Consider the following 144,179-nt stretch of genomic DNA (forward strand, 5'->3'; position numbering starts at 1 on the left):
CCCTTTTGGATTTAAAAGATCACAACTAGGCACAAGACTCCCTGGGAACGGATTGAAAATTGTGTGTGAATTTGGTTTTTGTAGAGATATGGTTATAATGTTGTAACTTTTTATGTGCTGCTTTTCATTTACACAGAAACCTTTTCATCTTCAGTATCTCACCTCCACTGTCCAGCCTTGCCTTTCCTCTTGTGAGCTCTCATCCATTTAAAATAGTAATCTTAGTCTATGGAAAATCAATGTTGCCACTAATTATCTGTACTCTCATTCAACCCTATCTGATATTCTATTAGATTTTGATCCAAGCTTCCAGCAAGCACGTATGCACCCTAGGAAACAATTAGTAGAGATTAGTACTGCATTCTTTCCCACAATGCAAATATAATCTCATCACTGCAAAATAGTATTGCTTACCATTGGTATTCCATCTAGGCTGATAAAAAGAATGCTCAGTTGCATTAGACAAAATTCAATGTCAATGACGTATCTAAAGTCTAGTACCTTAGAAAGACATTTTGCAAAGGATAGGCTAGTCCATAATATAATTTTGTTGCTTTTCTTTATATCAACCTACTGACTGGTGGTGGAAAAAAGGTAATGGAGTAGAGGGAACATCGTTGTGGTATCCTAAAGATAATTCATATCAGATCAAATTTAAATATAACTAGTTGAACTGTTCTTCCTGTACTGAAATCAGCAGCAAAGTTTCCAGTGGTATCAGGGGCAAAGCAGCTGAGTTGTTTATGCAAGCCATAATTCTTAGGGGGAAAAAAGAAAGCTCAGACTATGACATTGTCCCATGACTAAATATAGGGGAAAACTAAGCCTTTCTGTCTCGTTTGTACTATTGCAGAGTTGTGAAATCCCCAGAGGATGAAAGGACAGATCTGAGTGTGAAAGTGCGTGATATTTTCTGAGTGAAGGATGTTAGTTTTATGAATCTAAATATAGAGGGTGGACAGACTGCATAACAGTCACAAACTCCTAAACTCGGTGTGAGAGAATTATAGTTACCATGAGTGTAAAATTGCTGTTTATGTAATGTCGAAAGAGTCCTGACCCATGCCAGAAAGAAAGAAAGAAACCAGTGTTTTCAGAAAGTCTTATTCACTGATAGGAGCTCCTAACATGGGCAGAAGGATGTGTCCTATCTTGTGAGAATGGATTTCCTACATAGAAGGTAGATAAGTATAGAAAATGAGATTATGAGAATATGCACCTTTTTTTGAGGAGTCAGGATTCCAAGGATTAGCTGCAGAAACTGAATGTAAACAAACACCGCTCCACTCCAAAATTGTCTTTATACAGGAAGCCAGATTGTATTCCAGAGCCTTTTAGACTTTTCCTCTAACTTTTCTCCCCAACACGCATTTGCTGATACCAGGAAGCATGGAGGAAATTAATTTTATTCTTCTATTCTTCAGAGCAAAAATTAGTTTACATGAAGTTTTCTTCTTTTATGCTGCCTCCTTCATCTCCTTGGATGTTATTGGTTTCACACTGAATGTTATAGTAAAGATTGGGTAGGTTGCTTGAGAGAGTTTTGTGGGGAGGCATTGGCCTTTTGATTGCCAAGATTGCATAGCTGCCAGTAAAGAAGGTAGATGTATTGTAACTTTGCACAGCTCCTTGCACAGGCGAAACTATACAGATGGCCATAAAATGAGAATTGATGAGTGTGAGAAACACCCTTTCAGTCTAGGGGGAGGGTGATTACGTCACACTCTAGTGGTCTTCCCTTTCATTCTGCCAGCAGCTATTTCTCTTCTATTGACAAGAGAGAGAAACCGGGACTGTTCCTACACTTATTGCTGTCCCCATTCATTTGTTCATACTGTGGGGAATCAGGCAGAAGCTTTTGTTCCTCCCATTAAATGCAGAATTTGTCTGCCTGGGGCTGAGTGGGGTGATGTTGCATTGAACATACCCCACTGCACTGATCTATTGTACTGAGGCAGGGCTGTTGAATCATATGCCTTTGAAATAAGAGTTTTGTTCCCACTTTACTGCTAGGGCTTTTTCCAAAGCCAACAGCATGAATTGCTAGTGGATTTGGTGCAAGTTGCTAGTTAGGGAACAGTTAGAGAGACTTATTTACCTAGAGGGAAACTCATTTAAAAATCCTTCCAAACCAAAACACTGTCTGTTCTCTAGCCCTCTTTTTTTTTTCTTTTTTTTTTTTAAGTTTGGTCATAAAATACAAAAATAATGATGAAAAGCTAAAGGGGAAATGTTGAGATGGTAAAGAAAATAATTTCATGGCCCTAATGACTCATAGCACTGCTTTGCTTACCATCTTTTTCAGTTTCTTATTAGCAGCCAAATGGACATACACACAGTAACATTTCCTCACACTGACTTGCAGCAGAGCTGTAGGTGTAGCTGCATATGATCCCTCACAGTCATCTCCTCTGCCTTTGTATAAGGGACTCCTCAGGATGCTATTGCAATGGTTGGATGTTTTGGTCATTTCCAAAAATAATCCCTTGTTAATGTCCCAGAGTTTTTAAATGAATCATTTCAGACTCTGAATCACTGAGATGTGGTACCAGGGGAAAACAATAGCCCCAATCAGTCGTAGTTAAATTTGCAACTAAAAAGCTATAAACCCAAGGCTTGTAGAAACAGGATTCTAATTTGGTAAAATACTGCAAACCCAGGATAGAGAGGGAGGACAACAGCTGCCTCTGAGCAGCTTCTTGTCAAGCTGCATAAGCTATTGTCTGTGGTTTGGGGTGATGAACTGCAAAGCTGTCCTGTGCTGCTCTTAGGAGATGCAAGTATTCAGCCTCCTTTTCCACCCACTGTTTAGCAGAGCAAAGATGGGATGCTCACATCTCCTGGGAAGCATTCAGATCTTGTTTAATTCCCAGCAGATGCAACCAGTAATGACACTGATGGCTGTGACTTGGATGTGTATTTCAGGCATGGTCTAACGTGGCATCACCTGTTAGCATTGCCTGGCATAGCTGCAGCATGTAATTTGCCTTAATTCAGGCAAATGAGAAATTGCAGCTCCAAAAGAAGAGTCTTTTGCCCTAGCTCCATGAGTTGGTAACATCAGCCACAACCTAGTAGTGTTGGTTTTAATGAGATTGTTGACATCTTCAAATGGACAAATACAATAAAATAGCTTTTTTGGCTACAGAAATTGCTGTGATTTATGCCAAAGAAGCTCAATAGGCCCCAAGGCCATGGCAGACCATTTGAATTTCTGCTACATGCCACTGTTCTTCAGTTTCATCAGTGAATTGCAGGTAAAGGCAGTGAAATGTCATCCTTACTAATTATCAGTTTATATGTATATGTGCCTTTCTCAGGAGGAACATATTATGGTGTACTTGCCATAGAGTACAGAGCCAGGATATAAAGGGTTTTATAACCCTTTTTATCCCCTCCTCTTTAGATCACAAAAAAATATGCCTATACATTAATTGCCCATTTTATCTTCCTAATGCTTTTATATCTCCTGCCAGACACAGTGGGACTATCTACCTTGTTCCTAACTCTTTTATTAACCAACTGTATTTTTGTACATTGTTACAAGTTGTTTTGGGGCCTTTCCCAGCATTGTAATTCTGTAGGAGTGGATTTTTTTCTGTCCTTGTATTGTGTAGACCTTTAAAATACATGTCAGATATGCCCCTAAATGGCACCTCCACATTTTGTAAAGTGCACAGAATGTTAAGTGTGGGCATTTGTCTGTAAGCATATTTTATAAATACATTACTGTGTGTGGAGAAATGTTTTTTCTTCTATGATTACACAGTGTTCATATATGGTGTGATATTCCATTTAGAAGACCTGAGGACCCAGTGTGTTAATGCCTGTTAGTGCGTGCTAGTAAACTATTGGGAATGTGCAATCAGAAAAGACCAAAGCTTTTCATATACTTCATATAAATGCGTGGTTACTGAAATACGTATGATTTAGTTGAATGTGCAATTACTATTTGATTGAATGACATATCTGATGGTAGTCTTTAAGTAAATGTTAAGCAACCTGGAAAATAACCTATGAAATGAGGTTGGGATAGCTGAACTGGTTTGACAAAATCAGATGTAATGTTAAATTTAGGCAAAAGTTTTCAGCCACATTGTTTACTAGCTGAAAAATCAATTTCTGCATGACCTAAACAATCTCCCAGTGGAGAACTAAGTTCAGAAGAAAATTTCCTTTGGGAAAATTGAGGACCTTATCATAACAGTCATTTTCATATTTCATGCAGCATTTTCAAAGTGAAAACATTTTCTCTTTTCAAATCCCATTTTAGATTATGATAAACAAAATTAAAATTTAGGAAAGAGCTAACCAATGCCAAGAGAAAAGTGCAGCTTTAAATTCTAAAAAATGTTTTTGCTTTTTTTAATCTAGTGAGAAGTTGGAGGAGGAAATATTACAGTTCAGAGCACCTCATCCAAATTAGGTTTTGTTTGTTGCTGGCTAGCTTATAGTTTCAGTCACTAACCCCAAATAATCAACTATTTCTGCAGTTCCATCTTTCCAAGTGTTATGCTGAAAAATAGCTTAAAAGTTTTGAGACTTTCATTAATTACTCCTACAGTTATGGACTTTTGCCTTGATACAGAACTTGTAAAATAGCAGAAGGAAAGCTGACTGTCTTGCTTTTATGTTTGGGACTAGAAGGATGAGTCTCAGAAACTCATGAGATGACCTGTTTTACCAGGCACAGAGAACTTGTCAAAGTTGGCCAAAAAAAAAAAAGCTGCAAGAACTTCAGAGAAATATTCAAATGGCCTCATCCTCCTGTAACTTATTCTTGAGCTTCCCACCTTTTGAGATTCTGCCAACCTTTGATGAACTTGCTTCATTTAAGCAAAAATAACCTCCTTCCCTTCACCCCTCCCAAAAGGAATCAACCATAGGGAAGAATATAAATTGTTACCATTTATTTTCTTTGTCCAGGAGTTCAAATTAATTCTTCCATGGGTTTTATCACATTCCTCATGAAAAGAAATGCCATTTTAGAAAAGTGTTCGTGATTCTGAAGTGATATAAAATTTGCTATAATAACAAGTCCGTTTCTTTAATCTTCTTTTTGTGTTTTTGTCTTAGTAAACACACTGTTTTGGCTACCTTAATAAAGAGTGAGGAAAAAAAATCAATAACAGGAATTCATCATACAATTTCCTTGTCAATCCAGTTAGAAATTAGCTGTCAGCTTAAAAAAAAAAAACAAAAAAAAAACCCAACATGCATTCATGCTAGCACAAAATAATACAAAAACACTAGAAGAGCTTATCTGGGATCTTGCTGTTTATCCTTCTGGCTGTGAATCTGTAGAAGTGAAAAGCATTTTGACATTTCATGGTAGTGGCTGTGTCTACATAGTCCTGTAAAGAGATCCCCAGCAGCGAGTTTAAGGCCAAATGCCTCAACTGTCTGCCTGCTGTGAAATTCTGGGAACTGTCATGCAAGCACATCACCTGACACGCTGGGAGTCCACAGAGGATATTTTAAATGCACCTTGCCCCTCTTGTGCTGACAGTCGGAGACGGTATGAACAGCATGGCTGATGCTTGCTCAGAAATGCCACTACTCCTCCCTCCCAGAGCTGTGCACCCCTGGAGCAGTGTGATGACCATGCCCATTAAGAAACCTTGGGTCTTACCACCCATTGCCTTGCTGGGCAACCTGCAGGACTGTGGCAACACCAGGCTTTCTGCTAGAGCCGTGACTTTTGCAGGCACCTTTCCTACTGCCCTCACCACAGGAGAAACTTGTCCCAGCCACACTTTTCACCTGAACTTACTTCGTAGCTATCGCCCACGGGTGATGAATGACCCTAAAGTAACTCACCACTTGCAAAGGCAACTGGCATGCCTCTGAAGGCCTTTTTTTTTCTATGCAAGTTGCCTTTGCACAGAGGCCAGCTTTGCTTGGGGATCAAAATCTCAGTGTGTGATCCTAGCGTGGCATTGGCCATCCCCCTGTGCCTTTTTGCAGATGTGCTCATGTAATTTATATTATCTTGGGCCTATTCAGCTTCTTTGTATGGCCATGACTGCTGCCATCTCAGCCTTGCCTCTCTCTTCTCATCCTCATCAGCAGACCCCAATCCAGACAATCTTACTAGTTTCACATAGGTACCAGTTTTGCTTCTGGCAAAGAGCTATAGAAAAGTTTAACCATTATGGTCTTCCCTGACATGCACCAGTCCCTCTTTGCCTAAACTGGGCCATGCTCATCTGCTCCACCTCTCTGAGCTGCTACTGGATTCTGCTGGCAAACTTACAGCTCTGTCACCTTCCTCATAAACACAGTTTCAGGAAAATCTCTTTCCACCTAATGGGGGCTGAAGTCAAGTGAGGGGATTGAGTCATACCTATAGATGCCCTCAAGAAGGAGGGAAACAGACAATTGTTAGAAGGCCAGTTTTCTACCCCAACTTTTTTTGATTTTTTTCCTTTTTTTGATTTAATGAAATATTAATTAGTTTTAAAAGTGCTTGTATCTCTTGCCTGTTTTAGTCAGTGGTTCTTAGACCATTTGTCTTTGGGAATGCAATCTGAACAAAAGGTAGGTGATCCTCACATTCTGGACCAGATTTTCCAAACTGATTTAACTCACAGTAAGCATTTAGGCACCAGGCTAAGAGGTGGATTTTCAAAAAAGCTCTAGAAGTTGGATTGTGCAGATGCTTAAAATTCCACCGCAAATGCTATGGCAGGAAGATGTTGAGAGTTGTCTAGTTTTCAAAACAAACACACAAACAAAAAATAAGTTCTTTGTCTTGGTAAGGGAAGAGATAATTTGAAAAATCCTTCTATATTTGCAGACACTAATTCCTGGAAATGGTACTGCAAATACTCTTGGATTGATTGTCCAATATACTTAGTGAAAACCCAGTTCTTCCTATCACTAACAGAGAATTGCAAGAGTCCTGTGTATTCTGGTAGCAGAGAAAGTTTATATGCCTTTCTGCCACGTTTTCAATATTTTATTTTTCAGAATTTAAACCAAACTTGTTTTGCAATCCAAAAAAAATGTTTAGGTCAGTGTATTTTCACTTCTAGTTTAATTGGAGGACAGTGTATGTGGCTGGCTTTGTTTGGGGTTTTCAATTCCTTGAGGTTACAGTGGTTTGTGATGTCTTACTTATAAGTACTTAAACGCACAGTAAGCATATAAGGGTTTTTTCAGGCCTTGCTATTCTAGTATAAAGCTACCATGTTCATAAAGGACTCAGTGCCTATTGATAATGAGCAACAATCAATGCTGTCGTGTAGCAAAGTCACCTTTTCTCTTCCCCTGTCTTTTTATTTTGTCTTCAAAGTCGCCTTCTCTCTCCAAATATTCTGCTTGGGCTGAACAGTTGCTGGTGCTCAGTGAACAGAAAAATAGCGAGGTTGGCCTAGAAGGTAGGATGGATCTCTAATTTGTCACTGGGAGGGCAAGGCTTTAGCATAAGCCATCGCCAAGGTACAGGATTAGATTTGCACTTGGGATCACAGACCAGAAGGGTGCTAGCAGCGGGCTACAAGGTTAAGGAAAAGCTGCACAAATGTGGATGCTGGCTGGAACTCACTTCTTTCCAAGCATGGTACGCCACAGTCTAATGTTGTGGAGGATTTCCTGAGAGTCCCGTTGATCTCGGATTTCCTTTATAGACTCAAATCATCTACCGCTCATAGATCATTACATGGGTATGATGCCAACTCTAAAATAAAAATTAACAGAGTGGCTCTTCAACTCTTCTTACAGAAGATGAGCGTTTCAGTTTTGTATTCAGGAAACGTATTGCTTCCACAAAGCAGTAGCATTAAGAAAAATTCTCCATCAAGCCACCAAAATGTCCTGTATGCGGCTGGGAAGGAATGAGGACTGGGAAAAGAGGGAATGGGGAGGAAGTGTAGAAAATTGAATCAGAAGACTCTAAGACCATAACTGAGCACCATTGTAGTCCCTTTTTGATAATTTAAAGAGAGAATTTTGAAATCCATCACTCCTTCCCCTTGCCCCCTTTCTGCCTCTCCCCCTTTCCGCTTAACAAGAATCAGATCTTCTCACATGCCCTGTTAGAGACTTTGTTCTGTTTCTTTGTAGTCTCTGGCACTTTCATGATCCTTGTCCTCAGTTCTTATAGCTGATATTAACAGACATTTTTCAGGAAACTTTCTGTAGAGACATCCTTGCAGAAATGCTCTAAGTCGTCTGCTACTCAGGAGAGAATTATCAAGCAGCGAGAACAGCACAGCAGGCAAGCATTTCAAAATGGAGTCAAAGCTGTAGTGAAACATTTGCCTCAAGCTAAAATAAGCCAGGTAGACTAGAACTAAAGCAATCACATGGTGCAGACACATGCTGAGTAGATGTAGCATTGCTATTTTATGATAAAATCTTCCACACTTCATTGTGTAACGTAGAAAGGCGCCAGCTACTCAGCGCTATCATTCTCTACTCTCTCGTGGCAGATTAGCACTATGTACTGGCCCAGGGCTCCCCAGGTATTCAGACACACATATCAAGTCACTCAGAGTCAGCCCAATGCATGCATATGAACAGATATACTGAATACACCTATGTTTCTATCTGGGACTGTAATTTAGTCTATTGGCCGTGTAGGACATTAGGTTATGTGGACATTTATGTTATATACAGTTGTCATGGGACAAGTCTGTTCCACACAGAGTGTACAGGCTCTGTACACACATGACTTACATGTGGCTGATGCCTGTAGAAGGGCTGTCCAGACCTCTGGATTTTGGGTAGTCCACTCAGACTTAGTACTGCAAGGGGAAGTCTGCATATGTTGAAATCCCAGGGGAATAGCTAAATGCCTGAACAAAATGTATGAGGGACAAGAGATTATCCCAGGAAAATTCAGACTGATGGTAACTTTATCCTGGGAGAAAGAGATGCATCATTTATTATATCCATGATCTGTATATGCACTATTCCTTTTATTTCAGAAGGATTTTTAATTTTTTATCGTCTTTCTCTCCGCTATTTGTTTTTAACCAAAACTATTGCTATAGGAATTTTGGCCAGAGTTCCCAGCAGGGCAGCGCAGGTGAAACATGCTGAGCTTCGGCTGAAATTAATAAGAGGGCTTTCAAAAGCAGCAGGGATCCTGGCATGCTTGTGCAGCTCTTAGGAGGCACTGAGGAGACTGTGAGCTGGATGCTGGCTTTTAAGCCAGAGTCCTGGTATCTAGCTACTCACAGGCAGTGGAAGTGCAATCTTTTTCTCTCCATTAGAAGTGCTCTCCTCATCCTGTGCATGGACCTGTTGTGTGGGAGGTGGAAAGGGAAGAAAGCCTTGTCAATTCTCCAGACTTCCTTAAGCATACTGCTTCCCCCTCATAAAAGTAAGAGTGAAGGAATAGTTTCTGAATGACCTAAAATACAGGGATTGCTCTTGTTGGCTGACCCCCTCAACTGGCTGCTTGCAGGGAGGAAAAGTCTGCAACAGAGATGTCAGAAGGGTAGCTGTGGTTGTTTTTCCCCTTTTAGTTGGCAGTGTAGAGGCATAATAGCACTTGAGTGTATATCTTTCTGGATGATCTTTAAAAACATCATCACCAGTTAGCCCTGGAGAGAGACTTGTACTGTTTTACTGTAATTTACATTCTTTCTGCCTGGCAGATGAAAACAATTGTTTGTTTTAATTGTGCAGCAAAGGAGGAAGAAGTATGTGTAAATACTTACTTTTACCACCTTTAACGGTCCTGACCATATATAAGGAGATGCTAGCATTTGAGAGCAATTGAACTTGTTCTGGTCATACTCTAAAAAAATGAGAGTAGTAGTCGTTTCTAAGATTCCCATTCTTAAATGTTACAACAGTACTTGAAATGACTCAAAGTTCAGTGTAAATGTTATGTGCTGGCTGCTCTATGTTGATATTATTCTGGCATATTTTCCAGTAGGAATGTAAATAATTAGCACATCGGAAGAGGTTTTTTTGTTAATAAACAGCATGCAGTGCCAGTTCGTCCAATATAAACCTATTGCATCTGTCTGTCTAGACAGTATGTATACTCCATAGGGCCATGGCCTCATAAATTCTAATACTTTTGCCAGGGTAAGGGTGGTTGCTAAGTGGCTGGAAACCTGGAATGATGCAGGAAGAGATGATTCAATAGCTGTGCTTCTCCTCAAAATCACCAATGATCCAAAGTAGCTGTAGGGGATACTCTGTCTCTGGACATGCTGCCAGATTAATAACATTTAAAACAAAGGCCCTGATAAACAGCAGGCATAACATAGTCTTTTATGCCTTGCCATGATAGTGGAGTTTCCTATCCATTCTAGTGAGGATAACTGTATTAATGCCCATCTCAAGTTCTCCTTCCAGTCAAACTGAATGTGATGCAGCATAACTGCCTGTGTAAATTGGAACAGATCTACTCATGTCACGCGGGAAAGGGCAGTTTAATTCAGCAGAGGATGCAGTGCAGCACCCTTAGAAAAAGTTTCCTAGCAAATCCTGTAGTACAGGTGGATTTGGCTGAACAGTTGGTCTCTAATCCTCCTCCAACTTCCTTGAGAAGAGGTGAGGATCTGGCTTTTCATGCAGGTGTCATCTGAGAGGAGGAGCCGGACATTGGAGCCCACCTGCCTGGTGGGTCACCAGGCGAATTCACTCTGTGAGTGCAAGGATTATCAAGAGTAGGGTAATAAGCCCTTTTAAATCAATTCACAGTGATCCAGACAGCATTAACAGAGATGCTTCAGCCCCTGAACTTTGCACTATTTAATGACGAAAGGAACAAAAGTGCCAGCAAATTTGCAGAGCATCCAGAACCCAAAGAGACACACGTTTTGAGTTGGCATTTGTCCAAATGTGAGACATGAGGAGGGGGAAAGGGTGTAATGGGATGGCAGTGAGGTTCAAAAGAAATACATAAATTGTCTCCATTCCTAATAGGACCAATGGGGATGAGTTTCATTTTTCTTGAAGTCGCAGCTTTCCAAAAATCTGTGACACTCTTAGGCTGTGGCTTCTTAGGACTGTTCCTTTTTCCTTCCATCTGTCATGCAGTCATCAGATGAAAGCATAGTCACAGCAAGCTTTGAAAGTGAAGCTTCCCTTACCTTAAAAGTACTATTTCTCACTCCCCTTTGTCATGCTTTGAATTGCTGTGACAAGCAAAACTGTTAACCTTAGCTCTCCTCCTCCTAATTAGGCAACAGCATTAAAACTCTTTATTAATGCTAGCACTCCCGGGTGGTTGCAGATATATATACTTTCACGGAGTAATTGCTTTCTGGCCCTCATTTTAATTGGAGTCAGTGGGGGGCCTGTGGAATTCCACTGCCTTCATTTCCCACCGGCTCAATGTGCCTGTGACACAAATTTAGAAACAGGGAACTACTTTCCAGATCTGCATCTGAAAGAATGTGTAAGTGAGGGGAAAAAACGCAACAACATTGCTGAGATGTAAGAGGAATTAGTTTGGGAGAAAATGAAGTCTTTCACTTCGGTTCCTTTTTGCACTGGGAGAAAAAAAAAAGGAACAAATTGGTGAAAAAACTTTCCAGCACTTCTGCTTTCTGTCTTTTGTCTAATGGGCTGCCACTTGTAACTAGGTTAACCAGATCCTGAAGGAGCTTAAAGACCATTTGAGGTTAAGCTTAAATGTTAGTTAGGGTTACACCTATTTTGCAGAGATGACCCTCAGTTTTCTGGGTCCTTGGAGTCTCAGACAGAATGTGTAGGGAGAGGTAACATCATGGCACAAGGGAAATGCGATACACAATGTTACAAACCTGAATATGAAAGGAATTGCTTCTCCCAATTCAGATTTTGTCAACTTTAGCTTCAGAAAAATTATTTAGTTTTATTGAATGTTCATACTTCATTGGAAATGGACCCTTTCTGAGGAGTGGAAAGAAAACGTTTGCCAGAAGAAAACATTTCTGTCAAAGAATCTCCAACTAACCGACAGGTTGGAAGGAGAATATCTGTTCACACTTGATTACACAAAATATAATCAGGGGGTTTTTTATGCTTAGAGAGAATATAAGTTTTTCAGATATATGCTTTAGCTAGATATTTCAAATGAAATGAATAGTAGTGAAATGGTAACAGTATTGTTATTATCAGTCTTCAGAGTTAATATATGCTAAGGTGGATGAAGTAATTCATATCCATCCAAGCTATTGTTTCAGTGACTGCAGACACTTCTACTCTGTATAGTGTTCCAATTAATGTTTTCTAAATTATAGTCACAATCATAAGGACTAGAAACTATAATTATTCAAAAAAGCATGCAGATACGACAACATGAAAAGAAATTCTGTCTCTTATTTCAACATTTTAAAATAAGAAGTTTTGTTCAATTCTTTTTGCATTAAAGCAGAAATTACTTCATGAAACTGCAGGAATGTAATTGCCTTTTTTGGAGCTTTTTTTTTTCCCAACATCTCATAGTTTTGACAGTTTTCAATTAATTCCGCTAGAACTTACATCCATCCTTCATTCTTCTTTTTCTCCTTTTTCGGTAAGCCTCACTACTGGAGCACAGTTTCACAACAACCTAAAAATTTCCCAGTGCCACACGCACAGATACACAAGGCTCTGCACCTGAGTGTCATTCGGTGGTAATTGCGGTGCTAATGTTTTGCTTTTGTCTCTCATAAAAGGCTGATTACTGTTGCCAGCTCTACTCACAGTTGGGTGTTTCTAGAGAGGACAGTAGCTCCTCATCATGTCTGTCTAATTAGGCTGATTGGCTCACAGCGCTGAGCCAACCTGATTGAGAGGTGTGCTTGGCTCGGTGTCCTTATTCCTAACTGCTTTCGCCTTGCATTAAATGAACTTTTGTTGAGGCTCTTCGTGAGCCACCCTTCCAGCTAGAATCAAAGATGCATGACCAAAGTAATGCTGAAGGAGTAAAACCTGACATGCTGTGGGTAAGCTATGCCACAAATACACTAAGGTCTTAGTTTTAAGTTGTGGCTGTGTCAAGAGAAAAAATGGCTGGGGGGACTCCAGATGAAGGACTTGAAAGGACCTTCACATGACAGTGATCTGTACATGGAGATTAGTTCAGGTTGATTAATCTGGTTTTCCATTTAAAGGTAGTTTGGTCATCCCAGATTACTTTAAATCTGCATTTCTGCATTGTGGGAAGTATAAACAAAAGACCTGAGAGGACTGTGCTTGTTTCAGATGCTGTGAGGCTATAGCAGATGTAGTTTAGTAATCCAGTTCTTGCAGTCCTTTCATAATTCAGTGATCCCATTCAATTCTTCTCCAGGGACTAAGACATTTGCTTAGGACCATTGACCTCAGAAATGCAGCTATCATTGTTGCATAAGAAATAGATTTTGTAGTAGCAGCAGCATGAAAACACACGAGGAGGGTACACTTTATCAGTTATACTGGAGCAGCGAGAAGGATGGGGTCGGGTTGTGCCTGGAACGAGCTGTCTGACTTCAGGGCTGCAAAATCAAGAGGGAAGCAGGTGAGAGAAGGAGGCTGCATGGTGTGAAGCAGAATTCAGATTTGGTTTGTCTTTTAAATCCCAAACTTTGAGATGTTTAGATTCATGAGATTTATTCACTCCATAGTGGTGGCACAGGAGCTAATTCTCTGTTGGCTGTAATTCTTGTAATCAAAACAATTAGTACAGAACACCATACGCAGAAAAGCATTTGCAGCATTCATATATATATATATATAAAAAATTGATTTTGATCTCTCTCCTAAACGTGGGATTGCCCTACTCATAAAGAAAATGTAGCTCTTACATTACAGCCTTTACATTATCTATTGACTTTGACAAGCAGTCACAGGAATGCTGTAATAGCATTGAATTTAATATGGGCAAATGCTCTGTTTTGTTGACCCTCATAAGGAAAGTGTCTCTAAGCATTTGGAAACCTAAAACTATCAGGGCTTTACTGGGTTCAAGTTCTGTTATGGTTAAGTCGCAGTTAATGTCAAGTGTATCAAAATTTGCAGAAATCATGTTCCTCTAAAATAGATGAACCACCTGACAGATTTACATCAAAATCACAGACACATTTTGCAGTTTCATTTGATTGCATGTGAGAGTGTTTCATAATCCAACAATATTCTGCTGTGCAAATTTAGAGTGCTGCCATTAGCTTCAAAAGCACTGCAGTGAATTCCACCATCTGTGTATCTGACCCAGCAAAACTAAACCCAAACCCCAGATTCTTTGTCAAGATCTGAGTTCCTAATATTCTGCTCTTTTACCTTTATTTGTTCTTAAGGGATAAAAAAAAAAATCAAACTGTTCCATTTTGGAAGACAAGGAAGCTGATACAGCTTCAGCACTGTGCAACATTTGATCCATTTTCCATTTCAAATATGTGTTGGTATGTACAGCTTACATCCAAGAAGAATTTTACATTCAGAATTAAAAGCTCATTTGAACACAGTATATCCAGTGCCTGCCTTCCTTTTATAGAAAGACCATTGCTCATGAGCAGTTGCCTAGAAAAAGGCTTACTTCAGACACACAACAGATTAGGAAGAAAAGCATTTCCATAAGCACACTCTTTCCTCCTTTCATGACCCCATATGGCTTGATCAAGCTCTAATGACTCACAGGTTTGAAAGGCTTTGTACATGTCATAAATGGTAAACACCGGAGAGATTTGTCTGAAGAGATGAGAGGAGTTATGCACAACTATTCCAATCAAAGGCCCAGGTAGAGCATGGGTGGGAGATAGTAGTTTGCACTGGTCTAAGAGTAAGGGAATTAGGACATATGTTTGGTGGTTCAATAAGTGGATACAGGTGTTAGCCTTCAGAGTGTATTACCTAGTGCCTTCATGCCAACAAGACTAAGGCATTACAACTGAAAAGCTGGGCTTAGGAAAGGCTCAACAGTCATTGATAGGATACTTAACATTATTGATATAGAATTTCAAGGAGTAAAAAACCACCTATTCCTCTTCAGTTTGAATGACAAATCTTCATGCTAGCATCAAGCCAATGAGTCTATGGTGGATAGGTGCTCATTTCTAATAAATAGGAAGTAGTTATTCTTCTCACCTTTGTCTTAAGGAGGCAGCTAATCAGGGACCAAACCCTAGCTTTCTCCTAAACATGTTCTGAAACCAGCCTGCAGTCCATTCCTGAGTCCACAGTGTGTGAACAAAGACACACCGGTTTTGTGTAGACAAATCACTCTCTAACTCCATGCTCTTTCCTTCCCCACCTGGGGAAGAAGGGAAGATCCTCTGGCCACAGCTCAAAGGGGCATGGTCACATACATACCTGTCCCTCAAGAAGCCTTACTGTTGATGGCTCTCTACCAGGTCTGGGATGAGTCTTTAATAAAGGTCAAGACATCAGCAGTGCCCTCACTGAGCAGCAATTCGCCTCCTCCACATTGGGAAAACCTATCTAGCTGCTTACAACACTGCCTAAGCTGAAAACCATGCTTCTCTACATCTCCCAATAAATCCCAATAGAGATTATAGTCTAGTGGTATTCTCTGAGTGAAAAAAAATAGTAGGTTAAATTTGTTGGGAGAGCCCTGACAAACTATTTGTTAGATAAGGTCCCCAATATCAAAGCTAGCCTTACGGGGAATTTATAAAGCATTTACATGTCCAGGACTGATAGTGCAATATGAAGTGATATCTAAGGTGACTAATTAAAGCAAAAAGTCCTTGTTCCCTGAACTAGCATGTAATATTTTAAGGGAATTAATAGGAACCCCTGCAGCTGAAACAGGGACGTGGGTTTTAAACTGTGCTGAGATGCGTTGGAATAGTTACACTTCTTTGTGAGACAGACTATACAGAAAAATACAGAAAATAGGAAAGCGTGTGCTAAAAGCAGGGACTGTCCTTTCTGAGCAGGAATGTCTGACAGCTAAAACAAATTGGTTTGGCTTTGTCGTTTAAAATAGTAACTGATATTTTGTTAAGTTTCTCCCTCATGGGTAGATTCTTACAAAATGAGAACAATGATTCCATTAATTTGTGTCTCTTCTGTGGTCCCAGATGATGTAGTTAATACAGTTTCTGTAACATCAATTTAATACTTACTCCTCCTTTTGGTGCATTCTTCTAAAAATTTGCCCTGAGCTCATATTATATCCTCTGGTAGTAGAGAAGTTGAAAGTTGAGAACAAAGAGTTTAGGCTTGATCTAAAAAAATTGAGAGTTACCAAAATGAAACTTCCACATGTGTCTTCAGATGCAACTTAGGTTCTGGCTCACCTGCTTTCCAACGCTACTTCATGCTTCTAAACCCATTTGTGTAAATTAACACAGTTCCCTAATAAATTCAGTTGAGAAATGGTTGTTTAACCCAGCTGAATACCAACTAATATTGGGCTAACCCAATACCTGGACATCTCGCAGAATTTTCCCTCTTCTTCTATTCACCTTTGTCTCTGCTCCCTTTTTTTTTTTTTTTTTTTTTTTTGAGTGCTAAATTTTTAAAGGAAAAATGTGTGAAGAGCACAGTCCCATAGCATCTTGAGTTGTGAGAATGACAAGGTATTTCACCAGGAAAATTTGGGACAAAGTTGCCAAATGCAAACCTGCTCTTGACTTGGATAATGCATCCTAAGATGCTTGGAGTAATAGCTGCTCCTCAGTCCAGGGAACCTCTAGGAGGAAGATGGAAAGGAGCCTAGTAATACTGGTCATCAGAAGATCTCCTAATTCAGCCGTTTCATTTCTTGAATTAGGTGAAACAAGCAGAACACATGCACAGAAAACTTATGTTTTCAGGATGGAATTTCACCTAAACTCTAATTTCTGTTTTATATATCAATCACAATTGATGAGATTAAATAGTTAACAGAGCAGTTATTGATATTCTTCATGGCTCTAGGAATTTGTGAGTGGTCTTCTCACAGGTGAAATGAATACTGATGTAAAACTGTATTTCACAAAGTCAGTTCTTATGTTTCCAGGGATGCTTCTTTCATAGTGACTGAAAGAAAAAAATAACCAGGGTAATTTGGTACAGTCAGGTGGTACAACAAGCACTGGAAGGAGGTAAGCATTTGAAAGTCTTATACCCCAGAACTATTTTTGCCTTCTTTTCATGCCACATAAAAAAAAAAAAACAAACGCACAGTTAAAACATAGTCAAAATTGATGCTGATCTCTCATGCTAACATTGTCATGAGTGAAAACTTCAGGGAAGTTTGGCTGTATTCCATTTCTTCAATTCTGTGCTCTTTTAAGAATTTTAATTTTTTTCTTGGATAATTAGATCTCAGACATTAGACTCATATAATTAACAGGGAAAATTATTTTCATGCTGACTATAATAGCACTGTCTGATCTGTTTGCCAGATAACTGTGATGGTCTGGTTTTTCAGAATCCTTTTATTCCCACAGATAGCAGCAGACATGCCTAACTGGAACCACCTGGATTTGTTTGCAGGGACTTTTACTGATTTCAGTGGTCCCAGGATTTTGCACGCATCCTCAAAATTTCCCTTCAAGATAATCTTCTTTCAAAATATTTATTCTTTTGATAGTTGAATGTGAATGACTCCCCCTTGTCAATAGAATAATAGGACTGAAACTTCATGTGCAAAGCCATATTGCTCAGGGAGAATGTTTTTTAGAACTGGCACAGAAGCTTTTACAGTAATTTTCAAAATGTGCCTCTCTGGGTGGGAGGGACATGTGTTCTCTTTAAACTAAAACTTAACTTTGTCTTTTGTTAACCAAAGTTCAGGACTCTGGTATTATTCATGTCTTTTGGAAAATTGTCCCCAAGTCTTTTCTGATAGCCTATTTACCAGCTGCTAAGCAAACAACACCTAACCATAAAGGACTGGAAAAAAATTGGTTGCAACTGCTTGTTATCATGTGTTTTATGCTACTTACAACTTACTTTTTGCATTTAGATAAGAGGAAGTTTTGATTCAGTAGAATAAAGCTTTCAATCCTGACTTTCTAAGGAGTAAAAATACATACATGAGGTGAGTAAAGCCAGGACCAGATTACCGTTGTTTTAGTTTCTGAGCATGAGGTCCAGGAGTCATTTTTAGGTGTCTAATAATAAAAAAATAATAATAACAAGGAAAATAAACCTAAACTGTTTTGGACCAAAGTGACATTAGGATTTTCAGCTAAGTGCTTGATTACGGTCCAACTTTGCTGTCCAGGTCAAAGGAAGGAAGCTTTCACATCTGTGGAAGAAGAGAAAGGTCCATGAAATGTTTTTGAAAAATCCCATGATGATTTGAGCACAGTGTATTTCAGTTTATGGAGAAATGGCTTTTAAGACATATTGTAAGCATCCTTATAACTCTACTGGCTGTGATGGGATTAAAAAAAATATCCCAAAGAAGTCAAAACCTATGCCAACTATCTGCACTTAAAGCATACCATTCACAGCTCTGCACATTCTTTACTTTTCTATGTGGAAGATAAAAATAATTTCCTACAGGACCCCTAGGGGGTCACGCAGATACACAGCAGACTTTTTTTTCTAAATCAGGTCATTCTCTACACTACTTCTTTTGATGTATGGAGTTCTTACTGCAGTGATCTTTCCCCTATCTTTCCTGAGCCTTACTGCCTATTGTCTGTCATTCAACATGGCTACAACATATGAAGACATTACTGTGCTAAGTGTGAAGTATATGAACATATATATATAAAAACCTACTGTTTAGCTTCTACTTTTTTACTTCAATGTCTTTGTTTAAGCTTTCAGTCTTGAAAATACCATTGTGGTTTCTTTTTTCATTTTTAAAAACTTCTTCCTCCAGTTTCTAATAATCAGTGCAGAAAAGCAGAACTTTGTTTATCATAATGGTGGGGGGAGCGGAAGCAGAGGGGAAAGCAAAGGGAAAATTTTGGTGATAAAATCTTTGAACACAGCCAACTATTGCACAAGTTAGATTTACAGTGCTGCTGGGATTGACTAGACACACATTCACTTTTAAAAATGATTATTTGTTTGTTTTAGTGTAATACCTAAGACCAGACAGAAAGCAAAAGTAGCTGCTAGGTGCTGTACAAACTCAATATAGAAGGACAATACCTAGCTTGAAGAGCTCACAATTTAGATAGAAACTTTCTGTGTTTGTGGGGGTTCATATCTGAGGACTGGTCATGTGCCCTTGGAAAGACAATCTCATCTGTGGTATTCCAGCTTGATTACTAGTATTTTCGTTTTCATATTTTCTCGTGAATCAAAGTTTTCTTCTGACTGAAGTTACATCTTCCCACTGTCTGCATCTCTTGAATATTCTGATCATGTGGACTACAAAGTCTGCTGGATTTCCTTGTATCTGGGATCCCAGAAGAATGCCCCAGTTTGAAAAAATCCCTGACATTATGAGAGGATGGCTATCCCTTCTGCCATAAACTGCTGCTTTCTTCGTTGGTCCCCTGAATTTATACATGTCCAACCACCTGTGCTCAGTTCTGTTAGTTCTGCTTTTGGCTAAATTAAAGCATCCTGTATATTAGCCCTCCTTAGGAATTTGCAGTAACTTGCTTTTCCTCCAGATTTCAGCCATCCTGATGCTCATTGCTCAGTAGTCTTTTCTTTCCTCGTGATCCAGTAAAAGAGACTAATAAGACACAGAAGTATTATGGACTACAAAATGAAAATAGAATTTCAAAATCATATGGAGATATATTAGCTAAATCATCATTCATGTAACTTTAAGTGTCTCAGTTATATCAAAATCAATTGGACCAATTATATGGATAAATCTACAACATACTTCAGTGCTCTGCTTATTCAAAGTCTGAAACCATAGAGCTCAGTTATTAGGCATTTGAATTTGAGATAACCCATTCCATGGAAACAGCAGGAGAGGTCCAGCTCTTATGGGGTCCGTTGTGCAATCCCTTTAACCTGAACACTTCAGACGCTCTGAGGCATCAGAATGACAATTATAGAGTGGTATTACTGCAGGTGGTATGATTAACAAACATAAGGAAACCTTAAGTGATTTTTTTCTTAAATCCAATGAAGAATAGAAATAGTTATGAATGTGGAAGGTAAAGGCATTCATACTTTGGACAATTTTCCCCTCATTTTTCTTTTATTTCTCTTCTTTTATGACATTTCTGCTTCTAAAAATCTTGACCATCTTTGCTAGGGAAATCATTTGTTCTTGCAGCTGAGCTTGACCCCTTTGAATAATAAGAGGCACTGATATGTATTTATCAAAAGCAGCGTCTCCAGAATGCTCTGTGTTGAGATTTCAAATGGAAGTAAGTGATCATATTCTTTCCTATTGCTTTAAGCAACAAAATATAACAATTGTATGCACTGGAGCACTTAAAAAAAATGGATGTTATTTCTATGAAGAAATCCGGTTGGGAAGATTCTCAACTACAATGCTTAGTGGTTTTATGATTGCTTGTAGACTTAATAGTGAGATCTGATTTTTTTTTTTCTATGTAAATTGACCTGAATCCTTTTAAAATATGTTGATTATATTTGATAGGCCCATAGGATAGTGATAGTCTTGTCTTTACCAAGAAGACAAAGTTATCTTCCTATTATCATTTTGCACTGGGCTCTAAGACTTTTTGTCACTTTAAATAAAATAATACAAACCATTATAGATAACCTCTTGCAGTGTTTTTAAGGTTTACCTTTACTTTTTGCTCAATTCAAATTTTACTTCCAATTTTTATTTTGAACTGGTAACTATGTAGAGAGATAACAACCCAGCTACCATCAATATCTTTCAAATTTTCCATCTTATCAAGATTCAAGGAGCAAACCCAATATATTTGGGCTGTAAGATATTTACTTTTCCATCAGATTTATAATAGACTGAACATTTGTTTTCTTTATTCTTGTTTGAGAGCTATAATAGATCATTATAATACGTTACATAATTGTGGGCAACCCTCATCATACACACGTCTCTTCCAGTTGACACATGCACTAATCTGATAGAGTGGAATGTTAATCTAGATAATGAAAATTTCTGATATTTCTACAAAGCTTTTCATCCTATAGGGTCCGAAGACATTTAAGAGATTTGCTATGCGTAACTGAGTTCTACCACACCCTGTAGAAAAGCCCCACTTCCCTGACAAAGGTCATTGGCACACAGAGAAATCCTTTTTTCTTCCAAAGCAAAATATGATAGCACAACTGTCGCAGGTTTGCTGTTGACAGTGAGGTTCATTTTGCATTCAGCATGCATGTTTGTGCCTAAATATTACAGTGACAGGCACGCTGTAACTACCTAAGACAGGAAATACTGTGCATGCATAGCCTTTTAAAAATTGGTGCGTAGCCATAAGATAGCTGTATGAAAAAAAATGCATACACATATACTTGTGTTCACCACCAGCTATGCTGGGAATGTTTGCCAGATCTTATTTTGGATTCTATTTACAGTCTAAGCAAAACATTGCACTCAATGCATTTTCACTGACATTAGTTAAGAAATAGCCCATGATGATGGTATACAATACCAGAGAGAATGGAGAAAACAAGAACCTGAGACAAATCCAGCGAAGCCCTGCCAGCTGTAATACCCAGCTCACTCCTGGAAAGGCTAACAACCAGACAAAGGAATTTAAGGGACAATTCAGGTCAAGGAAGGTCTAGGAAAGAAAGAGACAATTTAAAGCTCCCTTCTATCAAAAGACTTTCAGAAAAAAAAAAAAAAGCCCAAGATCCAGGGTGGTGACCCTGTGGGGGATTCCTCCCACCCCACCCTGGAAAAGGCTGAGGAAAAGAGGTAAATAGAGCTGGCTGAAAGGATATGCTTATATGAGACCCTTCTGAGTGGTACTGAGAGCCACCAGGAAGAGTCTTAATGACTATCCAAGGAAACAGAAGTGAGGTTAAAGCAGAGTCCAGAAAGAGTGGAGGAGATGATGTTAATTACAATATCTTTGTTATCTCTTTAAATATTTGGAGCATGGATACCCTGAAAGGATTTAGTGCATGGCTAAATCACCGCTGCAGCAACCCGTTGAACTAGTTCAGGGCATTCTTGCGACAGTCATATTGGACCGAGTCAGTAAATGGTTATTAAACGGCAGGAATTTCTAGGAGCATCTGTGAGTTGCAGGAAATGGTGCTACTGATTCTACAGGCCTCTTCTTTTTATATCGCATTCCTATAAAAAGTGAGAAGGAATCATATTGCCAGCAGAGATGTAAAATTAGGTCGGGACTGTCGCTGGTTATTTAAAGGTATTGCAATGCTTTTTGTAAGACTGAACATATTACATGCTGTATCTTGGCTAAATTCCATCTTTTATAATTACATCCTCTTCTCCCCTTCTCAAACATTTCTTGCTGTCACAAGAGGATGCAGCGTTCTTCTTTCTCCTGGTGTAGATGTCTGGGTAGCAGTGTTTCAATCTCATCGTGATCTCTCTGAAAGACAGATTCAAGTTGCCCAAGATGCAGCGTGATCGCTGCATCACTCCCTGTGGCATTGCTGTGGACAGAGAGAAAGAGGGTTTTGAAACTAATACTCAGGCAGAGGTTCCATTTTTCTCCCCGCTTAAGTACAAGCACAAATCTGTTGGTTTGGCTTCCTCCACCCTTACTCGTTTGCTACAGTATAATCGTTCCCTAGAGCAGTGGGAGGCTTAATACTTTAACTGTAAAAAGTACTTTGAGATCGTTTTAGTCAAAATGCAAATCACCAGTATCCCATCAGTACTGGGAATGCTTTCAGAGCATTGACCAGCTTGTGCTTCCAGCTTGATGAGCTGGTGATTGTAGCCCTTAGATGGCATTTTGATAAGCAGAATCCAGGGGGGGTTGTTACTATGTTAGCTGCTCGATGAACTGCCAAGATTGTACTGAAAGCAAACAAAGGTTGCGTGACTATAAACAAAAAACCCCAGCCACCTGATACTATTTTAATATCGTTTTCTCTGTGGATACAATGTTTGCTGGCAAGAAGTGCCCACAAGCCTGTTACTTGGAAACACAGGCAGATACTCCACTAAAGCAATGGTCTGGTCTTTGCAGTCTAATAGCCAGCTGTGGGCAATAGTGGATATTTGAGAGCAGAGCCTAGTGAAGATGTCCACCAGTACATCTGGCCAAATGCACCATGCCAAAAGTAAAATTCCCATCACAAATGGCACTAGGCGGGTATTCTGTTGCCAGTTTCCACAAGAACAAAATGGAATTGACCAAGAAATGAAGCTACTGTTTCTCACCTGGAACACTCACAAATTGGACTGAGGGACTTGGGGAGAGGCTGATCAAGTTTCACTGCAAATGCCAGAACTACAACCTTTTTTCTGTGTCTAGTAGTTTTCTGTGGCACTCAGTCTGCATCCTCTTGGAAGTTGGACTCTCAGTGGTCTTAATTCCTCTTTCCTTCGAGGGCTCTGCTTTGGTGGCAACCAGCCTGATTCCTCGCTGCTTTGTACATTTCTAGAGAGAGGTACATAGTGGTTTAAACCAGTGCCATTTATCAGTAGTATCATCTCTGTATGCTCCCTTTACCCTCTTTGCTCAGGAGTATGAGATGGTTTATGCACCGGGCAGTGAATAATAACATCTATAGCTCCCTCTCTCCTTTTTACTTATTTTTCTCTAGTGAATACATGGGGGTCTGCAAGGGAGTAACATCTTTTGATAAGTACTGATTTCATATCTTTCCTTTGGTGAAATCCAGCTCTACTCACATACCTCTTTTGCAGAAGGGTGCTCAAATATTTCAGAGGAATGCCTGTACCAGAAAAAGAAGGCAAAAGAACATGGCATGGGCCTAAACCTCTACATCAGCTTAATCTTGGGACTGTGGAGCTCTACAGCAGGTAGGACTTGGCAGTACAGAAGTGTGTATATGTTCCTGGTGTCGGGAGCCTCTGGGATGCTCTCATCGTGCCAGCTGCAGCCAGAGCTTAAGAAGAACTGCTGGAGCCCCAGCGCAGAGGAGTGGTCTGCATCACACCCTGTCACCTCTGTGTGTGCGGCCACAGAGCAGGAGGGAGGGAGGACGGACAAGGCATAGCACCCATGCAGTCAGCCTCAGACCACCCAGCAAGGGAATGCTTGATGGTGACTCCAGGCAACATTCAAGTGCCTTTACGAGGTGCAACAACTTCAGCTGGGGGCTAAGAATTGTCTCTCATGTTTTATTCATCTAAATTGCCTTTCCCCACTCCAGAAATCTACATTCAGCTCTTCTCTAGAGAATCTGTTCAATTTCCTCTTGTTTAGCACTGTGCTGCAGTGCTCACATTTCTGCCGAGTACCTTCACTTAGAGACTGATCAGCAGTAATCACAAGTCCAACTTCTCAGGAGTGAAGCATGGGAGAGAGAGGGAGATGTAGGTTCATCTAATTTGATCAGTCTGTTTTGTTGTACTGAATATTTGATTTTCAATAGCCAGCTCCTGTGGAAGGAAATAAAAATATAAGAAATCCAGCTTCCTTTCCTTTTTGCTTTTTTGGTAAGATTTTAGGTTTGACTCATCTTTCCCAGGCTAATTGTCAAGAAAGTGACAGATCAGTCATGGTTGACAAGTGAGTAATTGGGAGAAGAGAGGGAGTGCAGCAGGTGTCAGTACTAATTTGGTAAAACAACAACAAAAAAAAAAAAGAGTAGAGAGTGGTATGATAGTCACTTACACAGTCATGACGTTACAAGCTTTTCATACAAAATGCGTGCAGGATTTTACAATGCTTAGAGCATTAACTATTAACCAGCCACTCCAGGTCCATTTCAAAAGTGACCTACAAGTTCCCCAGAAGATGTTTTTGAGCTTCTTAACAGGAATGACTGATTCACAACACTGCTGGGGAACTGGACAAAAATTGGTTTCACAATTCTCACCTGTCACATTGCTGGGCACACAGAACAGTCCTTGCAGGGGGCAGACACCATGCCCTGGCCCTTGGCTGTGCTAAGCTGGACCATCAGGGAAGGATGCCACTGCCAGAGCTGAAGCATTCAATCGCTGTCACCATGCCAAGATGTCCATTGCCTACAGCTGCCCTAATTCTCCCAAACTGTGACTCTGCCCAGTCCCCACTCATTGCTAAGAGGCTAATTTTACAGCAAAGCCCAAATCTCACTTGCCGAGTGGAAGAAAGGAACTTTGCACCTGGAGAATCCCTCTGGCTCTGAAGAGAACAGTCTAAAATGCTGCTGTGTTTTAGAAATCAAACCCTTAGAAATTAATTCTCTCACCTGCCAAATCTGCCCCTCTGAGCTCCCTGTTTCCTTGCTTCAATCTCACTTGTCACTGACACTGCCTCAATAGCAACCAGTGTTCTCTTTTTGATCTCTGTAATGGTGTTAGTGACTACAGGCCAAATAATAGGTTCTACTGTCAGACTCTTAAGATGCACTTTTGCTCTGAAGTAGCTGTACAAATAGCATTGCAGCATTTCATGTTTATTGTCTGCTAAAGATTTCAGTATCTTATATGCTCTATTTCAAAGAAATAAAGCTTTTTTCCCCATCTAACTGCCAGTCCTGAATATTCACTGGGGATTCAAAGAAAAGATTATTTTTTTCCTGGCTTCTGCATAATTATTAAGAATACAGAGGCTGCAGGGCAATTTCTGCTCTGGCTTTCATCCATATAACCCCTACTATTTTGAAAACTTACCTTCACTTTCATGTATGGATTATTTGAGGTGGAGGGGGCCTGCAAGGTAGCCCCAGGTAAGAGTTGTGTTTCTAAGGGATGGTGCTGGAAGGGAATCTGGTACCCTCTCCCAGAGATACGAGGTACTGAAGCTCCTCTCTGACTCAGACCTCAGCAAATCACCTCCAAACACCTGTACCTCCACTATAATCAACTAAATGACAATTTTTTTTCTTCTCACTTTCCAGTATGTGAGTATTGCTTATTGGAAACATGTTTGGGTTGCTTTTTTCTGTTTTCTTTAAATGAAAGAGGCATCTCCACCAGCCATATGGAGTGGCTCCTGCTCTGAGAAGCATCTATCTAGTGGGGAGCGCATCCATTCAACCTTTCACAATACGGAGCTTAATTCAGCAGGGAAGAGAGCTGACAGGCACCTTTGCAGCAGATTTAAATCAGAGGGAAAATCTTGAGCAATGTAAAGCAATCTGAGCCAGCCAGCAAAGTCGTGCTGACCTTGTGCCAGTACTACTGCAGCCCCAAGCGTGACTTCGGGTGCTGCATCCTCTGGAATGACAGCACTGGGGGAAGCCAGCAGGCCCTTCCTAACGGCTGCCTCTGCTCTGTTGCTGCCGGATGGAGTGTTATCACTATGACAACCTACAGGTATAGGATGTGCGTGGTAGCGGGAGCTCCAGCTGACCCTGATTGTGTGTGCATGGCTCAGAGTTGGGCTTCCCTGCCCCAGGGGTGGGGGGGGAACAAAGAACACGTGGATCCACAGGTGACTCTCCCCTGATTCTGTCCTGTCGCTTGCTAGTAAGTTTGGGGTGTAAGGCAAGGTGGGAGCTTTAGAGACACTGCGTAGCTAGGATTTTAAATAATCTCTGGGACAAGGTAAGGGAAGACTCATTTTTCTCCTCTGTTTCTAGAGTCCTTCTTCAGGAAAAGACTTGTAAGAATCTAAAGCTGCCTTTCAAAATCTGCCTTCTCCAGCCTGTTAAAAGGTAAAACGCTTCTGAACCTCATATACACTGCCTGCCTCTCTGCATGCATGTGTGTGCGTGTGCATGCGCGCATTACTTACTTTCACTACTATGGCAGCACATGCTCCTCCAAAGCTATTCACAGCATTAGAAATACAACTCCTCCCTCCAGTGCCCCGTGTGTGTGTGCGTGGCTCAGGCTTTCTGCTTCGGCTCACTCCCCTCTGATCGCGGGGCTGACGGTCACGACTCTGCTCCACACCTCCGGGCTTCACAGGGAGGGAAGGAGGATCGGGGAAAACACAGAAGCAAGCACAGAAGTGACCTATAGAGCCACCGATAACTTACTCCCCTCGCAGCAGAATTGCATAGGGGAGGGGAGGGAGGAAGGAGGGGGAGGAGGAGGAGAAGGAAAAAAAGAAAATCCAGAGAATTCTAGTCTTGCAAATGTAGTGAAACCGAGCGGTCGGAGTTCATTTGCTCTAGAAGAGCAGAGAAGAAAGAGAACGCTAAATGAAAAAAAGCCAGAAAGGTCTGTAGCTTTTTTCCTGATAGTAGCAGTATTTTAGAGGTAAAATGATTCCTCCGAGCAGCACGACTGAAGTCAGCGTGGATAGTGTGGAGAAAGAGAATGAAGTGGAGAGCACAGAGCAGCCCCCCTCTCCAGCATCAACTACCAGCCAGGAATCAAAGGTACTCAGAGAATGAGATCTTTTTTTTTACTCTTTCTTTGTTTTGAAAAGAGATGTGTTGCTTTGATTTTTATTTGGAGCCCTGGATCAGCAGTAGAGTGCTATATGAGCCACCTCTGATTGCAGTGCCTGCTCTGACACTCCTACTTCTGAATTCTCCCTGTCACCTGGGTAGCTCAGGAGTCTGAACTTGGAAAATACATGCCTTTTGAGATGTTTGGGTTTGGGGATTTTTGCTTGTGTTTTCTCCTCTTATTATAGTAAGGGCCTGGGGGAGCAGTGGGGCTCAGGAAGGGGATCGATGCTAATAGATGTTGTTAGCTATTTTCACACCAAGCAACAGATCACTTAAAGGGTTTTGCTCATGGTTGGGAAGATCAATTTTTCTCACAGGTTCAGAGAAGAGAATTCTGCCTGGGGGCTTGGGGTGTTTCACCTGCCTCACCTTCTCTGGCAGGCCTATCAGTGAACTTTCACTGTTTAATGAGCCAGCAGTTGAAACAGGATGTAAGTGACGGTTTTGGCACAATAATCCCTATGTACACCACCCAGAAAAGGATTTTTTTTTTTTTTCACAGCCTTTTATTTATTTATTAATTTTTAAATGTGGTTCAGTTTGCCTTACTGAAAACCAACTTCCAGCTCAAATGGCATGGCCTCTGAATTTTTAATTGATTTGCATATGAAAAGTTTTTCTGCCTATCAGTATGTTACTTGGAAAATAGAGAGGTAAAGGGAGAAAAGTAGTAACCTTACATAATGAATGTTCTTTGCACCTTACCTGGGTAATGTGCTTTAACTAATCCTCTATTACTTACTTATGATTGATATCATGATAGCACATGACAGATCTTCCCGTGAACTTCATAGTGATGCTATGTGCTGTGTAAACATGTAAAAATAGGAAGGTTCTTGTCACTAGGAGCTTACAGCTGCATAGAGCTTTAGGACGTACTGTATGAGCAAAACAGCTACTTGACAAGGAAGGTTTGTGCTGACCCAACTTTAAAGGCAGTGGCTGCCTAGGTCTAACGTAGGAAGACTGCTACGTTATTCCGCAGTTATAGCTGGGTTTCTGGAGAGTGAGTCGAAATTATCTGTCTGTGTGGGTAGAGTTCTGATGTGGGCTTTCGGATTTTTTTTTTTATTAGATGCTATACTCCGAGGAGGAGAGTCTAAGGTATTCCCTATGTAAAACAGCCTCTTTAAAAGAAAAGAGCTCTCCCAGCAGCAATAGCATACACTATTCACGATACACTTTCAGCACTACTGGGACACTGCTGCAGTCTCCCTGGTTAATGGGAAATGAAAAGTAAATGGGTTACTGGTTTAAACCCAGGCTCTAAGAGGATCCAGTTGATTGGTACTTAAATCCCAGCCCCCCCCACCCCCACCCCCCCCCCCCCCCCCCGAGACCACTTCTCTGGAACTGCTGAATTGTTATTTGGCCAGTAGGAAGCTCAGCCCCCCCAGTGAAGTCCCAAAAGTAACTGGAGCCTTCACTGCACTGCCAGCACCAGCTCCTCACGTGTGCTGGGCTATGCACAGGACATGGTGGGCTGTGTGCTCCCTGTGCTCCCAGCTATGGTCCTCACTCAGTGTCAGGCAAGTGGTTATGGAGCTCAGGGTGCTGCTCACATGGTCAGGCACTTCATTACAATGGTGCTTGAGGGACTTTCCCACTGGGTCACAGAGCACTGTGCCCAAGATGAATTGACCAGCATGAATCCTAAACTGAGACAAAGTGAAGTGCTGCATGTAGGGTTCCTTCTTGCTATTTGTGCATCCACATGCTTGCAAAGATGACAACAGGAATTAAGCACATCTGGATAGAGAACAAATAGGCTACAAACTGGTTTATGATCAAACCTTATTATCATCAATTTTTCCAGTCTCGTGAGCATTTCAAGCGATACGCTGGAATAGGCAAAAGCTATGACTGTGCAGTTGATGCCGTTACTTGCATACAGATATTTTTAGTAAACTTATAATCTGTGTATTTACATTCAGGACTGCAAATATGATCAGAAAGCATGCTGTATTGTCATTTCAGTAGATGGAGTCAAAAGAATCTGATCACTGGGGTAATGAGATAAGTTTTCTTTTTTTGGTCCTAGTAAACAGCAGGATGGAAAAATTCTCAGTGATTTCATAATGATGTTGTTTGTGTTTGTTTTTTTTTTCTAAGAGAATTGATGTACTTCAGAAGCTAAAGACTTTGACAAAGGCATAAGTCAGTGTGTGTCAAGGGTCTGTGTGCAAGCTTTATCCTGCGGTGTCCCCTGCTGAGGGAGCTATCCTGTCATTCATAGAGGGCTAAGCTTTCTTCAGGTACTTTCTGTTGCATAGGTTAACAAGTTCATGTCTGCTTCAGTTACTGCAGAACAGTTTGTGCAGTATCTAATTACCCCACAATGACTTGCCTCTGTGGCAAAACACTATTATGACTCCAAATATAGGAACAGAAACAACATGGATAATAGCAACCTTCAAAATGCATTTGAAAACATTTCAGCTGAAAAATGATTTTGAAAAACTAATTTACAACTACTATAGCAAGCTTGCTTCCAGTCCTGTGTAATTGTAGACAACTGTGGCATATAGTCCCTTGTAGTACCAAAGTCCAGAAAAAGAGTTTTATCTAGCACACTCCAGACTGTACTCAGAAGGTGACACAGCGGAGATATTGCAATTCCTGACTAGCGTGAGTTTGAGAGGCAGAACTTAGGCTGCTACCAAGTAGCTGAAATTTGGAAGAATGACTCTTGTGTGTTAGTCACACAACCGTGTCACAAGAAAGCAGCTCACTCTTTAATAAATGCTAACACCTCCCACCACATTTTCCTTTGGATTAGGAGTTTATTTACAGGTGAGCACACCCAGATACTGAAAGCTGAAAGACTAGAATCTCATGTATGTCCTCCTTGTCATGAGCACCTTAACACCCAGACTTCAGTACAACTGCTCAGAATGAGGAAATTCAAATACACTTTCAATTCATCACATTTCCTGGGCCCTAAGAGCAAACCCATTTACATGTTCTGAGTACATGTTTGCCTTTTGGCATAGTATATATATATTGCTATATAATGTGACCATGTCTTTTGGGTTATGTGTCCTTAAGTACTTTACACATAGTACCTCCAGTGTACTGTCTCATTAATATAACTTCAAATAGGTGTCTGAAGGGTAGCAAACACACTGTAACTGAGCCATCCTGTAGCACTATAGATACTGCTACTGTGCGAAAAACTCTAGAGCTTGAATGGTTAAGAATGTTGCAAAACTAATAATTCATTTATTAAATTAATTTATTGGCTCTTGAAAACATTTACCTCACACCTAAGTATGACTTGAGTGGATACTTAAAGTTTACTAGGAGAATAACTTTATGAGGGTACCATACAAATGCATGTAACTGCAAATTTTATTACATGCCTATGTTTGTAGTTATGGCTCCCACCTGTTTGGGTCCTTCATACCTGGCTTCCAAGAAGTCAGATTGCCAGTTTGCCAAAGGCTTTTGTAGATTTACAACTCAGCAAGGGAGGAGGTCATTAATGAATCCTAAGGGAAAATTTCCTCCTGGTTGTAGCAGTTGAAGACACACTGCACACTTTTACAATCACTAACTTAGCGGAAATCTAGTGGCAGCAATAAGAGATCATATTTCTGATGTGTCTTATGTAAAGGTACCTTGGAATTTAGTAAAGAAAACTAAAATTTAAAGGAATATGTGTCTAAAGAAAAGATTCTTACACCTGGCAATATTTGTTTATGTTTTGGCATAGTTGGCACATAACCCTGTTAGCTTTACCCTTCTTATATTTAACTGACATTTCTATATAAAGAGGAAGGAGCCCATCTAGTGATTTCTTTAGGTGTGAGTCAAGTCATGATTGCTGTATTATGAATAATGGCTGGGGGTATTCATAGACAATGGAGTATACCTTAGAAAATTCCCTTACCATTTTTAAGTTTTTTTGGGGGCCTGAGCATCTATGCTGTTTAAGTTAGTAACAACAGGGTTGGTCAGCACTGCTGATTTTCAAGCTATTAGTGTTTCATTCCAAGTATGTTAAACATCTTTCAGGCTCTCTCATGCACCCCAGAAAGGGGTATCAAGCCTTGCCCCTGCCATTGCAGGCAATCTGTCATGTAAAAGTTACTTATTTGTGGATATCAGTGGATATCTGTGAAGACCAAATGTTTTTTCCACAGCTTTGCCCATTTCCATCTATTTTTTTATAAAGGCCAGCAATAATTGTGAAGTACTGCAGTCACATATCTTTGGTGTTATAGCTTCAGAATTTTTCTCTGAACCACAAATTCATGGGCCTAACAAATTGCTTACACTCAGGTCAGGTAGGTAAGTTGAATAGCTGAAAAACAAAAACAAGCAAACAAAAAGAGCAAAACTAGACCTCCAAATAAATATGGCATCTGGATTATGTATTTCAAAAAATAAATGAATCTGTCTCAGTCTGACAGTTCCATACACTGACTATCCAGTGGCCAGTATTCAGGGAAATGCAGATCATTATCTTCAAATTCAGGTATGGCAATTCAGGAGATGTAGCATAATTGGTCAAACACTAGCTAACCTTATGTGTAGTACATAAAATAGAAGTTGCTGAAAAGTAGCAAGCCAAGAAAAAGATTAAGCATTGAAGTTCAAGATGTAGTACATAAAATGGAAGTTGCTGAAAAGTAGCAAGCCAAGAAAAAGATCAAGCATTGAAGTTCAAGATGTAGACTTCATTTATGTATATCACCACATCTGTCAAGAAGATTGAACTTACTTTACCTGTCATGCTGGTCCAATAGAGCAATATTCCTCATGTGATGTTTCCAAAACAGGTGTTAATATTTGATAGAACTAATGTAAACAGCTTGAAACTCTGGATTTTAATAGGATTGCGTGGGATTTAAATCATGTAGGATTTGTGCCATGCTGTTAAGCAGAGATCTTCCTCACTTAAAGAGTTAATACTTTATGAGGCTCCATAGATGGTTACGCATCAATTAATATTTTAAAAGGGCAGGGAGTATGGTGTACAGTTAGTGTTTCACCTTCCACACCAGTGATAAATATCCAGTATGTAAACTACTGCTGTAGTCTTCAAAGGCATACCAAACAGCTTGAAAAATCCTGTGAAAGGGGAAGAAAAAAACGGTTCTCCTTAATCTTACCTCCATGCCTCTGCGTTAAATGGTGAGTACCTACTGTGACAGTAAGTCTAAGGGAAAGAAATGAGTTTAAATATTTTTATGTCTTTTGATGAAGTGTTAGAACAAATTATATACCGGAAGTTTTCATTAAGATCAGGAAAGTAATAGTCTACCCTATGAATAATTTCTTGAGCAGACTTGTTCTTCTATTTACATTTATTTTGACTTTTCTCTCTTTCTTACTCTTTTTCTGATTAAAACACTCTGGTATTGTTTTCACTTTGATATATATGTCAAATCAGTTCCTTGGCACATTGAGATATCTAAGACAAAATAGAAATGTGATCAGTTCATTCTCTTCTATCCACACTCTTGATGTTGCCAAAATGAAGAAAACTTCTATTACCTTTCAACAGCTAAAGATGACTTGACTGAAATCTGGTGTGGTAAAAAAATGGATTTACTAAAAAGTGCAAATTTTCACTGAAACAAAACAAGTTGTTTTCAAAGCTGGAAGGCAGTCCAGTCCTACCATCTCGGTCTCTTATGCTGTATTCTTTTTCATAAAGTAATCCTGTTGAATTCAGGTTTTACCACTACTTTTAAAGGTTCTCCCAACACCTGGATGCTCTAATGGCTAAGGGATACTCTCTGCCCCTTGCCCCCTTCTAATTCCAGTCTAAGTTGATTTCTGGCCAGCTTGTGTGGCATTCTAATTTTGATAATGTTGCTTTAGCTTAAACATCTCTTTTCCATTCTTGGTGCAGGTTTCCATCATGTAAGAATAGACTTTTATATCTCTTCCCAGCCTTGTATTTTCTATACTAAACAAGCCAGGCTGATAGAAGATAAACTCTCCATTATTCACCTCATTCTAGTAGCAGATCCATGCACCTGTTTCAGTTTTGAATAATCTTTCTTGAGAAAGAGTGACTTAATTTGTGTATGGTATTCTATGAGATTTGGTACAGTATCACTAATGCTTCACTAACTTTCACAGAAACTGTGCTCTGATGTTTGGGTCTCCTGGTCAGCCAGAGGCTGCCATTCTATTTCTCTATAATTTCCAGTGGATCCAGAATACATTTGTCTGTCCTCATCTAGAGTGGTTTGGATCAGGTTTCAGGTGCACAAGCTTGCATTTCCACAGCTGGACTTCATCACATTTCCATGACTCCATCCCTCAAGCCCCAGGCCTCCTCAGTTTTGACAATGCCTCCAACCTCAGAGGAAAATGGCATTATGACATGCCTAATCTTTGCATCAGATTCAGTAATAAAAACACAGAGAGCAAGATTGACCGTAAGACTAGGCCAGTGTTGTTCTTTGAAGAACTCCAGCAGTGACCTTCCTTCAACCTAGTAGTTCTCCTTTCAACACTAACCAGGTCCTGTTGAACCTCCCTTAAAATTTCTTCACTACTTCCCTTCTTTTCAATGTTGGCTAATAAATTCCCTTTTGGTAGCATACTTACTAATTTTAATCAAATCCAAATAGACAGAATCTACCTTTGACCGAAAACATTTTCTTTGTCTAGAAAATTGTTCATCGTATCCAAGACAACTGGTCTAGGAGGATCTACTTTGTTGTTGTTGTTGTTTTTGTCAAGCACTATTGAGGTCAGATCTACAAATCTGTATTTGCGGGGGTCACTTTTCCTGCTTCTTGAAACAGACTTCTATTTTACTTTGTATAATTTCTGGCTTAATAAAGCTTGTTTAGAAAACTTGTTCCTAGACTTCTAAAGTAATTTTTTTTAATGGAGATTAACTAGTTTCTTTTCTCCCTTTCACCTCAGCAGACACACTGAATTGCTTTTTTATGTCATACCATCCATTTCTGCAACCTCTTTCCTGTTATTGCTAGTATTTTGCCCCAGGATCATTGTTCTGGGAAGAAAGTAAGATGAAGTGTTTGTTGAAGTTCTGAGCCAGCCTTTTATCCCATCCTTACTGTACCACACCCTGTTTCTTCTTTTTCTTTCCCTGGTCTGAATCAATACATTGACATTTCCTTAAATACCTTTTGCAAGGACTCACTCAGCTTTTCTTGACGATTAACATGCTTAAACCTAAGGAACTCTGCTTGAAAGCTCCAATTTTATTTGCACACCATTTTTTTTCTCTTGTTCTCCTCCCCACCATTCTTTATGGACTCTTTGCTTATTCCAAATTTCTTTTTTGAGGTAACTATTTTCATGCAGTTTGCCAGGAGCACATATTCACAGATTCATTTTATTTTTTTCATTTCATATTCCAGGTAGTATTAACAGATTTTCTTTGAAGAAATTCTATGCCTCTTGCACATCCAAGCACATCCAAGTAACTGACCATTTCTGATCGGTCATCTTTATCAATGAAGCATGTCTCTAACCCGGTATCTCAAGGCTAGCAAAGGCCAAGGCAGTTCCACAATCCGTGGTGATCTGGGTTCATCAGCACTCAGTACTTGCTGAGAGCCGGCACTTGTTAGCAGATGCAGTGACGTGCTTACACAGCTGTGCTGCTTTCCAGACTACTGTTAAGACCTTCATACCTTTAGCTAGATACTAGCTTGGGTCCTTCTGTGTCACACTGCAAAGTGTGTTGTGGTCTAAAATATATCCCCAGGGAGCTGAGAGTGCTGAAGGCTTGGAATTTCTTCAAGGGAATGTAACACATCAAAGCCTATCCTCTTGAAATCCAAAACATGGCTTAAAGGTTCATTTTTCTTTTACACTTTATTTAATTTAAATGGAAGTAATCATAATCACGTGATAGAAAACTATAATTCCTATTACAACGAGCATTTCTCCTATTGCCTACCTGAGCCATTGCTGTATACTCTTGATAGGTAGAAGATTGCATATTTGATAAATTTGTGCTCATGTTTGTCAGGCAGAGGACTAACATTTCAGATGTGAGCATGTGAGTTTAATATTCTTAACACAATATTCAGTCCTGCACAACTTCCAGTTACATAGGCAAATGGTTGTTCAATGTTAAATGAGCATTGCCTTTTCCAGGCAAGTGAATGTCTATATTCTAGCTGAAGTATAAGCAAACTTTGCATGTTCGTTTGCAAAGAGGACCAGCTGTGAAATGGGAAATCTATGTGTGAATGACTGAAATAACTTGACCTCATTTTCCTTTGACATATGCCTCTCCTCAAGGAAACTCCCTTGATTTAGTAGACCAACTGATACAATATATGCTCCTTGTCAGGGAATTCAACGTAGGAATCCTGAAAAACATTTACAATGGATGTCTGAAAAACAGACTTCTTGTATTTTTGACATCAGCAGTTAAATATGACAAATGGCTTGCATATCTTCTTATTTATTTAAAAGAATGAGTCTCATGTCGTAGTCTCTCATAAACGTGCTAGATGCTCATAGAATTTTTCCCATTGACAGGTCAGCATTTCTTAGCTGACCTGTTTTTAACTGATGAGAGTAGTTTGCTAAGCACTGTCAAGTGGAAGTGTTACAGTTTAGGGGCTGCAGTGGTGAAAATTGAAAAAAAACAGAGCATGAAAAATTGTGAGAGGGGTGTTTCCCAGCTGCAGGAGGCTGCAAGTTCAATATGGAATTGCAGACAGAATCCTTTAGGTGAGTAACAGTGATAACCTGGATGATGTTCTTTTCTGTAGACATAATACGCTCCATTTCTGAGTGCCATTTAAGAGCTTTATTAAAATGCCACACATGCACTGCTTTATTAATAAAGATCAAGTCTAGTGTTCTGAATAGAAAAGCAAAATGCAGCTGACCTAGGTTTAATTCAGAAAGGAGCAAAATACTACAAACTGGTATTCACAAAGCTATTAAAATCAGCATTTAGAATATTTTTTTCTTAGGTTATTAATCAGAGTAAGACAAAGAAATGTATGCTATGGAGGCACAGCTCAGGTGAGAAAGCAAAGTCAACCTGACAGGTTGTTATAGCAAATACCATTGCATATGATCTTAGAGACAGACTTGCATCTTCATTACCCCAATATTTAACTTCATTTGGTTTTTACAAAAATTGCTTATGCATAGTGAAGGCAGGCATCAGCTTTTGTTGGCCAAGAGTCAGATTTCTGGCATAATGCATACAAGTAACCTCCTTAAACATCACATATTTAGGTGTACTATTCATTATTGATTTGCCAGTGGTTTTCCTGACAGTTTAAATACTGTGGTAGCAATTCTCAAAACCAAAATATCTTGTGATTGAACGGAGAGGCTGAAAACCTTGACCCAGCCTCACTTGCCTTTGTGCATACCCAGGGTGCCCAGACTGGGCATCTCTGTCCTCACAAGTAAACAAAATATACTAGGCAAAATTTGACATGGTAAACTTGGCAGAGTGCCACTACTTCTGTGCAGTTAAATTGAGGATTCGGTTGTTAAGATGTTCAGGTCCATATTGTTTTTAAAATGCACCTACTGTCATCAACCAGTATCAATCAACTCAAGGATCTAGCATATACAATTTTTGTTGTACCTCTTACTGTATTTATTTATATTATTTATAAGTGGTGTACCTCAATTCTCACTTATGTTCACACATCCTGTTTTAATTGAAATTATCTAATTAAGAAATTATTTACAAATAAACATAAGGTGACTTGTAATGATTTGCCAGGCATTTCTGGTAACAAACATTCCAGTGAAATGTGTGCTTATCCAGTGCTTTTTTTTTTTTTTTTTTTTGCCTTTTTTTAATGTCAAAACTTCTGGTTTTGAGGAAATGTTCCATTTTCTTGATTGTGTAAACATTTGTGATGAACCTTTCCCTGGTTGCAGGTGAAATTTCCAGTCAAAAGAGGAGAAAAATGCATCCTAGGTTAAATTGTACAGCCTCACCTGTAATTAGAGACCCACTTTAGGCAGTTCAGTTAGTAGCTCAGTCTCCCTATGTTATAAATAGAATACAGACCAAAATTGTTTTATCAAAGGTGATGTAGAGGAAAAGCCTGCCTTATGTGCTCTAAATTAGCCTCTCTGAGGAGAAATCTTTTTTCATTGACCATAGTAGGCAGCTACAGCTGAGCTAAAAGCTTGAATTTAAGTAGGGTGAACACCACTGTGAATCTGTCAGAGCAAGGTCTTGAACCTTGCCTACAAAAACTGGTCAGTCATCTGTTCCCCTGGCAGGTTAGTCTGTCTGACTTTCCCCTCTTCTCCCCACAGCTCTCTCAAAGACATTTTGAAAGGCTGCAGTTGTTTTTTATGTCAACATGGAACAAGATCATTCAAACTTTGAAAATTTTTGCTAAGTGGAACTGCTGTTTTCCAGCCAGCCCTGTAATGGAAAGTTATGCACCTATGACAAAAAGAGAGAAAAATGTGAGCCTATCCAGGCTTCAAAATGTGAAGTGCTGCTATTAAACTGTAGCCACAAGATGAATCATGTACCAGTTTCATGAAGTATGGGCACACAGGAGCCTTTGGCAGGTTCACAGCAGTTAGATCTATCTCCTGTAGTTAGTTGTAATGACAAATGGACTTCATCCTCTTGGCTGTTAAAGATCCTGGTGAACAGTTAACTGTTTTGCTAGCTCACCCACTTGCTCTCTGCCTTTCAGTGTTTCTCTCTTTTTTTCCTCTCTGTTCCTGTCCTTATCCAAATGCTTTAATCGGGGATCAGGCTCTCTGATACAACGAGCCAATGCAAGGTCTGTCTTTACAGGAAAAACTTCCAGCTTTCCAAGCTTGGCCAAGTTTAAAGGTTCCTGTTAAGAAAATGGATGGTGGTTCTCCTGTTAGGGGGAGAAACCTTTTATAAATACTGTGTGGATGCTCATGCTATAAGTACACTTGGAAAAAAGCAAACCCTACAGTTTGCACTTTCCCTTTCACCTATACCCAAGCCATGCTTACTTTATTCACAAAGAAATGCCTTAAGTTGCATTTTAGTTCTCTTACATTGTCTGGTGTTACGTGGTCTGTTCCTTGTGTGTGGAAGCCTATTTGTCTTGATGTAAACTTATGTTTTCTTTATGTGTATATGCAAGGAACTATACATAAATTTAAAACCTAGGCAATGAGGTAATAAAAAACATTCCTTATGCAGAAGAAATGAAGCCACCTTCTTAGTCTCTCCTGTCTTCTTAGTCTCCTCCTTTCTGGGTAGGTAGTTGAGGACCAATGCAACTCAAGATCTCTTTTTGTCTGCACTCTCAGTGGAGAGCTTTTGAGCTCCTGCCTCCCCAGCAACTTAGGCTCCCACAGACTTCCCTGGGCTGCAATTCTGTGCTTCGACAGCACTGGTTTTTCAGCAGTTCCTGCCTGGTGTCCAAGAAAAATGGTCTGGACAAATGATTCCTTAGAGATTATCAAAGCTAAAATGAATGCCAACAGCTGCCATAGACCTACTTGAATCCTGCTAGAATGTAGATAAATTAAAAGCATTTCACAAAGGTTCAAAAAATGACAGCCAATCCTTAAACCAAAAATCTTAACAGCATGATTTGCCTCTGAGGAGAACTCAGCTATGACTAGTTGCTGGCCATAAGAAGTAGCCACTAAGTCTGGTCAAAAAAAGTCAGACCTTTTTTAAACAAGACAAGAAAGCTAACCTATTTTTTCTGGCACTGTAGGGAACACACTGCAATAAATACAATATTCCTGAAGCAGCAAAAGAGGTAATGTCATTTGGTCTTTACTACCAGCTGCTGAGCTCCAGAAAAAAAAAAAATCGTTTCCATGAGTTAGCATCCCTCCAGTACAGTCATGCTTGTAGCCACTACTGTATATATATATATTAAAAAAAAAAAAAAAAAAAAACAAAAAACAAACCTACAAAAAACAACTGACAGGAGAAAATGGATATAAATCTCAGAAGTTAACACTGTGCTTGATCTTCAGCTCAGCAGTGGTCAGTAGCTCTGATTTCTGCTGTAGTATGTCCTTAAGTCAGTGCTACTCTGCTGGTACCAAGAATGGTACCTACTCTGACAGTAGAATAGATTAGACAAAGTGAAGCACTTCATGGGCATTCCCTCTCTTACACAGGATTCATATTCTTTAAAACTCTCTGTTCTAACTTGACTTTCCTTTCCTCTTCCTTCTTCTGTTCTCCTGCTCTCCTGTCTGCCTGAATCCCTCATGCAGCCCTGTGCAATATGCTGTTCCTGTTGAAGTCACTGATATTATTTTTGTCAGACAAGGCTTCACAGTTTTACTGATTCAAGATCTCTCACTTTCCTATCAAATAAATAACTCCTATTAAATCCGTTAGTATCTTATGTCAATTCCAACAGCTCTTTTCTCTCCCAACACCAACAATATGAAGTTTGGATATGCTTCATTTATTAGGTGAGAAGAACCTCATGACAGTGTTACAAGCTTTTTTCTTTCTTTTTTTTTTTTTTTTTATTATTAGCTGTTTGCGTGCAGGCTTTCATTGGCAACAGTTTAACTTTAAAGGATTCTGACGGACTTTAAAGAATCTCTTTTAAGATCAGAAAGAGTTATAGTCTTAAATACTCTTCTGTTTGTAATATTCTGTATGTAACTATATTTTTACATGAAACTAGCTATCTCAGTATAAAAATACAATTTTGCAGTTCAGACAGTCATTTTAATCTTGCAACTTTGATAGAGGTAATTTGAGGAGGAAAATTGTGCAGCTGGTGAGGATAAAAATAAAATGTTATTGTTTTGCAGGGTTGATTTTGAAACAATAGCTGGCTAAAGATGTTCAGCAGCTTGGAGGTTTAGGAAAAAATATAAAAGAAATGGATTAGCCTGAGGCAAAAGGAGTCAAAGATAAATCTCACACATAACAACTCTTGCAGATTAACATCTCCAAATATATGTATTTACATTGTCAACTTCTTGAAGCAATGTTTAGGCCTTCAAACGTCTCAATAAAGTGCCGAGTAGCTGTATGTCATATGTATGAAATATCATCAAGTTAAACAGATTCCCCATGTGGAGAGTTGGCATATTCTTTATGTAGGACACTGAATGCAGTTTTTGCTGGGCATGACTAACATTGTAATAACAAGAAGACAAAAGACAGACTGAGATGGAAACTTTCTGTACTAGTAACAGGTTCCTTGGAAACTGGTACTACAGGCGTACTTTTCCCCAAAATGATTTGGAAGTACTTTTTGAAAATTAGAAAACGACTAGAGTAGATGTGTTGAAAGGGATAAATGCACACCATAAGTTGCACTTTGAGAAGAGCTTTAACAAAAAATGTGCCAGATCTGGACTGGATCTGGAAATGAACAGATCTCTGCCATGGTGGACAGCAAGATAACTGGATGCAGAAAGAATAACAAGGAAGATGTTGTCGAGGCAGGAGAAAATTTTAATTGGCACAGCATTTGTTATGTATCTGGTAACTGCTGTAGGACTTTAAAAGTGGAAATAAGAGATGAATGAAACTCTGTGGGTACCCAGGTGAAGCATGGAGAAGCCCAGACGAATTAACTATCTTTGCTCGACGTAAGCTGTCAGCTCTTCCCGCAGATTCAGTGCTTCAGGCCGGAGTGGTGCCAGGGCACCGATGTGGCTCTGCAGCAGGACCATATGGGTACTGTTGGACTTGTGGTGTCAGAAGAGGCAGTGCCAGGGCGGTCACGCGCCCTGGCGTCCAGAGTGGCTAGCAAGAAGCAGCGTTCACAGGATGGGACAATGTCAGTCTTCAGGAGGGATAAAAAGGCAGCAAATTTGCTACCAGATTGCAAAAATACACACAGGAAGGGAACTGTGAAAAGGAAAAATTGGAAGTGAACCAACGAACACTGTTAATATTCTGTAAGGCATAAGTTCTTACCCCATCTCCCACTGAGAAGAGTTTGAAATGGAAAGAGAAGAGTTTGAAATGGAAAGATGGAAACAAGTTGTAAAATTTGGACCTGAATCTCTGTTTGTGAACAGGCAGCAAAACAGGGAGTGCAGAAGCATGTGGGATCAAATAAGCCAGAATAGCTATGTTTGGGGGCTTTTTTTAAGCCAATAGGCCATGTAGCACCCAAATTCTGGCATTGTGTTTCTGGTTCTTTCTTTGATATGAAAATGAGGTATCATCATCTCAGAGTTAAAGCATAGTAGCTAAGCAAGAAGTTTGGGCAGAATTAATTCATACAAAGTATGAATTTGAAACAAGTGCCTAGGAAAGACAAAAGAAGCAAGAAGTTTAGGTGTTCCCCCGGATCTATCTATATTTGGTTGTGGAGGAGCAGAGATTGACAGAGATGGTTAAAAAAAAAGGAGGGAATTGAGAAGGGTTGAATAAAGTCAGCCAGATAATAAGATGCCAGATGTGGCCAGGTGTTTTTTCATGCTGCATGCAGATAGCCTTTGTTTTTAATGCACAGTGTAAAACAGTAAAAAAAAGTTTCATTTCAAAACAAAAAAAACAACAACACAGCCAAACCCCAAGCCTTTCCTCAGGAAACACGCCTGCTGAAGTCAGTGGGAGTTAGCAGTAAGCAAAGACCTTAGGATTCGGCCCAGTGACAAAAACTTAGTTGTAGAGCTGAGCATTTACATGTTTTCATAGCAAAGCAATTTTAACAGCATAAGTTTGGAACCCCAGAAGTAGGAGTGGAAACACTGACAGAATATTAACTACAACAACTCCCAGTAGATCTCAGTCTTCCTTTTTATTTTAAGATGGTACAAATATGATTATACAGCATGTGGGATCTGGTGCTGATGTTAATTTGCCCTCACTATCAGCCTCCCTGCCAGATGTATTTCCATATTTGCTTCAAGAGACATACTGCCATTTAAAGTATTATAAACCAGCTCTGTTAAAAAAAAAAAAAAAAAGAGGAACAACAAATGGGTAAAATAAATTAGTGGAAATTATTGCCATAGGTAGACCAGCACTTATTAGCAGAACACTGTTTTTGGGTTGTTTTAAAGGTCCAAGGGGGTTGTATTGAGCTTTAATTTCTCATAAGAGCAATAGAGGAAAATAATGATGCACACTCCATAGATGGACAGACACAAGATACAATCAAGGATGATTAATCTTACATTTGCAATCACATTGACTGGAGATTATTCATGAGAAGAAAAAGAAGCAAAACTCAGGCTCTATCATTATTATTCTTGAAGACTCTCAGCAGACAGATAGCAGTGTAGCTTCCCTCACCTCAGCAGGGCTGCCTGGATTTACATTAGTCTGAAATCCAGCCTTTTAATCTGCAAATTTCATTGTGACACTTCCACTGCAGCAAAGATTAGTAAGTGACTACATTGGGAGTTACCAAAGGGAAATCACTGTTCCATTTAGAAGCTGAAATGGAAAAGAGGTATTCAAACAGGGCAGCAAAATGTGGGATTCCCAGAAGGGACCTCAGAGTTCAAATTCCTTCTATGTTAAGAGGTAAGAGATAACCACAAGTGTGCCTCATCCTAATGGGGACAAAGTAGGGAGATGACCAGCTGCTTAGCAACCAGATGCCTGAGGTGAAACCCAAAGTACGAAACAAGATGTCTTGAAACTGGAAGTACAGGGGGATTCAAAATATATGGAAGGAATATTCCTAACCATCTCTTAGTTTCTTCATGAGCTTTCCTGTTGGTTTCAGGAGGAAAGACCGGAGACAATTCAGTTGCCAGACCATGAAAGAGAGACAGGAGCCACACAGAGGTTTGCAGCTGGTTATTCTACCAGCCACCTTTTGTAACCTGAGTTATAAAAGATCTTCCACAGCAGGTGCCACCCATGTTGGAACAGCTGTTTAGTAGCAGGAAGAATATGATCCTGGATATAAACCCGGGATTTATAGTCTTTAGCTCTGGTCCCGAGAGGAGCAGCTCTTCTTTTGCTAGGTGAGGCAGGAGAGGAGATCAAAGGGACAAAACATTTTCCAACCCTGATATAAAACAAGTAACAGGCTTTGGTCATGGCTGAAGTGTTGCTTAGTTTGATTTGTAACATCTTTTGATTTGTGTGCGTGTTCACAAAGGAGGAAGAACTGACAGTCATTGAGCTTAACACAATGAACCCAGCAGGTCTTACTTTGGGACTGTTCATCTCATTTTCATGAATCATATGATGAACTTTGGAAAGCTACAGTAAAGCTTCTGTGAAAGATCTTGTGAGTTGTTAGCTTGAAATGCTGCAAATTTGAGAAAGATTCACTGTTTTTCCTAGAAGCAGGCTGAACACAAACCATGGTTGAGTGATATTGCAAGCATTTTCCCCAAACTAAACTTGAATCAAACCTGTTAGGAAGTTTGAAGAAATACTAACAGAGACTAGATCTCTCAGGAAGGGAAATGTAATATGCACTCTTTTTTTTCTAGATTACTCTTTCTAATATAGCTTGAATAAAAGAAGGCAGAGGAATACACCAAAATAGGGCTGTTCAAAAACACAACAACAAAAATGCTGTTAGATAGAAAATTAGAGAGTTTTGGCTAAATAAATAAATCTAGTAAATGTGTTGGAGGCGGGATTTTACTTAGTTTTTGATAAAAAAGCCTTAATGTTTTCTGGATTTGACATGCATACAAGTATCATTATATTTATTTTGCATACGTTTCCTCCTTTTTGCAACCTGTTTTAAACTGTTTAAATGACTATGAGTCTTTTGAAGTTGTTATGAAAATATATTTGGCAGGGAAGGTAATATGAGCTCAGGGTAAGTCACAATTGTAGAATCTAACAAATCTAACACAGAGTTTACTTTTTTTGTGCCTTAAGACTAAGTAGACTGTTCTGACCGTAGTAGAGACAAAAAAGAATTTCCCTCAGATTTGATGGCAATTATTACAGTTAATAAATTGTTTGTGTTTCCTCAAATCTATCACTCCCTGGACTGCATTACTTTGTCCTGTCACAACTTATACTGAATTTTGAAGTCATATAAAGGAATTTGGAGCACAAGGTAGATTTTTTCATATTTTCAGGCCTTAAAACTTTCAGCACTTTATTTCACATTTGTCTCACATATTTGCTAATCCTGGTTCCTCGCATTATTAGAAGATGTACCCAAAACTGTAGGATAATTTCAAACTAGCTATAGGTGCAGTTGTTGAGAAATAGATTAATTTTTCAGCTTGGTTTAAACCAAATCAGAGAGTCGTACAGGACGAACAGGTCTGCTAAGCAAGCACGCTGTTTGGCTACCCGTGCAGACTGTACCTCTTGATAATTTAGAGGTCTGCCAATTAGAGGTGCAAACACACAGCTGCCAAGGATGTAGTACATCAGGAGAGGGCTGAGAACATGTGATTCACAGTGACATTTGTGGGAGCAGTGGCAAGTGAGCATCCCTTCAGATTTCATGCTTTCAAACCCTGAGGTTCTTTCAGGAATTTTTGCTGTTACGCTCTGGCATTGCCAATCAGAGTATTTCGTTGTAGTTAGGACTCTATGGGTGAAACGAAATCACAGAAAGAGCCCTGCCTGAAAAGGTTTATAATCAAAATAAGTTTGAGGATCAGTGAGTGGGTTTCAAAACAGTATAGGGCAGGGAGGAGAATCAGAGGATGATCAGAGCAGCAAGAGCCAACCAGAGTAGTTGGAGGTACCCAATAAGTCATTAACAATGTTATTGTTAGGTATGGAAAATGTCTCCCCTTTGACTAGTCCAATACAGTATTCAAGCAGACAGTTTGATTTATTTATTTTTTACAACAATAGCAAACATATTTGTTCTAATGCCAGCTATGCAATCTGTTTGGGAAAATACACAAATATAATACGTAGCAGATTCTGCAATAACGAACACTCCCTCTTTGTCTGTAGCAGATTAAAAGGATACAGCTTCCAAGAAAGCTGGCTAGGGCAGACACAAATACATGATAGGGACGGATTCTCAGACTGTATAAATCAGCTACAATTGAAGTCAGTTTAGCTAATTGAATCTGTACTAGTAAAGTATTTGTACTATTTATTATTTAGGAAGAAGAAGGTAGAAAAGGAATCAGCTTTGCTCACAAATTTTATCACAGATGCTTTGCCAATAAACAATACCAACCCCTTGAGTGTTTGAAATACCCTTTTATCTTAGTCGTGTTATATAAGACACGGTACTTCCCTCATCAGCAGGCAAACAAACATACTATTTATGAAATTGCATACTGGCTTTGGGCATGTCATAATCCTATTTTTGCTCATTAAAATGCCAAGACAGTGTATTTTCAAATCAAACCCAGAAAAAAACCCACCCTTATCTGTGCTCAAAAATCACTTACTTTTGTATCCCTCAATTTTAAGAAGAAAATCATTAGCCTTCATGCTCACAAAAAGTAAGTACTTCTGTTTGAGCTGGTTCCTTGTTTGCTCTTAATCATCATAGCTAGCTGAAGCGCAGCAATGCCGCCAGGCTGATAACATCCAGTCCCTCAACAAATCTAGTTAACATCTGAAGTATGTTCTGAGGGTTGCTAATACAAATTGAATGCTCCTTGACCCAGATAATGGATTGTACTCAGTAGAATAGATGCTATTCATCAAGTCTTTTGTTCTTTCCCTTATTTGAAAGGCTTTTGGTCTGAGTCCCTTTTGGAATATCCCATGTACCTGACGTGCTCTCTAGTGAATCTACATAATATCATCTGGGCCCTGTGCATTTAAGTCCTTCTTTTATAACAACGTGAGAGTCAAATAATTTGTAAACTTGATCTAAGAAGCTGAAAGGAAGAAGAAAAGGTTCCTTACAGAAGGTGGATGTTTATCTCACAGCACAGTGAAATCTGCTGACAGAGCATTTTTTAATCTGCATAGCTAAATAAAATAGCTACATTTTATAAGAATTGCAGGAATCAAAGTGGCTTGATGGCTCATTCCAACTTTGTTAATACCTTGCATTAGTTGTAATCCATCTAATGATACTGTTAACACTAGTGTAAAGAAAGGGATAGAGAAGAGAAAAATGGTGATGCCATAGGGGACACCTATCTTAGCATTTTAGTTTGATTTGGGAGTGTGGTCTTAAAGCAAATCTCACACTTTGGTAATTGTTGTGGTGCATAGAGCACAGGCTGCATCACCTGTGGGTTTGCTTGTGCTCCAGGTGTGCACCTAATGCACACCAGCACTAATGGGCTGGTCTGGTTCAGAGTACTCTGTGCCCTGAAATGCATACGGTGTGTATGCTGGGTCCTCAACAACCCCTGTTTTATTCTCCAGATCTGCTCCTACTGAGCCATGCTGATTGCTAATGTGGTCAAGCTGGAGAGGCAAGGAAAAAAGAGTTTCTAGATATCAGGGAGCAGTTTGGAACCTGAATAAATTACTCTTTGCAGGGTGCATGATTATCTTTTGTAATTGCAAAGCTAGGGATAATAAAACAGCTCAGATCACTGATATCTTCCCAACTTTGATGGGATGTTCTTAAACCAAAATTGTAGGAAAGAGTTGTGTGATTCTAATGCTTAAGTCAAATAAAGTCTTAGGGAGGGCAGGTGCAATTCCCATTCACATCAAAAGCAGCGGCACCTAGTTAACACTAGGAATGAATTTCAATAGCTGTCCTTTTGCTGCCTCCTCTTTTCTGGTTATAGCAGCTGAAGAGTTGTAGTATGGGGGAATTAGGAACAGAAAGAGGTGCTGATAAGCTGTGGTTTGTCAGAGCTTCCAGAACCCTTGAAGCTTGAACATTTGGTAACTTGGAGGAAGATGGAGATTGTGCTGGAAGATACTGAAAAAAAAGGTTAATCAAGCTCTGAGGTTGAGCTATTGCACTTATCTCTACCTTGCCTGTGGGGTTAGTATGGGCAGTCACTGAGAGTCTGTGTTACTGATAAAATGCTTTTCACTAGAGACAAACTTTTTTCCCAGACCCTAATTTCAAACCACAGGAACATCCTGGATTTGATATCAAGGGTTCATGTTTCTGAAGTGTCAATGTTGTGAAGTCTCATGATGCTATCAAGAGTTTAGAAAAACTCTTGTGCTTGTGGGAATTTTATTTTTATTTAAATGAAAGCTAATTTGTAGCCTTCCTCGCAGAAGAGAAAACGTGAAAGGTTTAGGAGACTTATCTCAAATAGTTTTCTTAAAGCCTTTTTGTGCTTGGTTTAGGTTTTTTTTTTAGTCCCAATACATGATTTTTCACTGAAGTGTTGAAGTAAGTATTGAATGCAGAACAATTGTAGTCACAGGTTTTTTCAGTTTGGTAGTGTTTCTTCCTAAGATTTAACTTTGGACTCATTCACTCTGCGGAAAGAAATTATAAATAGTAAAATTTGCATACTTTTCTCTCTATTGTAAGAGCTGATGCCTGCCTCAGGTGAATGCTATAGCAGCTCTATTAGGAGCCAGTGTCATCACAAGTGCATTACCTCTGTTTACAGCACATTAAAATCAGGCATATATTACATGCTTGTATTTAATTACATTTTAAGTCTTCCAGTAAAAGAACAGGGCTAGGGCATAGCAAACTTCAAAATGAGGATCTGGTGATATTTAAGTAAGGGAAGTGATGCCCACTTGACTGCAGCATAATAATCACTTAAGCTTTTATGGGTTTACAATTTATACTATCTGTACAACAACCTGCCTTTGCCCATGCTTGGGCCAACTTTTCCTGTGTAAACAATCACATACCAGTACCCTTTTTCAAATTCTCTCATGGGCCTAATATGAGGAAGGAAAGTTGGATCAAATTTTAAAACCTGATGCCAATCTTCCGTTGCCCTGTATACTCTCACTTTTGCAAGATGAGTGTAAAACACTCTGCTCGGAAAGGTAGTTTTTAACAGTACTGAGCAAAGTATATAATTAGCTGTACAAAATGCTAAACATTGTCTATGTTCTGCATTTTTGCATAGTCACTTCTGTACGCATGTAACCTATTTGGGATATAATAGCTGCAGAATTTCATTGGTGTTTAGGTATGCAATGCAAGCCAAACTTGGAGGTATCTTCCAGCCTGAATGCAAATGATACGGAATCTGCATTTGGATAACAACAAGGATGCCTATCTTGTCTGGATATTATTTAACCACAGTGCTCAGGGAATCTCAGAGAGGACTATTATCTTGTGTAGAGATGCCTGCCAAATCTGGGAATGTAACTTGGTCAACTCATTCTGGAGTATGTGTCCTGCTCTGAACATTGTGGTTGGAGATGCACAGAGCATGCACAGTTGCATGCTCACCTTAGTGTGTATGCATATGTTTGGACATGCATAGTCTGAATGCTGGAGTACCTTTCTTTGGAAAACTGTTGACTTTTCTGCCTGGGGGAGGAAAGGCAGCTGGTACATCCCTTGACTGGCAAATGACTGTGCACAGGAGAATGGGATGAGGATAATAGATGTAGAGCTCCTTAAAATATACTGCATACATTGTCCAAACTAGCAGGACAGTTGTTTCATGATAAAACAAACACTGTATTGCACAGCTTAGTCTTCTCTCTGTGGTGGAAGCAGCATTTTGAAATTTAATTAACTTCATGTGGCACTGTAGAAGTGGATGTCAAATCAATAATGAATGCCATTTCAGTCACCTTGTGGTGTTGTAATTCTCTGTGTTTTGCTACACTAATTAGGTCTGACTTCAGTGAGAAGCGTTTCAGGAGCAAGGGGGTGAATTATTGCTGAGTTCCTGGCTGTCACTCGGGAGATGAAGTAATCTCAGTACTGAGTAACCTCAGCGATTTCAGGAGCCAGTGTCTTAACATCCAAGCAGAAGAGGGAAGATCTCACATTTTCTTGGTGCAGTTGTACAGTGAGTTTTGGGCTCAGCTAGGCCATGACTTAGGCTTCAGCTGAAAGAGCTTCAGAAACCAGAAACTGCACTTACCTCATAGTTGACATTTAACGACTTAATTGCTCTTATTTACACATTCCCCCAGAGACTGAGAGTTTCTTCCAAACAGGTAAGTATTTCCTTCATTTGCATTCAGGGCTCTCCTGTGAACCCAGAGAGAGTCGTGGGTGAGAGTGGTGCACGTGGGATGGGCCCCTTGCTCGGATCCCTCCCAGCTCCCAAAGTCACTGTGGAGAAACAGCTCAGGGAGTAGAATGCAGTTTCCTTCCATGTAGCAAACCCAAACACTGTTAACCAGAAGCAGTGGCAGTTCTTTGCCTGTTTATTGGACTCGGGAACTTTGTTGTGAAACATGAGGAAGAGAGCTGGAGTGTCTCTCTTCTCCAAGAACAAGCTGCCCATGTCAGAAGCTCTGCTGGAGTCTGATGCCTTGAGGCTCCTCTCCGACAGCATGCTTTCACAGCTGCATCGTAAAGAAAATTGATGGATCAGTAATAGAAGCTGGGGAGACCAAGTGCTCTGAGGCCACTAAGTCAGTATGACAGACCAGTGCTATGCTTTTTTGGGAAAGTATGTGAACTCCTTCCCTTTATATTAGTGTAAATTATGATTCCCGATCATCATTCTAACATAAACAGTTTCTAATATAAACCATTCCTGCTGGTTACCACAGACAGCCTGAGCAGCATGGAAAATTTCAGTTGTAACATCACATTCGTCCACAGAATTGCAGCAGTGATTGAAATGATTTTGCAGTGGTTGGAATAACGCTGAGTGAAAGGTGAGACGGAGGTATTACACTTCAGGGATAGCAAACATGAAGCGGATGCACAGCTGTCTTTCCTTTTACCCAGACTCTACTTGTGGGCCATTGGAGTTGAGAAACCTGCAAATTTGTGTAGCTGATATCCTGATAGCTTCTGTGCCTCACCTAGCACTCTTCTCAGACTTATATAAAATTGGAGGAGGGGAAGGATGAGAGGAGCGCTGATAAGGTACAAGATATTTTACAGATAAAGACACTGAGTTAACAAATTTAAGTTAATAATGCCTTATTGTGGTGCTTAATAGTCTGAGAATGCACAGTACAATATACAAGAATATATGTGAATGTGTATTAACTAGTATTAATTAACACATTAACTACCAATTGGGCTAGTTAATTATACTGTTACTGCTCCTTAGCCTTCTTTCCTTTAAAAAAAAATAAAAGAAAACAAGAATTTCTCAGTCAAAACCACATATAATCTCTGTTTCTGCCAAATTCAAGAAATTTAAGTATATAAAATATATTTACTGAATTTACTCCTCTTGTACTGCCATTTAAAAGCTGTTCCTGAAATGGCTTTACAGCCTGCTTAAGGACCATGCTTGAATACAAAGGATATATTCTCCAATGCGTACAACTCTCTGCAGTACGTCTTTGCTGTCATACCTGAAAGAAATTACTAATAGAAACATTCGTTAGGGCTATCAAGTTTATTGTTGATCAGAAAGCATATGGAGAGTAGTTTATTTTCTGTTTTCTTTGCTCTGAAATTGCTGGTTAAGTTCTAAAGTCAATTTTATTGTTCAGGTGGTACAAGGTCTGCCAGTGGCTCCCAGGTTCACTTTGTCAACAGCATATCCCAAAACCAGGAACCTTGCCTTGCTGTTGAAGAGGAAAAGGCAGTAATTGTAACTGGCTTATTTTTTGCAGCTGCAGAAACTGAAACGATCACTCTCCTTCAAGACCAAGAGCTTGCGAAGTAAAAGTGCAGACAATTTCTTCCAGAGGACTAATAGTGATGTGAAACTGCAAGTCGACTTGATGCCGGAGGTGAGCACAAGCACTGGGCAGCTCCCGAGCTCAGAAAGCCAGGCATCCTCCCCCACAAGAGCCCACCAGCTGCCAGAAAACAACAAGGCTCACATCTTCCAGGAGCACATCTTCAAAAAACCCACCTTCTGTGATGTCTGCAACCACATGATTGTTGGTAAGAAACAATTTTTTAAATCTGTCTGAGTATCCATGCTAGAACTTGCAGGATGACCTTTCATAACTTATGTGAGCCCAGATGTCTACTTGAGAATATTAATGCAAAAAGGATCTGGACTTATGTCGCATCTGCCACAGGCTAATACAAGTTCTATATTTGTTGACAGGTCTCTTGCCTTGTAGACACACTCTGTTACCACAAATCATAGGTGAGAGTTTCAGCTAGAGTCAAATTCCTCTCTCATTCAGGTTATACTGAGCACCAAGCGCAAACTCTGTTGTATGTTACACTAGAAACAGCAGAAATCCATCTTGCAAATTTGTGTCCACTATCCTTATTCTTTTCCAGAGCAGTAGTTCTAACTCTCTTGCTCCTTGCGTCTGCCCCCACGCCCCGCAGTGCCCCCAGTTCCCATTCACTGCGGCAACCATGCCTACCACCTCCAGCTGCCTCACATCTCTCCTAAGTGACAAATGGGCAAGAAGTAGCATCTGCTGGGGGGTAGGCTTTGAGCTGCTTATGTGTGCGTGTTGGCTGTCTAGGACACTTGTTTTGGGAGACCAGGTCAACACAACAAATAACAACTGAATTCACACTGCAGACTTTCTAGGGATTCTTCTACCTGATCCCTGCTGCTCACAAAACCTCACACAAACTTTATACCTTTGAAAGATTGCCCTGTCTTCTCTCTGAAATTGTTCATAGGTATATAAGTTACTGCCAGGGACTGACTGACAGACAGGCACAGAGGACAGAGCTAATCATTTATTATTCTCTCCAGTGTGCAGAGAACAACTCCATACTGAGCCCTGCTTGTAAGTTAATTTTCAGTGCAGTGTGGAAGGCCTAAAAAGCCAGCCTTCATGCTGCGGATTATCTAGGGGGCTGTGCAAGGAGAGGTCAGGAAGGAAGTGGTGGCAGATGGCTAGAGGTGTAGGACGTGCATGGTCACCACTGTGGGAAGCTGCAGGAGTTGCTATTCAGAAGTCTGGTCCTAGAAATTCACGTCGTTGCTGCTACCTTGTTATGCACATGATTTGGTCTTCTTGCTACTTATCATTTAGTTGTCCCAGCACAGTAGATCAGGAATAACCTCAGTGGCAGTGTACCAGTGTGAAAGTGAGTGACACAGTTTCCAGGATTTTAAGCAGGACAAGGAGTAAAACACTGGTTTAGCTTCATGTAGAAGTAGTGCAGGTCTTTGAGTACAAACTATTGTCTATAATTTGTCTAGCTTACTGTAAGAAACTCGTGTCCCTTGGCGTGGAAGTCACTTTCAGATAACAGTACGGTAAGTTCTTGAAAGATGCTGATAGGATTGCACAACCTTTTTTAGAGAATGGTACCTCCTTTTCCACATGAGGGTGCTCAGTGTCCCCCACTTGTGTGGGGAACTCGTGTTCTTTGGAAAAGGCAGCTGTCTGCAGAACGTTAAATCTGATGCAAGACAATCCTGCTTCCATAAATTAAAGAATTAAACACGAGGCCTGATTTCATCCTCTCTGTACCATAGCTGTACTGAATCCAGGGAAACAGAGGAGTTTTGATCCCAGATTTTTGGTGTTATTTTCCAGTCTTTTAAGGTTTTTTTCTACTTTAAGTGGTAGAACAAATCAAAGGGAGAAGGAGTAAAGCATCAATATCAGGGAAGTTCATAGTCCAGAGATTGAAAGGAAGTCTGGAAGATAGGAAGTTAGTTGAAATAACTTTATATACAGAAGCAGGCCCAGAACTTGTCATCTTCTGTAATGTAGATGGATGTTCTATCAAACCATAGTTTCACAGATATATACTGCAAATATAAGTCCTTTGTGTTTCTGGCAGCTTCTCATGAAGTTGTACGGAGATTAGTATCATTACAAATCTGCAAGACTCAGCAATACTGTTTCAAAACACTGCTGCTCAAGATGGATTATTTCTGGCAGCAAACTTTGCATGGAGTAACTCCAGTTCATAAACACCCGTGCCCTTATCCTTTGCTGGCCAATCTGTGTCCCTCCTGGGGTAGGAAAGTCGTGAAGCATAGCTATAAGCTTCAAAACATCAGTTTTAACCCCACCTGCCTTCTGAACTTTTTCTGTTCTTTTCTGAGGGCTTCCCTTTTCTGTTCCGTATTTTAGCCACTTCATTAGAGAAAGAAGCCTTTCATAATTGCTGAAGAAGCTAATGCAACCTATTTTGTCTGGCAGCAGGCTGAGTCAGGTGGATTCCTCTGACCTCCTCCAGCACATCTTTGCTTGGAGGTATGGCAGAAAAGATATTAAGAGTTTTACCTTATAATGCCTTAGAGTCTAGAAGCCCTGATTCTCATAGATGTCTACTCTGTTCCTGTAATCCTCTCTCTTTGATCCTTAGTGCAGTCATGCCTGGTTTTGCTGTGTTGTACTTTAAGCAGAATGGGAGATCTGGATGTTACTGTTTGCAGCTCAATTTATCCATATAAGTTGGTTATGGGGATGATGAAGCAAACAGGCAGCTTTTCAGGAAATTGTGTCAAGCCTGTTCCCAAAGGCAGACTGAAAAGAATTCACTTCTGTGCAGGGACTCTGAATTTACACTTGCAACGTGGAGCCTATTTGTTCTCTCTATTTGTGTTTTTCATGGGCAGTGACATTTGAGAGTAATAAGTATGGCTTTAAATTCCTTATTGATGAGAATAAAGGCAGAGACAGATACATGTTTTGAAGACTGGGGGAAAGAGTCCAGGAAAATCCCGGCTTGACTTTAGATGGTTTCAATTTTGCCACCAAGAATGATTCCAGGTTCACCTTAAATGGCTCTCGGATCTATGAACTAAGCAGCTCTGTTTGGTACAGGGCAGCATGATGAACTGTGCATAGCATGAGCGTGCAGTACGCACCTCAGTCTCACTGGCGTGGCAGAATCTGTCTGTAGCTTCAGAGCGAACAGGACACTCAAAGCAGAGGCGGCAGGCTGCCTGTGCTGCTCTTTTGACAGCAAAATTAAAGCAAAGGAACGTGAAACATTATCTGCCTACAAAAAATATGTGCATCATCTCTCCTTGATTGTTAGGCACTATGAGCCAAATGTTGCCTATGGGATGCAGCACGTGTGCCTATTTGTTCATTTGACAAAAGCACAGTCATAAGATAAAGGCCAAATACAGGTGACTGGTTTCAGCATTCAGAGGAAGATGTTTACTGGGATCAGTATCATGCAAACTTACTCATTCAAATGCTTTTTATGCATCCCGGAGTGCAATGCAACATATTCAAAAGAAACTCTGTACTAATAGTGTGCTTCATACTTCACATTAAAGACAGGAGTCAGTGTTCCTACTAACTGTATTAGACTGGGGCTAAAGTTTCACCTTGGTAAACAGAAGGAAAATTTGATATGGAAGCAATAGTTTTCTGCCAAATGAAATAAGAGAGAAAATTTCAGATTCAAGGGAGCTCTGAGAAGTGCATGGAGGATCCATTTTAAGTTAATGGGGCCTTCTTGCAGCATCAAATACTCCAATGCAGTCATCAGTTCTAATACTGAAGTCAACAGTAATAATTCACATAATTACAGAGCAAATCAATAGAATGTTGGAGCAGACTCTGTACTCCTTTCCGCCTCTCACTGTTCTGCCACTGTGCGCTCCAAGCGTTGGTTAGTTTAGGACTGAGGTTTCAGCTGCATGGTGGTTAAATATTTTCCTAAATATATCCACCCATGAACATCCTCTCACAGTACAACTTAGAAACCCGTTCATTTGCTGTTCTTACTAGTAGTATTTGTTAGTATTTTAATATCTAACCCCAGAAAGGGAAAATTTTGAAAATCAAAGTATCTTGTGGAAGTATCTTGATCACTAGATCATTATTTAGAAGACACTGGTTTGTTTAGGTTACATCAATGTGAAAAGAAAATCAAGGCAGAACACCTCTGAGTTTGCTTCATGTTATCTACCATTTTCCGTGTTTAGCAAGAATATGTTAAGCTTTGGCAATGTCCAATAAGGGGAGGCAAAACTGCCTGGCACCAGTAAAGATAGAAACTATTAAATTAATGTTGCATCAGATTAAAGTCTTAAACTATGCTGATCAGAAACAAGTTCTTGCTCTTCTTCGGTCTCTGGTGTATCATCAGTCATCCGTCTGATACTTTACTCTTCAAGAAAACATGATGTCAGTACTCTACTCTTGAAAAAAATTGTGTCTTTTTAAAAAAGCTCCATCTGTAGACTTCTCAACAGTTTACTCATTTGCAGTTCATTTCCTGTGCTGACTCACATGGAAAAAATGTTATTTTCCACACATTCCAAGCATATTACATGCAATTAATGTATTCCCATCTAAGTCAAATATAAGTAGTGTGGCAAAAAAGTAAGCCACTTTGCTTTTAAAAATAGCTGACTTCAAAGTCAATCCTTTAAAGCTGTGTTTTAAAGAAATAGCTGCTCATTTATAACAACATCGTTGTATGTGTCTTTGTGTTTCAAAAGTGTACTTAGCAGTTTCATTCCATGCTTAACCTTAACTCTGACACAGAATCTTGTCCAACCACCTGTTTTATTGATATACCTGTTGGGGTATCTTTGCCTGGAAAGACATGCTAGAGGGCCACAAACTTCCAGAAAGACCAAACAAAATTGTGGTCTGCAATGCCCAATAACAGTCAAAACCAGGTCCTTCTGGATCATGCCATCGCTGGCTTAGGTACCTGAGATATATCCATTTATAGTTAGTCTCAGGGCAATGGAGTTTCTGGTTTGGATGCAGATTTTCCAGACCTTTGCAGCTCTGGAGGTAAATAACACAGTATCTGCCTTCTCAGCGAACTAACTAGGTTCTAGTCAGAGAAACCTGTAGAAAACACACAAGCAAGTGAAAAGATAAAACCAGTAATAAACCCCTAACACAAGTTTACTTCCAGTCTACTAATCAACAGTGCCTAAGCAGTGATATTGTGCTCTCTCTTCAGTATTGACTCACTCCTACCACCGTCTGTTCTGGTTTAGCCAGTCATTCTGGAGTTTCAAACAACCAACAAAGTGCCATGAATAATTCTTTCTGGCCACATCTTTTAAAAGCAGCCTGTATTTCTTTATTTCGCTGTGCTGTTGTGGCTTCTAGAACTTTCAACCACTTCTATCACCAAAACTCTAATGCAACATCCTCCATAAAGCTGGGCTTAAAGCTGAAAAATTGGCCCAGCTTTTCAAATGCAGGAACGAAGGAAAGAAAGAGATCTTGATTGGAGCTGTGATTCCCCATTTTTGTTAGTGGTTACATCTGAACCTCTTCTCTTAGACTGTCAGTAACTGCGACTAATAAGTAATGGAAAAACTCCATAGTTTGAGGAAGTGTTTATATAACTGTAATTTATGTGGATGCTTATGAAATACAGCAAAATTTCACAGGAACTATGACACAGTGCTTTCTGCCTCCAGTCTGATCAGCTCCCTCATAAAGAATAGTCTTGACTTCTTTTAAGCTTGCTGCCTCACTACATTAAGTAGGCATTCTGTTTTAATCCAAGCCTGCCTTTATTCAGCATTATCCATGTAGACAAGGATGCGATAAACAGTCACAGGTTGATCACCATTGCTTGGTGGCTAGACAAAGTAGAAGTATTCCTGGGAAGCATGACTGTAACTGAAGCTGTGTTTTCAAGGTTATGATAGTTTGGAGGACTTCTCCAGACCTCTTAAAAAAACCTCTCAAACCTGCATTTTTATATACTGAGGCTTTTCTTGCCGCATAAAGGAAAAAATTATGTTTTTCATTCAGTGTTCACCCTGCCCTCCACTCTTCCCTGTCCCTCTAGCATCTCCCAGCCCAGATGGCCTTGCCACTGCATCAGTATGGGAGTTGTCCCCTGTAGAGAAGGGTAAAGAGCTGCCAGTGAGGAGGGGATGCCCCTGGAGCAGCTTGTGGAGGTGGCTTCATGTCCACTTCTCCAATGGGATTGTGCAGTCACAGCTGAGCCTTCCCAGATCTATTTTCCAGATGATAGACTATTACAGTATAAAATTGTGTCTCTGTGTGTATTATTAATGCAAGAGGGCAAAGAGTTTCCCTATAGAAAGAGGTTTTCAAAAGCAGCTGAATCCAGCCTCCTTTGGTTTTGATTGTGAGGAAAAGGGGCAGTTGTGTAACCTTGTCAGTGACTGGTACCAGGTGCCATCCCATATGTTATTAAATGGCCTAAAGTCCCTGTCTCTCCCTCCTTCTTCTCTCCAGTAAATCAAGTCCTGGATTTAGGAGACTTAGGTTCTCACTCCAATTGATGCTGAATGGCTCTGGGCACCTAAATCTTCTAGCACTTCTGAGAATTGGTGTGAGTGAGAATGACTTCAGTCCTCTCTGACCTGCTGTGCTAGGGTTTAGGGCAAACAAAAACATGGTATTTTTTAACACACATCTGCAAAAAATTGATGTAAAATAATAATTTGAACATATCTATTAGCTTGAAATTGAACCTGGCTTCTCCTATGATTTCTTTCTTGAGTTAATAACTCTCCGAAAGCATAGACCTTCCCACTTTTGAGAGGAGCCATGTAAGAAGAGCTAAACAAAAGCCTTCTGCAAATACAAAGTTAAGTACTACATTAATCAAACTGTACAGTATGCAGTTAACTGTTAGTTATAGACTAGACAGGTACAGATAATGTCATATGGATTCTGCAAAATTTCTAGAAAGTGGATAGTTTGTCTGTTAAAATACATAAAGTGGGGATGAACAGATGGAAAGAGGTAGAAACACATATGGTATATGCAGTATGGGTGTGCTCCATCAGTACGGCTCCTATTTTTAATAAGCATGACAAAAAGTATCCAATTCATACAGCCCCACATTTGTAAAGTAGCTACAGAGGGCCACACATGATCCCTGCATTAAATTAATGTTTGTCTTTGGTAATAAAGAGTTAAACATACTTTAAAGCAAATATTGAAAAGCAAATATTTAGTCTGTTTATCCTCTGGGAGGGCTTCCTCCTCCGAGATGAGGCAAGAATGTTATCAGTAAATTGGATAATCAGGAACTGCTTAGCTGAGAAAAGAGGGTGGAAATATATTTTAAATTCTAATTTGTCCTTGAACAGCATCAAGCATGTTTCACATTTGTTACTAGATAATTTTCAAGCTCACTGTAATTTGGGGGAAATTGCTATTAATATGAAACTGCAGTTAATCCTCAGTGAAAAGAGACTTTAAAGATGTTGACCAACATTTGCTGCCTAATTAGATGGAAAACAATAAAAATTTCCAGCACATCTACAATCAGTATTTTAACGTGATGTTAGCCAAGATGATTTTTGACCAAAAGCTACATTGAAAAACACCAACCAACCTACTCAGTAGTGGCCATTGCTCCTGAGATCAGCCCTAGTGAAGAACATAATGGTAAGCTTAAGGTTTGCTGAAGACCTAGGGATGAAGCAGAATACAAGATTTCTTTTTTTATGTCCTGCTATGTACTTTTTCTGAGCTCATATGGGACATCGGGTGTTTTCAGATAAGCAAATTAAATCCATCTTCTTTGAAGCTGACCTTCTAGTAAAAACATTATTTTTCTACTTAGAGTCTTTGTCTACCAAAGTATCACTGTTACGTGGATAATTACATTGCCACATAGCTGAAAAAAGCATCATCTAGAAGGGAAATTATTAGGAGCTTCATCTTACTATGAGTTGCAGAAGCCAAAAAATGAAGCAATTAGCAGAAATGCTTTTGCAAGAAATAGAGCATTGCCATCAAGTAGAGAAAAATGCCTACCCACAGTTGCTTCTTGCTGTCCTTAATATAGAAGGATGTCTCAGAGAGCAATGATCCTTGTGGCTCACACAGAGCATTGCATGCTCTTTCTACTCTGGTAATATGAATGCAAGTAAATGCAACTTCAGCAATTATCTTCTCTAAACTGCCTAAATTTTAGTTTTCCAGGTATACATAATCTATAATGTTTTTCCTCTTTGACATAAGTTTATCTTACATGCTGAAGGATGCTGCACACATATGGATCGCCTCCCTGACTTCTAACTCTGAAGACACGCTCTGCAGTTGAAAATTGTGATTACATTGTAGTTTCCTTTATAATATGCAGGCAGTGATCTTGAAAATCTTGAAATAAAAAAAAAGGTGGCTATATTTTCCCCCCACTCCCTGCAACAATTCCACTTTCCCAGCCAAGAGAGGAAATGGCTTACAACTGGTATAATCCCTGAGCCAGTGTGAACTACATCATAGTCAGTATGTTCCTGATTGGCTTCCTCGGCAATCACAAAAGAAAGGCTATAGATTTAATGCACAGGAAGATCCCTCCAAATGAGGACTGGGTGTATTGATGATGGAACTTGTATTTGCAGTGGTGATATTACCTGTTTTTCTAGCTGCACCTCTCAGAAGTGTAGCAATCTTTTATATCCCAAGATCTATGGCACGTGAAACTCTCCAGACAGACATTGTGCTGCCCCAGATCTTTTTTTCTGAACGATGGGGATGAATTTTTAACATTGCTGGTGGCTTACAGAGCTCCATCATTAATGGGCTTGAAATGAGAGGCTGCTATGCGCAGCCTCATTTTGTTCCACCACTTTGCCTTCCTCTGTAAGCCCAGGCAGAGCATATTGCCATCATTAGGGGTACATCTGCACATCTGTTTACAGCTGCAAGGTGAGATGTTGTCTGTCTTGCAGTGTTTGTTACAGCTAGCAAATACAGACACATTACACCAAGGTGCTTGGTCTGTGTTGCTAGATCTAGTCCCTCAACACAGTTGAGCGTGGGAGTCCATTTTCCATTAATAACTGCTTGATGGGTATCATGGTTTAACCCCAGCTGGCGACTAAGCACCACACAGCCACTTGCTCACTCCTCCCCAGTGGGATGGAGGTGAGAACTGGAAAGGTAAAAGTGAGAAAACTCGTGTTGAAATAAAAACAACTTAATAATTGAAATAATAATAATAATAATAATATAATGAAAAGGAAAATAACAAAGAGAGAGAAATAAAACCCAAGAAAGACAAATGATGCAAATGAAAACAATCACTCACCACAACCCGACTGATGCCCAGCCAGTCCCCAAGCAGCGCCGCCCCTGCCAACCTTCCCCCTAGTTTTATTGCTGAGCATGATGTTATATGGTATGGAATATCCCTTTGGTCAGTTGGGGTCAGCTGTCCCAGCTGTGTCCCCTCCCAACTTCTTGTGCACCCCAGCCTACTCGCTGGCGGGGTAGTGTGAGAAGCAGAAAAGGCCTTGACTCTGCAAGCGCTGCTCAGCGGTAACTAAAACATTCCTGCTTTATCAACAGTTTTCAGCACAAACCCAAAACGTAGTCCCTTACTAGCTACTGTGAAGAAAATTAACTCTATCCCAGACAAAACCAGCACAATGGGATAAACAGCCGCTGAGTATGACAGGTCTCAAATGTCACCAGAAGGGAGGACACGGGGTGGTTTCCCTTGGAGAGTAGCAGATGAGCAATAGCCTCTGATGTGCAGTTTTCCATAACAAGCTGATGACATGCTCTGGCAGGCTGAACTGCTCAGTGGTGTTCTCCAAGGGTAACAAACTCTTTGTTAGCTGAAACAGAGGTTGTTCTGAAGAGCAATAGAAAAGTCAACACTTAAGATATTGATAGGGTTTGGGTGCACCTCTCACAGATGCTCTTTCAAAATGCCCCATCTGGAAATATAGACTGTTTCTTAACCAAAGAATCAAAAATGATGCTGAGCTCTTGTCAGGGGTGAGACAGCATAAATGCCAATGTGGAGAGGATCTGGATACCAGGTTTTACTGAAAAATCAGTGACATTACAGCTTTTACCCTACTTCTTTCTCACACTCCCTCCCTCCCTCCCTCCCTGTCAGCATTTAATTCCCTAGGTCTCCCCTTCCCTGCAGGAAGGTTGCTGCTTACCTGGAAAAGTTGGGCAGAAAGTCGTATTGGTTCCTGCTGTGATGCTGTTTGCAGTTACCTGTCTCAGGCACCACTGGCCAAGGTCCCTGGGCATCCCCTGGCATTGATGTCCATGGCTTCCTCATCTCCAGGATCTTCCCCCATTTCCCAGACCTCTCCCCCCATTTCCCAGACCTCTCCCCAGGCCATGATCTTGACCTTCTTTCTGGTCCCCCTTCTTCTTTCCAAGACAACTTCTTCCTTTCAGGAACCCATCTCTTGGCACTGGATCTTCTTTCTGGAAACCAAGCTCCCATTTTCTCCAGTCTAAATAGTGTATGTGTATAAGAACAGTGCATGATCAGCCTCTTAACTAGTGGGTCAGTCTCCCGTCTCTTTATTAATTGGAGGATTTGGGATGCACCACTTTTGTTTAGTCAAAGCGTTATCAAAATTTCCAAGCAGCCCATACTGGTCGCAGCTTGCAAGTAGCAGGCTCCTGTCTGAGAGTTGCAGGAGTTCAATTATTTCAGACATTCACCCATGCACATACAGTTATCTGCTGCCTGTTCAAGTTCACATTTTCAGCTATTTTTTGCCTATGAAAACTCCTAAATCTGAATATGTGTATTGACCCAGCTCTCTGTTAGTGAGATGCAGCTACATGCCAGTGCCTTCTGACACACTGATCTGCTTTTTTTTTTTTTTTCCTCCCCTCCAAATCATGCCTTCAGTGACTTCCCTCCACCAGCTCCTGTTGCACTGGAAATAATTTGCTAAAAGCAAGGTTATCTGATGGATTTTGCTAGACTTTTGTTATAGGTTATATTGTTGTACAGGCCAGACAGTCATAGCTACCAAGCCTATTGCTACCCCTATAGGTTTCCTTGTCTCTAACAGTGGTAACACAATTATGGTGAACATTAATTAAGGATTTTGGACAACAAACCACGTAGTTATGCTGGTACAAACCACATGTATAGATGAGAAAAGCTATGGCTTGAGTTGGCTTGGCTTGTTCCTACTTGAATCCAGGGCGAATTCAGATAATGCAAGTACTTTCTAACCACAGATAGTTTATGAGTGATGCATTGAATTATTCCTGTTGATAGACAAAATCTTAGAAAGCAGATTTTTGGTATTTTTGGTTTAATGATTTAAGTATTTAGAAATAAAGTAAGATTTCAGCTTAATGTCCATATTTTTTCACTCCCTAGATTGACCCCCAGGCAGGTTGTAACTCTTTTTGCATTGCTGAGCTGCAGAAACTTCTGTAGAATCATTTGACAGAAGTTTTTCTTATTCATTTAAAGAACAATTGATGCCATGTGGAAGTGTACTTGTAGGTGTGCTTTAGGCCAGCACTGCTATGTGTCAAGTACTAAATTCTCTCAGGTTGTAACAGCGAAGGCTGAGATTGCCTCTGAGCAGATGACAGTAGTAAACAGAAGTGTTTTTCTGTCCAACTTGTGTGATCTCACTGAAATCAGTAAGCATTTCTGGAAAAAAATAAATTTAAAAAAACTTGCACTTGGGCTTAAAGGTTTCATTTGAATGTTTTTCCACATTTACCATTTAATTTTCTGTTTTGAAAACTGCTACGGAAAAGAAACTGAAACACTTTGTTATAAAATGTGATTGTAAGATTCTGCAAAGAAGGAACACATTGTGACTAACTGTAAAAATAACTTCCCACAAAACTGGTGTAACTGCCCAGTTACTTACGGTGGTGCCCTGAATCATCTCCAGTCTGAGCAAATCATGCTGTCACTTACACCTGTAGGTTCTCATGAAGTTGTCCTCAGCTATGTGTGAACCAAGGGAAGAAATAGCTTTGGAGCAGAAGCTTCTGTGTGGCCAGATCCTGACCATGCACTAGATTTTATGTGGAGACATATGTAGTTATCTTTTGTTCCTCCACTCTCCGGCTCCATCACTAGCTACTGTGAAATGGACAAAAGAGGGAGGAAGAGGAATCATGGCCATGGTAAGTCACACGTCAGCATGTCATGTGCAAGGCCCATGGCTGCAGGCGCTGCCAGTCAGTCTGTGCTAAGAAAGACCAGGAACAAAGCTGAGAGGTTGCACTGACCAGGGAGCATTTTTGCTACAGGAGGAAGGAGCCAAAAACCTCCGTAAGTTTGAAACAGCAGAAGGCCAGCGAGCAACTGGCTATTTACATATCAGGGCAGGGGGAGGTTAGCTAAACCTTTTATAGTTCTAATTGATTGTCCTACTCTTCTGGCACATAGCAGCCTCTCGTTTCAAGCCCATTGATGATGGAGCTCTGTAAGCAACAGGCAATGTTAAAAATCCGTTAGCAGACCAGAGAGGATATTAAATCCCTTTGCTCAGGCAGACTGTTTTGTTTTGTAACTCTTTTCCCACATTTTCAGCAAGCCCAGAGCCCTGCTCTTCATTTCGCAGCATAGTTTTTGTTCAGATATTGTTTTTCTCTTTTCCAACTCCTTTATAATGGTACAAGGCCCTTGAAAGATCAAGGATTTGGCACATATAAGTGGCCCTACAAAATTCAACTGCTTTTTCAAAGCATCTCAAAACTCAAAAAACCCGCTGTAACTGGATGGCTTTTCATTTCAACACATGTAAGAACACAGGTACAAATAACCTGAGCCCACCAACAGGAAGATCTTGTTTGAAATCTGACTTCCACCGTTTTCATCTCAAGAAGAGTTACTCAACACACTATGTTTACTAATATTATTGATACCAAGAACAGCCATTGATCTCTGCTTGTCCTCCTTTGGGACACCACTCCAGGTTCAGTTTCTCCATGTTCCCTTGTCCTGTTCAGCTCTGGTACTATCACCATCTCTGGAGCAGCTCAGCATCACCTCCCATAGGCAAGTCTATGCCTATCTTCTTTGAGCTATTTTACTTCTCAGCAAAGCAACTCAGTGCAAAGATCTACAAGCACAGGCTCAGCAGTCTAGAAAATTGTCTAGAAAAGTAGGTATTGAGATATCTGTGTCAGTTTGTTTAGACCAAAGAACGTTAGATGTGATTTATTGTGTTTGGGTTTTAGAGGACTGGGACTTTTTCTTTCAATAATAGTTAGCTGTTAGTTTATTTATCATGGCGTTCCAGCATCTTAATTAACATTTAGATGATCAAAAACCTGAGATGATATTTTAAGAAGTACGGAGGTGGGTATTTCTTTTCAGAGACATTTATAATAAAGCTGCTGAATATGTGAAAAGTGTATTGCAAAAAAAACCCTCTTGTGGCCAAATTTTTCGGTATAGGGCAGTGAGTTTCATCCTCTTCTGATCACCAGACATCAAGAATGAGAATCACCTTTGCACTGAAAGACAGGAAAGGCCTAGTTGCATTTTAAGTAAGTCTCATTGTTCCTGAACTACAGAATAAAAGGTCTGGCAGCATTGGAAGTTCTTTGTCAAGGAGTTACAGAGTTGATTTGCAAGAGGAATAAAGGCTTTTCCTCTTGCTGATATGTATGATTTAAAACCATGAAGTTAGAAAGGACTTTATTTTAGCAGGGATATTTTTCTTCTCTGTAACAGCCTTGAAGAAAAACCTGCCCATTACTGCCTCAGTTTTTTCTCAGCATGTTGTTTCTAAAGAAAACTATGTCACTAGGAAGTCGGTTCTAATTTTATGCACTGTTTTGTAGCCTGCCTACAGGCAAGGCAACTTTTCTTGCTATTTAAACATTGGATATTGTTATGGGGAAGTTGTTTGGGGTAGGCACTCAAATAGACCCACACCTCTCAGTGATGTATAATCTAAAATTTATGAATTTGGCAGGACAGGTACCATGGTTGGATATCAAGTCCTATTCTACAGAATATAAATATACAACTCCCGGCTTTTCCCCACACGCCGTTTGATTTAGACTGACACAAGGTGGACTCAGAGGAATGGGACACTTCAACCAGTCAAGGTGTCAAGTCCAGACCTGGCAGCTTGGTCCCAAATGGAGGGGTTCCTCCTCTAGCTCCCACATGTTGTTGGATGTCCCTGTACAGTGTACCTCCATCCCAAGCAGTTACTGATTTAACCTACCCACAATTCTGCACATTTTGAACTGACAGATTTAACTGTTAAAAAAAAAAAACACACAACACAAAAAACCACCCCTTACTAAAGAGTAAAACCTTTGAAGTCAATCCCATGCTGCTGCTATTCATGAAAAATTCCCTAAATAAGATTTTTGCCTAGTTATCTCTGTGTGTTTTGAACTTTTTCATCCTACACATCCGTTATTCATGCATAGAGTGCCTTTGCCATAGTGTTCAAATGAGTGTAGGCTATCTAGTCAGGTCAAAAGAGAAGGGTGTCCATGAAGTGCAATTTCATCTCCTTAAAAAAGGAAAATTGATCCTTTTTGAATCATCAAAATGACAATGCCAAGAGCTGCCATAATACATTTATCTGTGGGCCAGTTAGGAACAACACACAGCAGACCACAGAATTATTGTGTCCCCTTTTTATTACTTTTTTGAACAATCCATTCAGTCCTGTATTTAGCAGTGGAAAGTGCAATGGGAGGATTGCTAATAGCACTGGTAATTTTATGTGAGGTGAATATTGTGTATCATTCAACGCACCTGGCAACTGTGCATCCATCAACTTGAATTATGAGTCAGGCATCAGACAACAATGACTTCCAGCGGTCGGCCATCTAGGGTGGCTGGGGAAATCTGGGTTCAGGCTTTGATCTATAGCTCGCCAGATGACCAGCTGAGGATCTGCACCTCTGTGCTCTCCACAACGTCAGCTGGGGCAGGCAATGTGGTCTTGGCATCAGTTAAGAAAAAGAAGCAGGAGGGTGCCAGATACTAGGGCAGAGAAAGCGGGCAATTCCTGATGTGGCTGGAGGCACCCAAGGAGGCTGAAGGCCAAGGAAGGGCAAGCAAAGGGATGCCCAGCTCATCCTTGCAAACCTAATGATTTGGGGGAATTAGGCTCAAGATTTTTAACTTTAAAGGTGTGGATGCCCTGTATGGAAAATGCCATTCTCTGATCTACCCACAGCTCTCGACTGAGGCAGAGCAAGGGAAGGAGGAGGGTGGGCACTTGTCCAGTAGCAGCCAGCCACGGGGGCAGGAAGTAGCCATAAAGGAATTTTTAAAAATAGTCTCCCTTTCAGCATCAGAGCTTTTATGCAAAAACAATTAATTAAAAATGAAGAAGGGGGTGGGAGAGAAGGTTGCGCAAAGGCTTAGAGATGACTGCAGGGGCACCAGTGCCATTTCAAGGACTTTTCTTTTTCCTTCTAAGGTGACGTCCTAAACCCTTCACTGCTACAATACAGCTTGCTTAAAATTCTCCATTTCCCATAAATTCTGGCATGGAGACAGCTTTCTGGTGACAATTGCAAATGTGCTTGGGGAGAAAGGGGCAAGGCACTCATTATTTTTATCAGCCTCCCACAGCAGAAGTTGAAGTTCTATGGAAAATATGTAATTTTAAATGTATTTATTTATGAAAGTTTTAAATCAAAACAATTTCTGACTGGCACGTTCCTTTCAGCTGGAACGATAAAAAATAGTGGCTGGGTCATAGCTGGATTAGCTGGAGGTGGCAGTCTCTCTGTGTCTCTTTCCCTTCTTCTTTCTCTCTTTTATAGACCTGAATCTTTTTATCCGCTCCTTTTTTTTTTCCACTTCAGCATAAGTGCCTAATATAGTTATCTTTACACAGTCAGCATAACGTCATGTTGTTAACAACATTTGCAGTTTTCTTACAAATTTCTCTAGGCTGTAGGGCTCGTTCTCCCTCTCTAGCTGTTAATCTTACGTTGAGTCTTAAAACAACAGGCAAAAAGCATCAGCCGACAGTGCTGCGGCCATAGCTGTGCTGGCCAAGAGGATGATAAAGGTTCCCTTTGCATGTGTGTGACAAACATAATTCTCATTTGCATTCCTTAGGATAAATGTCACTTTCCTGAAATACAGAGTAGTTACTAAATTACTTTTATAGGAGAGACAGACATAAAGACTCGGAATCAAATTCTGCCTTGTCTCCTTTGACTCTCCCTGCTTCCAAATCTTTCCATTCACCTATATTGAGGTGTTCTGTTTCCATTTAAGCTTCCTCCAAAAAAGGCTTAGATTTACAAAAGTGATGCAGTGTGTCCTTTTGGTAGTATTTAAGGTCAGATTATCAGAACAGTTTAAGATTCAATTTTCCATGGCTGTTCTGGAAAACTTAGCCACTGGTTTAGATACTCAAATGGGAGCTGACCCAGTCATAGAGTATTTCTAGCCAGGCATTATTAAACATGACCTGCTTCTCAAAACAATGCATTAGCTGGTATCTGAAGAGAATGACTGTGGCAGAACCTCATTTGTAAGTTTGTTTAAGAGCTACTTAGGTATTCTGACATGAAATTTCCTCATTTGCTTCCAGTGAAACACTGTTTCTTTTGTCAGTTTTGGCTTTTTTATTTGCAAAGGGAATACCAGCCTTTACAGACTGTGAGAGAATTAATAGGTGCATTAATACGTAGGATACAGAGGACATATGTGCAAATATATGCGTGAGTGTCTTTTTCCTATATGAATTTCATGACTACATTGACAGTTACGTTTATGGGCACTACGAGTCAGCTAAACATGTCCAGTACTTTCCATTCTAAACCACCAGTTTTAGCAGCTTGCAATTTTTACAACTTAAATGCCAGCATCTGGGCCAAATAGTGCTGTATTAGTGACATCTCTGACAGTTTTACCCATTAGTCCCTCGAGGGGAACCATCCCATCCAAGTTTTGGCAAGTCTGCTTATATTGCAAGGCATGAAGAGACAAAGATAGTGAGCCCATAGGAAAGCCCATGAGGGCTTGTATTTGGAATTAGGCTAATATGGTACTCAAGAGATGATGCTTAAGGACACACAGACCGATGAAAGTAAAAAAGAAGTACTGAATAGAGCTGCCCATTCATTGAACACTGTCCACCCTGTTCAATGAATGAATTAGTGTGCCTTGAATAAAAATAGTGACAAATAACATTCCTGGATTGCAATGAGAAAGTGACTGATCAGAACCTTTGTTCTGGCATGCTCAGCATTTAAAAATTTGATTAAGTAACCTTAGTAAGGGTCTTTGGAGAAGAGGGTTTACTTCAAAAAGTAATCATCCCTCTCCCCTAGGAGATGGTCCTGAAGGGCAAAGGGGTCTAGGAATGCTGGACCTTCTTCAAGAAGGAAATCTTAAAGGTGCAGGAGCAGGCAGTCCCCATGTGCCGTAAGTAGAGCCGTCAGGGAAGACGACTGGCCTGGCTGAACGTGGAACTTTTGCTGGGACTCAGGAAAAAAAGGAGAGTTTATGACCTTTGGAAGAAGGGGCAGGCAACTGAAGAAGAGTACAAGGGTCTCGTTAGGTCATGCAGAGAGGGAATTAGAAAGGCAAAAGTCCAGCTAGAGCTCAATCTAGCCACAGTCGTAAGTGATAACAAAAAATGTTTCTATAAATACATTAACAGCAAAAAGAGAGCCAAAGAGAATCTCCATCCTTTACTGGATGCGGGAGGAAACATCATTACCAAGGACGAGGAAAAGGCTGAGGTACTTAATGCCTTCTTTGCCTCAGTCTTTCATAGCCAGACCAGGTATCCTCAGGGCATCCAGCTCCCTGAGCTGGAAGACAAGGATGGAGAGCAAAATAAACTCCCCATGATCCAGGAGGAAGCAGTTAACGACCTGCTATGCCACCTGGACACCCACAAGTCTATGGGGCCTGATGGCATCCACCCAAGGGTGCTGAGGGAGCTGGCGGAGGCGCTTGCCAAGCCGCTCTCCATCATTTATCAACAGTCCTGGTTAACAGGGGAAGTCCTGGACGACTGGAGGCTTGCCAACGTGACGCCCATCTACAAGAAGGGCCGGAAGGAGGATCTGGGGAACCTCAGGCCTGTCAGCCTGACCTCGGTGCCGGGGAAGATTATGGAGAGGTTCATCTTGAGGGCACTCACAGGGCATGTGCAGGATAACCAAGGGATCAGGCGCAGCCAGCACGGGTTCATGAAAGGCAGGTCCTGCTTGACCAACCTGATCTCCTTCTATGACCAGGTGACCCGCTTAGTGGGTGAGGGAAAGGCTGTGGATGTTGTCTGCCTGGACTTCAGTAAAGCCTTCGACACTGTCTCCCACAGTATTCTCCTGGAGAAGCTGGCGACTCGTGGCTTAGACAGGAGTACCCTGCGCTGGGTAAAAAACTGGCTGGATGGCCGAGCCCAGAGAGTTGTGGTGAATGGAGTGAAATCCAGTTGGCGGCCGGTCACAAGCGTGGAATGTGGATCTGTTCTTCTCCATAATGTGAGCTATGGTTGAGCCTCAGTTCTGAATCTCAGGAGCTTTTGGGTCAGATACATTGCCAATATGTAGTTGTCTAATCTCTGGCATGCAGTTTTGAAATAGCTTAGCCATGATTCTCTGAAGAGATTTGATTTAGTGTGATGAAGATCAGAAACTGAAGAATAATTATCCTGGGGAAAAAAGAAAATATGTCTTGTAGAAATTCCATTTTCAGAGCTTGAGATATGGTAGTTAAGTGTAAATACAGGATAAATGCTTCTTCTTTAAGCCCTTTAGTTATTCCTCAGTGGGAGGCAGGGAGATACATGCAAATTATTTCTAAGCTGCCTAGTCCCACAGTAAACCAAGTAGTTAGAAATGACAACGAATTAAAGATTGAAGCTTTTGGTAGTTATAGCAAATTTCATTTTTGATTTACAAAGGCTTCTTGTAGACTTAAGTGTGTGACTGAAATACTTTTCCTTTCTTTGAAGCCACTACTTACCTACCCACAGGTAACAAATAGCATTGAGAACTAGAAATATAGTGTTGCTCTTTTGTAATTTATTGTCTTACTCATTTTCACATGACCACAGATTTCTGTTCTGAAGAAGCTGGGGTTTGATTTTTGAAAGTGGCACAGATACTTTGCATTCATTTTGCACATAATTTGGATGCACAGTTATATTGACAAATGTGTGGCTTCTGTGATCACATGGTTATAACATATAAGGAGCAATATCCACCTTGTAATGTTAACACTAAAATGGCTGGAAGAGCATAACACAGCCAGCAGAAAGGACTGTGAGACTGACTGCCTTTTCAAATGAATTTCAGCAGTAACTTGGTAAACCCGGTAAGAGTTATGCCAGTACAGACCAGCATGAGAGGAGAATTAGACCCAGTGTAAGCACTGACACTAAATACGTGTTGTATGGGCAAAGTATGATGTCATTTTCCTTTTTTTCATTTCACCCTATAAACATAATAAAAAAATGTAGAGGAAGTCCTGTTTTCTTACTGTGTCAGTTGCTGACCATTAGGAAGGGTGATTCAGCATTTCGTCATCAGTATAAAAGCACAAAGCTGCAGAAGTCAATATTGGTTTGAGCATGTGTTATTGCAAAGACACTATAACTGAAAAATTCCTCACAGCACAATAATCCAAGTGCAACCATGCAGAAAAAAAAACAAAAACAAAAACAGGGATGTGTTCTTCTAGTAAATCCTATGTTTACTAGGAAAAAAGACCCCGGGAATGAGGCTAGATGTCTGCACATACCTGAGCAGTGAGGCGCTGTGCATCAGCTCAGCCAAGAAGGGCCAGGCAGGTGACAAGTGGGGAGCAGGCGCTGACCCCGCTCCATGGGAAACCTGGGGCTGCACCCCACACTCAACCCCATTCAATCCCCATGCCTCCAGCAGTCTCAGTAGGAAGGCGGGGAGGATGTCGGTTCCCTGTCCTACAAGAAGTGCACAAGTGAAACGTCTGAGCCTGGCTCGCTGCAACCACCCCCAGCTCCTCCAGCCTGCCTCTATCTGGCTTGAAAGTGGCCACTTCAGGGACCGCTTCCCCTGAAAGCGGTCCTGTCAAGGCTCGGGTTTTGTCACCAACTTGATGAGCCCTTCCCTGAAGTGCTTCTTTCAGACATAGCATTTCATTGAATGAAGTCAGCAGCGCGTACTTACTCAAATAACCAATAGCTACGTGAGTACTTTCAGATGCAGAATCCTTCTGACTAATATTCCTATCATGTCTGACTAATGAAGGCCAGTTAAAATGTCAAGAGTTTGTTTTTTTTTTTTTTACTACCTTGTTTCTTACTCACTCCCACACAGATGATAATGAACTGACATGTTATTTACTCATTCCATTTATACAGTCCCACGGGGATAAAAGAGTTGCTGCAGCTTAACTGGTTCTGCGTAGTTTAGGAAGTCTTATGGGTGTATGAATAAGAGTGACTGTTCCTGCCTGGAAGCAAACAGACTCAGCTCTGTCATTTAAAAGTGGGTCCACATTGAAGATAATGCAAAACTATTGCTGCCCAAGTGGGAGAAGTTTGCTTCTGTAAGGCAAAATTTCTCCTGGAGCTCCCCTACCTGTGGCACTGAATGTTTCCACTGCCAGTGAAGGAGAGCAGGGTCAGACCCATGGCATCCTCACTGCCCCACTCAGGGATGAGCAAGGAGCCCTTCGTGCACCCTCTGAGCCCTCACCCAGGGAGGTGAGAGCAGCAGATCCTGGGCGCATGGGTGGGCAATGGTAAGGGAACTGGCTTAGCCCTCTCACACACCCCTGGAGCTACCTCTTACCCACAAAACCTGGCTCTCCACTGATGGCCTGGTTCCCCAGGGCAGTTCCAGAGCCTGGGTGGTCCTTCAGCAGCTCCCTCAGCCATGCATGGCTCTCATGCCAAGCCCTTTCAAAATAGCAAAGGGATTTTGCTTGATGTTCATGAGGCAGAGACATCACTGATAACACTATCATACAACAGAACATAATCCAATATATATCTAAAGGCAGCAATAGCCTAGGAAAGAACCTGGGGGAGAAATGCCTAAAATGGAGAGGCTTTAAAGAAAATGCATGTATAAATGTATATAAAAAAAAGAAGGCAAGGCAAAGAATGCTGTCAATATTTACTCTACTGCAACTGACCTCCCCATCAGTTCTTTCAGGTCATTTGTTAAATGCATGGAAGCTACCAATTTTGTCTAATTAACTCATTTCCGTGCACTTCACAGGGACAAACGCTAAGCATGGACTGCGCTGTAAGGCTTGTAAGATGAGCATCCACCACAAATGTGTAGACAGTATTGGACAACAGCGTTGCATGGGCAAGCTGGTAAGTGAGCAGCTCAGGGCAGCAAGTGCTGTGGGAGGCACCAGCTTGTGCTGGAGCCACTTGCTTTGTGTGTCTGACCCCCTGGCTGGCATTTAGCTCGTGCGTTAGCAGAACTGACATCAGGTCACTTTACTGAGGTGGGAAAAGTAAAGCCATGCAGTGCTCTATTATCAATTTGGGCAATTGCTGCTACTCAAAAACCTGAACAAAAATGAAACACAAATCTAGTCTGCATTGTGGATGTGAAAATACAGTTACATAATCCAAATTTAGCTAAATAACAGAATTAATTCCCTTGATTTAAACTGTGCTTGCTGTAGTGAAAATCTCTCAAGGAATGCTATAAATTAGTCAAAATATTTCAATGGAGTTTAACAAATGAAAAATCCTTCCAATTATGTTTTATTGGTTTTTCCACTGCTAGGGCTTGAAGATAAAACATAATTCATCTTAAAAACAAAACCAAAGGATACTTCACAGTGAGGCACTACAGAGTTTGAAGCAATCTCTTAGTAGTAGAGGCTGGGAGGAGACCTGCCCCTGTATGGACACAGCACCTTAGTGCCCGCGTCACCTTCTGACCAGCAAATTCTCATTATTGGCAAAGGCAGGACACTGCGTTTGAGACTATTGTAACCAAACTTGATGACTTTTATGGGAATACGGTTCTTTTGGTTAATTCTAGAAAAAGAACTTGGAAAAATGACCATTTGGAATATGCAAACTGAATGCATAGATTCACATTTCAGAAGTTCTCAGATTTGTTGCAACCTGAAGGCACCTGAGACAAATACAAGCTAAACCCAAACAGTTTCACTGTGTTAGATGATGAAAAAATGTAAGCACTGACTTCAAAAGGGCTAGAAAACCCACCTTTCACTGGAAAGATCTTTTCTCTCCAAGAGTATTCAGTGAATGCTATTGTTGTTTATACACCTGAGGCAAATCTTTGTGCATTTAAATCATAATCGTAGCCCTAGTATGAGGCATTCTGGTATAGGAAGTTGGTCTCTTGAAGAGCTGAATGACCTCATTGCAAGCCTTGGACAAGCCAAATATTAAATCATGTGAATTGTTTCATGCATTTCTTGATTCAAGCCTCAGCTCTTGTGGTCACTAGTTTAAAAAAGCAGAAAAGTAGATGCCAAATTGACAGCAGAAAGTCATCCAACAAAGTCATGGGAGTTTTATGAGCTCATGTTGTCTCTGAATATAGTTTGTTTGTGGGCAAACTGAGGCTGGGGAATCTGGAATTTATTCCTCTAAGAAACCAAATTTGTCAATCCCCTCATTACTTCTCAATCTATACTGCAGCTCATTAGCAAAAGAACTAGTTGTCTATCATTTTTTGGTGTATACTGAACATAGAATATGGAAAATATGCACATTCCCATGAGGCTTTCCCACTTCTTACCATGACTGGAAGATCTCACAGCCTGCAAAGATTAGAAATCTGAGAGACCATTTGTGAATATGTAATACCTTGAAGGGCATTTCCAAAGACTTAGACGGTAGCACCTTCATTTTTGGGTAATCATCTGGTGATGACTTGGGGAGTTTTTTGACCTTACAAGACAAAAAAGCAGTGGAAGCTGCAATCAGTCAGCAGCAAACCTTAGAAAAACCTATAGAAAGGCTCTAAATCCATTGGGTTTCACAAGTGCATACGTGGGAGCATGAGGGTTTGGAGTTAGGGTGGGGAAGAATAGTCACGTGTTTAACAAATGCAAAACAATGCAAATTCATATTATATAAGAAGAAAGGGAGATGGAAACTTCCCAGAACCTCTAATGATTCAGCACTTCTGCTGCAAATAATTAGTGCTGCTTTTTTGTAAGACAAAAGAAAAACGGGGGCTGAAAATTAGTCCCTTCTCTTTCTGCATAAATATGGGAAATTGTTTTTTTTCCAGGAGAAAAATCAAATAAATCCCTGATCTATAAATCCCACAGTGACTCAACAACAGAAGGCAAATTTCCAGCCTCGCCACACTGTTACGCCACAGAGCTGAGGTTATTTCTACTACATCAGTCATGGTAGCGATGCACTTCATTTGTTTTTGTTTTCTCTCCCTCCAGCCAAAAGGATTTCGACGGTACTACAGCTCACCGCTACTCATTCATGAACAGTTTGGCTGCATCAAAGAAGTGATGCCTATTGGTAGGTTTTGATTGCTTTTCCATTCAGTCTCCCTTTGGCAGTGCTCTGCAACAGCAGCGGCAGACTTCCAGCCGTGGTATTTACCCTCAGCAGCCTTCCAGCTCCTTTCGGTGACTGGGTGTCCTTCTGCCATCTCAGGAAAGGACCACTTCAAAGATACAAAGCTGGAAGAGGAGAGGGTGTGTTTATTGTGCGTTTCACTCAAACCCCCATACATATAACCTCTTAGTAATCACCCTGTTTATAATAATAACTACCTGAGCTGAAGGTAGGAACTTAAAAGGGAGGAAACACTGGAATATTGGGAGCTGGGAAGAACCAGATAAAAGACAGAGATCAAAACAGCAGGAGGCATTCAAACCACTGGTCTGGCTTTTGAGGGACTTTGCGAGGTTCCTGTCCTTTTTTACCCACACTTCTTACTTTCCTCATATTTTTCCTTATTGATCGTGTCTACACATTGCCCGAGTATTTAAAAGACCAGATTTTGCTCACTGTAATACCAAATTCCTGAAAAGAAACATTTTGAAATGGAGAAGTTGAGTTTATTCTGGAAAATTATTCTCCCCACCAGTACTCTGACCAGGCAAACCTGTGAGTACAAAAAATGAGAGCCAAAACTGGGCAGAGTGTTTAAAATTACTTGTCTGAGGACATTTACTCTGTTGCTTTTGACAGTTCAAAAAAAAAAGTGAATTACATGGATTTCATGTAAGTTTCTCTTTTTAAAGTACATCTGTCATTTTTGTCAGAAGTAATAGAAACATTTTGAACAAACTCTGACTAAAAAATAAGGTTTGCTTTGCTCTCATCAAAATTCAAAATCCCATATATTTCCTCAGTACTTTGGCCAAAATTTCCCTCCTTCTGCACAGTGCTACAAATGTGGTGTATTCTACGTGTCTACTCCCTTGTACTGCAAGGAAGGCTGAGGTCTAATAATGCAGTCTGTAGAAGAGGATTTGAACTGGACTTGCTCATGCCAATTGAAGACATCTATTTCTCTGCCATGGGAGATGACTTTGGGGCCAGCTATGAGGGAAAGTGGGAGTGAGAATTGAACGGACATAAGTCAATGGGGGTGGTGGCTTTTCTGGCTACTCCTAGATTGAGCTGAGCAACCTGGAGCACATTCCCAACAGCAGGTACCTACTCACACCTGCTTCCAGACCCCACATGGCCCCCCAGTGGGCATGTCAGTACCTTTCAAGGAAGATCCAGGCCATCCTGTTTATCCAAATTAGCCAAGTAGTAGCATTGTGAGAGTAGATGGATAAAGGTGCTGGTCCACCCATACCACAAGGATGTTCAGACACGATGCAGGGTTTTTCCCTTTAAGCGTCTACTGTTGAGAGCGATCCAAGAGGTCAGTGGTAGGAACAGGCAGCAAACATGGGTTAAAGCCTCCTGGTACTTTGTCTTCCTTACCTCAGTGTAGGCAGCATCAGTGGTGATTAGAGAAGGAGGATGGCAGGTAAAGAGAGACAAGGCAATGGTGGGGGCCCAAAGAGCCTGTATGAGAGGAGGATGATCTTTATAGGAGCAAAAAGGCAGCAGAAAGTCTCTAGCAAAAGCCAATTCCACTAAGTTCATCAAACACTTTTTATCAGGATAGTCTCTCAACTTGTGTCTGAGCGTACACCCCAACATGTTGGTAGAGGCAGGTGTTTCTCCAAATGGAGCAGGAACATGACCAGAAATATCTTCAAGGGATTGATGCATGTTTTGCTCCTTCTGTTGCAGCCTGTGGAAATAAGGTCGACCCTGTGTATGAAACTCTGCGCTTTGGAACTTCCTTAGCTCAGAAAACCAAAAAGGGCAGTTCTGGAAGTGGGTCTGACTCTCCCAACAGAAACTCTGTAAGTATCCCACATCTTTGTTCCATTTTCTTTGTGGAGGAGCAACAGATATTCATTCACAGGAGTTTGTATCAGAGGTCACAAAATTTGTATTTCAAACTGTTAAAAAAAAAAAAACTCACTGCCAGCTTCCAAAATGAGACCAGAACACTCAGGTTTTAAGTAACTTTTAGATGACTCTTGAGAAAAAGAGAAAAATACAAATTAAATTAATAATCTTCTTTTATCAGATTGGAAAGGAAATTATATTCTTTTGATTTTGCATAGCTGTGTAAAAGTGGAGCAGAGATATTTAACTGTCATGCTGGAGTGGATGCATCCTGCCTCTTGGTGGCGGTGGGCATATACCCTTCATACAAGTGATAGTAATGGGTTGGAGTCCTCAGACCGTAGATTTAGAAGTACAAGCTCCACAGTACAAGCCCAGCTAAAATTAAGCCACTGCTACTGCAACAAGGCAATGGACTGGCACTTCCACCCCTGCCCAGTGTAGACTCAGAAGGAGGGCATCACAGATTTGGGCTCCTCTCTCCAAAACCCAAAAACAGGCAGGTATGCTGTTGTTGTACCCAGACAGGGAGATTTTCACCTTCATGTTAATCTTTGTCATTCACTCTCTCCTATCATAACAGTCACTTCTTCAGGATCATGGCAGAAGAGCTGGAGGAGGATAAGGGAAATGATAGTTCTCTTAGCCCTGCCTTTGCTAAATCCGTAGCTAGCTCAGCAGTAACACTTACCAATTTCTTCCTTACAGAAATGGTTATTTCAACAGTATTGGGACCCATGAGATCAGAAGCTCATGCGTGGTGTTGAACGAACGTTTCATACCCTCTCATCTCTCATAAACAGGCACTTAAGCCTGTGCTTGGGGCTCTCTTTTTTCCCACAAAATCCTCCCCACTCCCCCCCCCCCCCCCGCCCCAAACCAAAAATCACACCTGAATACACTGGAGGCTAAAGCTGATTGTCATGTCTAAAAATCAGACCCACATTATCTGACAGTCTCTCCTGCACTCACCTCAGAATAAAAATCACCAGGCACAGAGACATGATGAGACTTGGTCTCCAGACCTCAGAGCAAATACTTACACGTTTGATTTAAAGTTGTGCTAAAATCTGTTTATGTTTGGTACAGCATTTCCCTGGCACTTAAATATATGCTCAATCATATGGCTGAACTGTAACCTCAGGTAGTATAGGTGGCCTCTAAACAGATATTCATTGATGTCAGATGGGAAAGAAAACAGACAAATTTAAACAAGAACTAAGTGAAATCTGCCGGGGAGTTTTTAAAGGACATGTCCTCTGTCCACCCTTGTTTGTGTCTTAAAAGGGATTTGGTAATTTCCAGTCTTTTTTAAAACCCAAAGTGACTCTACCACCTGTTGCATTGTAATTATAGTTCTTTCTTGCAATTATTTAATTTACTTTGAAACAGAAATTCTACAAATGTAATTATTGCTTTCTAAATCAATAAAGCATTCTGTTGAATTGTGAATGACAACTCAAGTGTAGAAATCATGAATGCTGTGTCAGCTTGCCCTAGGGAGCTGATCATAACTAGGTGAGGTGTGGGTGTAGAATGAGGAACGCAAGTTTATTATGGGAGTTTCTCCAGGATATTGAGGTTGAGAGAGGATATAACACGTGTCAGCGTACAGAAAATAGAAAATATTAGAGAACTGAATAAACAGACGTGTGAAACCATAACCAGTGCAAGCCTGTGGATTGAGACAAGGATAAAAACCAGGGGCAGACACAACCCTCATCCAAATGTTGGGGCCATGGAGCTTTACAACTGTGATGTGTGGCCCAGGAGCAGGCACTGACCAGTGACCAGAGCAGGGATGTGGCACAGAGCCCTTAGAGCCCAGGTAAAAATGCACCATAGCGTGTGAGCTAACACCACATGCGCAGTTGATAACGCATAGGGACTAAGATTTTCCCCAGTGGTCCTCACTTCTGTGCTGCTCTGCTCCTCTCAAAGCAGAAGCAGCAATGCAGCTGTGAGGCTCACAGAAGCACTGGGGCTTTGCAGCCGGGCTGTGCCCCAGCCCCAGGAGCTGGGGAGTTCTTCAAGGTTCTGCCATGTGACAAAACCAGGGTCACCAGGGACACGGTGACACCTGGGATCCTACTGCACCTCGCAGGTCATGTCCAAGCTGTCAAAGATCTTGCTCTGGGTCAGAGCAGTATAGCTGCTCCTGCTGAAGGTAGTTAAAAGCAAAGGTGACTAGCCTAGGAGCCTTGCCCTGCCTCTACAGCCATGAAGCTTCCAGGATTGCAGTTCATGTCTCTGCGCAGAGTAGCAATAACCTTCTTGCTCTGAACTAGCCAAGATATTTTTAATATGGCTGAGCAGTGTGGACGCACCCACTGTGATTTTTCAGCCCAGCTTCTGCATTTCCCATAAAAGAAAGTTGGCCATATGCTTCAGATTTACTACCTACTGCTTCCTTCAAAAATGTGCTTCTGCAACCCACATTTATACAGAAAGTCACTTGAGGTGATATAAATGTGATTCCAGTTCTTGTTAGTTTTTTGTGGATCAGCTCCTCTCAAAAGCAGCTTTGTACCTCTATCACTTCTATTAGACCATTTGTCATATAGCTCCTGACTGAAAAATCATTAAAGGTAACTGAGGTTACTTCAGGAGGTTTTGGGCGAGGTATATACTGAAGAGATGATCACTGCACATGCCATATGCAGTAGTACCCAATAAAATATGAAACTAATCAGCAATTATGAAGCTAGTTTATGAAGACTGAGGAACATGCCATAGCAATGAGCTGAAAAATAGCTGTGACTTACTATTTCAACAAAGCCAGTCTTTCCCTTCCCCACCCAACAACTAGAAATCCCTAGATATGCTCTACACTGACTATGTGTTAGCATTGCTATTGCAGTGCCTTCTCATCCAGGGGTGACCCGTTTGTGCAAGATGCAAGACAAGCATGAAATGCTGCAAAAGGCTGAGTGTAAAACCAAGGCATAACAGAGCAGTAAAGTAAAAGGTTCTTAAAATAGCGAGAGAAACAAGATGACCACAAGATACCTGTGGCATAAATATTCTTTTAACCTTTTTGTTCATTAGTATCCTTGGGTGGAGAGCTAGCTAGGCAAGTACTAGATAGAGGAAATAAAATTGTCAAAGTACTTTCTAAAAAAATCTTTGTTGTCAACACTAGTAAAAGGAAAAAAAAATATAAAAATCTGTAAAGCAATTCAGATTTTGTTCTCCCTGAACAAAGGCAGTGAATGTTCCTCGTTTGGCTTTTCTTCCTGTAATGCAGGCAAAGGTCTGCAAAGCAATGGACAGAGCTATGTGTACAGTATAATTCTAGAGTGTCATGGAATAATTAAGTTAAATCCTTCCATGTGTCTTAAAATCCTGTTAACAAAAAAAAAAAAAAAGCTTAGGAGCATATAAGGATTTAGATTTTTTCAGATTAGAGAGAGCACCTGACTCAAGTTCAATGTTTGGGTTTTTTATGGTTATAAAAGATGTTTTACCCAAAAGAAGTCACATGTGAAGAGTTCAGAAACTGAAGTTCCATAAGGTCAGATTCAGACAGAGTTGTTTGGGGTGGCTCCTGGTTCCTGTCAGGCTATACATGGAGAAGCCAACTACCCAAACAAGGAATCTGGTGCCTTATGCAGAGTATACTTCTGAGGCTTGGGATTATGTCGTCCCACGTTTTTCTACACCCTAGAACAATGGGTCCCTAATAATGGTTGACATTAATATAGTACAAATAAGAAATCATAGTAATTCTAAGAACAACATTTGGGTTTCATTTTTCCCTAACCATACCATCCAGATGACTGTTTAAAAAGGAAGTGAGGGCAGATATTTAAAGACTGACTTCACCAACTCGATCACACTCCAGATCCTTCTTTCAGAGCATGTTATCAGAATTAAAATCACCCTTACATTACAGTTATTTTACTGAATAATGTATTCAGGGTTAATAAATTAATACTCAATAGTTTAAATTACTGTCCAGTCTCCCTGGTAGACAGCTATTTGGTATCCTTGCAGGATCTACAAATTCCCCTAAACCCCTTCTAGAGAGAACCACATTGTTTAACATAATCCTTTGTTCCTTAACTTTCACTTCACTTTATACTGCAGAAATCTTTTGTACTTCAGACTGAAAACTTGGTCTGGAGTTCTTCCTGGGCTTTCACTGCTCCCTGTGAAGTAGGTATTTGTTGTGCATCGCCAGACACAATGTTTTCTGCAATCCCATTAGGCTGACTTGCTCTGCTGTGATAGCACCCAAGTACTGCATTCCCCAAAGGCTCTTGTGTGGTCTTATTTCACCCCATTGCTCAATTTTTCTGGCTTATCCCATCTTATTTGCTCTTTCTGTCCCTGCAGACAGCTGACCTGGCAGAAGTTCCTGAGGAAGGCGATAGCTCTGCAGGCACCCTTGACATAAGCAGGAAACGCAGCAACAGTGGTGAGTGCTGCCAGGACAGGGTAGCATCTTCAGATGTATAGGCCTGTGTACAACATATTTCAGATTGGTTTTTATGGCATGTCCATGTTTTAGCAGCATTTTGGTTTTCAAAGTGGGAGGTGAGTGGGGCATGTAGCTGGTGGGAGAATTTGGGGAATGCTTTTTCCCATTCAGATGAAATCCAAGCCACCAGTTTTCTTAATTTATTGTATCCAGACCTGACACAGGACAAGGTTCAGGTCCATTGCCTATCTCCTACACTTCATGAACATGACTGTAGACTAATCACTTAACATGCTTCAGTTCCACATTGTTAGACTGGAACAAAAATAATACTTCCTTTCTCTTCCATATGTTTGACTTGTCTGCATGTCTCTATATACCATAATGTATTTGGCATGGGAAATGAATCATATAACATCCATATGTCTGTAAAATATCCAACACAATGAATCCTGATTATAATTGCAGCTTCTCAATACAAGTGTAGTATGTGCCCAGCAATATTAATAGTCCAATTCTTTTGTCTGCTTGCAGTACAAGAGTAATGTTTTTACAGAATTGATATGATGGGACTTTGAGACCATCATACCAATTGTAATGAAATCTCAGCCACTGAGGGATGATGTTTGTGACCCTGTTCTTGAATTCACTCATGGTGAGGGAATTAATAAGTACAAAAGGTTTTGGAGCACTAAGCAAAACTTCAGGCCCAAACCATGAGAGCAACTTCTCTAACAGGCTGTTTTGGCGAATCTCACATGAGATGTACACTACAAAAATAAATCACGGTGAGCGTAGTTTTCTTCTGTTAGACCCCCAGTGCTCCTTACATGCTGCTAGTAACTCATGTAGGTGAAATGCCAGCTTCAGCTGTCCATTCGCATTTTATGTTACCTCCTTATTCCTTTCCTTCCCTCCTGGTCCAATCACTTCTCACCATGTTCAATCATTTCCTCCCTCTCATCTTGTGAACATCCCATCTATGTTATCTGTTTTTTCCTGACAATTTATTTAGGTTTTCTGTCTTGCAAGTGTGAGTTGACCTGACCTGGTTAAAGATAAAGAATTCAGTCTGCTTCACATAGTTCAATCCTGCCCACCTGAGATTAATTTGGCCCTGTTTGAGTTCTCAGATAACTTTTTATTTCATTGTCGATCAGTAGTTTCATTTCTGAAACCCAAAGAAACTTTTTTCTCTGAGATCTGTATTCACTGAATGCACTGTGAGGCATTCAAGGAACTTACTTAAAGAGATTAGTTTAAAAACTCAGCATGTGTCGATCTTCCAAATAACTTCTGCGGCACATTAACAATTCCTTTGATCAGCACTGGCTTTTTTACAATCCATTCTTCAGAGGCTCAGGGTATAAATTATGCATCAGTCACTCCAAAAATTTCCCCTTGGTAGATTTTTAATAAACTGCCCGCACTGTTTGCACAAGCTATGGAAATGGCAAAATCATTTTCAGACTAAAAATCCCCGCGCTTTTTTTTTTTTTTTTTTGTCTGCTGCTGCTAGGGCAAACAAATATGAAAATAGATGTATTTTTGTTGTGTGGAGACATGAACTACATACCTCTATGGCCTTCAGATTCAAGCACCTCCTAGTAATATCCAGTGACCATGAGTTAAACAGAGATTAAAAATTTAACAAAGTAAATTTAAAATGTTGTTACGGGGTGATTCACCACTACTTTTTCCTCAGTTGTCCACTGTATCTTTAGCAGGCAGTTCCACATCAAAGCCCTGATGAATCACGTCCATTCTAGTTCTTTTTTTTTTTCCCATTAAAAGACTGTCTTCTGCAAATAAGGTTTTAGGAAAATTTACATTTGAGACTCTTTGCTTAAAGGGAAACAGTGGAAAAGACACAGCCTGCAGAAGGGTGAAAGGTCCCAGCACATGTGTGGCCATGCAATTGCTCCTGTAGACTCCTATGACAACAACTTCAAGGGAAGATTCTTTCATTCAGGCCCCTGCATACATGCTACGAAGCAAAGCTTCCTAGTTTACAACTATAAGATGGCATACCTAATTTCCAGCCCTCTAAGCCAGTTATACTCCTTCACTGTGGTGAATTGCCATCCGTAAACGGAAGTCCCCCAAGCCAAAATGTACTTTAAGTGACATGTATGAGCCTGTTATGAACAGGGATTTGAGCACTTCCCCTCGAGTCAAATATGGGATGTCCTCCCTGCAAACCCAGGTTTGGTGAGCACTTCTCGGCAAACATGAGGATACAGTCCGGCTCCCTCCTCACCTGCTGGGTCAGCTTCACAGCTCACAAGGCTGTACATTAGTAACTCAGCTTTATTTTCTGTTACCAAGCAGAAATTACTCCAAACGTGCTGTTGAAATACTTCCACTTTGTCCAGTGAATGACTTTCTGCAAGTCCAAAATGCTCCTGGTTACCCAACTTATTATTCACCAGAACTTTTTCTATTTGTGTCCCTGACGTCTTTTCCTCTGGACACAAAAAACAAAGCATAGTAATTTGAGTAGGACTTAAACACTGCCAGATTGTAATGGCAGCATTTTACACCCCTTTATACAGATGTCAGATATACATATACCGCTATACTAGAAGGTATGGGAAATTAATATTCATTTTAAGGGTACTTGTGACAGTTTGCAGGGTCAGAGTCCCTCTACAACAGGACCTGGTGAGGAGCACAGTGAGGCCCTCAGGTCAGCTGCAGTCAGACCACCAGGACACAACTTGGGGCATTTTCAGGTTAAATGCTGCAGGTATCAGCTCACATACTGTCTTCACATTTGCACATTGGACTTTATGACTACAATATTGTCTTACATTTTATCAGAGAACATGTGCTTCTCTGTGCTCGTGGATGTGTGTCAGTTTGTACAAAATGTTTCGCATGCATGCTGTGGCTACTGTTTTAGCTATCTTTCCTCTGTTACAGGAACACTACAGTTTTTCAATGTCTAAGTACAACTCTCTACTATAGGAATGTTACTATTTCAGTCATAAAACTTCTTCAAAGATTCTTTCTTTCATTGTCATTTACAATGTAGAATAGCCACAGAAATATGTGTTAATGAAAGAAAGGGTGAGCAAGTGAAAGAGCAGAAGGTGAAAGAAATTCAGCAGCTTGGTCTTCCCTAGCACCTTCTTTCCCCTGAACACATGTACCTGTATCACAGAGAAACAAAAAGAAAATGCACTCAATCAGTCTGCTACTTATTACCATTTTGTAGATTTCCAAATTATGAGAGACTACAAAATCCAGCTTCTGCTCAAAACACTTGCAGAGGTAAATGATGGGTGAAGATACTGATAGTTCTAGCTGCTCAAAGATTCCAACTATTAAAATTATACTCAGACTTTATCCAGAAGCAAGAAACACCAGGCAATTCTTAAAATGTGAAGGGGTAATTCACAGAATCACAGAATCATTAAGGAAAAGACCTGTAAGATCATCAACTCCAACCATCAACCAACGAACACCACCATGCCCATTAAACCATGTCCCACAGTGCCTTGTCCACACATTCCTTGAACACCTCCAGTGAGGGTGACTCCACCACTTCCCTGGGCAGCCTGTTCCAATGCTTGACCATTCTCTCAGTGAAGAAATTTTTCTCAATATCTGGTCTAAACGTCCCCTGCCACAACTTGAGGCCATTTCCTCTTGTCCTGTCACTTGTTACTTGGGAGAAGAGACCAACACCCACCTCTCTGCAACCCCCTTTCAGGTAATTGTAGAGAGCAATATGGTCTCCCTTCAGCCTCCTCTTCTGCAGACTGAACAACCCCAGTTCCCTCAGCCGCTCCTCATCAGACTTGTGCTCCAGACCCCTCACCAGCTTCGTCGCCCTTCTCTGGACACGCTCCAGCACCTCCATGTCCTTCTTGTAGTGAGGGGCCCAAAACTGAACACAGGATTCGAGGTGCGGCCTCACCAGTGAGCCACTGTAGTTTTTCTAGGGAGATAACCAAGGACAGGCATCAGTCAGCTCCTGAAGCAATTACAGTAGAGGGTAACTGATTAGGTATCAGGTATGTCAGGTCAAAATCTACAAAAAGGCTTAAAGGAGGATCCAGGAAATTATAGGCCCATCAGTTTTACTTCAGTCCCTGGGAAAGTTATGGAACGAATCCTCCTGGGAGCTATCACAAGTTAAATGAAGCATGTCATTGGGAAAAGCCAGCGCAGATTCACCAAGGGCAAATCGTGCTTGACAAACCTGATTGCCTGCTACGACAAAGTAACCTGCTCTGCTGATGTGGGTCGAGTGGTGGACATTGTCTACGTGGATTTCTCCAAGGCTTTCAACATGGTTTCCCACAGCCTCCTCCTAGAGAAGCTGATGCATTACAGTCTAGACAAGTGGTCTGTGCGGTGGGTGGGGAACCGGCTGACAGACCGCACCCAGAGGGTGGTGGCAAATAGCTCCTTTTCAAACTGGCAACCTGTCACAAGTGGAGTCCCCCAGGGATTGATACTGGGCCCAACGCTCTTTAACATCTTCATAAGTGATGTGGATAATAGAATCAAGTGTACCCTGATGAAGTTTGCTGATGATACCAAACTGAGTGGGGAAGTGGACACTTCAGAAAGGAGAGCCACCCTGCAGGAAGACCTGGATAGGCTGGAAGAGTGGACTAACAAGAACCTTATGAAGTTCAACAAGGACAAGTGTAAGGTCTTACACCTGGGAAAACATAATACAGGAGTGCAGCACAGGCTGGGATCTACCCGGCTGGGGAGCAGCTCTGTGAAAGGGACTTGGAGGTCCTGGTGGACAACAAGCTCAATATGAGCGAACAGTGTGCTGCTGCGGCAAAGAAAGCCAACAGGATGCTGGGTTGCGTTAACAAGGGCATCACCAGCAGAGATAAGAAGTCATTATCCCACTCTACTCAGCATTTGTCAGGCCACATCTGGAATATGGTGTTCAGTTTTGGTCCCCGCAATACAATAAAGATATGCACAAGCTGAAGAGGGTCCAAAGAAGGGCCACAAAGATGATCGAAGGACTGGGAAGCCTGCTATGTGAGGAAAGGCTGAGAGAACTGGGTTTGTTCAGCCTTGAGAAAAAAAGCCTTAGGGGAGACCTTATCACCATGTTCCAGTATTTAAAGGGTGGCTACAAAGAAGATGGAGACTCCCTTTTTACAAGGAGTCACATGGAAAAGACAGGGGGTAATGAGTACAAGTTACTGTAGGGGAGATTCTGACTGGACACAAAAGGAAAAATTTTCGCAATGAGAACAATCAGCCATTGGAATGATCTCCCCAGGGAAGTGGTGGATTCCCCAACATGGGACACTTTTAAGATTCAGCTGGACAGGGTGTGGGGCCATCTTGTCTAGACTGTGCTTTTGCCAAGAAAGGTTGGACCAGATGATCCTTGATGTCCCTTCCAACCTGGTATTCTATGATTCTACGATTAGGTGCTGTGACTGTTGTCCTGTTCTGTGAGTTTCTGATTTAGTAACTTAGAAGCAAATTTTCACACATACAGGCCTGTGTGTTCTGTGAGTTTCTGATTTAGTAACTTAGAAGCAAATTTTCACACATACAGGCCTGTGTCTCAGATAACCCATACCAATTTGAAAGCAATTCAGGTACCTCCTATAAAATCAGAGAGACATCAATGAAGGCCATCAAATATTTGGAGATAGAGGGTTGACGAGGAGGAAGAAGGGGTTTTGCACATAAACTTTCTGTAATATTGCTCATATATGGTCATCAGGTTTTGCAGGTGCTTTTAAATGGAAATACTGCTCATCCTAAACATAAAAATACAGTATTCAATGTGAGGAGAAGGCTGTTGGACTTTAAATAGTAATGCAATTAGGGGACCTAGATTCTATTCCCAGTGCCGTACTTGTGTATATTCATCTGACCAAAATGGTTTATTTGTTACGATTGTATATTCCTCAGGACAGAGTTTGTTTTGTGCCATGTGCCAGTGGTTTTGTTGGGGGTGTAGAAGGGTTCAGAGGAGAGCACAAGGGATCAAAGAAAGTAAGGGAGAAAGGGAAGAGATTAACAAAATAAAAAAGTGATCTGTTGAGGTGAAGAGTCTTAAGCCACTCCTAAAATGTCATGTGTTTGCTTTATTTCAGTGTTTACATACTCCGAAAATGGCACAGAACACTTTGGAGAAGAACCAAAAAGTATACATTCCCCGGTATGGGCAAAAATTTTGTGAGAATGCAGTGGGAATGTGAAGTCACATAAAAGGCTTGTTTTTATGGATAGCTGAGGACCTTGAGTAGCTCTGCTGGGGCACTATTCTGGAGAAGCATCGATATCTGACTGTCATGTTCTTATACCATTTCTGGTCCACTGTCCACAGTTGGAAGCAATATACAAGACTGGATGGCTTGTTGGTTTACCAGTTATGGTCCCTTTTATGTTCTTCTATTTATTACAAATTGATACTGTGAACACAAAAGATCCAGTGGGGAGGCCATGTCATTACAACAGAACTGCAGTAATGGAAAAAACAGTTTTGATTTGGAAAATTATTTGGGGTCTGTTATAAGTGCTTTTTTTTCTCCAGATCATTAGTGGAGAAAGGGAGGAGAGAGAGTAGCGAGTCTTCTCTGTGGGAAGCCCAGTGGAAGCAGCTTTCTGTTTAAGAAAGTGATTTTCCCACACTGTTTTTTGCACCTGTGCGCTGTACAACTCTAGCTTTATCCATAAGGAGAACTGTATAATAAACACCTTATATAATGCCAGTAATACACTTCTGGGTTCATAAGAGTCATACATTAACAGAGAGCAAAAGGTAGACTCATTGTTAAGATCTAACCCAAAAGACCAATTTGTGCAGATTTCTGCTAGTGTTCTTTGGAAGCGTGTAATTTGATCTTGGGTTTCAAAGAATCTTATTTCTAAATGAAGATAGTTACTGCCTTCATGGCTCACAGTGTATCTGGGCCATAGTCCTCCAAGGTGTGAAAGCAATGAGATGATTCCGGCTCATGTTTTGGAAGACCAGGCGCTGGTTCCTCAGTCTCTAACAAAGTGAACCAAAATCCTGTGTAGGACAGATATTTACATTTTCTCTTTCTCTTTTTTCTTAAAGGGACCATTTTATAAAAGCACGTTACAAATGAACACCTATGTTGCCTTGTACAAATTTGTACCACAAGAAAATGAAGACTTGGAGATGAGGTAAAGCCCCAGAATATTTATTTGTTGATTTGACCCATGCAAACTGAGGCTTGTATGGCTTCAAGGGAGGTATATGGCTTCAAGGGAGGGAGGGTTCATTCTGACATTTGTACTAAACATTTTTTATAGAGGTATCCACTTGTAGATACAAAGATAATCTCATAGATAAAAAGCTGGTGACCAACTTTTTTGGAAAGGACACAATACATGAAAAGTTTCAAAAACACTTATGTCACTTTAGGAGCAAGATGGGTTTCAGCTAGAAAATATTCAACTTTCAGTTGCTTTGTTTTTTCAGTCAGAAGTTTTCAACTAGGAAATCCCTACCAGCTTTCATACTAGTGCTGAACATTTTACCAGTCCTATTTGATTTTCCCTCACATTCAGATTATGTCTGAGAAACGAGAACAATGTCCAGCTGCTGGATGGCAGTGTTTTCACATGAGAAAGACGCATTCTGAGCTTTGCAAAATAATCTTGTTAATTACAATTTTTAACACGTCCTTCCTCAGTTCTGCATCAGTTGCTAGCACTGCAAGGTCTAATCCAAGCCCACTGAAGTGAAAGGACATCTTTTCTTTTAGTGCAATTAGTTTGACTAATGCTACTCACCTTTTGCATGGTCTTTCTAGAGCTCTTGTCATGAAACGTGCTAGCTCTCTTCAAGACATCCCCTACATCAAAATAATCGTGCACATGCCACAAAATTTAGGGAATTGCCAGCATCTCCTTCACTGAAAGCCTTTTTCCTGTTCCCAGCTGTGCCTTCTCATCGCTCTGGAACTAATGGGTGGGATGTAAGGCAGAAATTACAAGCTTTCCCTATCATTCTTCTTTGCTGGCATTTCCTGATCATTATTTTAGGAAGTCATTTAGGAATTTCTTCAGGAAATAATCACAGGGTATGGTGACCTTTAGTGCAACTTGTCAGCTATTCTGCCCGAGAGATTCTACTTTGCATCCTGCTCCCTTAGGGGTGTATTCTAGTTTGTGTGTTTGTTCCATGAAGAGGAACACTGCTCAGACAAGCCTGCACTGGACTACCATCCTCATCAAAACATAGCAATGCAGAAAGCACATCATTCTCCAAAATTCTCCTGTACCTCATATTAGGGAAAAAAGCAACCTGTGGTCTGCAACCTGGACTGTCATGGCTAACAGGCTCTTTCCAGAGACACCAGCCAAGTTTTAGACTAGTGTTACAGAATCATAGAATCACTAAGGTTGGAAAAGACCTGTAAGATCATCAAGTCCAACCATCAACACAACACCACCATGCCCACTAAACCATGTCCCGCATGTTACTTAGCTACAGCAGCATTGCTCGTCCCATGGCCAGAAATTCAGTAATACATGGGTTAACACTGTTTCATAAGGAATGCCAAATAGTTAGTGATGTTGTTTGGCCACTGCAGAGCCAGGTAAGATTCAGCTCAGTTGCATGAATTTTCATTTAACATAGTTGAGCTGCTGGAGATGGGTTCAGCATAGCAATATTGTCAAGACTGACAAGCACTGTCCTAGGAACCCAAGTCAGGGACCAGTCGGACACTGATTAGTCCTAACATACTGAAGGCAAGTAGCAGGGGAAGGAGCTGAGCTGGGAAGAAGAGTTAGGGGAGATTTCTGGAGATCTCAGCTTACCTTTGAAGGGATGCAATGGGTGGCAGATTACTGCAGTGGAGAGGTGCCAGCCCTGATTTCAGCAGCAATTAGTACTTGTCACAACCTTGATTTCTCCCTCAACAGCAGGAGCAGCCAGGCAGGTTTTCAAAGCTCTGGCATAAATAAAGTAGGACATTCCAGTAGTACACTTATTCTAAGAGATGGCCTTATTTTACAATAAGTAGAGAGTCCTGGAAACAGGCGACCCCAGGTTTCAGACACTGCAATGATTACGATAGGATAGGATAGGATAGGATAGGATAGGATAGGATAGAGTATTTGGAAGGGACCTACAATGATCATCAGTGGTTACCTGGCCACTTCAGGGCTGATGAGCACCTATCTTGCTACTGAAATCTAGAGCACTGATGTAGAGCAGACAACTTATCCAGAGTTATGATTTACAGAAGAAAAAGATGACACCTGGGAGTGATTTCAATGAGTAGTAAACACCAAAGAAGTTGCCTACTTTCAGGGATTAGCAGCCTAAGTCTAGGAAGCAAGAGTGACATAGGCCCAGCTGGGACTTCTATTTTGAATCCTTTTTGGAGATTAGAGACATCTATGTTAGCCCTGTGCTAAAAAATATCAGAAAGAAGAAATCTGCAGGTCTTGCATCTAAAAATCTCAGTGCTCAGACCACTGACATGGAGAGTCTTTAGATGCAGTTGCCATCATTCTCTGACAGCCAAATGAATTGGTATTTTCTAAGTTATTTTTCTAACAACCAGACTGAAGGGTATTTGGAGGATGGGGGTCTCTAAATCCTTCTTTTTGAAAGTGTTCTTTCTTGCAGTGTAAGGGCTCCAATGGTGTTACAGCCTATTCACTTTGAAGTGACAAGATGGGCTCCATCAAAACCTCTTTAGGTGTTTTATACTAAATATTAACTGCAATAAGGGACTCAGATGTCCTTTCCTGTGGAAGAATTCTTTTACCACTGGGATACCAAGTTGTCCTTTTTTCTCTAGCTTCCTTTCTCACCTCAGCAACATTTCATTATTCCAAACACATTGGAACAGCTTCCTGAGGAGGGCTGGAGGAAAATCCTACCCTGTCGCCCTATTGAAAGCACCTTTCTGTGAAAGCTGGAAAACTCCATTTCAGATCATGCAGTGTTAGAAGACTAAATGCTTGTTTCTCCAGTTGTCAGCAGCAATGATAACCACTGGTCAAGTGGACCAAAGAGGCCCAGCACCATCCTCACCTCCAGCTGCATCCTAGACAGGCCCACAGCTTCTATGTGCGCTCTGACAGAGCCCATTAAATTGGACCCATTATCCATCACATGCTCCAGATGTGTCTGCAAGCTCTTGTGCTGATCCCTCAACAATACAGTGAGCCTAACATGGAATGCAAGGAAAGCTGAAGGGGTCAAACATTAATTTTATTAAGATCAAAGAAATACCTCTTATAAAGCAGACAGAGCTTTCTGAGGTTAATCCACTTGGAAATGGGCTGCCTCTCACTTTCTGCAATGCAGCGCTATTGTAATTACATAATAACATCGATGAAGTGCCACCAATGGGGGGAAGGAGGTCAAATAACTGTTCAACTACCTGCACAAAATCAGCTCAGCACATTTCGCTATTAGCATTTCCAGCCGAATTATTCTTCTAGCTCTGCTTTGGAACTAGTCAGCTGGATGCTGATACTTAGCAATTACAACCCTGCACCACACATTATAAAGGTAAATATGTCCCATTCAAATCAAAAAGACATTCCTGGGCAGAATTATATCCCTGCTGACTAATTGCCTTTGTCAGTTAAATAGAACTATTTTCCTGCTGCCTTCCTTCTGCAGTCACAGCTTGAAAACACAGATGATAAAGCGGTGTGTCTCAACAATGTGAAATGTCTTGAAGTAACAGGATAATGCCTCTAACAAATAGGGACTGTATTTTAAACAGTTTCTTATTAAACAGGAAGCAAAAATTCCAATTCACAGATGTTTTCTCAAAATAAAGATCTAGCGCCTATATACAGAGACTCTCTTTCTACATTACCATGTATGATTGAGTAAAACCTTGCTGCCTCATTAGTCTACCTGCAGTGAATGCTCAGATAAAATGACCAAGGAAGGACCACCTTCTTATTAGAAGGTAATTGTGGAAGCTGATGCAGCATAACAATTAAGAGTCATCTTAACTACTATTCCTCTTCTAATTACAGGCCAGGGGATATGATCACTCTTCTGGAAGACTCCAACGAAGACTGGTGGAAGGTATGTGCTAATTATTTTATATCTATCTGTTTTCTTTCCAAAGGGAAAAATACATTATTTTCAATATTGAACTTGTATTAAAGCTACTAGTGTTAACAACCTTCTTCTGTCAATATGTTTTCTCCACAGGGGAAAATTGAGGACAGAACTGGATTTTTTCCTGCTAACTTTGTTCAAAGGGTGCAACATGATGAGAAGATTTACAGGTGTATCAGGACATTCATTGGCTGCAAGGAACAGGGACAGATAACTCTGAAAGAGAACCAGGTAAGTTCACCTGTGCCAGATCCCCACCGGACTTGAGCATCCAGCAGTCTGACCAATGACTGGAGGGAAAGTTGTGCAAGATGAGCACAGGCAGATGCTGTTCACTGCAATTTTACTACAAAATTTATAATTTGTATGGTAGTAGTGTCTAGTAGCTAGTTAAGAGCAGTGTTGGTCTTGTGTAAACGCATACCCCCTGCCTGATATAGCCTAAGTTTTCAGTCTCACAGACATTCATAAAGATACTTTACATATTATGCACTCTCCTACTGCCTTCAGAGGGACAGCCTGAAGAAAACACATTCTTAGAGTTGGACCTTGTGTGCCTGAAAATTGGTCAGGTTTTCTCCTCACTATTAGAGCGAATCTAATAAAAGACAGTGGCTCCATCCCAGACCTTACCTTGCCTAAAGATCTAAACACAGCTCGTTGTTTTGGCTTCAGCAGGAGCAGAGTTAAGACAGCACTAAACAAACCTGTGTATCTTAAATTTAACTCTTATTCACCAGTTGCAAAGTATCTTTAATCATTAATTGCTTCTGTTAGCACTTACACACCCTCTCTACAGACTGCAATTTATTCTAAACTAGAAGTGCTGCTGTGAGTTCAAGTATACAATATACAGTGAAGACTTGCAGGGTCCATTCACCCCTGTGTACTTTCAGCAGCTCCTTCGACTTTGCGTCATTCAGGTGGGTTCACAAGGTGAAAGCCATGGCTGCCATCATGGAGTGTGCCTATGATCTGAATTTAAATGTGATTTTAAATTTTTACCAGACATCTAATACATCCAAGCATCAAGTCTGGTGATTCTAGGGTACAAATGCTTGCTGAGGTAAAGTGAGAGAAGGATAGGGCTCAAAACCTACATTAAGGGACAGGTTTGAGGCATAAGCTCATGTGTATAGGAGGATGGCAGACTAACAGTTATGCACAGCCGGGGTTTTCTGACACCTGGATGAAATAGAAAGCTAGATTTTTCTCACTTCATCTTGTGAAGCCTAATGTTCTTCCACCTCACTGGGTGTTTGGTTCTTTTGGCAATTGATGTCACATCATCAGGAATTGTTTGCCTTACAGTGCCTGGACAACCACTGATTTTAATAAAGTAGAGCAGAAGTCAGCATCAGGGTGGACTTCAAGGCCACAGGTGTTTCCACACAGAACTTCTGTAATGCTTCACTCCACTGGTGGATGAGAAGGTTAACTTGTACCTTTGCTGCTGCTGCCTTGCGGCATAGCAAAACATAAAAGTGCTAACAGTCCTTGGGTATACATAGCTTTTTAAGGAAAGCACAGCAATACAGTGACCAGAATATATTTTAACTGCCCCTGTGCACATAGAACATTGGGCAGCCTTGAAGCTGCTAGAAAGAGAGAACGTGCTTAATTTTTTTTTACCCGGCACCTCATAGAGGGAAAAAGTATTACCAAAGTACAAGAAGAGGTTTTGCACCCTTTGTGCTCTAGAATAAGCAATGCACAAGGGCAAAGCTTGGGGAAATGATAGTGTGGGAATATAGCAGGCCAGCATGAAGGAATGGTCAAGGTCTGAGTCCCTTCTCATTGATGGGCATACCAGATCCTCCCTGTTAGTGTGGTTGCTGCTGCAAACAGTGGGGGCCCAGTTTCTTGTCTTATTTCTCACAAAACCATGGTTTCCAAGTGGGCAGATCTGGCAGCTTCATCTAAAGACAAGGACTTCCTATGGTCCCTATTTCATGATAGTCTCACAAGGCAGCTTGCAGTCAGGAGTGCGTCATTGTCTCTGGTAGGGCAGGAAGTAAAGAAAGGGATGAATCCATCCTGTCCGTCTACTATTCCGTCTTTTTTTAGTGAACTTATTCAGCCCTATCTCAAACCCATGCAAATGCTGAGGTTGAATGTGAACGCTGTCGGGTCTTCACTCCACGTGGGAGAGGCTTCAGAGGAAGAAATAAATAAATATTTAGTGTAAAACAGGGGGCAGAAATCAGACTGAACAAACACACGAATGCAGAGACATGAGCGGAAAGGAGTGGAGCCAACAGATTCCACTCCACCCTCGCACAAATTATGCAAAAAGGGGACATTCAAGTAGCTTCAAGGCCGTTTTGAGTAATTTCCAGGCAGGACAGTCATAGAGAGGGCATGGACACTCATCTGCTTCCCCCTGCACCCCCATACAAGGTTTGAGCCACCCATAATAGCCCCCAGTGAGAGCTGGCAGCCTGCACAGAGCCAACATGTGACAGCAGTATGGGGACAGGAGCACAAGGACTCCTGAACCCAGCTTGTGGGACATGTGCCTACCATGGAGATCACTGCCTGAATGGCACAATTTTTTGTCTTTCTTTTTTTAGCAGAAGAACTTTGCCTTCACTGTGGAACAACTGATTGTGAAAAACATTTTAATTTTTATCGGGAATTTTTTACTTTAAAAATTTATTTTATATTTCCAAAGTTAAATTTCCTTTTTCTTCCTTCAGCCATCTATCTTATTTTCTGTCCTTTATTTCCCCATTGTTTTCCACGTGAAGCAGAGAGAGGGATGCAGCAGGGAAGACATAAAAAGAAAAAAAAAAATTCTGAATGGGACTTCCGGGAAAAGTTTGGCAGAATTCTTTTTCTTTTCTCTTTGTTCTATTTGGGGATTTCTGTGCGATGTAACCAGCCATTTTAGCTGTCTCTGGGCACAGTGTCCAGAGTGCTGTGAGCACAATATATGTACTACATGCAAAGCACTGCCTTGTTCCAGGTTAGCAAGAAGGGGAGATTATTCATTGGTACCAATTCCTTTCAAGTCTCGCTTTAGCTAGAAAAACTCATTAACTGGTCTAATAAATTCCTGTGACTATAGTATGGCAAATTATCTCCATTTTACACTGTTAATTCACTGGGTCAAATTCTGCAGGGTCTAAGAAGAGTCCAGAGCCATTCTGATAATGAAAGCAAGGAAGATATGCCAACAGGAAAACTTACCCAGTGACAGTAATATGAATTTTCAGTATATTGCTTGATACCATCCACGGTTTATACTGCAGGTCTCTACCCCCTTTGTGTCTTCTCTGAATGTTCCCAGGTAGAGAGCCTATCCTTGTAAGGCAAAAGGCAATATATTCACATCAACAAAGCCACAAAAATACCTTAAGAGAAGCCATTTCAGGCAAGCAGAGATATTTGCAAAGTTTGAAGCACAGAGGGTGAGGCTTTCTATGGAATCACTTGCCAGTTTCATGCCCTGAGAACAACATTATGAGCTTCAGCTTCATGCAAAACTTTCTGGCAAAGCCAGTACTCAAGGAGAGGACTGAGGGAAAAACAACACAATTTGCTCACCCATCTTGAGCAATGTGCACGAGCTAGTCTTCACAAAGGATCCCTTCAAAATTTCATTATGAAATATGAAACCCAGCCTGGGGGAGAAAAAGTATACTGCTTCAGAGACATCAGCATCTTGGAGTTTAGGGTTCACTGACAGATTTGTGTGTCCTGAAACAAATTCAGAAGATGACTGGGCACCACAGGGTTCAATCAGGAATCTGTGAGAGGGAGGCAGAATTAGCCTTTGACATCAGTAAAGGAAGATTATTAACACGGAAACCAAAACCAGCCAATTTCTGTGACTTTCCACTCTTTTAAGCTGTCTCGCACACCATACTTGCTGCATAGTTTCCAACTCTGATTGATTGTATCATCACTTGAATATATAAAGTTTTCTCCAGCCTCTAACTTCTGCTCTAGCCTACCCAAATTCATTAACACACATTAGCCAAATGCTTCTTTGCATGACCCCAGGCTCTGATTTGACCTCTTTTGACAGAAAGAAAACCTCACTGTTTTGAAAAGATATATCTAACGTATCATCAATGTTTGGAAAAGCACCTCTTAAAATGCCTCTAACATTTTTGATCATCCTTATTTTTAAAGAAGTCATAATAATCTATTATTTGAATGTCTGTTTTTATTCCTCTTAAAATATCCTACTTAAATAAAGGAAATAACCTCTTTAAAAAAAAACCTACTCACACGCTTCACTGGCAGTCTCTCTGACGTCGACAGTCACACTAATATAAACCACTTTAGAGCTGGGCTTTTTGTGATTAAATAACACAATTGATTTTAAATTGCACAAGTGATCTTGTGCAATAGAAATGACCCCAAACCACGACATTTGTAACAAGACTGGCAATCAGAAACTCTCTGCCTCATCCAAATGTGGACTGCGAGTTTACACAAAGGTTAGTGCAACAGATCCATTTTGCAATGGATGTGTTTTATAAATGTCACTGATGTAAACTAGCCCTGTTACTGAAAGCATCTCCCAGCCAGCTTCTGTGATGACTGCAAATGGGCCGCTGCTGTTGTGATGGCCAAAACCTCCAAACCAGTGCTGTCAGCCTTGCTGTCCCCTTGGCACCACAGCTCAGGGGACAAACTTCTCTCCTACCCCAACATGCAGTCACACAAATTTCAAAAGGAGCGACTTTTAGGCATGTGTACATTAGCAGCTACGTGCTGATCTGATAGAACCACCCCAGAAGAGCCTGGCAATGGGCTTAAACAAATCCATGAGGTTAGGCTTAACAAGGCAGGATTGCAGATCAGGTCTCCAGCCCCAGGGGATCCACCTGTCTTGAGTCTTCTTATGATTAGTCTGGATACTTTGTTTCTACCTGGCTTTTTACCTCACTGCCTAGGAATTACTTTATGTCCCCACATTTTTCATCCTGGGATACTCTAAAGGGAACTGAACTCCTAAGAGCATGACTAAGCTGCCTTTGAAAATCAGTTGCATCACGGTGACTTATGCATTCAAACTGAATCACTTAAAACACAAACCCAGCACAGAAAGTGATGTTGCAGTTCTTTATGTGCTCCCCAGCTTATAACTGCTGCACTTCACAGCTAGGCTTGAGAAGAAAAGGGTCTTTTTCCAGCTACCTCTGATTTTCATTGACGTCAGCCTTGCTGAACAGGGAGGGGTGTCCCCATTCATTCAGAGATACTGACTGGCACACAGGTTTTGCAAGAGTCCAAAACATAGGCACAGCCCATTATGCATCCAGTTTAGTCCAGGTCATCTTTATCACAGAATCACTATGGTTGGAAATGACCTGTAAGATCATCAAGTACAACCATCAACCCAACACCACGATGCTCATTAAACAGTGTCCCACAATGCCACGTCCACATGTTCCTTGAACACCTCCAGTGAGGGTGATGCCACCACTTCCCTGGGCAGTTTATTCCAGTGTTTCACCACTCTCTCAGTAAAGAAATTTTTCCTAATATCCAGCCTGAACCTCCCCTGGCGCAACTTGAGGCTATTTCCTCTTGTCCTGTTGCTAGTCACTTGGGAGAAGAGACCAACACCCACCTCTCTGCAACCCCCTTTCAGGTAATTGTAGAGAGTGATGAGGTCTCCCCTCAGCCTCCTCTTCTCCAGACTGAACAACCCCAGTTCCCTCAGCCGCTCCTCATCAGACTTGTGCTCCAGACCCCTCACCAGCTTCTTCGCCCTTCTCTGGACACGCTCCAGCACCTCAATGTCCTTCTTGTAGTGAGGGGTCCAAAACTGAACACAGGATTCGAGGTGCGGCCTCACCAGTGCCGAGTACAGGGCCACGATCACCTCCCTGCTCCTGCTGGCCACACTATTTCTGATACAGGCCAGGATGGCGTTGGCCTTCTTGGCCACCTGGGCACACTGCTGGCTCATCTTCAGCCGGCTGTCAATCAACACCCCCAGGCCCTTTTCTGCAGGGCAGCTTTCCAGCCACTTGTCCCCAACCTGTAGTGTTGCATGGGGTTGTTGTGACCCAAGTGCAGGACCCGGCACTTGGCCTTGTTGTTGAAACTCATACAATCGGCCTCGGCCCATCGATCCAGCCTGTCCAGATCCCTCTGCAGAGCCTTCCGACCCTCGAGCAGATAACACTCCTGCCCAACTTGGTGTCCTCTGCAAACTTACTGAGGGAGCACTCAATCCCCTTATCTAGATCATTGATAAATATATTAAACAAGACCGATCCCAAAACTGAGCCCTGGGGCACTCCGCCTGTGACCGGCCGCCAACTGGATTTCACCCCATTCACCACAACTCTCTGGGCTCGGCAGTCCAGCCAGTTTTTTACCCAGCGAAGAGTGCACCTGTCTAAGCCACGAGTCGCCAGCTTCTCCAGGAGAATACTGTGGGAGACAGTGTCGAAGGCTTTACTGAAGTCCAGGTAGACAACATCCACAGCCTTTCCCTCACCCACTAGGCGGGTCACCTGGTCACAGAAGGAGATCAGGTTGTTAAAACCCTAAAATAAGTGCTGTAGGTAAAATAAGCTGGTGTTCTCTGTCCAAAAACTAATGAAACAACTGATATAAAACCTGTCATCATCATTTGCACTATGGTTGAATGGGTATGAAAACTGAACTATTTGTCATTTTCATCCACAATGCTCATGTAGGCAAGAACTTCAGTCCACAGGCAGCAGCAGCTGTAGAAACTCACAGTGTCCCTGTGCTGTCATTCTTACAGACAAACAGAAGACTTGAGCTTTCAAACCTCTTGACCTGGCACTGTCTGCAGGTTCCAGGACAGCTCTTGAAACTGTACTGTCCTCATAACCAAATTCCTACTTCATCAGAACCAGTCTGTGGCTGACAGATGGATTAAATACATGGGAGAGAGAAGATAAGCAAAAGACAGCTGCAGAAAATTAGAGCAAGTTCAAAGTTACTCCTGGACAAAGAGAATTTGCCACTTCAGCCCAAATTCAAAGCACAGGACTTAGAAGAACAGGCGAATACTAATGACCATGGAGCTTAAAGGATCATTTCCTAATTGCTCATCTCCCCCATCTGCTTGGAGCTGACTGATGGACAAAAAATCCTGATGGCAGATGTTGACAAGTTCAGACAACAGTCATGATCTGTTTTATTTGTTTTATTTTTGGGGTTGTTTTAATTTTTTAAAGCAAATGAGATTAAAGAATGGGGAAGTGACTTTATAATATTAGATCCCACTTCCAGCTAGTTCTGAAGATCACTTGATGACCGAGAAATAGCCTGAGATGTGGTTTCTTACCCTGTGGCTTGCTCCACTACTAACCTCTTGAGACAGGGTGCAGAGAAAAAAACAACAACTGTTTGTCTCCATTTGTGTTGCTATCAAATTCACTGGAGAGTGGCTGCTCAGTGGCTCACTTACCTTGTCAGGCCAGCAGCCTTCCCCCCAAAACACGCCAGCCTGAGTAGCTGCCATTTTAAGCAGTTTCCAATTTGATAAAGCAAACTATGAGCACCTAATGGTAGCTGTGGCACCTTGTGCCTTCACAACCATCGTGTTTGCCGTCTGTCACCAGGGCTAGTCCTCAGCGACAGCTGATTCACCAGGTGGAGTCTAAAACTCTGGATACCACCATGCACTTACCTGGGATTACTCCTGACTTACACCCACCTAAGAAAGTCAACCTGTGAGTGAAATACTTGGCAGCACTCACAAAAGGGGAAGAGGACAAAAGTCGCCAAAGATGGTGTTGTGTTCCCTCTCTTCCGAAACTGCAGAATTTGGAGCAGTTCCAGGACTTTGCAAATCTCCAGCAGCTGCCACAGCCCCAGGGGACTTCCTGAGTCACACAGGATTAGAAAAGTGTGGCATATTGTGGCTGAGCTTACTCTGACACCACACATCCCCTTCCCTCGGAAGAAGTGGGAAAAAACTCTGCCAGCCAGGGGCCTGCACATGCAAGGCTTAGTATATCAGTGTGAGAGAATTTTAGCTGGAATTTGGGAGAATTCAGATCAATGTATTAGTATGTGGAGTGAGAGAAGTTCTTACTTCTACAAAGGCCTTGTACTCCTCATGCTCAGTGAAGATCTAAAGCTATTGCTGTAGCAGAGCACTCCCACTGATATCAAGGAGCACTCAAACCAGCAGCAGAACCAAAAAAAACCCTCTAAAAAAAGACCAAATCTGCCATCCTTTTTCACTCCAAAGATAAAGAAAACCAGTGTTCAGAAAGTCCAGCATTTTTCTTTTGTCCACAAATCATTCTGCTGATAGTACAAGACATCAGGGAAAAGTACTCTGTTCTCACAATATGTTCCACACAGCACCAGAGGTTAAGCAAGAAATGCAGCATGGCTAGTGAGAGTGCAGCCCTGCTACAGGTCCCTTCTGGAGATCTGACTACTTTTGGGGTTTCTTTGGCCCATGCAAAAACCTAGATGACTTGCAGACATCTTTAGTTAGGAGGGAAAGCACAGTGATGGAGTCGGGCATTCCTTTTAACCAGCCAGGTTTATTTATAGAGAAGCTGCAAAGGCTCATTTTCCCACACAGCAGCAGAAATCAACTGAGAAGGGGCATCTTTCAACCAGGATGCTCTTTCTTACTCCTGGATACTCGGCCATGCTTGGCCATCCTTAGTCTGTTGCTTCTTTGTAACCTTTTTCTCTCGTCATTGAAGTTTTCATAGTCTTTCTCAGAGACACAGACCAACATCTAGCAGTAGTCAGAAACACCTCTCTGTGTACACGTGCTTTACACCTCTGCTGTGAATGGTGATGTGACTGGACAGGGAGCAGCTGCTCTGCTAGAGATTCATGACACAGATAAGGTGGGCTCTTTTGCAACAGTAAATAAACTAAACAGCATCAATTCCATGCCTCTCCCACGCTTTCTGTGTGATTTAACCCAAACAACAATACATTATTTTTTTTAATGGCATGCCAACTCTGTTGGTGTGCTCAGTCATTCTGCCTGAGGCATCCAATCCTGTTAGTGTTAACTGGGTAGCTTAGGTAAGAAAATTAATGAGTCCATTTGCTTTCCAAACCTTTATTTGCAGGTACAGAGATGCACCTGACCATTGCCAAACACTGGAGGTGGCAAATATGAAGCAGCTTCACGTCCCTTTTATGACCTTTCATTTCTCTCTGGCAGCATCAGTGTTGCTAGTAAATTTTATGTAGGTAACAACAGGAGGACAAGCTAGCCCAGAATTCAGATGTGGTATTTAGGTGTCATCATACAAACCATAATATTCAAGCTGAAATACATTTAGCCAGGAACATTTTCGAGCCATTTTTGTTCATTTCATACCCTCTGAATTATTGTAATGAAACACTCTAAATACCTATTAGACAGAGCCTTTGAGAGTGTTAGTCCAGATAGAGGCCTTTAAGTATCTGGCACGGACATCATGACAAATCGGTCAGCTGGTCTCAATAGGACCATAAGTTTTATGGCAGTTTTTCAACCTTGTTTGATTAGTAGGAAATACATAGTTCCTTGGCAGAGATGTTTGAAAACAATTATTTTCTGTGCTCAAGTGCCCAGTCTAAAGTACCTGCGCTGCTAGACTTTCCAATGGCTCAGCCATTACCAAAAGTATCTCAGGATGGGTGCTAAAATGGAAATACCTGGGATCACAAAGGTCTTCGGGAAATGCAGACCTTTACCATGATGTCATATTTGTACTATTGTAAAGACCATATGTTTTCACCATAATTGCCTCCATTTGGAGTAAGCGTTATGCAAACACACTAGCAGAGCTGGGTTCAGATCAAATACTTTGGTACCCATAACAGGCACAGGCACCTGTAGGTGCAAGAGCTGAGTAAATAACATAACCCACTGCCCATCTGAGAAGTACCTGGGCTCCTTAAACATGCAAAAGAGAATATGATTGCATTCAGGTCAGCTGCTACGAGTGGCCCACCTTGGCATCACGATTACTTTTCGTCACCAACGGTTGACGGAGCCAGCTAGCTCATGATCTGAAATACCCAATCCTCTCATACACAGACAACTAAATCACAATCATTACAGTAGGCTGAAGTCATAATTCAAGTTTTAAAATCTTTGGTCAATCACAAAGTTCTTAACAATTTTAATGTTTCTTATATATTTGTGGCACTTCAAGAAGGCAGGGGGAAACATAACCCTCTAAATATGTGAGTCTGAGTTTCTTATCAAAGCAGTGAGAGTCTAAAAAGGATTTTCTACTTATAAAAGTAACTAGCAGGATGTCTAACCCGTCTGGTAAATAGCCTGGAATAATTTGTCACTTGATCATGGCAAATAATTTATTATTTTCATACCTTCTTTGCATTCAGATTTGTGTGACTTCTGAAAAGGAACACGATGGCTTTATCAAAGTATACAGCGGGAAGAAGAAAGGCTTTGTCCCCATAGACGTCTTAGAAAACATCTGATTTCAACAGCCTGCTTGCTGCAGTACGAGCCCTTTGTTGGCAATGCCTGTCTGCCTCATCTCACACTGTGTCAACCCAGATGGGCTGTCTTGCAGATGTTCAGGGAAACAGTAAGAAAACTGAACCTACAAGAAGAAAAAGACATTTAGACTGCCACAGCAACACTAAGAAATAAGAGAAGTGGAATGACTGAAAGAAAATATAGTCAGAAGCCACTAGGGAAATGAGAGAACCTTGGATACAAACAGGAATACGGTAAGGAAAAAAAAGTCTGGGCTGATTTCTGGTGCAAGATGGCTGTTACGACGCTAACGGAGACAGACAGCTTGTTCTGAAGGACTAAATTCACGTCCTGTTCTTGTGTCTTAGAAAAGTGTTGGACTGCTTTCTTGTTTGAAGTGTGTATTTAGGGGGGAGGGGGGGAAATACCATTCAAACTGTCCTCGTACTACAGTCCAATGCTTGTAGTAAAGTGTGGCTGTGGTTCTACAGTTTTGTCCCCAGTATCAACCGATCAGTTTAAGCGTTTAATCCTGGTGTTTAGTCTCATAACAAAGCAGTTTGGAGACACCATCTGAACGTCAGTCCGAGAAATGCACTGTGCCCTGGAAGTCGGCAGCTTTCTCTTTCTGTGCAATCTTCCCATATGAAAGAGTAGCGAACTTGTGTGTCCTTTGTTTTCTCTGTATACGAACAAAAGCTCTCAGCATATGTCGGGTGTGATGGCTGCTCTCATAGCTCACAAAAATAGCCGGTCCTCCGATTCAGAAGCCTGCTTGGAAGCGTCCTTCTGTGTTTCTTGCACCTTTATCTGGTCATACAGAAAATGTGCAAAATGCTGGGAGAGAGCCACCGGCTTGAAATGTTTTATATTTTTCTGTGTTTATTGCACTTAAAAGATTTTATATTCTAATCTTATTTATAAAAAATAAAACAGTTAACTAACCCCCTGGAAGACTGAAAATGCTAGAAAAGGACAGACTGCACATAGAAGTAAAGTCTGTAATTACCAAAATCCAGAACTCGTGACAGAAAGGCACCGAGTGTCTTAGCATTGTGTTCACACACCAAAGGTGTCTTCTTCATTTGCTAAATAGAAGTTTTGCAGATTCAGCAGTAAATACCTGAATTCCTCCTTGGCATAAACCACCATCAGCATCCCGCAAATCTTTTCCATCCCAGTGAGACTGTGCAGACAGGTCTGTTTTGTTCATGTAAGCCTCCATCTTCAAATATGTTTTGGGCATGTGAGCCTTTTGGTACCTGGAGAGCAGTCTGTGGATCTTAAGCATATTGTACACGTCAGCCAGTGCCAATGCTGTTGTAGAGCAGGGGCATTATGATGTTTAAAGACAGGGAACTTAATTTCTAAGTATTTAATTGGATCTAATTGCACCAGATGATACATTTAAACAGCTTAGCATGTATTATGACGTAGAGATTAAGTCCTATCCCAAAGCTCCCTGCTGAATTCATGCCTTATTTGACCAGCTTGAGACTGAATGCCAGTCTTTACTGCAATTAACCCCAAATTGATGTCCTAAATCCTGATACTGCAAGAAGAAATTCAGTTGCTGCTAGGTTAGTAGAGGTCTTTGCAAAGTTGACACTATTTCTGAAAACAAGTTACCAGTTCTGCTTCCACATACTGAGGAAATTTGAATGTGTTGCACAGTCCAGGTCTCATAGTTGGGTTGCCCTATTTCAATAGCTGATCTTACACAAAGCCTTATGAAAACCAGTGCAACTCTACACATGACCAGAAGTTCACAGAGAAGATCAGTCTTCAGCCTCTCAGACACATTTTGCAGCTCTTACTCACCACTTAATTGCAGAGGAGGAAGTTGCAGGGGTGTCAACTGCTGAAACATCGTCGTTCATAACCTAAGTGGTCTATACCAATTATTAATGTCCTCCTGGCTGATCAAAAGTATCTGATTTCATATCTTCTGTGGGAATATCAGCAATTTATAAACTGGGTTTTTTCAGTTCAAACAATGAACATTTGCTCAGCTCATTTTCCTAAGTAACCAATAGACTCAGTGGGAGGACAGAGGATTCTGACAAGCCTTAAAGATCAAGAGGAAAAGCAGCAGAGACATATTAATCCACTCTGCTTTATAAGATTTTTTTATAGTCACCCGTTCAAAGGAAAATCTCAAGTGTTTGTTAGAATTGAAATATTTGCTACTTTCGATCACGCCTGTCAAGTGGGCAAAGGAAATCTGTATTAATCTATATATATGTGCTGTTGTTTACATGATTGCATCATACTGTGATTCCCTCCTATTTCAGTCTTCTATGATTTCAATTTATCCCTACAATGTGCATCATACTATTCAAAGAATTATATGAATATTACCTACAACTCACAATGGCCTTTAATCAATGTCAGTTTGATTCCTTTTGATACTGAGCAATAAATAATAAAGTGACTGAGTAAAAACAAAACAGACCTTACGTGGACTGTATTACATCTGAGAAAGCATTGCTTCTGAACCAAAGCTTTCATGGTTATCTTTTCTTTGTGTTTTTTTGTTTTGCCTTTTTACTGGGCTTTTGCTGCTGTATGATATGGAGACGTAATTTATGCCTAATTTAGCAAGAAGCACATACATGAGTCTTACTTTAAGCATGTGATTCATTGGCTATTTGCATGCTTAAAGCTGAAGCACTTTGCTGAATTAAGGTCATTTTCCTTGAATTTATTTTGGATGCCTTACTCTGAATCCAGATGAGTATCCCGTCATTTTTTTCCTACCATATGCAGTTCGCAATAGATACTGCATTAGCAAACAATTAAAAGTCAGACAGAAGACGGAATGGACTTTATCTGACATATACTCAGAAAAATTGAGTTTTAGAAGATAAATGCTGTTCAGATTTAATTTAATATTCTGCTTAATAAAGACTATGCGATGGTTGGAAGGAGAAGTGTATGTTTCTTGGCTTCTTTGCATAAAACTGTATAATTTTCAGTTATCCACCTTCAAGAACATTTGCTAAACCCATCAGCAATAGATGTTACTGAGCATTTCCATTTAAAATGTACAGCACTTGCATTTGCCATGTTTAGCAAACCATTTCTAAAGTAGTTCTTCTGCAATGTACGTAGCTTGTGTAGACTCGGAGTGAAGTTTTGTGGTGGGGCCACCCTGAACATTTGTTTTTGGCAGATCAGCATGTATTTTAAACCATTCAACATCTCATCACAACATAAAACCGACTAGGAACAGTTGATCAACATGAGTTGAGGATGAGCTGCCTGAATCATGATCTCCTCTTGTCCCTAAATAACAAGGTATCTCAGTTTATTATCATCTTTCTCTATACTTGGCCATTTTTGACTCAATGACTTCCTTTGGAGACAGATGCTGCAGTGCACCATCAGCCATAGACTCACTGCCCCAGGAGAACTAAGACACTTACTCCTGCCAACATTGTGTATCTTTAGCACTGCTTACAGGCCTTTTTTTGTAATTATTTGTTGAGATTCAATCGACTAAATATAGCACCCAGTGCCATTGTAGACAGGCTAGGTTGTCAGAGGAACCTGCACAGGGCCAGCAGGCAGTGACATTGGTGATTTGGAAGAGCTGTGACCTTCTAAAGAAGCTACCAGAGACCATGTAGGTTGTCTAAAATGGCACTAGACAGATGTCTTTGGAAAATGAACCCCACTCATTTATTTTAAATATCTGCAGACAAGTCTGATTTATTGAGCACTCAAATTACATCTTTCTCTCTTTAAAGGACACTGAATAGAAGCAGCAAACGATATCAATCTTGTCCCATTTAAGTTCATGGTAAAAAGAATCCTTGAATGCCACAGGGACTGGAGTTCAGCTATTATCTTGGAAAAGGCTAGTCAGTGTTACCGTTCTCCCAGAAAGCTATGATGTAATTTGTCTGGTCTAACTGTAAAAGTCTACAACTAAGCTAGTAAACCCATTTGCTTTCCCCCTTCCCCAGAAAAGAGAGTAACATGCACCTCAGTACTACACTTCATCTAACTGACGGAATACTTGTGCTTTTGCATGATCTAGATTGTGCCTCACAAGCGCTTGTTCTTACCCATCAGCAATCAAGGGACCATTGGATAGCTGAGTCAGATGTAGACCTCCACAGACATAACATCTGTATTAGGGCAAAATACCTAGCCCTAATTTCTGGATGTGTCGGTGTAACATATATATCTGTAACACATACATCTGACTACCAGATGTCTGTTTGGCATGTTTTACAATGCCTCTGAAGTGACTAGTAATAGTTATTATTAGAAATGAGAAAAGAGGTGCATTTTTTACCCTGTTTTCTTTCTATAGAACTTCCTTTACTGGCTGGTAGACGAGTGGTTTCCTAAATAGAATATTTTGCATTTAAATAAAGCCTAACTTTAGTACTATCTAGAACTGGTCCTAGCAAGGTCATTTTAATTCAAAATACTGAACATAAAGAATATTAACACGGCCCTATCCCTGCCTGCAAGAATACTGACTGTCCACAAGTTCCCAGAGCAACAGTAGCATGCACTTACCATATGCCTAGGGAGGTAGATTCGTGTGTGGTTCATTTTCTATTAACATTTCACAGTGTTTCTGCTGGAGAACATTCTGAGATGCTACGAACCACCACAATGAATAGCATTAGCCTGGGCAGGTGTTGCTGTGCTTATTCATACATAACAAAAAGCAGAATGCAGATATGTACTTTCTGTTCATTCATGACACGCTTATCTAATAGTTCGTACAGCAATGCAAATAAGCACAAAAGAACGTGAACAAGTACAAAGTATGTCAGGTTCTGTTTAACATATAAGGAGGGAGGACTGTGAATGATACTCCCATGTGTACTCCTTCTGTACATTGCTCTACTACAAATAGGGTCAGACCGACATAAGTGTTTATTTTCATATTTGAGACATTTCATAAAAATGTAGTCCGAAATTATCATCCAGATCGTACGCACTACATTTTGTAAAGCGAGGAGAATAAATAATTTCCCCAGTGGGAATATATGTCATCACAACGTTCAGTTTTCCATGGCTAAAAAGAACATCTGAATCTAAGAGGTACACGAGAGTTATTTTTAAAACCATTCTGTATATAGAAAATTGTTATGTGCCTGGGGAATGAACACTTGGCAGGGTATCCACAAAAGAGGCCCAGAAAAACTATAGTAGGGCTGCTTCAGGTCAGCGTGTATGTCCATTTCCTGAGTGGCTCAGGGAACTCTATACAACGTCTACCTAAATTAATGTCATTTGTTCAATCAAATAAGCTTAAATTAATTTCATTTTATTTATGTACATACCAGCAACACATAAACATATATAGATATATACGTATGTCTTGCGTTCATTAACATCAACCCAATGGCAAGAGCACATGCCCTTAAAAGTCTGTCCTGACTGATTTTTTTCCTTATTTTAATGTGCTCAGCACCTACTTAGGATGGTAATTGGCGCTTGACAAGTATTGAGACAGACGGCTATACAGACAGAGAAGTCTAGCCTTGATAAGTTTTATCTGTGTTAGACAAAGCATATAACATATAAACCCAGAGTTACAGGCAGTTGAACTGCAAATATGCAGTACATTGAGAACAGTCAAGTTACTCCCTGCTCTGAAATGCATGTCATTCATCAGGCAAAGTTAAGATTGCATGCTGCATACAAATTAGCAGCCTGAAAACATTGTCAGAAAAACATGTAAATCATACCTCTTTGACCTGGCTGCCTCACAATAATGAGATATTGAAAATAAAGAATAACTTCTCCTTGGAGGCCTGAAGGAGAGGAAGCCAGGGATCATTCCTATGGGCTTAAAATAAAATTTTAAAACAAGTGCTAGTCAGTCCCACAGACACACTATGACAAGGGCACGTAAATTTACCTTCATTAGAATGAAGTAAATCAACATCCGAGTAATTACTATGCTACCAGCGGTTTGCCAGCTGATGGGGTCAGAGGCTGACAACACAAAAATGAAAGACTGTGGGAATTGTTTCAGCTTTGCATCACAAACAGGAAAAAATGAGAAATAGCTGTGGGTAAAAATCAGACTTTTAAAAGAAATGGTCCAGTAGTGGTACTGAAGCAAACCCTTCAATGTGTCTTGGCTTTCCCACATAGCCCCCGCTCCTCTGCGGGGCCGATCCAGGTGGCCGTGGCAGTGGCTCCCACCCCACACTCTTGCCCAAGGGCAGCACTGCAGGTGCACCAATACAACCACAGAGCAAACCTCCAGGCTGTTCCCCTCGTGCCCAGCCTATGCCAGCAGAACCTCTTTCCAGCTGCTCATCCTTCCAGGGATCATGCCAGTTTTGTTGCTGGCTGGCCACTGCTTGCTCTTGTGTCTGGCAGGAGAAAATAACCAAAATTATCCCAAGCAAACAGAAGCCAAACAAAGCAGCCAGTGTGGCAGCAGTCCCCCCACCAAGGCCACCACTATCCTCCACATTGCTTGCAAAGACCTCAAGAGACACCACAAAGAAGCCATGCTGGCCTTCCATCTGAATACCAGGAGTGCAGTGGGACATGCAAGCCTGCATGCAATGTTAACTGGGACAATCTTTGTATCCTGCACACGTATATGCATTTTGTGAAAAGAAAAGATGGCACGCTGGGCATATCGGTATCTACAGCATGCTCCATGCAGACGTAATGAAGCCTTAAGAGTAAGCTGGCTGCTCTGCAGCACCGCTGGTGCATGGGGTGAATGCTAGCTGTGCAGAAAACACCACTTCCCAGTCTGTGTTCAGGCAGTGTCTGCCCAGTGTCGACCACATACTGTTTTTACAGGTCACGATGCTCTAGCTTGGTTCCTCCAAAATCCCAGTGGCCTTTATTTTGGCTTGTGTGACACTAGTAAGTGTTGCAAAAATACAGTCTGCTTCGCTGTGCAATGCCTCCTTCCCACCCCCAAACACTCAAACCCAATCAACATTACACATCAGCTGAGAGATCAGATGCTGGAGCAGACATGCGGTCTTTCATCTGATAGCACAGTACTTACTCACCCCTCAAACTTCAGTTACACAAAAACTGCTAATTGAGAGGGAAGATCCATCATTTCTTGAGTTTTAAGAGCTCTTTAAGAAGTCTTCCTGCTTCAGTGCCCCAATTAACCTCCTCATAGATTTAGCACACTAGTCACATTTAATGCTAGCAATAAATGAAACAATCTGCAGCAGGCCAAAGGCATCAAAGAAACATCTTGCCTGCAGTGCTGTCTCTGCGAGTGAACTCCTCTGCTTGCCAGATCAGTGCAGCCGTGGGTGGCGGAGGTAATAGGAATGGTCATTTTTGCTCTCACTCCGGTAGGGTGGTTCCACCTCTGGACTAAGCCAGGTCATTCTCAACCCCAAAGAGTCATTTTTATAGGCAGGTATCACCAGGTAGTGTTCTTTGCATGTTTTAACTTAAAAATCAAGCAGATACCCCTTGGGCCTTCAGAGTAATACCACTTTCATAGGCAGCTTTCAAAGACGTTGCCCTCTTGTAAGATTTCACCCTCTTTTAAGTAGCATCACTGTGGCTTTGGTCTCAGACCAGTCAAACAAAAACCTGACAAGTAGATGGAGCAACACCTACTTTTTTGTAGCCGCTGAGTCTCTCCATGGAAGATGAAGATTCAGCATCTGCTTAGTGGAAATCCAAACACAGGTGGGATAAGTGCCTTCCCCCCACTACCTTGGGAGCAAGGGAAGGAAGAGCTGTCAGTGCTAATGAGATGTAGAGCAGGTGATGCAATTATCATCTGAGAGCCTGAGTAGGATGAGGCAGATGTTGCTTTCAGAGTTCATTGCTTTATTAGCAACACCTGCTAACCAGCTTACATGATACCCCCCAGCCACACCAGATACAACCTAATATAAAATGAACTGGTTTGAGTACAGAATCACAGAATCATTAAGGTTGGAAAAGACCTATAAGATCATCAAGTTCAACCATTAACCCAACACCCCAATGCTCACTAAACCATGTCCTGAAGTGCCACATCTACGTGTTTTTTGAACCCCTCCAGTGATGGTGACTCAAACCAAAACAATATCAAAATTTTGGTGATATCAAAGCCACACTCAAGGCTGCCCTTAAACAGTGTGAGTCCCAGCAGGGATTGAAAACACAGCCATAAATTACTCTCAAATAAAGTAAATATGCCCTTCCTGCTTCCTGAGAATCTGTCTCCATGCTTGTGCATCACCACAAGTCCCTTCTTCCCAAAACAGGATCATCAGCTTTGCACAGAGCTGCAGAGGAATGGTGACCCTCTACTCATCTGCAGGCTGAGTAATAAGCTAGCTAACCACAGGTTTGAGGTTACTGTGGGAAGGAGGGCCCAGCTGACATTCACCCGATCAGATTAAGTGGTGCTGGGAAATTGAGACAGCTTCCACCGGTGGGAATGGCACAGGGAGACTTGGGGTATGTAAAAACCACAGCTGCGTGTCAAATCACAGTCAAGCACCAGCAATAAGGCCCGACATGACAGGTCATCACTCAAATAGGAAGGATGTGTTTGGGAACCTGATTTTGCCCTAGGGAAGACGAAGGGAAGCGGGAAGACCTTGTGGATTGATTTAAACCCCTGAGTGCAATGGCATAGTAACAAGTGCATGCCATGTGATGCTTCGGTCTGTGTTCATCCACGCTACTGAGGGCTGAGAACAAGTGGACAAGGGTGATAAAAATCCATTAAACATGGGACAAAGTAACTGAGTTAAGACTGTAAAGCACTTTGAGAATCTTGTACCACTGGAGCCCAAAGTGTTACCATGACACAGATGTCTGGCAGCAACTGGTGCTCTGTAAATGACTGTAGACTGAACTAGATTAACTCCAAGGGCACATGTGGATAGGTCTAAAATCACACCCTTGAAAAGTGTTGCTTTTGCTCTCAGGCTTGGCTGGATTGTGGGGAGCAACACAAGATCTTACTGAAAGGGAGAGGGTGTTAACAATGTCAGCAGGCACAGAAGAAATCTATTTTTGCCACCAGCCCAACTTGACAAGAGAAAAAGACTTTTCAAGTTGTGTTCACTCATTTAAATATTTTTCAGGTAATTAACACTGGGCACCAACAGAGCTGATGTTCCTTGAAGAAGAGTGAAACATTTATTACTCTTCTCGTCTTCCTTCCTGAAATGATTGGGGTGAAAGAAAGGTTAGAAGGAGAGTCTTTTCTGGGTTGTCTTATTTCTCTTTTGTCTTTCACATTGGTTCCAGGAATGGAAAGTCATTAATCACCTATCAAGATGGCAGATAAGAGTTGCCTTGGGGTTAGCGAGGATTGGAAAAGATCATTTATGCATGGCAATTAATTGAAATGAGTAAGATGGGGACAGACTCTTTATTCAAAAGTAAGTAGCAGGTGACAGACAACAGATTTGGATTGGTATTAAGAAAAATTGAGTGAGTTTCATTAGCTGACAAAGATGAAAAGTAGAAAATTAGTTATAAGGAAAAAAGAAAAAGCAGTAAATGAATGGAGAAAAAGGGTTATAGTGATAATCCCAGTTTATTTATTGTTTTAAATTATTCAGCTGGGAACCTCTGACTCTACCTTTCTTCCTGATTATGTTAGCCATGTCAGTACTGCACAGACAAAGCAGCGGGAGCCAAACATCAGCCACCTTTGAGGCTCCAGAAGAAAAATGCTTCAGACAGTGATTGCATTATACATCTCTGTGACAAAGTTTTCTCTCCCAGTTAGACTCCAGGGACACCGCAGATATATATCCTGGAATGCTGCAGCTGCAGAGCTGCACGAGCTCTCATTATATCTTTTGCTGCTTTTATACATCCTGTGCTTTTGGCACAGCCGCCACCAATTCCACCATCCTCCTCCTCATATAAGCCTTCCTCTGCGTGAAGGACTCCCCTGGAAGCTTCTGCCAACTACTCACCTCTCCCAGATTTGGTGCAGACTCCCAGTTGTTTTACAAGGGCAGGCAATAGCATGAAACACCTCTTGCTTTTATCTATCTCCTCTCTGAAGGAGGTGCCAACAGCCGATGAAATAGCCTGCTTTGAAGAGCCAACAGAACACAATAAAACCTGCTCACAACCTAAAAATACCCAAAAGATTCATGAGGCATTTCCTTTGAGAATCCCTACGGTCAGAACAACTGGAGATTGAACACTTATTACTGTGTCCTGCAGTAAAAAGCCTGCATTCATAAAAGTCTCTGGGAGCTATGATTTGACCAACATACAATCTTCAATCCACAATCAGTTTCTACATGGTTTACTTCTACCTCTTTGTAAAGCTCAATCCATTCTCTACTAAAGAAATGTGTTGTCCCATACCCATGCAAAAAATTTCCCGATGGCATATTCAGAGTTGGAATTTCATCAAGATAAATAAAATCTTGAATCAAATGCTTCAGTTTCTACAAATTGCCATTTCTATAAGAAAAGGGCATTAGAAACATTTCGACATGGCAATGGGTGCTGCTTCTTACATACTTAGATGTTGTAAAGATGCAGTAGGGCTACAGGGTGTTGTGATGTCTATTGGCAGGGTGTGCCATGCTTCACTGTTGAGCTTATTTGGATTTTTCAGCCGAGGTCTGGTGCAACACGGTGAAAACAAACCAGTGAGTAGGCAGAATCCCAGAAACCTGAGGAAGGGAAAGGTTTCCAGGAAGAAAAAGTAATCAAATTCACTGATATTATCAGCTGGCTACGAATTGTTACTCTCTAGAAGAAAGGAGGGAACAGGACTGAAATTGCATTTCAGAGACGGTCGTACGTTCAGAAGTCAAAATCTCTCTCCTGGATGTTACTGAACAACTCATAGTCTTTAAATTGGGGCAGAAGCAGCCAGGACTAAGTTTTCAGCTTCTCTGTGCCCAGAATGTCCATTTCCTAGTGAATCCTGACATCCAACCGCCAAAGGTCAGGGCCTCTTGGAAGTTACCCCTTAGAGCAGACTTTTGTCCTGGAGTTGTAGATTCCAGATAAATTAGCAGCCTCTCAGTCATAATTCTCCCTTTCACTTTCATTAAAAAAAAAAAAAAAAAAATATCTTTGAAATGGTACCATTCGCGTTGTGATAGCTGGCAAAATAGCAAAAAAAGCATTCACCTCCTGGAGCTGAAAACTGATCCCTGTGCCACATGTGGGAAGCATCCAGTTATGACTTTTTGATTCCTGCTGAATAAAAGACCAATTTTAATAAATCTTTGATGCCTTCTAATCAAAGTTCATTATTTGGTGCAATAATTTTTTTGCATAAATATCCTGCTCAGCTGCTAGCTGGAGCACACAGAGCCTGGTTGATCTAAAGCATCAATCTTGACAAAATTGGAGAAGTTCATAATAAGCACTCAGTCATATTTGCAATGCAAGATTAACACCATTTCTGCATGGCTTGGCTCAGTCTAAGACCTGAAAGACCAATAACACCCAGAGCAGCTGTGATTAAAGTTCACACACTGGGCTGTCATTTAGTGGACATTATACTAATTACAGTCCTGCTGGCTTCAGAGAAGAATTGTTCTGCTGTCCTTTAAGATACCAAGGCTGTTGTAATCACGTGTCATGTATTCAAAATAAATCTCAAAGAAATAAAGATTCGGGTAGCAACTTCATTAAGATTGGGAACTTGAAACTAGCTCCGCTGCAACAAGGCAGATTCAACTTTCCAAAAGTGATGTTTTCTTCAGATATGCTGGCTGGTACAATTCTCTTTGCATGCACTATTACTGCTCAGTATGTGGGGCATGACTCATGATACATCACAACACAGAGTCATAGCTAGAGAAAATTGAGCTTCTGAAAACTGAGATTAAAGGGGGAAAGCCACAGGAATAAATAACACAATAGACAGATAGGGCTTAAGCATACAAATAAGATGTCTCAGAGTAAGTTTTGGCCTGTTGTCTAGCCCCTGGTAGTGGGCTGTGGACACGCTTTAACTTCCCAGCATCCTAAGGGAAGTGTGAGATAATTAAAAGTAGTGAAGCATGAGGCCTTCTGCTACCAAATCCAGGTATGCTGGTGCTTGAGGGTCAGAGGCTTGTGTTTTTTTCCAGCATCCTTTTGGTTTCAGTCCTCTGACAAACAGCTCCAGGCCACCAGCCAGCTCTGCCCACCTGCAGCCTGCAAGGACGGACAACTGCAGCAACTCCTCTGCGACTCCAGCCTCAGCACAGAGATCCCTTCCCGCCCAGCAAACCTCCTGCTGGGTTCCTGCAGCTCTGCCCTGGGTGTGGTGGGTGCAAGCACAGCCACGCACCCTCCCGTGGGAGGAAAGCTGCAGTCTGGCTTTGCCCGCTCAGTAGAGCCATTTGTGGTACAAGCATAAGTACTGCACTCCTACCAATTTATTTTTTTTTTTAACTAAGAGTCTGACTTGAAAATTTGTCTTGCAGTTCTTCCTGTGAATTTCGTATTTGTCAGGTGGTGTCTTTTATGGTGCTACATGATTTCAAGCGCTGCTTACAACTAATAAATCTTTGCAAACTTTGCTTTGGTTTAAGGAAAAGTCTACGTGTTGCTTCCAGTATTTCATACTCCTCCATATCTACAAATGCATGTGCAGACCATAGCATAGTGCATGTGCCGAGCCGAGCAAGCTTTACTACCTCTCTGCTTCCTTTTGGGAACAGAAGAGATGGCAGGTCTGGCGACTGGAGAGAAAACAAAGAGGGGACAGGGAGATATCAGAGAGCAAAGAAAAGGAACAGTCCTCTAAAACCTCTTGCTGCTGTTCTGGCTCTGCGGATAAACACATGTATATAAGTTAATTATTGGAGGTTTTTTTTCCCAAAATTAGTATCTCTCAGTAGTAAGATGCAGAGGCTGATGTCATAAAAGGGTGGATGGATTTAAATTAAATTAAAAGAAGACAATAACTTCCTAATGGCTTTTCCAGAACATAGGCGTCCTTCCAGCAAAAATAATCTGATGTTATTGTAAGAGCCATTAAGCTTTCACACCCAAATTGCCACAACATTGCAAACTAGATCCATGAAACTCATGTATTGTTTGTTATTCTTAGTCTTACTGGTGTTGCACCAGGCATGCCGCCTGCCCTTTTGTTCTGCCCTGCTCTCCATAGCCAGAGGTGAGCTGCTGAAACACTCATCAGAAATGCTGGGATATACGTGCCCGGGAAAGTCATCTTGTGTTGGCACACCCACACTCCCTCCCACCTGACAGAGGTCTTTTCTTAAATCAATGCCACAGAAAAGCCAACAGAAAAGATCATTGTGCAAATGCATACAGTACTTTAGCGTTGATCACCCTTGAAACAACTGGCAGCAAAGTAACAAAGGCAACGGCCTCTGTTTTCCTGAAGAAAACAGTGGCATCCCAGAGCAGTAAATGAAATATCTATGCTCCATCCTTGGTTTTAACTGATGACCTTCGTCCGCAGCAAGTTGAGCTCGAGAGTTGCCAGAGGGGTTTTGTGTGGGCAAAAATGTTTAACTGCCAAGAGCCCACGGTGGGATGGAGGTCAGACTAAACAGCTCCTAATCCCCCTTCCACTGAAGTCAGCTGAAGGACTCCCATAGAGAATATGATCCTACCCCTCACCGCCTGTGTTTTAGCATTGAAAAGAATTAAGGATCGGATTAAACAAGGTGGATTAAGAACAAATTTTTTCAAAAAAAAATGTGATGGAAGACAGGGAGAAGGAAGGGACAGAGACTGATACATTCAGCAGAAAACCTAAAATTTCAAGACAAAGAGAGATATATGAATGAAATATAATCATTAATAATCAGAAGTTTTAAACTGAATGCCTACATATGTATTCCTTAAAGAAAAACATACTCGATCCAGTGAGGTGCATATATGCCCTAAGGATGCTACAGCCAGGTTGAGGGTGATGCCATATAGACTGTCAGTAACGCAGAATGAGTCTCCAAGTCACTTCTGTGTGAGGCAATACATCCTGGGCAAAAGGATGCTACCCCACCATCAAATCCCTGTCTCTCTCTATGGAGGGAGTCCAGCGCAATGATGTGAAAACAATCCTTTGTTAAACTCTCTCCCTGGTTCTTTGATAAAGGATGTAATTGCTGATATTAAAAACAAGAAAGAAAAGTAGAAACCAATAGAAATGGATATGGAACATGTTACAATGGATAAAAAATCGATTCTATGTTTTTCCTTAGAGTCTTTAATTTTCCTTTTTTATTTTCTACATGTTAAAACTTAGAGTTTATTCTGAAGATACCAGGGAAAGCTCTAGGACAGTCAGGAGTGAGAGAGAGGAGTTTTCAGAGTATGTTCAGTACAGTAGAAATTGTATTAAGAACTACTAATGTTGATGCTGAAGTTCCAGTTCAGCACTAGACAAATACAGCTCTAATCTTTTTGGAAAGTCATGGCAAATGGTACTCACAAGGAGGTGAGCTTCTCATAAGCCAACCCGTTCAAACATGCTGTGTGCTGGCACCCGCAGATGCAAGTTCTCTCCCAGACGCATGAACAGAGACATTTTTTGCTCCAGGACAGAGAAACCACAGAGCTTCAGATCAGGACAGTCACATCCTGAAACTCACTGAAAAGGATTTAAGCTATACAGGTTTCCCACCCAGCACAAAAGGAGCTTCAGCAGGATGCTGTAGGGATTAAAAAAAAAAGATCCTAGGCTACATTAGAAAAAAAAGAAATAAGTGGCCTACTGTAAGGAACATTGTGTTACCTGTGCAGGCAACGCAAATAAGATGAACACTAGCTACAGAACTAGTTGCAATTTAGGTGCTGGAAAATCTGATGCTGGAAAAGGTATCAAAAATTATACCAGACACTTCGAAATTACTTCCAGTCAGGTAGCTATTCATAAGCTCATCAAAAGGATGGTTTCTGAGTCATTTGTTCACCTGGTGTTATTACTTTCAGAGAGCAAGGCCAAGGCCAGTGACAAGTTCTTTAGTCCAAGAAAGACATAAACAAGCACCAAGGACTCAAAGATGAATGAGACAAATTCAGACCAGAAATAAAGCCCATGTTTTGAGGAACAAGGGTAACTGACCAGTTGGACAAGATACTAGAAGAATGGCAGAGTTTTGGTCTGAGAAAGAGATGACTGACTGACTGACTGACTTAGAAAATAATCTTCACCCTGCGCTGAAGATACTATCCTCAAGACAGCAGTAACCCAAGGAATAACCCAAGAAATGTGGGAGACGGTGTAAGTGTCGTGTCTGAACTTAACCTCTCTGAACCGTTGTTGGAAATCATTGTTATTAACCTGAAATACAAAATGGGAAGAATGAATCACAGAAAGTCTTTGAGAGGCCTTTCATTAAAGTATCCTTGCACAAAGTTATTGAGTGTACTTCAACGAAACAAAAAGGAGCAATTGTGCTATCCAGGAACAAGGAGTGGAAATGTTTTTAAGCCTTGAAAATGGCACTTACTTTTTCAAGAAGGCTTGCCCAAGTGTTTGCAGCATTAGTCAGAGTTTTCAATTATCTAACCACAGTTAATCTCAACCTCGAAACCTGTTATTAGTCAGCCAGCCACTGGGAAGGGTAGGGGAGGAGGGGAAGGTTTTGGTGTCACACTGGTGTCAATGCAAAGCAACCCTAGCAAAGCCAGAGGCCACAATAATGTAAAACACACGGGAAGGCATAGTCTAACTCTGGGGATTGCACCCATGCCAGTGACACCGGCACATGAGCAAACAGCACTGAGAAGCAGCCTTGTGTGCAGACAGACACCTGCTTAGCTAGTCCTGTAATACGCAAAGAGCTTCCCCAAAACCCGCTCTCCTAGATGGTGAGCGACCACAAGCACTTGTAAAAGTAGCGTGGAAGTGAAGTACCAGGAACTAATCCAATAGCCACTTGTGCCCTCCTGTACCCTGAGGCACTGGTTTTACGGAGGAGAAGATGGTGGGCTTAGGCAGGCTCCCTTGGTGGCCAGCCCTGTGACCACCTGAAGGCACGGCCACCACTTCAGAGACCCAGCTGCTGCCCTGGGCGGATGTGGACCCAGCTGCTGCCCTGGGCAGATGTGGAGCAGCAGCAGAGGACAAGGGGAATGACCGTCACCGTGGCTCAGGTGCGTGCACGTGTTTCTGTCACTGCTGCTACCTGTGCCCTGAATAACCCAAGCGTGAGTGAGACTAATGTTTAAATAGTACCAGTGTATTAACTTTGCATTGGCACTTTGCAACCCCAAATATCAATGACCACACAGAAAAGCTGATCTATGCTAACGGAGCTACCACTGACTTAATCCTTTAGCTTAAGGAGACAGGCACAAAGAAGTACAACCCTAATTCTTCCAGAGATAAATTTTCAATCTGGGTGGAGGGTTGGAAAAAAAATCCTTTTAAAGAACTACACCATGAAGTCCCACCTGTTTCTTAAAGTTGGACAGACCTGGCATGTAGGGGTCAGCCATATGAGTTTATATGTCCCTGGTGTGAGCAGAAGACATGCTGGTGTGTGTCTGCTGGAAATGACACAGAGCATTCTTGATCAGTGCTTTGAAAGCAGCTTTCCCCTCCTCTTCATAACTATGTAATCTTTTAAGATGATCCTGGGAATTATCCTTTTTCCAGTACCCCATTTGACTTTGTTGTTGATGTCATGGAAAAAAAGCAGTCAGTTGTTTACCAGAGCATTTGATTTCTTATCAGCAGATCTGGCTATGAATAATTATACCACATATTAATACCATAGTAAGCCAGCTAATGGGCTACAGACGCCTTACAAATAACAGGATGAGAGAAGAAAGGGCAGATTGGCAGGAGGTTGTTTGCTTTTGCGAGGGTTGAATTATAGAACTGGATGGGCTTCAAAACTATGAATCATTAGGAACATGCACACAGCAGTTTTACATCAGTGAGCTCTATTGACTGTAGAGGAGCTAATATTGATCTACTAAACATATGGGAGTGGGGAAGCAGGTCCCACATAGTTAAAAACGTTATGTTTTAACGCCTGTCCTTTGTGTTGGTTCCCTGAAACACCCACACATTTCTGACATCATGACCAGACCTTTATCCAAAGCCTTTGAAATGACAGCTGTTTCCTTTCAGGTTCACAGTGACAGAAATCTTTGAAACATGACTGAAAAAAGATGTGTGTGAGCTACTGTGCTTATCATATCTTGTGTCTCCCTTATCACATGAACTCTGCAATACCTGCACTGATGTCTATATTCGTGGACATGTTTCTAAATATCAAAAAATACAGAATTGACTTGCCTTTTTTTAGTAGTTGGGATTTATCCTAATTTGTGCAAATAGGGCAAAAATACTGCCTCATGGCATAACCGTTGCATGCTACGTTGCAAACCACGACATGAGCAGCAAGGAGCCACTGTACACTTTGTTCTTCACTCCTGCAAGGAAAGAAGAATGAACGTTGCAGACCATGAAGTCGTGCTGACCCAAGGGAAGGGAAGTCAGACTGTGATTGCTTTTCTACCCGTAAATACACTTCTTTCTTTGTATATTATAGGAAACAGCACAAATTAGCCCATTGGTTATTACGGGCTATTTCATGGGGCAACAACAAAAAACACTTAAGCAGAAATTATACTTAGCCTGTCTTATTCATGAGACTTAGAGACCCTGGACTAACATCAAACAGACCATGACTATAAGGGTTTTACTGGTGTGTTCTACCAGATGTTTGCATACAAATGACACATAAACATTTTGCATGCTGGCATGTAGTACGTAAACACTGAAGTTAGAATCTTAACTATAACATGATTTTTCTTGATGTGCTCAGTTCATGCTGCTGGTCATACACGGAGCTTTATAAAACATTTACATCTCTAACTGAATCTTAACATTTTCTTGATTTTGGTCGTAATACCTCTCAGCAGCATGATCTTCCATCCCTAGTGACCTGTTGCTAACAACCTGTGACTTTGTTCTTCCAAATATCTCAGCCACATCCCTGTCACTGTGAGCCATAGCACAGAACTAAAAAATGGAAGCTGAACATCGTTCTCTTCTTTCATTCTGACAAGCAGGCGCACATCCACGAACACTTAACTGTCTTGGCAGCCTCCAGTAATAATAATCCGACCTGCAGCCTGTTGAAATACAGAGAAGAATCTCTCCGCAGGGTAGGGTTACATGAAATACAAGACATTCTTCAATTCAAACGCTGATTTTCCATCTGCCCACTGTAAAGAAGTAGCGAGTGTGTGATATGCATCTCTTTCAAGGAAAAGTCTGTTTGCAGCACGACCTCCACACATTGTGGCCTGTGCACCGGTAAACAAACTAGGCATGATGGAAATCTATCATTTAGGTTTGGCTATGGAAAATCAGGAATATATACCATTTAATTTTCAGCTGTTTACAAAGATGATGAACAAGGCACAGAGCTCTTTCATTTCTCCTGTTAATCCAACCCGCCTCATGGAAAACCTGAGCTGTGGCCCTTTGTGACCCTTTTCCTTCACTTTTCTGTAATAGAAAGAGAGGGAGAGCAGAGGAAATTAAAGAAGCAAGAGAGATAAAGTGATGTCTCAAATGACCAAGACATTGAAAAAAATTCAAAACCAGCAACTCACCTTGAAGTTTCCAAGTGTCCATTACCCTGGACCCTTCCAGGGAGCCAAACTTCATACCTTGCTATGGGGCACAACGTTACCAGCCTCTTCTCCTTCAGAGAAAGCACGTGTGGTTTAAAATGATGAGGGACAAATAAATATTTGCTCTAAGATTAATCTTGACATGCAACATCTCAGGGAAGGACCAATTTAGGGCTGCCTGCCTTGCACGAACATTTGGTAATTTAAAATTTGATCACTTTAGATCACCCAGTCACAATCAAACTGTAGGTCAAATTGCATCCTTTTTTTCCCTAAAGTTCTTTTGGAAACAAATGAGATCACTGAAAATATAAATTAGTGCAGAATATATTAGATATTTACAATCTATCTATGTGCGGTCAATAAATGATTTCACCATAGAGAGGAGAGTGTAAGCTAATGCAAACAGACTGGGCACGGCAGAAGCTTTCATTTAATATCAAGTGTATTTAATACCAAGTGTGTTTAATACAACTATTTTATTACATACTTCTGAATGAAATGCAGTCTTTCCGACTGCAGTTGACCTGCACCTGCACAAAAGAGCAAGTAATACAAAAATAAAAAGAAACCCTTATTTCCCTGAAATAAGCTGTGAATACTTGAATCTTAAGGAAACTTGACAGCTTCCAATAACTGAAAGTTATTTATGGTGCTTATACAATGATCAGATTCACACCTTTTACTTTATGATATATTTTTGATCATTGTTGTTCAAAACCAGTTTGATTAAAATGCAATCTTTGGTATAGTGTGAATTCATTTCTTTTGCATGGGGCTTTTAATAATTATAATTATTATTGTAATAATCCTCATACCTATTAGCTGTCCGCCCTTCCAATTTCACATTCTTCAGCTCAGACAAAGTCCTGGTAAAGCTTTCACACTGACTCTTGTCAAGCATCATGGCTGTTGGATTTAAACCACTGCACTACGTTGTACATCCTCAGTTTAACAGGTCTTGCACCTTCTGGACCTCGAGCAAACTCTATAGAGGAAGCCAAGCAAGTCCAATAAGAAAAGGAAACTTGCTCTGCCTGGGGCTGTGAGTTTTCTTCTCCCACAGTGCAGTCACTTGGCTTGCTGGAAGGGAAGAACTGACCTTCAGGAATGGTGGGCAGAAACCAGAAGAGAGTAGACCTTGCCTGTTTTGCAGCACAAGGCAATGCAGTCCTTTAATAACCACAGGGTTGGAGAAGATTCACTTTAAAAGGGATACCAGAATTGCATCTGAAAGAAGAACCAAGCATTTGAGAGGTCATGAAGATGTGAAAGAAAACAAAGCAAGACACTTGCTCTGCCCCGTCTGAGCTCTGGATACGTGAGGCTTCCCCATTTTAAGTTTTTTATTTCTCACCATCAGTCAATTTATTGAATGCTGTCTGAAGTAATACAGTCAAGTGAAATAATCTATCCCCACCGCTCTTCACACTGATGCTGCACTCTGCTTAGAGCTTGGATTTCAAAGTTTCATATTCGTTCCTTGCACATAGAGCTAATTACCTTGGCTAGATGACAGACCATATTACTTGCAGAGTGACACTGGCAAACCCAGCGAATTAACTGAGGATCACATAACTTCACAATCCCCATTTCAATGAGATGTTAAAGTGAAAACTAGTCTCAGAGTTGTCATTCTCTGGTCCATCTCCACCTCCCAAAAGAACTTTGCCCAAGAAGGGGGCTGCAGAATGGATATTGCTATCAATAAAATCAAATTTGCAAGAGAAAGGGCTATACTGTTAGCTTCGTAATGGGAGGCTTCGGTTGCCTACACTGTTCGTTTGGGTTTTTTAACAGCAATAAATATGTGGAATTGGAATAGAGATCTGATCATCATAGGAACTAAACTGAAAATAGGAGCCTGTACAGTAGGCATTCATGTGGCATTATCCATAATAGAAGCAGAGATACTGCTGTTATTTGAATTAATGACCAAGAAAACCTGAATCTGATCCCCTGAGGAAAAGGATATACAATGCTGTCTCTCCCTGGCCTCATTTTAAGAGTCAAACTGGTTCAAATTGTTAATGGGATAAATATTCAGCATTTTTCTTTCCTCTACCATCTACCTCTCCTATTTTTACCTTGGTAGGCATCATTACCATAACATAGGCTCATTATGTTGTGCATTGGGCCCAATTTTGAACGCTTAATAAGAAATCCTCCCATGTCCATGTACCGCCATTGAACCCGATGGGACTATTTGTGGGGTGATTATTTACATAATTAAGGGTTGTGCTACAAGATGTGGAGCTGACTTAGCAACATGTCCTGTGTATTTAATAATGTCTATTAACATATTTATTAACCAAGTCAGTATGTCGAGGCGTATCATAATCATTATTATTTCACTGTTTTACAACAAACGAGGGAAGCAGTAGGGAGGGGGAGAGAATCCCACACTTACAATAACCACAAGGCAGGTCTCAGAAAAAAGGAAGGAAGGAAAGGAAGGAAAACATCAGGTGAATGGGACACTGAGGAGAGTAGATATAAGGGAATATTAAAAAATTTTATGGATGATGGCAAGAGAGCAACTATGATACACAGCGATTTTGCAAAGCATCTAATACCATGTCGCAAATTCTTACTGTCAAAGTTAGTTCAAATTGCTTTGGATGTAGACACTGTCACCTGGACAGAAACTCGATCAACCAGCTATGAATTCAGGGTGATAACAGCAAGCAGCAACACGAAGCTGAGAGATGAAGCATACGGTCAGATTCTGCCCAGATCTGAGGTTTTGGGAGCTTGGATACTGTGGCAAGGTACCACAGAAGTGAATTTAGAAGATTGATTGAGAAAACTGAATGGCAATTACTAATTTAGAAGAAGGGGCAAAAGGTCAATGAGGAAACAGAGCAAGTATTACTTACTGGGAACTATACACGCTGGTCAGGACAAAAGCACGTGAATCGTTCACCGCGCAGGGTTACAGCGGGCACAAGGTGGGAATGGCCATTTTGAGAGCTGACAATCCGGTGAGCCTAATGACTTGTTTCAAGCATGGGTAAGGACCGATGCAGTTGGCAGCTGGTGCTTGAGGAAGGCAGGAAGCTCAAGGCATGCAAAGAGTGGTCCTTGCTCTGGCTTCAGCCCCACTGAATCAAACCTCTGAGTCACCCCTGCGCAGAGCAGTCCCACTTCTTACACATTTCCAGGGAGGAGAGGATTCAAAGGGTATGTCCACCCCGGGCTGCAGAGAAGAGGTTGGGTAGCATTTTCCAGGATGTAAGGAGGACAAACTTCTCTGGTACCTCCCGGACTCCCCCCTGAGCAGAGCTACCCCCTGCAGCAGTGACTCTGCTGAGCAGAAGAAGTTTCCTCTGATCCTCCTGAATTTGTCCCATTGCCTGATTCAGGTCTTTGGAGAGGGCTTGGGTTTGCCCTCCTGGTTGCACTTGTGCTTCTGGGCCCCCAATGTCCACAGCACAGTTTAAATTTGACATGGCTCTGTTGAAATTAACCCAGATTCCTGTCCTGGTGGGAGTCAGGGCAACCACAGGCCCACTGCGATCAGGCATTGAAAGCCCACATACGGCTCACACACGTACAAGCAGACCCAGCTCTGGAGACCTGATCCACCCACATTTGCTCTGTGGTAGCTCTAATTAGGCTGAAACTCAAGAAACAACAACAGCTGTCTCTCCTGAAAGTCACAGCTCCTGGGCACAGTATACGCCATTCACAAACATCTGGTGCAGGATTTAGACCTGTTGCAGTATGCTTACTGGTGGGTATTTTAGCTCTGCTAGTATGACAGCATTACATCTTATTTAGTTCTGTAATTAGAAAAAGCAGGATTCACGTGCAATAAGTTATTTTAGTATACACTTTAGTAAAATAACCTTTGGAAAGGGTAAATGTTCTGACATCGGGAATGGCAAGGAAACAGGTTTCTTATCCAGGTTGCCTAATTACCTTCCCACAGACTCACGGGGAACCACCCCAGACCTGAAAGCCGCACAGCCACACTCTGGTGGCACAGGCTCCTGTCCACCTCCCGCCCTGGGTCAGCACTCACTGGGGCACCTCTCTGCTGTCCAGGTCAGCCTCACACCTTCCTGCTGTGCCTCAAGGACATGTTTCTTGCCGTCTCTGTCGTGCTTCCCCTCTCCATCGCCACAGGTCATCAGGATTGGGTCAGCACAGGGAGGTTCATCCTCCTTCTCGCCCCAGGAGATGCCGGCTGTGGGATGGGGTATGGGATGTCTCAATGAGAGCAGGCATGCAGGTACATGCCCCTTTCCCAGCTTCAGCGACCTCCCAGCACACTGGAAGAAATACTCCTCGCTGGCTCCTTCCACACTTCCCCACTGGAGGGGCAAGGAAAAGAAACAGAGAGAAAGCAGAAATTAATTCCAGCTTGACTTCAGTGCACTTGTTAGGAGTGCTCCCTGACTGCCAAATAAAAGCACCATGGTAACAGTAACAAGCAAATTAATGAATTAGAAAACACTGATCTTTGCAAATTGTAGCTGTAGCCACAAAGCCCCGTACAAGGAAAAAACCATACAAATTCAGAGGCACGCGACACAGATCTAATACAACTGCACAGCTCCTTTCCCCAACCAGAGAAGGGTGCCAAATCACAGCCATATGCAGGGATCTGAAGGACTGATTCCATATGGGAGATTGGTGGTTTGTCCACTCTAATTTTCGCTTTTGTTGCCATTACACTCTTGCAATGGGAGCCCTTTTGGAGGAGAATTTAATCTATTGTTATTCTAGCAGCAGGTGACTTTACAGTCAAAATCAGGGGACTGTTTTCCATTCCAAATCACACTGCTTTTACAAGTGCCAGCTTCTTGCTCAAATAGCAATACAAGCAAATTTCAGAAAAAATTTGAATAATCTAAGCCTCAGCTTAGGAAAGAAAGCACAAGTAAAAAGTCTTGATATTTTAGGTATTCATGAGGTGCTTGCTATTTTTTTTTGGAGAGTTTTTTTGGCCTCCCAGCAAATGAGGGTTTTATTGAGGGATTCAACATATATTAGAGGTCACATTTTTTTTATTCTTAAGGACTATCTCCTAAATGTGAAGAAGCAAAGTACTAGCAGCAGCCCCAAACTGTTCAGAAAAATACAAGAAATGGGCAACCTACCGAACAACAGAGCTGCCCCAAAAGAGGGAGAGATTGTTGATTAACAGCTAAGAGTTGTGATGAAGGATGAACAGCTGAGTTTTCGCTTTCTTGAACTGGAGCTGAGGATGACACATCAAGAGGAAATGCCAGACAGACAGGCTGAGATTTCATTTGGACACAAGCAGATGGGTCTGGAACAGAGAGATTGATCTGAGGCTTGTCCATATAAAGACAGTAATTAACGTTGTACTTACAGATGAGTCAGGTACAGGAGAAAAGAGAAGGAAACCACAGGCAGACTGTTCTACAAGACTCAAAATGTGAGCTAATATTTTCCTTCCCTGTTTCCATGCCCGTGTAATAACGCATGCACTTTCACATCACTTGCTTCAGTGATTTCTTATTTTAACACAGAAATCAGATTTTCCACAGCCCTAAGCCTTCAGAGTCATCCTGCAATACAAAAATATGGTACTGGCAGCAGCACACATTTTCAGAAAAACAAGGTGTATTTCAGTTTTGGGAATCTAAAGGTTTACTGACATATGTACAAACAACAGTGAGTTATGTATTAAATATTGCACATGCGTGAGAAACATTTGCTATGACACTTTGAGAAGCGAAAAATGGAGTCTCACTGGTGTACCTTACCAACAGACCTGGAGACTGAAGCTACCAATCTTCCTTTTTACTGACCAGATCTGCAATATGACTTAAAAGTTGTCTTTAGAGCCTGCCAAGAGGTCATCAGGCTAATTTAGATGACAGAGGGTAATTTCTTTCAACACAGGAGTTGTGTGTGGGATGTAGAGGTTCTCTGGCTCCTGCAGACGCTCAGGAAATGCTGCGTCCATCACAAGATGGGGTCTGGAGTGCTCTGTGGTCAGCTCATCTTCATAGAAACCTGCCTGCTTCAATGTAGTTCCTGATAGGACTGAAAGATGTGGGATGACCCTTCATACCAGCGGTATGACACCCTGATTTCTACTTGAGCCAAGACCAACAATCTATTCAGTGGTGTTTCAACACCCCACACTTGCTTCACTCACTGGTCAAAATCAGTGCTGCAGAAGCCCTTCCTGGACAGCTCGGAGATTAAGACTGCCTTTAGGTTGGTGCTTGGAAATGCAGTCCAGTTACAATACCTCTAAAATTCTGCCCTCTGTCAGAAAGAGGAACATCTATGCTGACTCTCGTAATTTCATTGTAAGCTTCTGGCTGCTTCGTGTTTTTGCCAAAGCCCCAATATCCACCAACACGTAGCAGCTCTCAGATGATTTCGGCAGCTGCAGTCCTCAGTAGCCACCAGCCAATAACCACCAATAACAACGAATACTCTCATTGCTGTTACCCTTCTGCCCACCACTTTTGGTCCCTCTTCCACCTGCAACATCTTCAGGTAAAGGTAAAGCTGGTGCATGAGTTCGGTGACCAGACCTCTGTGCAGATGAGCACAGCGCACATGCACTGGCTGTTATTCAGGCAGTACCACCGCAGCCATAATGGCTAAGGGAACAGTAAGGCTATACGATGGATAAAGGTATAGGTGTATGGGTGTACCGTTATAGACAGCTTGAAAGGGAGATTCTGTTGCATGTGAATTTTTCAAAGCAGGGTTGTATCTTCTGAGTAAACATCAGTTTTACCAGATCCAAATTAAGCATATACTGCTAATTTAGCTTGCCATTAAGCACATTTTGCAGTAATCCTTATTAGGACATGAAACATTATTAGAGCTCTGTTGGCTAAATGTAACTATTTTCACTCAAGTACCAGAATTTTCTTCAGCTTCTTTGTCTCCTCTTTTTTCTTCGGGTCATTTGATGATTGACAGCTCAATGTACTGCAAGAACATTGGAAGGTAAGAGATTACTGCGTGCTGAAGTCAGAAGGTCCATGCTGCATAAAAATGTATTCTCTTCATTATTATCCATTTGACAAAGATTTAAGAGGGTTTTGTAGCTGAGGGCCACATGTAAAAAGACTACAGATCATTTCCAAAAGACAAATTGCAAAAAGCCTGGGTAATTTACAGTGAGATGTACTCACCTACATTAAGGAGGTGATGAAAGCACATCTTCAGGGTGCATCACTGGTGCACACCATATCATGGGAGGTAAATTGGAAATAGCAGGCAGCAGCACAGCTGGTTGAAATTTCTAGGAATTGCATATTCTTCCACTGGAAAATGGGATTCTGTTGAATTGGGAAACAGCAAAATCTCCAGTGTTTGTTTGTTTCTCTGTTCTTTATTAGCAAAAGGAAGGGCATACTTTGTGTCTGCAGCTCTGTGAAAAGGAAAAATCTGCTGCTTTGGAGCTGCTACAGGGCACTGTTGGAGTCATAGTTCATTTCCCCATTGCTCTCACTTTCCCTGTGGGTCCTGAGCCCCAGCTGGATCAGACATCCCTGGAGCCACATCAGCCTTCCCAGAGACCCTGCTGATGCAGCACCCACTGCATCGCATCTCCCCAGCAAGGCAAGGGAGAAAACGTGGCATCGGAGGCACAGCGCATCTGCCACTGGTGCCAGGAGGGAAACACAACCTCCTGCCCTGCTTTCCTCCTCTATCCTCACCTTCATACTCTGGTGCTGGGCCTGAGCACTTGTCATTCATGGTAGACATGACCCTGCTTGGCACAGCCTGAGAACCAGCGGCTGGCCGGAGAGCAGGGGAATGGCAGGGAAGAGGGATGGGGAGCTGCAGGTCCCATGAGGGTAGTTCAGGCAGATGGAGAAACTAATGACAGCTCATAATGCGCAAAGCACTCGGAGAGAAAGCCAGCTTTACATTCTTGTGTGTTGATCCAGATTATGGGAATCCACATTAATCTCTTATTTAATGCATGACTGCTCTGCAGTACCAGCCATCAGGAGCCTCGTACGCTCCCTGGTTCATCTGTATAATCCAAAGATGCTGGTAGTGATCTTTGATGACCTGAAGGGTCGAAGAGATACTAACCCACATTGCAGTAAATCACCTTATATTTTACAGGAGAAGTAAAATTAGCTGGTTGGTGAATGGTCAGATTAGAGAGGCAAGAAGGTGCTATCAACAAGCTTTTGAAGACAAGCTGATCCCAGCGATACACACATCTTAGTCCGTGGGCTCCTTTGGAGAATGTTCGTGGGTTTAGATAAGAGACACCAAACACAACCTGAATGCTCCATTAAACCAAACTTGCCTTTGCAGGGAGCTGTGCAAGGGCTGTATTTCTTTAGCCCATGAGTGCTCTGCTTTTAGTGGTTGGCTTTGAACAGCACTGAAAGTGCGTGCTTTCATCTTTGGCACTTTGCAACACCAAAACAAAAATAACTACTATAATCAATATTATAAATGAAGGCAGAAGAAAATAAACATGTCATTAGGAAATTCCCTCTCTTGCCTAAATGGGAATGATTCCACGCTAAAAGTAATTGCTGTGAACAGGGTTTCCAGGGTCTCTTTTGCTTAGTGACTCTCTGATGCCTACATAGCACAAGCTTACTACCTCTTCTCTGTGGATGCACCACTCTCCTCAACCCTGACACTTACTTTCATAAACCTTGTAGGAAATTTTGATATTTGAGACAGGTACACCTCTGGCAGATATGACTGATGTTGGTGAAGAGTTTGTAGGTGGGGGACACGAACTCTGAGAGTGTGATCACACAGCCTCATTTCCATAGGGAACCAAATAGAAAAGGGCAAACCCTCGAGATGGGACGCACTTGCAGCCAGACCGTGACACCACCACATTGGGCTACGTACCTGAAGAAGGTAAGCCACTTGGGGAACCCACAAAATATGTAATAAAGGGGCAGAAAAATGCTGCAAAGGCAGAATGAGCAATGATGCGGTTTTTTGCTTTGGCACATGCAAGGAAATCCACAAACCAGCCTTGCTCATGGCACTCCCAGAGCCTGCACCAACAGCAATTTTGCCTCCTAGACCTTAGCTAACCAACATTCATCTCAAGGCAGAAAAAGGACGAGTATCACTGCTTGATCCCATAAGCGCAGCTCTCTCCGCTGTCCTGAGCGGCCAGACCCTATACAGAAGAGGGGCTGTGGAGAGCTGTCAGAGACGACAACACTTCTCTCCCTCTCCGCTTTGCCGTGCTGGTGACCCTTCCCAACCCCAGCTAACTAACTGGAAAGGGAACATCTGCTGTGGGACTGGTGGTGAGAGCGTGACCGGCAGCAGAGCTGCAAGACCACCGAACAGCAGGGAGGACCAGCATGACGAGTGAGACGGGCTGTCAGAGGGCGGCTGAGCAGCTGGCACAGCTGCCGGCTCCAGGGGTGGCCCAGGATGCTCATGTGCAGATACCGTCTTGCACAGAGACTTGTGCAAGGGTTTTGCTTGCCTGGGACCTCGTGCTGTTCTTCTGTACATCTTTGACTGAAAAAAGGAAAGCACCCAAAGAAAAAAAGAGACAGGGAAAGAAGAGCAACCCTAGTGCAAAGCGGTCACTGAGTAATTTGGGTGTCCTCATTCTAAGACAGAGGACCCAGTTCAACTCCCTCCCAAGTCATAGGAAATGCTCTCATGCCCTGATCCCCTTCTCCCTTGCTTAGCAAACTACAGCTCTACAGCCTGGTTCCAAGTATTTCCATTCTGCAGTTTTTAGAAACTTCTCTATCATCCTGAAGTCAAGTCAGCAAGAGACAGAGGTATTTGGACCTTCTAAAAGTGTCACCCCACAACTCTATAGCCTTAGGACAGGCAAATGTCTATAGGGTCCACTAAGCAAGTTTCTATCTTTCTCATGTTGACTGTGTATTTCTGCCTAAGAAAGCAACTCTGCCCTGCCCTTTCCCCCTCCCAAAGAGCTGCAAGTAAAGAAAAATGGAGCGGTTGATTTCTTGGCAGGAGAAAAAGCACGTGTTTTCTGTAAGCCACCAAAACAAATTAAGTTGTCTAAAAAATTCCCAACAACTCTAAATTTAGTAAGTGTCAGAGCATTGCTTATGCAGTGCTCAGCTGATGGATGGGACGCTGACAGCAGATCAAAACTCAGTGCCACTTGGAATACCATCTACTGAATAAACTACTTATGCCATCAGCATCAATAGCCAGCTGCATTAATGACAGCACCTTGCCTCGCTTAAATCAGGGCCAACCTTTAGTCAAGCACGAGTGGGAAGAGAGACTACAGCCTGAAGGTGCTACAGCTTGGAGCCAGAGCCTGACACAACGGCCTTACAGTGCAATGAAGTAGTGTGGAGGTAATCTAGCTTCACCCCAGGTTCGGTAAATCCATGCTCTAAATTAAAATTATATAATGCTGAGCTAATCTTGACAGAACTATTTCACCCAGGCAAAGGACCACATTAATGCAGCTATATTTGCTCCATTATTGTAGCATATAATAAGTGCTATGTAGAAACAACCTCATCTTAAACAGGCTTGAGTGCTCAATCAGTGCAACAGAAGGAAATTTGGAGTTTTCTCTGCACCCACATTACTGTTTCTTCTTTTGTCTTAATCCAGATTTTGGTAAGAGAAAGTAGAAAGATGTTGAGTTAGGTCAGGTAAAAGAAATATTGAGACTTAATAAACTCTTATCATTCCTCCTCCACCATCTTTGTGGGATTTTTGGTTTCATGGAGCGCTGTGTACACATTGGCCTAATGGTCCCTCTGGACGGCTAAGACGTTCTTTGTTCTGTGTCCAAATTAGTCCCCTGAGCTGGTCTCACAAGGGTTTCAGATGCTTTGCAAGAGAAAAATATATCTGACTTTGGGTGTCTGGTAGGAACAAGTGAAACAAAAATGTTATGTAAGACCATGCAGACGGGCTGGAAGGGTGAAACAGAGGGTCAGGTGTTGTTAGAGCAACAACCAATGTCTTGTCTGCATTGTTGCACGTTGTTGCTTACTCTCCCGGTTCTACAGCCCAGTCATCCAAGTATTTTTTTGCTATCATTACAAAACAAACAGGAATCTTGTAAAACTTTAGACTTTGCCAGAGAAGAAGAATAAAATCAACCAGTGTTAAAGAAGAGGCCTACTGACAACCTCAACAGAGGGCGAAGATTAGGAATTGGAGTCAGTCAAGCAGTGAGTGAGGATGGATTGTGGGAAAGCACAGGGGGTTCACATTACTTCTGGCAGTGCCAAAATTGTCAGAGCATGTGCTTGACCGAAGACCTGTGTCCGGGGCTTTCGTGGACCGCTCCATTCACTTATCAAAAAAAGTAAAGAACTGGAATAAGATGGGATGAGTACCAGAAGATTCATTTAGGAGAGGAATAAAGAATACAAACATTACCACAGCAGTGCCTTCCATTGCCTAGGTGACAGAAAAGGGATGTTTAGCAAGGGAAGAGAAGAGTTTTAAAATTATGTCAGAGTGTGAATGTCATGTTCTGTTTGTTAGAAGCCTTCAAATCTCATCAGGAAACAGTTCATTAGAAATTCCTCTGTAGCTAGTACAAAATGTCTGCTCCGAATGACTTGAATATTCTTTAACGTTATTAATAAGCTCAGATATAAGCATAGTGTGCCTAGATATAGTGTGCAGTGGCAGACATTATAATAGTTATTACAGTGCATGTGTGAGCTGCTATATGACAGGTATTGTAATGTTAGTAATTAACCAGAGTGCTACTGGTGGTGCAGTTCAGACAATGTGATAGTTTGGAGTTTGGTACTTCTAGAGAGCAATTTATCGACTTTTTAATAGACATCTAGGACACCACATCAAAACAATATAACAGCTAAAAACACCACTGGAAGTTAAATAGTGGTTATTTTAAAGTTTCTTTTTCTTGGTACAAGTACCAGATTCTCCAGTCAGGCTAATTCTCTCACTCAAGTCTTTGGCAGTGCAAACCAGGTCTTAAACTCCTTGCATCCGGACATCCAGAGGAAAGATGTGGACAGGAGCTAGTAGCCAGTTAAATAGTCCACATTCCCAGACACGCAGGTGTCAGCCGCGTATGCTGTACACCAGGAAGTCTGCTTTGCCAGCTCATCCTTTCATCCTTCTTCCTTTCAGCTGTGAAGGGGAATCCAAGTCTCACTGGCTAACCTCCTGGTACCTACCTCCACAGAGCAGCTTTACTCCCTTCTTCAGCTCTGCTGCCATCTGCCAGAAGCCTCTGCTACATCACCGTAAGCGATCTCCAGGACTGCAACTGGCACAACTGCGAACTCGTGCATCTTTGGCCTTTCTAGACAGTGCAGAAGAACAGACCTCTATTTCTTGTTTGTCCTTGGGCAATAAAAGTAGTGGGGAATAACCTTCATAGGACAGCTTTGATTTAATGCTCCTCCAGATTAACTTCTGTCTTATCACATTTGGGGGGGGGCAGGGGGTGTGTGTCAGTAAAATGCAGCACAAGGACTCCCACACAGACATCTTCATGCATTAGAGCTTACAAAATCAGATCCTGTTGTCATTCATTTTATCTTTCCTTTTCAAACAGAAAAATACAAGCAACAACTTGCTATGGATTGCTATTCCTCATAAAGAGCACTTTTTACACTGCATTCAGAATTCACATTTCTGTATGCTGCAATTTCATTAAGATTAGCAAATACCTGTGTTTTCAATGGAGGTTCATCTCATCAGCCACCAGAAAATGAAATGCGTACTCACTGCTCAGAGATACAGGTCATATAGTCAAACATCTCCTTTGCTCTAGCAAGTCATCATCTGACAATCAGGAGCCGTAGCATCAAATCTGAGGCTACCACTTTTCACATGCCTGGAACAACCAATGCTTATTTCCTCCCTGTCAACAGAGCACAAAGCAATAGCAACATCACAGCCTCAACAGCTTTCATGTGTTACAGTCTTCATGCCCCAGAGTTCAATGAGGAACAGGCTGACACCTATGCAATGGGGCATCAGACATCCACTTTTTTTTTTGAAGTGTATTCATCTTCCATTTCAAATTATATCTACCATATGAACATTGCATATTTTACCTTCATCATTCATCGTTAGCTGATTAGATTAATAGAGCAGGGGATATATTAACCATCATTCCTGTAACCTCTATGGAGACTGCTGGGTAAGTTTTGCTCCTAGATGTAAGAATCACCACACCCAACACTGGAAAATCCAGGAAATAGAATAAAACTCCTGTGAATGGCAGCTACATGACAACTATTTAGACCAAGACATGCAGAGGAAATTGGCTACAGATGAAGCTCCAGGGGATTTAAATATGGATGGGGTACCCTGAAAAAGAAAAGACAAGATGAGGTGTCACAGTCTTAAAAAATGCACTGGGTTGAAAGATTGACTGCTACAAAAGAGGGCATAGTCCAGTACAATCAGAGACCTGGTGCATTACCTTGTGAAACGTAAGCTGACAGTCCTTCAACAGATTTCAGGCAAGACCGATTCATTCTGAAAGGGTGAGGCTAAAAAAGGGAGAAAAAAATAAAACAAACCAACCTGGAGAGCTTTTTTTAGTGCTTGCCATTTCAGAACGATGACAGCGAATTATAGCAACTGCTTTCGTTATGGGTGACCTCTGCTCACAACGAGGGTGCCTTGTTACTGGAGCAAGCCAAGGAAATTAATTACATCACTCAGCGTAAGTCCTTGCCCCTTCAAAGCACAACAGAATCTGGCCCCTAGTTAACGATGCAGCCATCCTCCCCCCAAAATTTCCACTAGAAAGGGTTTACTGCTGTAATGGAAAACACTGCAGCAGTACATCTCTGTGCGGGCTATACGTGACCCATCTGAGCCTAGAAAGCTACAAAAAAACCCCTAACAAAAGGGAAGAGATAACCAACATACCTATGGTCTTACTTCATGTTACTGTCAGGGATACACTCGTGGTTGGTTTTCTGCTAATGCGCTGATGCTTAAAGGAACGTCTGTATTCCTGACTTGTTTTCATCTCCATGAATAAAGTAATGTCACAGACAGCTTGGTTAGCTGGCTACTCACAGACATCAAAGGAGACATGAAACTTTGAAGGAGGGGGGGGTGGGGGGGTGGGGTGGGGTGGTGAGACATCACTATGAAAGGTGGGCAAGGGATATTTCTCTTGCATCTTTGCTAAATGGTCATGGGAATAAAATTAAAACACGTTATCTCTTTTCTGGACAGAGAAGGAAAGTTGTTCTTACCTTTCAGTGAGCTAAGGAATCAAAACCCTTCTATCACAGTGCTGTTTGCACATTCAAACACTTCATAAGAAAAAACTCCTCCTTTTAAACCCCAAAATATAATTTTTCTTGGAGAAATGTTAAAAAGGTTATTTAGATAATGTGACATTTCTTTCTTGATTTTTTACATATGGAAATTTTTCATCTTTGCTGCAATTTTACAGTCCATTTTGGCCTCCATTTTTATTCCATAAGAATCTCCATTGAGCTCCAGGCTTTACTTTCTTATTCTAAGTCAAATTAATTGAATCACGTTGCAGACCTGTAGCTCTTCTTGAATATGGCAAAAGAACTATGATAAAGCTAAAGCAATTTGAATCCCATGCTACTGTACACCAAATTACTTTGCTAGCAGAGAGAGGAGTTCAAAGGCTGTACAAATACAGATTTTTTTTTTTTTACAACTCATGAAATTGCTAAGCAGCTTTGTGCATCGTTCAATATCTGTATTCAGTGATAAAATGCTCACATATGATGATGCATACGTGCACTTCAAAAGTAATTTCAAAGCTTTGATGGAGCACTTCTCACTTAAAAGACTTTGTGTGCAAGCAATGTGAAGGGTTAAAAGCTCTACCAATTTGACCAAAAAGGGGAACAAGCATGCTTTTGTATTTATTGTGCTGCATAACAAAGCAATGTGTCTTCTCTTCTAGAAAGGATTTGAGTAATATGTTCAGAAAATATTAGCAATGCTATCACCCCAAAAGGTTAAGAGAAGGATTTACTTATCTGTAATGATTTATGGAACTGACAAGACAGTGTACAAATGGGGCTAGGAAACGCATGGGCAGAAAATCTTAGAAGGAAAACATTGTGTCAGGGCACTGAGCAGATGGATCCTTTCTGTAATGAAACAAGTGATCTAATTCATAAATCATGTTTGTCAGGAATAAGTAAAAACAGAATCAAAGTTGGTACCTTCTGTCTTTACCACGCACTGAGCAAAAAGGTTCTCTCCCTGGGGCATAACAGAGAAGGAAACATTATTTATGGATCTACTCCAACAAGGCATGTCTGGGTGATGTTTTCCACCCTTCGTGTCGTGTTTGTGCTGTATATTATCAATATTGGCTGCTGATGCCAAGGTCTTAGTTGTCAGCTAAGTGCTCTGCTGTGACTTGGGTTTTAAGCAGCAAATTGTCAATGTCCCTCCGAGAGATGGACACTGCAGTAAAACCTGTCATTTACTTTAATGGCCCAGATGTCAGAGAGAAGTTTTTTCATGGCAGATGAAGCTATCTGTTAATCCTCTCCCTCCGCACTGAGACCGATGAGATTGCCACGCTTACCCATCTAGCAAAGCTCCCCACATAAATTAGCCCAAGCAATTTCCGAAAGTGTAATAAATAAACATCGACCTCTCACTGACATTCACTGGATGGCATTACAGATGAGATGTGCCCAGGGACGTATTATTTTGGTTCAGCAAATTTCAACCTTGGGCCAAGAACAATAGTTGACACGATGCAAGAACTGACCAGAAAAGCTTCCCAGATACACCCAGGATAACTAGGATTTGAGCGACATACTCTTTCCTTATTGTAAGCTATAGCATTGATACAGCTTAAATCTCGGACCAGTGCTAGATCTTCCCCTGCCATTAAAAGAGAGCAGCTGATAAATGACACTACAAAAAGGTAACATCTCTCCTAACTTTTATGATTTAAAATTTAGACACCTATGTTAAGGCAGTTGTCTGGTCATCCTCCATAGCTGACAAAAAGTCATCTCCATATAGCAATTCATGTCACCTGTTTTAGATATTTATCCCAGAGTGTTCTTCAAAGGTGCCTCCCTTTTACGTTTAAGGAGAAAAAAATTCACCCACAGTGTTTGAGGTGTTTTAATGTAAAAACACAACTGTGTGCTTGAGCAACAGACAAATTTTGTTTGCCTGAGACCACTCACGCTCGAGAAGTCTTCTTCAAACAAGAAGTGCAAACAACTATGCCGAAGCTATTAAAAGTGAAAGAACAAAGATACTGGGTCAGACCAAAAGTCTAGCTAGCATAGTATCCTGAATCTAACAATGCCCCCAGGAGATGGTCAGGGAAACATATAAAAAAAATCCGTGATGTAGTTTGATATTTCCCTTATTTGTCTAGCCAGAATCTAGCATCATTTTATCCTCAGTACAATCTTACCTCCAGGTATCCTTTGTGTCACCAGAATTAAACCAGTGAAGTTTTAATCAAAGCATGTGCAGATTTTCTGTATATCTAATTCAGCAATAGTGTAATTTATTGTCTATAAAGGCAGACCGCTCCAGACCCTCAGTGCAGTTACACATTCAGGTGGGGTTAAATGGTGTGCAGGTGTTTCTAAAGGTCCTTGCTTATGGAATAGGGCTGTATCCATCTCCATGTCCTGGCACAAAGCAGAGGTTAAAAATACTACCTATGCACCAAACTAACAGGGCAGTATCACGATGTCCATACATGCAGCATAATCGGCAGTGTGAAAATGGGAAATCAGTCCTGACGGAAAATATTCAAAAATGCAACTATCCTGCAGTGGAACTTTGTTTGGACTCAAAGGTGAAGATGTTCACTGTGTATCTATTAGAGGGAAAGAAAAACATAAGTCATTCAAAGTGAATCTCATCTTCCAATTGGGAAAATAATTGCATATCATGCGAGCCATAAGCAAGAGGGGAGAGGCAGGTTTGTGCCATCAGGAATGACTCTTGTTTGTAAACCTTGTGCCTTCATTGGACCTGCCACTCCTAGTAGGGCTATGCCTTTAAAACCATAACTTCGCAGGTTTGGTCCTCTAGTTCGTATATTTCTGTGTAAGACAAGACTGAGAAAACTGAGGCAATGTTTCCCCTCCTTGAAGGAAAACTTCGTATTGACCCCTGCTAGCTTTGGGACAGTTCTGTCTGAGGAGTCACAGAAAATGCTGTGAGCACGTACAGATGTAGACCTAGCTTGAGCTGAAGGTGATGGTGCATCCTGTCTTTGCTCAGGACATGAATATGTAGAAAAAGGGCGCAGGGTTTGCTGCATCACAGGGACAGCAATAAATGCCAGGAGCTGAACAGTGAGAGCTACTAAGGACTGGCACTTCTACAGGCAAGACACAGTAGACAGAAGGGAAACCAGCTCCTCATAGAGGCAGAGGCGTCCTTTGCCTAGACAGAGGAAACATTTCTAATCAGGGCACTGTCTGCGTGCTGTTTCAGCTTGCTTCCTCCAGTAGCGGCAACCCAGTTCACAGACCCCCGATGATGCTCCCACGGATGATTTACCGAGCTGTTGGCAGAGAGTATCAACGGGCACAATTACGCTTGTCAGTGCAGGACCAACAGAGCCATTACGGAGAGCCCTATCTGTCATCCTTCTGCAAGGCACAGAGCCGCATTCAGAGTTTGCGGCAAGCACGCAAGAGAAATGGGGCTTTTATTCCTCTACCTCTCTTGCTCAGGAACTTTCAGTATCTAGCAGTCTGTGAAAACAGAGCAGGACTAATGCTAGGAAGCAGAAGTGCTTTTGGTTGACAGTGTGCAGGGATGCTCTGTATTAGTCCTGTCACTAATGTGTCACTTCCATTTTTACCAGCTAAGAAATAATGAGCCAGAAAACCTTCAAAGTATTCTAAAAAACATTCCTTTCCTTTCCCCAGGGCCACCAACCAACCACACATTAGTCCACACCATACATCACTGTCTCTCACTGGCCACTCTTTATTCCAAAGAGCACAGGTTAGTTGCAAGGATGACTTAGCCTAGTTTAAAATTTGACTCAGGCTTAAAACTATTACAATACTATACATTAAAATTTGACTCAGGCTTAAAACTATTACAATACTATACATTTCATTGGCATTTCAGAGCAAACTAAGTTGATTGACAGGGTGAAAGAAAGATTTGTCTGAAATATAATAGTGTCTCTTTTCTACATTTCTTACATTTCCTACAATACTTTGTGTCTAGAAACCTCAAACTGCTTTTCAGATATTAATGAACTAACTTTATTCATCCTAAATAATGTATCTTCCACATTTTGCAAAAGCATGAAAATGTCAAATAATCTTGCCTGATTTCCACTTCTGAAAGAGCTAAAAACAAACTTGGACTATTCCAATTCTCAATCCCATCCTTGGGCTACATGGAAATATTTTTGAGCCAGAGTACAATAAAGGGTTAACCACCCTATATTACACCAGATCAAAATTAATCCTTCCCTGCATGTAAGGAGTAGGGTGGAAGATTCCTTTGTTTTTTCCTATCTCTCTCACATGAAAAGATGAAGCAAGGATAGAAGTTGCTTTGTCTAGCCTCAAGAAACTAGTTCCAGTTCTTCAGGCTCAACCACGTTCTGACAACAGTGGAGACAAGAAACTCTCTAGGTCCAAGGTATTTGCTAATATTGCTCCTATACAAGCACACATTACATATACAAGCAGAAAGGGGGAAAAGGGAATAAAACTGTTAAAATTTAAAAAACCCTCTTTTTAATATAGAGAATTGAAAGCTTTAGAATTCAGTTCATCATTCTCCACTTACATTGTTTCTCAGTATAGGCATGGTGGTTCATCCATGTCTAATCTTGCCTTGTGGACTAGCAGTGGCAGAACTTGCTAGCTTTCCATCAGTGGAAAACAGGAGTCAAAATAACAGCTGGCAGTTCACATCTTATATGTGCTCTCCTTCCGTTTTATACTTAAACAATGGTAAATGTATCATTTTTATGCACGGTTCATCAGATAAAACCATCTATTTCTTTGTTTACCTGCTCCCAAACTAATTGAATAATTAGTTTTCCAATTAAAAAAACAGTTCCATCAGATACAAAAAAGTACAGACTGCAAAAACACTAAGATGCCTCCAACTTTCCTCTTTTGGCAAGTGGATGGGGACCCTCTTCCTTCTGTAGAGCTTTCTGGAGCCGTCACCAGAGGAAAATGATATTGAACTAGGCTAGAAGATACTTATAGCCCATTTTTCCATGATATCTTTGTCATCCTTCAGCAAACACAAAGTTCTAGATGTGTATTTTTACGAGTCAGTCAAGGTAGTTCTCCACTAGTACCTCCACATAAACCCCACTCACAGTGCTGGGATAAAATAACAAGCCCACTAACTACACACAACCCCAAAAACAAACACAACAAAACAACAACAAAAAACCCAAAACACACAAAACAAAACAAACCACAAGCCAAAAAAAGCCCCTAAAAATGTAAACAGCAAATACATTGTACTATCTACGTCTCTTTGTGGACAGCTCTAAGAAAACATACTTTGTCATCTCAAAGCTTACACAACTCCAGCATTACCGCAAAATACTAAGGAAACCATCATTTCTATCAGACGTTCGGTTACCTCACTTACGACCGGATGCCTTTATGCTTTTATGTGTGATTTCGCTTCCCAACCCGCTGGGACCAGTCACTAATTTTCTCTGTCTATTGTTGAACTTAATAGTCAACAGTATGACTTTGCCTAATTAAATAGGACAAATGCTCAAAGGATACATACCCTTCAAAAAAACCTCACATCAGTAAGTACCTTGAGAGTTGCTTTTATAGATAAACTATGGATGAATTGTCCTTGGACACAAATCCTTTAAATGTTCCTCTAATTGAATACATTTGACCCCCACCTCATCTCAGAGCTTGCTCTCTCCCTTTGGTACCCTCCACTGGCAAACCCAGACAAAGGAAAGAAGGTAAAGTGAGCAGCCTAACTAAACCGTCAAGACACACAGTTCTGATTGGTGATGCACACTTGTTGACAAAAATAAGGCTGGGAGACAAATAACCTCCATGAGGGCTGCTAGCACCACGGAGCGCAGGGCAGCAGCTGCCTGGGACAGCTGTTTGGGAAGCCCGAGCGACTGCCACAGCTCCAAGGTTTACATCTACTCCTGGGAAATAAAAAGCCCAATGGGCAACAACCTCCTATAGCCTCACAGTCCCAAGGAGGCTTGACTGCAAGCAAGGTGTGTATGTAACCCATATGTGCGTCAATCCCTAAGCCAATGCTGGGTGAAATGCCAGAGGTGATCAACCACCGTGTCTGGCTATTGCTTGTGGATCCTTATTCCTGAAACCTTCACATGCACCTGCTGTAACTGCAGCACCCCGCCAGCAATCCTCACTGCTCTAGAAAGTGTGCCCTCTCTTTGTTTCATGCTCCTGCCAGGCATAGGGGAGGCTGGGATTTAACCCTTCACAGCACCAGTTGGAAGCTGAGCTCCCCACATCTGGCAATGAAGCATCCTTGCTTATCAACATGACTGTGACTTTTACCTGCTTCCCGCACAGGGAATCCCAGACCAGAGATTTGGAAAGTGTTGGTTGTGTGGGAGGGGCAAGTTTCCACTATAAGAAAAGCAGTAATGTTAAGATTTGGGGGGGGGGGGAGGGGGGGGCAGCGGATGGCATGGGTTTTTGTTTTGTGTTTTTTAAACCACCAATTGAAATGCCACACGATGCTTAGGAGAAGCTGCACTTTGGATGCCTTGCATCAGTATTTTCTCCCAGAGCCTGTGCTGTCTGGATCAAGCTACAGCTCCCATGGTTCACTACAGTATCTCTTGTTGGTCTAGAGGGACTTGCGATCATAGCAATTACAGAGCAGCTTTGGGAGACAGAGAACAACCATGGTGCCGGAGAGGAGTTTGGAGCGATGACAACTCTAATGTAGTGGCAGAGTGACATTCCAGAAATGCTTTGAGTTTAGGCTGAAGCATTTCAGTTTGGAAACAACAAGTGCATGTGCATGATTTTTAACTTTCACTTGCTCCATTTTCTGAGTAAATAAAAGGTACTGAATGACATACATGGAACATTTCAGTCCAGCAGAGAGAAATATGTGCAACAAATCAATACTTCTTAATAATCTACTTTCAACAACTGCTGTTCTGCCGAAGTAAAAGAGATGGCGGGGCAGGGCTGCCTTGCAGAACCCTTTCACAAAGTGGATCGTGCCCTTCCTCCTCCCCACTGCATCCCATTGCATCAGGAAACTACAGTTGCTGTTGGAGTTAGAGCAATCTACTATCACGCTTAAGAAGGCAAAAGAGGAAGACATTTTCCTGAGCCTGATCCCTTCAGAGCTACTACTGTGTCTGAGCAAACGCCCGGTGCTCCCACGGCTAATCCCTGGGAACGCTAATCCTGCCTGTGAAGTTTTACCCAGGGAGTTTGTCGGTTGGTGACGGTGCCTTTCCATTGCAGCTGGACGGGTAGCGACGTCCCGCTCTGCCCCCCATGCAGCCCACTGCCTCCCCCCATGGGGACCGCTGGGTTTGTTTCAGCTTACCACGATTTAAGGAAGAGCCACACGCTCTGAACCTTAATTATTGCTGATACATGAGTGCAATTACCACGTTCTGTGTTTACATGACAGATCAGTGGTAAATCTGGCATTAAAACCCCGGAATCCTGATATCCAGCTCCCAGTCACCTGTGGTAACGCTGCTCATTCCTAGGGCAGAGCACATCCACTAAAAGGAGACAATGCTATTCCCTATTTTCATGACACGACATGCAGTAAGATTATATTTAACACCAAGTTTCCATTCATAAATTTTAAACTTCCTACAAATCTTCTAGAGAGATGTTGTGTCAGTAACATATCTATCTGTTATTACTGCCCAGTTAAAAGGCAAGTTTACAGACAACCCATGGAGTTACCAACTTTCATGCCAACTGACAAACTCTTATTAAATTATCACTTACTGACACCTTAGCAACAGGGCTTTTTATGAAGTGATGAAAAACAACCTGTCAGACACGCGGTTTATCTGGGAGAATTCTGGAAAATTCGTTTGCACAAAATGAACAATAAAAGTTTAGAAATGTTGATAAAAAAATTCTGGTTTGGGGAAAATTATGTTGCCATCCTGAGGCTTCAGTACTCAAAAATAATATTTTCAAGGAATATTTCACTGAAATTGGGCTTATTTCAGACAATCTAATGGCCCTTCTGGCCTTCTGAACTGTGAATCAGAACTGGTACTAAGAAACTCATTGGAAAGCAAGAGGAAAACTTTCAAATTAATGAAATTGTGCAGCAGATTAGAAAGCACTATTCTCAGTTAAGGTTTTGAATGGTGATGCCGTCATCTCACATTTTTCCAACTGACTAGGACACTAATGTTTCAAAACATTTCTAACCATCAATGCACGCAGTAAAATTAAAACTGAACTGTCAGGAAATATCCAGGACACCAGAGGGAACACTGTGTTTGAAGCAAGAGGTTGTGCTCCCCCTGCGATTCCTGTGAAGGCACAGAACCCATCAGACAAAACAAAAACTAAAAATAAAGAGGCCCAGCTCAGATTTAACAGAGCAGAGATTATTTTTTTTGCTGAGCTCAAATGTTGCAGAGTGAACCATCCTCCTTTAGAGGGTCATGCTGGTTTTGGGCCATGAGTAGCATCACTGGACCGATCTTGCACCTCAAGACCTTTGGATGCACCGTGGAAGAGGACTGCAGCACACTCGGTTATAAGAGCTACTTTACTCTTCTGGCTCGACTCATTTTTTCCCCCTTCTCTTCTCTTTTGTGCATTGTCAGCCCCTTCCCACGCACAGTTTTTGGGATAACAGACCATCACTGCCTTCCACAGGGCAAACTTTTACTCCCAGGGCTGGAGATCAAGGTAGGGAGAAACTACAGAAACTAAACACAGACTCTGATGGTCACACCTAGGGCCAGCCCTCGGCTCTGCCCCAGTAGTTTAACTGCATTGGTTTGTTCAGATTTGTGCCTAGCAGAGCCAGGAGCAGCCAAGGAAAACCCAGGACTGGAGAAACACCAGCAAGGAAGTGATGACTGGAGATTTTTTCCTAAACACCAACAGAAATGCATCAGCTTCTTAAACAAAGATTTAGGGAGACTTTGTTGCTCTGCAGCCCATGAGGTAAATACGATTTTGCTGTTTAACGCACACGTAGACAACTTGCTGGGAACAGCACTTCTTTTACTGGGCATGAATTAGGCCCTTCCAGAGTTTTTCTTCATAATGTTTTGTGTTCGTTCAAATAATGAAAAAGGTTGTAGCTTTCGTAATAATTATCTTAAACAGAGAAATTAATGAATCATTCATCAAATGAAAGGGAACAAGTGTTACATAAAACGCTTTGGAAAACTTGCCTTTGTTCTAGCAATTTAGCAGCTGGCAGCTGCCTCATCTTCACACACACAGGGGGATTAAAACAACAAGAGAAACATTGGGCTTAAAGCTACCACGGCCAAAGGCTAGAGGGTAAAATTTTCGAAAGACCCTGTGTGATTTATGCACTCACATCCTACCCAAGAGCACAAGTTTTGTATTTCTGTGACACTTCTCCTCTTCCAAAAGCGTTATGCAGAAATCCGGTTCCCCTGCCATCGCCGCAGCCCCAAGACCCAAAGGCACATCCCCACCCATGACCATGGTCTACCGGCCGGCTCTAGGAGCCCCTGCACCTAGATGTGCTCCCCACAAGGCTGGGCTCTGCTCAGAGACTGGTCC

The 144,179-nt window shown here is 41.4% G+C and overlaps 1 protein-coding gene across 2 annotated transcripts; it reads left to right on the forward strand.

Moving 5' to 3' along the window:
* The first annotated feature begins 27,051 nt into the window (after positions 1-27,051).
* STAC (SH3 and cysteine rich domain) lies at positions 27,052-101,963 on the forward strand. 2 transcript variants are annotated; one of them, XM_059819013.1, is made up of 11 exons: positions 27,052-27,168; positions 50,702-50,978; positions 71,867-71,967; positions 74,046-74,127; positions 75,871-75,986; positions 80,374-80,455; positions 86,557-86,621; positions 87,525-87,613; positions 91,451-91,502; positions 91,632-91,769; positions 101,865-101,963. In XM_059819013.1, the coding sequence occupies exons 1-11, from the start codon at positions 27,052-27,054 to the stop codon at positions 101,961-101,963; spliced, it is 1,218 nt and encodes a 405-aa protein (XP_059674996.1). The 2 variants fall into 2 exon arrangements, with proteins under 2 accessions (XP_059674996.1, XP_059674997.1); XM_059819014.1 differs by lacking the exons at positions 71,867-71,967; positions 74,046-74,127.
* Positions 101,964-144,179: the final 42,216 nt, after the last annotated feature.

Source organism: Gavia stellata, chromosome 6 (assembly GCF_030936135.1).
Source record: "Gavia stellata isolate bGavSte3 chromosome 6, bGavSte3.hap2, whole genome shotgun sequence".
NCBI classification, from domain to species: domain Eukaryota; kingdom Metazoa; phylum Chordata; class Aves; order Gaviiformes; family Gaviidae; genus Gavia; species Gavia stellata.

Excerpts from the sequence above, each read along its gene's own strand:
- STAC (XM_059819013.1), top strand. The coding sequence starts at position 27,052 with ATGATTCCTCCGAGCAGCACGACTGAAGTCAGCGTGGATAGTGTGGAG. Across the intron at positions 71,968-74,045 it reads AGCGTTGCATGGGCAAGCTG|CCAAAAGGATTTCGACGGTA; the intron begins GTAAGTGAGCAG and ends CTCTCCCTCCAG. Across the intron at positions 91,770-101,864 it reads TAACTCTGAAAGAGAACCAG|ATTTGTGTGACTTCTGAAAA; the intron begins GTAAGTTCACCT and ends CTTTGCATTCAG.